Source organism: Physella acuta, unplaced genomic scaffold (genome assembly GCF_028476545.2).
Source record: "Physella acuta isolate Inbredline_101_S28 unplaced genomic scaffold, ASM2847654v3 ptg000131l, whole genome shotgun sequence".
In the NCBI taxonomy this organism is placed as follows: domain Eukaryota; kingdom Metazoa; phylum Mollusca; class Gastropoda; family Physidae; genus Physella; species Physella acuta.
Genome location: NW_026731650.1, coordinates 758,934 through 870,985, shown reverse-complemented (window position 1 = coordinate 870,985; position 112,052 = coordinate 758,934). Strand labels below are relative to the sequence as shown.

The following is a 112,052-nucleotide window of genomic DNA, read 5'->3' as shown; positions in this document are numbered from 1 at the left end:
GCCGCAGGTGTTTGACGCTGTTCAAAGATTCAAGTGGCCCTGCCGGTTTTGGTCACCAAAAAACTTCATCACGTCAAGAACAAAAGAAAGAAAACTCAAGAGACAGCAGCCTTGCAGTCAAGAGCAGTTGAGGTGTGTTGTAATCAACGTCATGGTCGTCCACCAAATGCGGGTGGGGTGGGGCGGTGTCACGTGGTAAGGAGGAAACACAGATGGCATGCTGTGACTCCTCGAAGATAACTTTCTAGCCAAAAAAATTTGGAGCCGCCTCTGATGGAGCAATGATGACAATCTCGTTTCAATTACACGGGTTCTCATTAGCAACTACATAAAATTGTCGACTTGGACAATTTTTTACCAACTCAGCGATCTTCTGTAATACTTTTTGACAGAAGCTGAAACCAACAAAAATGTTGACAGAAAAGATCCGTTTGTTCGTGTTTCTGATGTTCGTGTGGCGCGTTGCTGATGTAAGTATCCTACTTGGAATATGCATATCTTAATTTGATCAGTTAAATTCTTGTTGACTGCTTTAACAATGTTTTACAAAAGCGTTTAGTCAAGATATATTTTTAAAATGTTTATTTTAGTTATGAGCTTGTAAATAATCTATATTTCTAAACTGTCATCCCCTTTAAAACGCTCTTTGATTATGTCAAATTAATTAGCCGTGCTTACATTTAGAAAGATTATTTGAATAAAGAAAAAAAATGCACTCTGTAGAATGTAGAAATTGTTTGAAATCAATACCAGCTAATTTTAAAAATACCCATGGCTAGTTTTATATATATATATATATATATATATATATATATATATATATATATATATATATATATATATATATATATATATATAGTTGCAATTGGTGACACCCCCCTCCGAAATTGCCAAATGGTGTCAATTTGTGCACACATTATTTTAATCCACCTATAAATTTTGCAGTTGGTGTCAGTTTGCATGTTTAGGTCATGGTGTCATCCTCTCCCCCCCCCCCCCCCCCCAACCTTTTTGGGATCGTCAATTTGTACTTAAAATAATTTTTACCTCTAATTAACCATTAGTTGAGCTGGCAAAAAGCATATTTATTCTATATACTTTGCTATGTTTTTGTCTTGGTGTCACCCCCCCTAAATAGTGTCACCCGGTGTGATCCGCACCCCCCACCCCACCCGCCTCGCGACGCATCTGAAATAGATATAAAACTAATTTCTGAAATAAAAATGACTAAAGAATGTTCTCCATAATACAGGGTGTACCGCTGATCAGTTTAAAAAGTAATGGCGCCGTGAACGTGGACGCAGCAGTGTTAACGTCACAAGGTGAGTTTATAAAGTCACGTGATTTCTATCTTTGGCAACTTGAGCCGCTGTAATAGTTCACTAGGTCAGGCCTATCCAATCCAATTGATTACATAAAGAAATGTTTATTAGGGAGTTGTTTTAAACTATGATTGTTTTTTTAAACAAATAATTGAACAATCCGACCCCCTTGCACCCCTTGTCGACGCCACTGAGACCCTGTATTAATAATGTTACAAACAGCTGCTGTATTACCTTGTGTTTAAAATGTTTCTCCACTCTATTCCACAGATGACACGCTGGAAACCATTAAAGAGGTGGGTAGGTTGTATACGTCCCACTCCACTCCCTGCACTAATTAGATGAACTAATTATATACAGTGGCGGAACTAGAAAAATAGGGCCACCCCGCAAAAAAAGTTTTTAGCCCCCCCCCTATATATATATATATATATATATATATATATATATATATATATATATATATATATATATATATATATATATATATATATATATATATATATATACAATCACAAAATACGAACATAAGATTCTCATTTCTGGCCTGTTCGGGATTTGAAAAACATCTATTTAAAAAAATGTCAACATTATGTCATGTGTGTTTGTGCATGTGAGTTTTGTGAAAATCAGTTTTAATTAGTTTTTAATATAAGCCTTCATAATACAAGTCGGTCAAAATAATATAATACATGAAAGCTTTGTATAATTATGGTGTCTCGTGTTATGTTTATTTTTATGGGTTTTTTTTTTGTATTTATATTATTAATTTTTTAAATATTATTGATTTAATACATTTCCTTTTTATACAGTGTCATTCTTTAGTAATTACGCTTATAAAAAATAATTAAGAGAAGTAATTGCTTTTTAATTTGTTTAGTACAAATATATTAAAAGGAGCTTATGATCACCCCTATTTCACTATTTAAAAAAAGGGAAATAAGTCATGGAAGTGGTTTGAACATTCGCTTATCTTTGATAAGTTTAATTGTAGGAGAAAGACTCGGCTTTCACAGTGGTTTAAAAACAAAGGGAAAAAGAATATACAAGAGCGTGGGGTGGTGTTTATAGAATAAATATAATCCAACCGTAGCCACGGTAATTTTTTTTTTTACAAAACAACCATCAAGTCAAAAATGAAAGAAAATTTACTTTTTTTTTTAACTAGAAAAAAATTTATTATGGTCGGCTCTGGGCCCCTAAATGGCATGGGCCCCCCCCCCCGCATTGCGGGGTCTGGCGGCACTGTAGTTCCGCCCCTGATTATATACGACCACTCCAATCCCTACACTAATTAGATGAACTAAGTATATACTTCCCACTCCCTACACTAATTAGATGAACTAAGTATATACTCCCCACTCCCTACGCTAATTAGATGAACTAAGTATATACTTCCCACTCCCTACACTAATTAGATGAACTAAGTATATACTTCCCACTCCCTACACTAATTAGATGAACTAAGTATATACTTCCCACTCCCTACGCTAATTAGATGAACTAAGTAGACCTATATACACTTCACTCACACCAAAAACGAGCCCAAATGATGTTCTAGTGTTGTTGGCTACACCCACTGAGTACATTGGATATAAGTAATCAAAACCAATGAATGGTCCAAAACTTCAGATACCAAATCACTCACCCTCTTCTATGTTTACATTTTTCTTCCACTTCAGGTATTTGCCCAACTGGACGTTGATGAGAATAATGTCATTGACCACATGGATCGGTTCTACATCTATGGACACCTGGGTGAGAAATCTCTACTGTCGTGTAGACTGTAGAAGTTATGCTAGTGACAGCCGATCAATGTTCGATGTTTCTTGAGATGACCAACTGACCCAGATTAGACGCAATTTTTCGTTATAATTAATTTTCATATGTGCCTTGTTTCTTTGCATCACCACACAAAGACAAAAAAAAAACATTTGTATTACCACTTATAAATCAATCCAGATAAAAACATTGTTCACCACATAAAGCTAGTAGAAATGCTGTATCACCACATAAAGATAGTAAAATATACTGTATCACCACATAAAGACAAAGAAACCTTTGCATCACTACATTTAAAACCATAGCAAATAAATTGACTAATTCCACTTCTTTATTTAATTTGGCCCAACCAAGTCAAGTAAAAACCCGTCGTTAACTGATTTTACCAGAACAATCAAATATTTTCTGTCCCCCCCCCCCCCCCCACTGATTTTACCAGAACACTCAAATATTTTCTGTCCCCCCTTGATTTTACCAGAACACTCAAATATTTTCTGTTCTCCCCCCCCCCCCACTGATTTTACCAGAACACTCAAATATTTTCTGTTCTCCCTTGATTTTACCAGAACACTCAAATATTTTCTGCTCTCCCCCCCCCCACTGATTTTACCAGAACACTCAAATAAATTCTCCCCCCCCCCCACCCCCACTGATTTTACCAGAACACTCAAATATTTTCTGTTCTCCCTTGATTTTACCAGAACACTCAAATATTTTCTGTTCTCCCCCCCCCCCCCCCCCACTGATTTTACCAGAACACTCAAATAAATTCTCCCCCCCCCTCCCTGATTTTACCAGAACACTCAAATATTTTCTCCCCCCCCCCCCCCCCCCCCCACTGATTTTACCAGAACACTCAAATATTTTCTGTTCTCCCCCCCCCCCCCCCACTGATTTTACCAGAACACTCAAATATTTTGTCCCCCCCCCCCCCCCTGATTTTACCAGAACATTCAACTATTTTCTGTTCTCCCCCACAGATGAGTTTGATGATGTTCTACCTGAGGTAAGTAGGTCACCACCTCTCCTGCCCTCGTTGTGAAGTCAGTCTCACCCCTCACTATCGTAATATTCTCAGAACTGTCTTATTGTAGGGTCAAGACATAAATGTCCTACTGTAGGACCACGACATAAATGTCCTACTGTAGGACCAAGACATAAATGTCCTACTGTAGGACGGGGATATAAATGTCCTACTGTAGGACCGGGATATAAATGTCCTACTGCAGGACCGGGATATAAATGTCTTACTGTAGGACCACGACATAAATGTCCCACTGTAGGACCGGGATATAAATGTCCTACTGTAGTGCCGGGGACATAAATGTCCTACTGTAGGACTGTGACATAAATGTCCTACTGTAGGACCACGACATAAATGTCCTACTGTAGGACCGGGATATAAATGTCCTACTGTAGGACTGTGATATAAATGTCCTAATGTAGGACCACGACATAAATGTCCCACTGTAGGACCGGGATATAAATGTCCTACTGATGGGCTGGGATATAAATGTCCTAATGTAGGACCGGGATATAAATGTCCTACTGATGGGCTGGGATATAAATGTCCTATTGTAGGACTATGACAGAAAAGTGCTATAATTGGACTAAAACAGAAATGGCAAAAAATTGGACCACAGAAATGTTACTGTTGCAGTCGAAAAAAAACCCAGTCGATTGAGATGAAAAGATAAATGAAAATTTATGATAAACACTGACAATGTCTCAATGAAAAACTTCTTAAACAAGTTTTTTTAAAAATTCAACGTATTTTATTCTTTGAATTAGGTCATTGAGCTAATAGGTGACAACAGCAACGGCATAGTCACCATTAAGGACATCATAGACCTGTATGTTGACCTAGGTGAGAACACTCTACATTGAATGTCTTGACACTGTCTTGACACTGTCTTGACACTGTCTTGACACTGTCTTGACCGACAGCAGAGTTTGGTGTCATTCAGACTTCAGTCGTGGTCTGTTAAACATTCACATCATTTCAACAAAATCAATTCGGCTATGTGTTGTGGGGGACGGGTATGTGTTGTGGGGGACGGGCATATTTTGTGGGGGATGGATGTGTTGTGGGGGATGGATGTGTTGTGGGGGACGGGCATATTTTGTGGGGGATGGATGTGTTGTGGGGGACGTTTAGATGTTGTGGACGACGGTTATGTCTAAAACTAAAAACTTTTGAATACATTTAAAATATTTTATAAGATGAGAATTAGCAAGTCGGCAAGATTTTTTTAAAAGTTCGCTTGAAGAGGATAGACAACCGCACATACCTTTCGGATGTTTGAATGTTGTTAATGATTTGTGAATATATTTCAGGCCTTCTTCAACTGGATGTCTAGTAAACATTTGTTTGAAAACTCAGCCTCCATCAACTGTACGTTACGGAGATGAAAAAAAAAGTTTGGCCTGTTAGCTTCGTCGCCCGTGAAAGTCAATATTAAATAAAATAAAAATAAAAACACAAAGAATTTTTTCAAACTGTTTAACTGTCTACTCCCAACCATTATGCCAGAGAGAGATATAAATGTTCCAACTAAATTAATTGTTAACATGATTCCCATTGATAAAAAAAAATAAACTTTGCGGCTATTTGCTTCTAGGCCTCGCTTCAACTTCAAGATTTAAATAGCAAATAGTATTTACGGAGTGGACTAGCGGTAGAGAGCTGGACTGCTAACCTGTAAGTCTCGAGTTCGAATCCGTGTTCAAGTCAGTAGACCGTCCCTGAGTCCACCCAACTCTGATGGGTACCTAACTCACGTTAGGGAAAGTAAAGGCGGCTGAGCATAGTGCTGACCACACTATCTCTTCATATGCCGAGGTCACAGAAACAAGTGAACTCTACTTCACTTGCCCTATACACCGTCAGGTTTGAAAAAGGAACTTTACTTAATGAAACAGTAATAATTTTTTTTTAAACTAATAATAGAATCAAATTAATTACTGGTAGGCCTAGACTATTGATAATGTTATAATAATATTGTTTCCACGTTTAGGACAACTTATTACAGATTCGAATAAATAATAACAAACTGTACTTTTCTTTTTTAAAAATCACAATCTAACGAAAGCTATATTTTTTTTTATGCTAAGCTTACATCTTGTAGTCTATCATTATCATTGTTTAGGATTTTAAATAACTTAACTATAGCGGAAATACCTTATCTAGTATTGTTTTTGCCGATTTGGTAAAAAAAATATTCTATTTGGTCTGTTATTTAGGCCTACTAGCTGGCAAATACTAGTGCGAAGAGTTGGTGACACTCTTACAAGACTTATGTCAAAGATATAAGATATAGATCTTAATTTTTCTCTTAAAAAAAAAACACATATTACATCAAATTAAAAAAAAATACTTTCAAGAGTTCTCCGTAATACATTTTAGACCATATATTTCATGAATTCTTTAACTTCGTTATTTCAAAATAGACAGTTTAAGTTTAAATTTTTATATTTTTCAAAAGTGTAATGTTTATTTTCCAATTCAACAATAATACAAGTGTCCCTGTGAGACAAGTGGCTTGATGCCATTCTCTACAACCTGTCACATTGGCCCGCGTGACCTCAGGTGACCAGAGTGCGACCAAAACAAGATTTAGATTATGCTCTTCAAACCCAATAACTGGTACTATAAGAGCACCAAGCCTAGTCGACTAGTACCATCATAGTTGTAGTTCCCAGCAGTTCAAAATGTCATTAAAACAGAACCACACTTCCCTGTAACTGTTGAGAAACTGTGCTTTGTACTTTAGATTGTGCCCACAATTTTATTACTTCCTGTCGGCGTGGACATGGCGGTCGAGAGTTTTGATATCTATGCGGATTGGCCAGTTGTAAAATTCAAATTTCAACCGACAACAAACACCATAAAAATTAAAAATCAGCGCTTATTGCAATTTTGCATAAATTTGTTTTATTTATCTGGCCCACATGTTCGAGTTGTTTCATCTAGCAGTTTTTAAGTTTAAAAAAAATGGATTTTATGGCAGTCTACGGAACAAAGTGAAGCTCCGCCCATGAATATTTGTACACATCCGGTGCTTTGTTTAGCAGACCATAATATTTTGGACTTTTTTTTCGGTGTTTATGGTATTGATTTCACCCTAATAAAGTTATATTACATTTCTTATCCCCCTCCCCTATATATACCAGGCATAATTAGCAGCCTTCCACCCCAAATTTAAAAATCAAGTAGGCCCTACCCTTCTAGACAAATTGTAGATGCAGTAGAGTTTATGTGTTTTTAAAAAAAATCTCGGCATTGTATTGTCAGAATTTGCCCATCAGCCATTACTTTCCCCAACTCGACCCAGGTACCCATTAGAGCTGAAAGACCCTCGAGTCCGGGAACTGAACTCGAGATTTTCAGGTCAGACATGCAGACATAAAAGAAATTTTTTTTTTAAATCGACCTCACGGACTTCCTGCGGTGTCAGGAATCAAGCATGATATCCCAGCTGTCAGGTAGCCATTGTGTTAGGCAGTGGAGATTGACTCGGTAAATATTTGATCTGGCGGCAACTAGAGCAACCTTCTCGCGGCAACTAGAGCAACCTCCTCACGGCAACTAGAGCAACCTCCTCACGTCCACACTGGTCTCTTAGTTTCAGGGGACCGGAAGCAGACGAGATCTGTGTGAAGTGTTGACGTCGGCTTTTGGAACTTTTGTACGCTGATATCAAGCGACCAGTTACGTCGTCTGATACCCGGCGTTAATCTGAGCGGGATTAAAGGATTATGTATAAAAGTTTCAACATAATTTACATAAGGGTCGTCCATAAACAAGTCACACGAATAGAGGGGAGGGGGGTCCAAACTTTTGTAACGATGCAGAGGGGAAGATAACGTGACAATTATGGACAAGAAGTTCTGAATGGCAGAACCTCGTGACGCCCCCCCCCCCCCCTCAAGACCAGGCATATGAGGCAACACATGACGTCATTTAGTTCAACATAACCAGTCTCACACACAACGCCACATTTAAAGATGACCAATGGCATTGTTTCACTTGTTCTTCGTTAGAAGTGTACTACCGTTCGACTTTCGTTTTATATATCGATGCCATCTCGATTGGTGTCGCTAAACAGTCCCATTATAATCGGCGAAATCCGAGGTCGACATCTGGAAATACGTCACACAACCCGAAAAGTTGAAAATAAACACAGTGTTTAATTCTTTAAAAAAAGCAACTAGCCTTAAAGGAATGTACAAAGAAAGGAATCTCATATGTAGATCCTATACTATTTCGAATTACGAACGATCACGTGATGTTTGCAGTGTTTCAAGCTACGAACAAGAGTGGAAAGGTCGCTGAATCAACTCTATCGACAGCATCAAAGCTAAAGACAAGAGGGATTAACTCTGTTGCAATTTCCGGTGTCATCCACACGACAACCGGAAACCTTATCTGTCAATATTTACCGACCTCACTATTTACCCACTTGATTGAAACATTCCACGCGCTCTGCGACGGTTGCTATAAACAAAACTGTAACGCATGGAAGGTTGATTTCTGTGTGTTTACATTTTAAATACAATTATGTACGGTTGCTAGGCAACGGTTATGTCTTTAGCCTTCTCAATTGGTAGACTTAAGGCCCAAGTGCTGACGTGTGAGTTCTGAGCCCTGAGACGCAATATGACGATGGCTCTAAAGGTAAAGGTCAGTAGATGTAAAAAGTGAGACCAGTGGTCATTGGTCGATATTTGCGGGGGGGGGGGGGGGGGGGGGGTTGGACTAAATTTTCAGGGGGGGAGGGGTGCTGCGGACACTGGTAAAAGTATATACTTTTATTTTCTATATAAATTCCATATCTGTCGAGGGGGGGGGGGGGGGGGCGGGGAGGCAGTAAATTTTCTTCGCCCCCCCCCCCCCCCCCCCGAAGAGATGCCTGGAAGAAACTCTGTCAGTATGTTCTACAGCTCTGTCAGCTCTGAATGAATAACGATGAAAGTGGGCCAGGCAGTAGGCAATGATCATCTGTGGGCAGACGGCAAGAGCCTACATTACCTGGTATGGGGAGAGAGGAAGCTTCTCCTGTAGCTGTGGCGAATATTGCCGACTCTACCTAGGAAAGGGGGTGGGGGGTGGGGGTGGAGAGGGGGGTTGACGACTCCAACTCTACCTGAAGAGAAAAGGGTGGGAGGGGGTCCAACATAATCTTGGGTAAAGGGGGTAGGGGTGCTATAACAAAACCTGGAAAAAAAGAGTCCAACGTAACCAAAAAAACATGGAGGGGGGGGGGGGGAGTGCTCCAGCAACTGGAAGTGTGTGTGTGGTGGGGGGGGGGGGGCGACATCCAGAGAAATTGGAATTTTTAAAAAAATCCATTAGCCATGTAAGCTTGTTGCTTTGTGGCGCGAATACATTGTTTACCCTTTCAAGTTTGTTATTAGAAATAAAACTTGACAAACTCCTACCAAGAAGAGCGTTTTCCGGCTTTCAAGTATTGGCTAACACGGAATGAGGACCGGAGTCTTAGGGGCATAAAACGCTAGACAATAAGCTAATCATAAACGACTTGACAGCTATTGTTGTTATTCCGTGCCAGTTACATAACCAAATACATATCTGGCGGAGTGGCCGCGGTAATGGCGTCGATGGCTGAACACGTGGTCCACTTCCTGCCGACTCTCAATTCTCATTGGTTATTGAAATTAGGGTTTTAAACATTCGCAAATCCCTTCAGCTACAATAAAATTAACATTTTATTTTGGTCTCCTAATCCAGGTAACCCCCTCCTACACCCCCCACCCCTTTAAAAAAAAAATCCCTCCCCTCCCACCGTTATTCCAAATAAATATTTCTGATTTCGTTATGTAAAAAAAAAAGTTTTAAAAAGACGATACTAAATTCTAAAATACGGCTAAATATGTAAATTTTAGTTTTTTTTTTTTTTTTTTTTTTTTTTTTTGGTGTAGTTATAAATCTGGAAAGATCTGGAAATCAGAAAGTCACAACTCAATTTGTCAGTGCATGTTTGGACGTCAGCCAGTACTCTCGAGGACAATGATGTATCTTTTTTTCTAGAGGACAATGGGTTGCTTTTCTAACGTCTGAGGGCCATCACAGGGCCATCACAGGGCCATCACAGGGCCATCCCAGGGCCATCTCCAACATTGTGCTCATGTTCAGGTGTATCTAAAGATCTGAGGAGCAAAAGTTTTGATCTTGTTGGACTTTGTGAAAACTTTAGTCAGAGATTTGATGTGCTAGAATTTCGACGTGGTATAGCTTTGTAAAAACTTTTGGCAGAGATTTGATGTGCTAGAATTTTGACGTGGTATAGCTTTGTAAAAACTTTTGTCAGAGATTTGATGAGAATTTTGACGAGGTATAGCCTTGTAAAAACTTTTGGCAGAGATTTGATGTGCTAGAATTTTGACGTGGTATAGCCTTGTAAAAACTTTTGTCAGATATTTGATGAGAATTTTGATGTGGTATAGCCTTGTAAAACTTTTGGCAGAGATTTGATGAGCACAAGTTTTAATGTGATATAGCTTTGTGAAAACTTTTGGACAAGAAATTAGATCAGAAGGAAAACATCTTGAAGAAAAGAAAACTAAAATCGTGACTTGACACTGTTGTACACGTTAGAGACTGATATTAATTGCTCATCTGTAAGCCAGAGATTCAGATATTTGAAGATCGTCGACCGAGATTTGACGAATTTGGTCACAACATTTAAAAACATGTCGGACGAAATTTCAAAAGATGAACCGGAGAAAATGTCCAGCACAAACTCCCCGGACACGTCCGTCACACAGGACATGTCCGTCATGCAGGACATTTTTGAAAACGACGAGATAGATGAGGAGGACTACGTGGACCGGTGGAGGGATGACCTTGACCTCAGGGCAAGGCAGGTCTTCACCGTCGGGCTGGGGTAAGTCGTGTCGACTTAAGAACTCGAAGAGTTTCAGTTACAGTCATGTGCTCAACTCTCCAACCACCAGTGCCGGCGCCAGCTTATTTAGCGCCTTAGGCAAAACTTATTAAAGCCCCCCCCCCCCCCGGAATTTTGTTCGTGCCCCCGGGGACAAACTTTCAATTTGAACCCCCCCCCCCCCCCTCAAACTTTCGATTTGTTTTTTTAACCCATTTTGGCGCCCTAGGTGACCGCCTAGTTCGCCTTATAGATAGCGCCGGCCCTGCCGACCACACTATCCCGTAAGACAACAAAAATGTTTAACTTGACTTGAACCAAAATTTTAAACTGTAAACTTGGCATTTAAAACCTAAACAAAACTTTCAAATTTTAATTTAGTTTTTAACGTAGCTCTAACTGAACATAGGAATATTTTTCTGGTTGTATAAGGGTTAAACATCTCCATCGCAGCTAAATGCAAGGGCATCATAGTATCTATGGCATCATCGTATATAGGGAATCATCGTAGCTAGGGCACCATTGTAGCTAGGGCATTATCGTAGCTAGGCACCACTGACCACCATAGCTAAGACCGTTGACAGACGTTGACGTAATGATATGATACGCTAGCGTAGGGCGGAGCGATTTATAGACACTTATAGGCCATGAAACAATAGATATTTAAATAATTGCATATGCACATATATTTCCTGCGCTATCTCATTATACAAGATGAACAAAGTGGAAAAATTTGAATATCTTATGGGCGCCAGCATCAAAGTTCAGGTCGAGTCTAGCTCACCCCTCCCCCTCACTTCCCCCACTGACAATCGTCTCGAGAAAGCTCATTTTTTACCTCTGACTTGAAAACTTTAAACACGTTCTAAATATAGAGAGGCGGCGTGGTGTGGTCATGCGGTAGAGCTTACGACTTGTAGCCCGAATGTCTCTAGTTAGGATCCTCGAGTCAATCCAGCTCATATGGGTATCTGACCTACATTAGAGAAATTAAATGTATCTGACCTACATTAGAGAAATTAAAGGTATCTGACATACATTAGAGAAATGATCACAATTCCCCTCCTTATCCAAAAGTTACAGAAACAGGTTAACTCTACTTCACCTGCCCATGTTTATCAACTACTAACGGGAAATACGTATATGAACGTAAGTATGTATAGTTGGGACAGCGATATCACCATTGCCAGCCTTCACCTTTTCAACCATCTAAAATTATGCTGTTGTTTTTCTGTGCCCAGATATGGCTTGTCTGTTGAAGAAAGGAACAACCTGACCACAAGACCAGCCCAGATTTATGCAGACGACAGGCAAGTTGCTTCAACGTCATCGAAATGTATTAATACGCTAAGAAAATGGAAATGCCTGCAATTCAATTTTAAGAAGAGAAAGTTAAACTGTTTCTTTTAACAAATCCGTGACACAAGAATTACACGAGAAAAAAAAATAAGTTAAAAACTGGTAGACTGTTTTAGAGCAAATGACAAGCGATGTAGCGGGCTCTTCTTGTTTGGGGAACAAATGTTGAGGGCCTATTTGGTTCAGTCTTTTGGCGTGGTACATACAAATGTTGAGAGTCTATTGGTTCAGTCTTTTGGCGTGGTACATACAAATGTTGAGAGCCTATTTGGTTCAGTCTTTTGGCGTCGTACATTAATGTAAAACAGTGTCAAGTCTTGTTCTGACATACACAATTAAGCTTTTCTTTTAGAAATCAAACTTCATCCCCGGGAAGGGGGCGGGGGTCTTGATATTTGGGGGGGGGGGGGTATTGAAACTCCTAGGGTGGTAGGCGGACACAGGTCAAAGTATATATTTTCTGATCGACACAAACCACCGAATATTTCAGCGTCTTGATGCGATACACACCCCCCCCCCCCCCACACACACACCAGCAAATATTTCAGCGTCTTGATGTGACACGCACACACACACCAGCAAATATCTGGCCTGTCATATTCCATCAAATTTAACCCTCTCTTGTCTGACAGACGGACCAGCAAGTTTTTAACCCACCAGCTGTCACTGAGAGGAAAGCTGCGCAGGTTTTTCATCAGGAACCCGAGTACCCGTAAGTTGTTGTCCATTCATTCAGCCTTGACCTTCGTACGCATAATATTATGTCCTTGACCTTCTTGGCCCTAATGTCATTTGTACCTGACGTAATATAAACTTTTCAAACCTAAATTCTTGAGTCGGACTGCCTTGCTCTGATGGGCACCTCTCACGTGACAATAAAGGCAGCTGGGCATAATGTTGGTCACACTAACGCTTCATATACCCTTGTTAGAGAAACAGTTGAACTCTACTTCATCTGCCGAATGCCTGTACTGAAAAAAGATACTTTACTTATTTTATTTAACAACGAATAAAAAAACCGCCGAAATATTTCCTCTCCCCCCAGGGCTGGGCTGCACGTTTTTTGACCTGATCGTCCGGCTGATGATGTGTGTGGTGTATGTGGCTAGAACTTGTACGGACTCTGTGGCAGAGTATGAGTGGTAAGTTAACCACATGCCAACAAAAGTGGTAAGTTAGCCACATGCCAACAAAAGTGGTCAGTTAACCACATGCCAACAAAAGTGGTAAGTTAACCACCTGCCAACAAAAGTAGTAATGTGGTAAGTTAACCACATGCCAACAAAAGTGGTCAGTTAACCACATGCCAACAAAAGTGGTAATGTGGTAAGTTAACCACATGCCAACAAAAGTGGTCAGTTAACCACATGCCAATAAAAGTGGTAAAATAACCACCTAACAACAAAGTGGTAATTTATCATGCCCACACTTGTTTCATGTCCAGTTATTGACCACATCTAATGTAACATCTCTGCCCCCCCCCCCCCCCCCCCCCAGCTACGGCTCCCCCTGCGGCCTGGTGACGGTGTCCAATGAAACAGTCTCCGAGAAGGATCAGCTGTTTGAGCAGCATGAGATCAACTGGTTGGTTCACGCTGTTGCTGCTGGTGGTGTTTTTGTTGTGGTACACGTTATATGGTGCTGTTGGTGTTATTGTTGTGGTACACGTTATATGGTGCTGTTGGTGTTATTGTTGTGGTACACGTTATATGGTGCTGTTGGTGTTATTGTTGTGGTACACGTTATATGGTGCTGTTGGTGTTTTTCTTGTGGTACACGTTGTGTGCTGCTGTTGGTGTTTTTGTTGTGGTACACGTTATATGGTGCTGTTGGTGTTTTTGTTGTGGTACACGTTGTGTGCTGCTGTTGGTGTTTTTGTTGTGGTACACGTTACATGCTGCTGTTGATGTTTTTGTTGTGGTACACGTTAGGTGGTGATGTTGGTGCTCTTGTTGTAGTTCATGCTGTGTGCTGCTGTTGGTGTTTGTGTAGTTCCTTTAGACCACGGGGTCATGTTAGATGGTGCTGTTGGTGTTTTTGTTTTTGTTTTGGTGTTGATGTTTTGTTTTATTGTATCACATTATTTTGACGTCATTTAAAATATATTGATGAAAGCTAAAAAAAACTAAACTACAAAAACTCATAAATAAATTTTTGTTTCTGTGTGCCAGGTATGTGTTGCTGTGGGTCAATCGCAGTATGCCAATTTGGATCGTTGAGGTTTCCTTGGCTTTTGTTTGTCTTTCCAAGGCATTGCTGTTGGTCATCATTGCTAGGAAGGTAAAAGTAAACTCCATAATATGTCACATGGTGAATTACATAATACGTCACGTGACGTTATCCTTTGGCTAAAGGCCTGGTGTTTTAGTTGTAGCAAGTTGATGTGAGATGTAACCCTGCAACACCACGCCTAATGTTTTAAATGTGAATTACTTATGTATTGAACACAGGGTCACAGGATGGAGGAGTTGAGAACCTCGACTTTTCTATTGGAGCTGGTCTGCGCCCTGCCGATCTTGATCACTGTAAGCAACGCCCGGCTACTTCAACTAAAAAATGTCCCTCATCTTAAACTTTTCAAAAGTCCATCTTAATAAAAATATTTTAAAAATCGCAAACAAATAGCAAACTTGAAAATACTAATATACGGGCGCTCTTAATTCACGGGGGTGGGTTAACATTCGGCAAAAAATGCTGTTTCATTGTTCATTTCAACAATTTCAATGGCAAATTAAACTTTTTTTTTCGAAAATTATCTTTGATAAAGCAACGTTTCTGCATTGCATAGTGAAATTCTTTTTCTAGATCTATTTTAACAAATTTTAGATTTCATTTTTTGAATGTGCCCGTTCCGTAAAATGATGCGCTAGTAAATTATTATATTTTTTCATCTAGATTCTAGATCTAGCTTTCCATATTAAGCCAAATTTAAATGTTCGTGTAGTTATTTAGAAGGAAAAAAAACATGTCAAACACAGTTTAGTTACCTTTTTTGCAAATGAATGTAATTGGGTTTTTTTTCTGTAGCTGTGTCAGCCATTTTTGTTGAAGGATTTGTTTGTCCCCGTGTACCTCAACTGTTGGCTGGTTGCTAGATCACTGAAGAAAATCTACGTAAGTTTGGGTTCAAATCTGTAAGTTTAAATTCTGTCTGTGAGTTGGGTTTACAGAATGGTTAAAATGTGTCAGTTTGGTTTTTAAAAATGTCTACGTTTAGCTACATAGTTACGTTTGCTATATAAAACATTTATAAAAAGGTCGTCATATACTGTTTAGATTTGTTGTCGATTGAAACTTGTTTGTATCCCCTCTCTAGAACGACCTCCACCTGACGAAGAAAAAGTTCCAGACCATCTCTGTGACACTGCTGCAGCAGATGATCATCCTGTTTGTCAGCATCGCCTGCTTGTTGTTCACCACGTAAGTCAATGGCCAGCACAAGTATAGCAGTCTACCCTTCTGATATCTGAAAGAATGCATCGCATGTGAAGCAGAGCTAATTCGTTTCTGTGACAATTCTAGAATTGACTCTTTGACCAAGGCTCCACTTGTGGACCCAGACTTGACCATGGGCTGAGCTTGGGGCTTATTATATGTTCTACCACACGACCCTCGCAACTCATCAGTAGCGTAAACAACGTACTTAAGTGGCTTGAATAAACCAATGTCCCATCTACACTTGTCTCAATCCAGTAGCGTAGCGAGGGGGGGGGGGCGGGGGTACGGGACATATGTCCCCGGGCGCCGACCCTTAGGGGCGCCAAAATGGGTTGGAAAAATAAATTGAAAGGTTGAGGGGGTGCAAATCGAAAGTTTGAGAGGGGGGGGATGCAAATCAAAATCTTGAGGGGGGGGGGGGTGCAAATCGAAATCTTGAGGGGGTGCAAATCGAAAAGTTTGTCCCCGGGAAGGGTCGCTACGCCTCTGTCTCAATCTCCTGATGTAGAAGATAGTAGCGACCGTTTTAAAACCATCCCCCAATGTCCCATGTACACTTGTCCCCACCTCCACCAGTCTAAAACCACCTCCCCAATGTTCCATGTACACTTGTCCCCACCTCCACCAGTCTAAAACCACCTCCCCAATGTTCCATGTACACTTGTCCCCACCTCCACCAGTCTAAAACCATCTTCCCAATGTCCCATGTACACTTGTCCCCACCTCCACCAGTCTAAAACCACCTCCCCAATGTTCCATGTACACTTGTCCCCACCTCCACCAGTCTAAAACCACCTCCCCAATGTTCCATGTACACTTGTCCCCACCTCCACCAGTCTAAAACCATCCCCCCAATGTCCCATGTACACTTGTCCCCCACCCCCTGTAGTCTAAAACCATCTCCCCAATGTCCCATGTACACTTGTCCCCAATGTTCCATGTACACTTGTCCCCAATGTTCCATGTACACTTGTCCCCACCCCCTGTAGTCTAAAACCCTCCCCCCAGGGTCTGCACCATCCAACACATCCAGCGGGGCAGCCCAGAGCTCCAGCTCGACCTCTTCCAGTCGCTCTACTTCGTCGTGGTCACCTTCTCCACTGTAGGATATGGCGACTATTCGCCGGACACCTGGCTCGGTCGTCTCTTCATGATACTCGCCATAGCTCTGGCCTTCGCTACGCTGCCCAGTCAGGTAAGGGTTAGGTCTAGACAGGTAAGGGTTAGGTCTAGACAGGTAAGGGTTAGGTCTTGTCAGGTAAGGGTTAGGTCTTGTCAGGTAAGGATTAGGTCTAGTCAGGTAAGGGTTAGGTCTAGACAGGTAAGGGTTAAGTCTAGACAGGTATGGGTTAGGTCTAGACAGGTAAGGGTTAGGTCTAGGCAGGTAAGGGTTAGGTCTAGGCAGGTAAGGTTTAAGTTTGATTATGTAAGGATTAGGGTTAAAGTTTAAAGATGTATGCCATGCACTAAATGAGCCTTAGACAAACTCTGCTCCACCAGATCCAAGGACTGATCTCTACCTACCTGGAGCGTGCCAATGCTGGGGGTGAGTACAGTCAGAGGTCAAACAATCACGTGATCGTCTGCAGCACGGCGCTAACGCAGGACAGTTTGATGGACTTCCTCAACGAATTTTACGCCAACCCGAAACTTGAGGTGAATAAATGTTGTCCAACCCGAAACTTGAGGTGAATAAATTTTACGCCAACCCGAAACTTGAGGTGAATAAATGTTGTCCAACCCGAAACTTGAGGTGAATAAATTTTACGCCAACCCGAAACTTGAGGTGAATAAATTTTGTCCAACCCGAAACTTGAGGTGAATAAATTTTGTCCAACCCGAAACTTGAGGTGAATACATTTTATCCGTCAGCTTACGTCACGAGCGCAAACATTTAAATCAGTGGGGTCATATCTCTGCCAGCCATTGGTCATGCGCTACGGAAAACCGCGCAAAAACAAAAACAACCGCTCACAAAAAGTGCGCAAGGGAAGTTTTAAAACCAGTAATTTAAATGACAATCGTAGCACAATAAAGCATTTTCTCGCGGAATATGATCAAAAGAAAGTGTATTAGTATCATGCATTTGTGTTGGCGCATTTTTCTGTTCGCGCAGTTTTCCGTTCCACTGTCGGAAACACTGTTGCACACTTGAAGTATGATTTTTGTTGGTGTAATGTTTTGTTGTGTATATTTGGAGGAGGGGAACAATTTATTGGAATACTTTTGTTGGTGCATTATTTTGTTGGCGTATATTTCGTTGTGGGTATTTTAAAAACAGATTTCTGTTGTCATCTTTTGTGTTGGTGTTTGCGTGGTAAATACTATAATGTGAAACAATAACAAAATGGCATTTGCCTGGTGGCGGAAATCCTATAAAAAATATCCTCAACTCACCTATTATTTTGATGATCATCTTTACAGGACCGGTCAGTGATACTTCTGTGCCCGAAAGAACTGGACAGCAGGAAGCAGGTGGTCCTGAAGGACCCGAAATGGTCCCGACGGGTCCTGTACATCAAGGGCTCAGCCCTGAAGGACACTGACCTCATGCGGTGCCGCGCTCAGGACGCGTACGCCTGTTTTTTTCTGGCCACTCGTCCTACCCTGGACAAGCTGCAGGCGGTGAGTAGTCCTTTCACTGTATGTCCTCTCAATGTCAGGACATTAAGTCCTCTCAATGTCAGGACATTAAGTCCTCTCATTGTCAGGACATTAAGTCCTCTCATTGTCAGGACATTAAGTCCTCTCATTGTCAGGACATTAAGTCCTCTCATTGTCAGGACATTAAGTCCTCTCATTGTCAGGACATTAAGTCCTCTCATTGTCAGGACATTAAGTCCTCTCATTGTCAGGACATTAAGTCCTCTCATTGTCAGGACATTAAGTCCTCTCATTGTCAGGACATTAAGTCCTCTCATTGTCAGGACATTAAGTCCTCTCATTGTCAGGACATTAAGTCCTCTCATTGTCAGGACATTAAGTCCTCTCATTGTCAGGACATTAAGTCCTCTCATTGTCAGGACATTAAGTCCTCTCATTGTCAGGACATTAAGTCCTCTCATTGTCAGGACATTAAGTCCTCTCATTGTCAGGACATTAAGTCCTCTCATTGTCAGGACATTAAGTCCTCTCATTGTCAGGACATTAAGTCCTCTCATTGTCAGGACATTAAGTCCTCTCATTGTCAGGACATTAAGTCCTCTCATTGTCAGGACATTAAGTCCTCTCATTGTTAGGACTTGTATGTCCTCTCATTGGGCAACACACATACCATCACATATCACCAGTTGTAACGATACAAACCTGACCTAACCTTTGACTTGGTTTCGTGTAGGACCGTCACACCATCATGAGGTCCTGGGCTGTCAAGGACTTTGCCCCCAGCTGCAAGCAGTACGTCTACCTGTTCCACGCTGCCAACAAGATTCACCTCAAGTTTGCCGGTTAGTTCCCCTCCCTTGGTCCAATACTTTATTTGTAGAGTTCAGAAACTATAACAATAAAAATTGATGGCTAACAAGACACCAAAAGTTTTTTTCACGTATAAATTTCAAATAAATCGTAATACTGGTTTTTAATATTATTTAACATTTTCAGTTGAAAAAAGTTTTTATTTGTACTACCACCCCCACCCCCCCCCCCCCCAACCTTGTCCACAGATCACGTGGTGTGTGAGGACGAGTTCAGCTACGCCCTGCTGGCCAACAACTGCCTGTACCCCGGGCTGTCCACCCTCGTCTCTCTCCTGGTCCACTCCCAAACACAGCAGTAAGCTTTGTGTCTGTCTATGATCCGCCTTACTCGGTTACCTCATACTTCTTACTTTGTTAAATTACTGGCCCAAGTCCAGCATTACATGTCTCACGTGATCAACTATTTTTGTTTACGCGTGTCAATGTTTTTTCTCTCTAGACAAAACCTCTCGTCATGTGACCAGTGGCAGCAAGTCTACGGCGCGCATGCGCAGAACGAGATCTACCACATCCAGCTTCACAAGAGCGTCTTCTTTGGGCGGTACGAGGGGGAGGCCTTCCCCAGGGCCTCGGCTGATGCACATAGCAGGTAGATACACTGTTAAGTTGGGCGCCCTCAGGAGTTTTTCGTAGCGGAGATCACTCTAGAGTTCTCAGTCATCTCTTCGGGAGGCTAGATGAGAGTAAAGGGGGGGGGGGGGGCTGGATGAGGGTAGGAGGGAGGCTAGATTAGGTGTGGGAGAGTGGCTGGACCTATGATGTGACTGGCCATGACCTTAGGGCTTGTAGGTCTTATGCACCAGGTTGTTGATACAGTTCAATATTCCGTGTTTTTGGGTGACCGCATATGTATACGTAACCCAGAGGCGTAGTAAGGGGGGGGGGGGGGCGGTGGGGGGCATATGTCCCCGGGCGCCTTAGGGGGCGCCAAAATGGGTTGGAAAAACAAATTGAAAGTTTGAGGGGGTGTACAAATCGAAAGTTTGAGGGTGGGGGGGGGGGTTGTCCCCGGACGCCGGGAAGGGTCGCTACGCCTCTGACGTAACGACATCAGGATGCTAATTTTTTTAATAGAACAAAACATTAACAAGTATCATATAGGCTGATTATTTACATACACCGATAGGAATTGTGGTTATAGAATAAGTGAATGTTCTCAGAATCGACTAGGTAGATTATCTAGGAAATGATCAATGTAAACGGCTGAGAAGACCAACTAGTCTACTTCTGTCTCAAGGTTCGGGGTAGCCTTGTTGGCTGTTATGGATACAGAGTCAGCTCATCCCAGACTACAACTTAATCCTGGCCCACACTACAGGCTAAAGGTAGGCTTAATCCAGGCCCACACTACAGGCTAAAGGTAAGCTTAATCCTGGCACACACTACAGGCTAAAGGTAGGCTTAATCCTGGCTTAATCCTGGCCCACACTACAGGCTAAAGGTAGGCTTAATCCAGGCCCACACTACAGGCTAAAGGTAGGCTTAATCCAGGCCCACACTACAGGCTAAAGGTAGGCTTAATCCTGGCCCACACTACAGGCTAAAGGTAGGCTTAATCCTGGCTTAATCCTGGCCCACACTACAGGCTAAAGGTAGGCTTAATCCAGGCCCACACTACAGGCTAAAGGTAGGCTTAATCCAGGCCCACACTACAGGCTAAAGGTAAGCTTAATCCTGGCACACACTACAGGCTAAAGGTAGGCTTAATCCTGGCTTAATCCTGGCCCACACTACAGGCTAAAGGTAGGCTTAATCCAGGCCCACACTACAGGCAAAAGGTAGGCTTAATCCAGGCTCACGCTACAGGCTAAAGGTAGGCTTAATCCTGGCTTAATCCAGGCCCACACTACAGGCTAAAGGTAGGCTTAATCCTGGCTAACACTACAGGCTAAAGGTAGGCTTAATCCTGGCCCACGCTACAGGCTAAAGGTAGGCTTAATCCTGGCCCACACTACAGGCTAGAGGAACAAACCATCTATACGTGTGTGATTAGCCCTATTAAACCACCTCTACACACTGTGGTGTGTGATTAGCCCTATTAAACCACCTCTACACACTGTGGTGTGTGATTAGCTCTTATTAAACCACCTCTACATAGTGTGGTGTGTGATTAGCTCTTATTAAACCACCTCTACATACTGTGGTGTGTGATTAGCCCTTTTTAAACCACCTCTACATACTATGGTGTGTGACTAGCCCTATTTAAACCACCTCTACATACCATCGTGTGTGACTAGCCCTATTCAAACTACCTCTACATACCATCGTGTGTGACTAGCCCTATTTAAACCACCTCTACATACTATGGTGTGTGACTAGCCCTATTTAAACTACTCTACCCAGGGTTCTGACGTGTGCTTCTACGTGAGTGTGACAAGGGAAGAGTACTCTAAAATTCCTGCAGATTCTGCCAAGAGTTCTCTCTATTCAAACACAGGTTAGAATCATGTTTAGCTTCTCACCTACTTTAGAGCTGTAGCGTGCTTGAATTCTGCTCTCTGCTCGTCTGTTGGACGTACGAGAGTCCAACATGTCATTAACGTTAACTTAAACGACGTGTCGAGGCCATAATTCCTCAGCCCCGAACTAAAATTTTAACTTGATTATTTATTTTTAATCAGCTTTTTATATAAGCATCAGGATCTGACTGAATAAATGTATATTTACTAGCTGATATCTCTTGCAATAAAACTCTACATAATACTGAAAATGACATTGGTAATGATATACATTATAAATAGACTTTAGCAATGTTAGTTTTCCATGTCTATAAATAGATGTAAATATCTTGTAAACGGGTCACAGGTCAACCATCACAGAGAAACACCACCAAAGCTGAGACATCACTCGCTGAACCTAAACACGACCCAGGAGTCTTGACCACACTCTCTGATCTCCTGAGCACCATACCCTGCCCCACCAACAATGCCAATAGACTCGTCCGAGGCGACGATGATGTCCTATTGAACAACCTCGAGTTCACGCCCAAATCGGCCATCAATAGGGGTGACAGCATGAGGAACTCGACCAAATACGACCGATCAACCAGCAGCGGTAGCTCTGCTCCCCTGTTGGATAATGGGAGCGGCAGGGAGGGGAGTGGGGAGGGGAGTGGAGAAGGGAGTGGGGAGGGGAGTGAGGAGGGGAGTGGAGATGGAAGTAGGGAGGCTGACGAGGACTGCCTGTCGCAGGTTCACAGTGACACCACGCAGGTGGAGCAGACGACATCAACTGAAGAAGGTAAAACATTTTAAAAGTTCTTTCAGTGGCGCTGCCTGACAGTGGGGGGATCCCCGGGAAGGGGGGGGGGATAGAACTCTACTGACCTTAACGTTTAGTATGTATTGGTTTGTAATACTCAACTCTATACATACCAAAACACTAAATTATACCAGTCAATATCTCAATTTCATCTTGTGAGATAATGGATAACGTTGTGAACTTTGCGTTGTTTTTTTCAACATTCAATCCCTGAGAATGTATTTCATGAAATATTTTCTTGTAGAAAACTATGGACGAGAAAATGGACACATTTTACAGAACAGTTGTGACGTTGAAGGTCAGAGGTGAGTAATTTGAAGTCAAATGTTTTTTTTTTTTGCATCCTACATTGGTAAAGGGCTATTTTTAGGCGTCTACCTAAAAAAAGTGAAACGAGGAAAATGTAGACGAATTAAATAGAAAGTATACAATTAAAAAAAACAACACATCATTGGGTGTTCCAACGTTCAAATCTTATGATGAGTTTCCTATTTCCTACAGACTGACCACTGGACCACCGCCCATCACGATGTCGTCTGGTTTTGGTCGGACATTGTGTCACGTGACAACAGCACCAAGACAGCGCTGTTGTCTGGAGTGGGGAAAGGTAAATAGTGGGTTTACTGAAGGATAAAGGTAAATAGTGGGTTTACTGAAGGATAAAGGTAAATAGTGGGTTTACTGAAGGATAAAGGTAAATAGTGGGTTTACTGAAGGATAAAGGTAAATAGTGGGTTTACTGAAGGATAAAGGTAAATAGTGGGTTTACTCGACAATAAAGGTAAATAGTGGGTTTACTCAACAATTAAGGTAAATAGTGGGTTTACTCAACAATAAAGGTAAATAGTGGGTTTAATAAAGAATAAAGGTAAATAGTGGGTTTACTCGACAATAAAGGTAAATAGTGGGTTTACTCGACAATAAAGGTAAATAGTGGGATACTTTCAACAGAATTTAGGTTACTTTAACATTAAAGTTTAAAGATAGACATTTCCAATGTGATGAAACCAAATGCGCGGGGAAATGGCATATCAGGTTGAACGAAGTAAATGTGTTTCATGTAACAACATCGCAATAAACATCTTGGGGCATCATTAAAGAAATCTAGACAAAATATGTGCTGCTTCTGTGCCCCACAGACCTATGAACACTCCCCCCCCCAACAGACCTGTGTCCCTACAATGTTGTCGCTTGTAACCCCCCCCCCCCCCCACACACACACACAGACCTGTGACCTTTGCCCCTACAGTCCTATCGCTTGTACCCACACAGACCTGTGACCTTTGCCCCTACAGTCCTGTCGCGTGTATCCCCACAGAGCTGTGAGCACTGCCCCCCCCCCCCACAGACCTATGACCTTTGCCCCTACAGTCCTGTCGCTTGTACCCCCACAGACCTGTGACCACTACCCCCCACAGACCTATGACCTTTGCCCCTACAGTCCTGTCGCTTGTACCCCCACAGACCTGTGACCACTACCCCCCCACAGACCTATGACCTTTGCCCCTACAGTCCTGTCGCTTGTACCCCCACAGACCTGTGACCACTACCCCCCCACAGACCTATGACCTTTGCCCCTACAGTCCTGTCGCTTGTACCCCCACAGACCTGTGACCACTACCCCCCCACAGACCTATGACCTTTGCCCCTACAGTCCTGTCGCTTGTACCCCCACAGAGCTGTGACCACTGACCCCTCCCCCAGACCTGTGCCCCTACAATGTTGTCGCTTGTACCCCCACAGACCTATGACCTTTGCCCCTATAATGCTGTCGCTTGTACCCCCACAGAGCTGTGAGCACTGCCCCTACAAGAACGCCAACGAGGACAGATGGAGGAACCAGCTGATCATCCTGATGGCAGAGCAGGCAAGCAGCGGCATCCTCAACTTCGTCGTCCCCCTCCGGTCCTCGTACATAGGCGTACACAACATCAGCCCAATTGTCTTGCTATTGGAGACACAGTAAGGTCCTAATCGTACACAGTAAGGTCCTAATCGTACACAGTAAGGCCCTAATCGTACACAGTAAGGCCCTAATCGTACACAGTAAGGCCCTAATCGTACACAGTAAGGCCCTAATCGTACACAGTAAGGCCCTAATCGTACACAGTAAGGCCCTAATCGTACACAGTAAGGCCCTAATCGTACACAGTAAGGCCCTAATCGTACACAGTAAGGCCCTAATCGTACACAGTAAGGCCCTAATCGTACACAGTAAGGCCCTAATCGTACACAACATCAGCCCCATTGTCTTGTAGACACAGTAAGGCCCTAATCGTACACAGTAAGGCCCTAATCGTACACAGTAAGGCCCTAATCGTACACAGTAAGGCCCTAATCGTACACAGTAAGGCCCTAATCGTACACAGTAAGGCCCTAATCGTACACAGTAAGGCCCTAATCGTACACAACATCAGCCCCATTGTCTTGTTATTGGAGACACAGTAAGGCCCTAATCGTACACAGTAAGGCCCTAATCGTACACAGTAAGGCCCTAATCGTACACAATAAGGCCCTAATCGTACACAGTAAGGCCCTAATCGTACACAGTAAGGCCCTAATCGTACACAGTAAGGCCCTAATCGTACACAGTAAGGTCCTAATCGTACACAGTAAGGCCCTAATCGTACACAGTAAGGTCCTAATCGTACACAGTAAGGCCCTAATCGTACACAACATCAGCCCCATTGTCTTGTAGACACAGTAAGGCCCTAATCGTACACAACATCAGCCCCATTGTCTTGTTATTGGAGACACAGTAAGGCCCTAATCGTACACAGTAAGGTCCTAATCGTACACAGTAAGGCCCTAATCGTACACAACATCAGTCCCATTGTCTTGTTATTGGAGACACAGTAAGGCCCTAATCATACACAGTAAGGCCCTAATCGTACACAGTAAGGCCCTAATCGTACACAGTAAGGCCCTAATCGTACACAACATCAGCCCCATTGTCTTGCTACTGGAGACACAGTAAGGCCCTAATCGTACACAGTAAGGTCCTAATCGTACACAGTAAGGCTCTAATCGTACACAGTAAGGCCCTAATCGTACACAGTAAGGCCCTAATCGTACACAGTAAGGCCCTAATCGTACACAGTAAGGCCCTAATCGTACACAGTAAGGCCCTAATCGTACACAACATCAGCCCCATTGTCTTGTTATTGGAGACACAGTAAGGCCCTAATCGTACACAGTAAGGCCCTAATCGTACACAGTAAGGCCCTAATCGTACACAATAAGGCCCTAATCGTACACAGTAAGGCCCTAATCGTACACAGTAAGGCCCTAATCGTACACAGTAAGGCCCTAATCGTACACAGTAAGGTCCTAATCGTACACAGTAAGGCCCTAATCGTACACAGTAAGGTCCTAATCGTACACAGTAAGGCCCTAATCGTACACAACATCAGCCCCATTGTCTTGTAGACACAGTAAGGCCCTAATCGTACACAACATCAGCCCCATTGTCTTGTTATTGGAGACACAGTAAGGCCCTAATCGTACACAGTAAGGCCCTAATCGTACACAGTAAGGCCCTAATCGTACACAGTAAGGCCCTAATCGTACACAGTAAGGCCCTAATCGTACACAACATCAGCCCCATTGTCTTGTTATTGGAGACACAGTAAGGCCCTAATCGTACACAGTAAGGTCCTAATCGTACACAGTAAGGCCCTAATCGTACACAACATCAGTCCCATTGTCTTGTTATTGGAGACACAGTAAGGCCCTAATCATACACAGTAAGGCCCTAATCGTACACAGTAAGGCCCTAATCGTACACAGTAAGGCCCTAATCGTACACAACATCAGCCCCATTGTCTTGCTACTGGAGACACAGTAAGGCCCTAATCGTACACAGTAAGGTCCTAATCGTACACAGTAAGGCTCTAATCGTACACAGTAAGGCCCTAATCGTACACAGTAAGGCCCTAATCGTACACAGTAATGCCCTAATCGTACACAACATCAGCCCCATTGTCTTGTAGACACAGTAAGGCCCTAATCGTACACAGTAAGGCCCTAATCGTAAAGATACAACGTCAGAAGAATTTAGTGATACCAGTAGCGTAAACAGGAATATATATATATATATATATATATATATATATATATATATATTAGTAGACTATTGCACTAAATTTTAAATTAACCTATTTCCAATTTAGTAATTTAACCTATTTCAATCTCAATCAGTGAGGTACGCCGGAAAGGGGAGCTACATCACTAATGTGTATATTGTAGACAGTTTCTCCCAAGAAAATGATTCCGTGCTATTTAGACACAATCGTTGTTTCCTTGTTGCTTCTTCCAATTCAGTTTTTTAATTCTTCCCTTTTTAGACCAGACGACCTGTTCCTGGACACGATTGCCAGATTTCCACTCGTCTACTTCATGATCGGCACCATCTGGAGGTAAACACCACCCACACGGATCCACGTAACTTTATAATCTCGTACGGTCAGGGTTGTGATTTATGTGATTCACGTAACACTGTACACACGTGCTAACTGGATACAGTCTGACCAATTTAGTGTGTATCTGGCATGTGCAAAGCTTAGTCACGTGATATACCAAATTCTAAAGCAAATTCATGTACGCTTGCGTCAAGTCTAGAACTTTGATTCCGTCATGTGTTCTTAGAGGCGAGATGTTTCACCTTCTTGTACGCATGCGCCAAGTCTGGAACTTTGATTCCATCATTAGTTCTTAGAGGCGAGATGTTTCGCCATTGTGTACGCATGCGTCAAGTCTAGAACTTTGATTCTGTTTACTTCCAGCGTGGACGACCTGCTGCTGGCAGGAATCAACCAAGCGAGTCACCTGGTGGTCACCAACCGTCGCCCAGACTCCAACTACGACGGCGAGGAGTTCATGGAGGACTCGGAGACCATTGTAGCTGTGCAGACGATCAAAAGGTCAAGGTTATGTTACGTCATAGTAAAGCTCCAGACGATTTAAAGTTAGATGTTTTTAAATGAAAATAGTTCGGTGATCTAAGGAAGTCTACACCGTATCTGGTGTGTCCTATTGAATGGGTTGATTGTCCTGTTTCATGGTTTTCCTAGTGTGTCGGTGTGTCCTAGTTAACAGATTGTATATCCTGTTTCAGGGTGTCCTATTTAACAGACTGTGTGTCCTGTTTCATGGTATCCTACTTAACAGACTGTGTGTCCACTTTCAGGGTGTTCCCCAGTGTGTATGTGTGTCCTATTTAATAAACTGTGTGTCTTCTTTCAGGGTGTTCCCCAATGTGTCGGTTCTCACAGAACTCAGCCAGACTTCCAACATGAGATTCATGAAGTTCTCAGCACACAGAGGCGACCAGAGGCTGGTAGGTTGAAACAGGAACAACAACAATACCAACAGTAATAACAACAATACCAACAGTAATAACAACAATACCAACAGTAATAACAACAATACCAACAGTAATAACAACAATACCAACAGTAATAACAACAATACCAACAGTAATAACAACAATACCAACAGTAATAACAACAATACCAACAGTAATAACAACAATACCAACAGGAATAACAACAATACCAACAGTAATAAGGATTGTAACAACAACAATAGTAATAAAAGTTATAAAACTTTATTTTTTTAACGGTGACAAAAGCATAAACAGTAGTCTTTTATCAAAAACATAATCAATAACTATGAATAAAATAACAAGTGCAAATGTAGAACCCACCTGTTTCCTTACCAGCAGAAGTGTGGCTACCACGCCCACTCCAGCATGGGTGAGATCTTCCGCCAGTCGTTTGCTTCCGGTCACGTGTTTTCAGCCAGCATGTTAGACACGCTGCTGTACCAGACGTTCACCAAAGGCTACATCATCAGTTTCGTCAGGCTGTTGCTGGGGGTGGACGGACAGGCTGGTTCCGGTCACGTGTCCAGCGTAAGGATGTGCTATTGGTCTATTTCATTTTAATGTTGGTGGTAGAGTTAAATTATACAATGTTTAGGTAGGCCTATCAGTTATAGAGGCGACTTTAGCCATCGTATGAGTATTGGTTTTGTTAAAAACTTCGGTCGTTTAACGACAGTTAATATTACGCCATTTATTCATGTTGCTTCACTTTGCTTCAGATCCGCATCAAGAAATCAACTCTCAAGAACTTCCGCTGCTATGGCAACCTCTATGACGTTCTCAGCGCCACGACAGGGGAAATCCCCTTTGCTATATATAGAACAGAGTCCCCACCGTCGGCTAACCAAGGAAAACAAAAAACACAATCAACGGCAGTGCACAAAAATACAACCAAGGTCAGTATTTCAGCCACCAAGACTACTTAGAAGGATGATACTAAAGAAAACAAATTAGGACTATCTATCAGTTAGGACTATCTATCAGTTAGGACTATCTATAAGTTAGGAGCATATACCAATTAGGACTATCTGCCATTGAGGACTATCTATCAGTTCGGAGCAACTACCAAAAACGTCCGTCACACGGAAGACAAAAAGCGAGATCATTTTTTCTAGCCATGTTTCTAATATCATTCATCACATTAATAACCAAATGATGAACACATTTGTTACAGAATCCACCCTCTTCCTTACAGAATCCACCCTCTTCCTTACAGAATCCACCCTCTTCGTTACAGAATCCACCCTCTTCGTTACAGAATCCATCCTCTTCGTTACAGAATCCATCCTCTTCGTTACAGAATCCACCCTCTTCGTTACAGAATCCATCCTCTTCGTTACATAATCCACCCTCTTCGTTACAGAATCCACCTTCTTCGTTACAGAATCCACCCTCTTCGTTACAGAATCCACCCTCTTCGTTACAGAATCCACCCTCTTCCTTACAGAATCCACCCTCTTCGTTACAGAATCCACCCTCTTCCTTACAGAATCCACCTTCTTCGTTACAGAATCCACCTTCTTCGTTACAGAATCCACCCTCTTCGTTACAGAATCCACCCTCTTTCTTACAGAATCCACCCTCTTCCTTACAGAATCCATCCTCTTCGTTACAGAATCCACCCTCTTCGTTACAGAATCCACCCTCTTCCTTACAGAATCCACCCTCTTCGTTACAGAATCCATCCTCTTCGTTACAGAATCCACCCTCTTCGTTACAGAATCCATCCTCTTCGTTACAGAATCCACCCTCTTCGTTACAGAATCCACCCTCTTCGTTACAGAATCCACCCTCTTCGTTACAGAATCCACCCTCTTATTTACAGAATCCACCCTCTTCGTTACAGAATCCACCCTCTTCGTTACAGAATCCACCCTCTTCCTTACAGAATCCATCCTCTTCGTTACATAATCCACCCTCTTCCTTACAGAATCCACCCTCTTCCTTACAGAATCCATCCTCTTCGTTACATAATCCACCCTCTTCGTTACAGAATCCACCCTCTTCGTTACAGAATCCACCCTCTTATTTACATAATCCACCCTTTTCCTTACAGAATCCACCCTCTTCGTTACAGAATCCACCCTCTTCGTTACAGAATCCACCCTCTTCGTTACAGAATCCACCCTCTTCGTTACAGAATCCACCCTCTTCGTTACATCATCCACCCTTTTCCTTACAGAATCCACCCTCTTTGTTACAGAATCCACCCTCTTCGTTACAGAATCCACCCTCTTTGTTACAGAATCCACCATCTTCTTCTCGCCCCAAGCCAAGTCAGCATCGCCCCAAATCCCATTCTATTGTCAGCATGAATGGACAACATGGACACCGGCGATTTTCTACAATTTGTCACCCCGAGTTCGCCAACCTAGGCACGATGATACAGAATCGAATCCAGTCTTTAGACCTCTCACACATCGATACTGGTAAGTCTGATGGGCCTATGTGATTCACGGCTGTTGATCGGCCTGTCCGTAGGCCTCCTGTTTTTAAGCGTGTTTCGAGAAAAAATCGTTAGCGGTAAACTGCGCAACAGAAATTGAGCGCAAACAGAAAAATGCGCAAATACAAACTAATCATGCTACTACTACACTTTAAATCATCATATTTCGCGGGAAAGTGTTTAATTATGATACAACGTACATGTGGTCATTCTTTGCCAGTGTCTACAAATGTTCGATTTAAGTTTAAGAAAACAAAAATGTCCTTTCGCACTTTACTGTGCGCAGTTTTTCGTAGCGCATCTTTCCAGTCAACTTTTAAGCGATGTTTGTCAATGTCTGCGTGTTTGTATGGAGAGTGATGGGGGGGGGGGTTGCAAATTGTATCTCAATTTTGGCACATTTCTAGTGTCCTGGTTTTATTTGAATTTTTCCTGAAGTCATTTTTGACGACAACATATGAATACCTAATTTTCAATCCAGTTAGATATAAAAGTAGCCATTAAAAATGATTAGAATCAATTACAAACGTGGGAGATAACGAATTGAGCAGTGGCCAGTCGACAGAGGTGAGCTGGTGTTCACGGAAGTTTTCACACCTGTAGGACGACAACTCACGTGAAGCACGTAAATAATGGTTTTGATGTGCTACTGTAACAGAGAAATGTTTTCTTTCAGAGAGAAACAGCGAACCATCCAGCCAGACCATCTCTTACGTCATCACCAACCCGGCAGCAAGTTGTATCCTGATTCCTGGAGATATTGTGTAAGTCTTGTGATTAAGTCATATGACAAGTGCAAGTCATGTGACAAGTGTAAGTCATGTGACTAAGTCATGTGACTAAGTCATCATGTGACAAGTGTAAGTCTTGTGACAGGTGAAAGTCATGTGACAAGTGTAAGAGAATATGGCCGTAGAAGATTTACACAACGTGAGAGTTATCTTCTCTTTAAAACAAATTGACTCTCAAGTATGTACATAATAAATATAGATTATGCTGAACACCAAGTCTGAGATTATAAGACTAACCAGACTGAATAAAGCGATTGGCTCTAGTAGAATCAACAAATGTTTGTCAAAATGTGATTTTTTTCTCTCCAGCTACGTGATCCAGCCCTCGTCAATGTGTGCCACCCCGACAAAGCAAGATCACGTGAGAATTCACGGCTTCAGCTGGAGCCCCTCACAGTCGACACCTATCGGTATTCGAATACCAAAAGTAACATCAGTTGAGTTGCCAGATGGCACGAGAACAACTAGCCAGCGTTACCCAGCCTTTGTAAGCCAAGTCAGTGAAACCTGTAAATTGTAGACGCTGGTCTACATTTTTACCTAAGTTACCTAATGTGTTCATTGTACAAAGATGTGTTGTTTCATAAATTGCTCAAGTTCAAATAAATTGTGTGTTTACAATCGGTGTTTTACAGACACGTGTATACAGCTAAAATAAAAACAATGCAAGTAATTTTTACACTAGCTGAAATCAGCATTTCATACTTTCTTTACCCAATAGTTAATACAAAATATATATATGCCGATGTTAATATATTGATGTACCAATCCAAGCACATTGAGAATTTATTTGACTACCATTTTACCATATTATTCTTAATGAGCTAGAAACATGCATTACAATTTACATGCGTTCTAATGCCAAAATACGCGTAGAAGGTTCAGCTATCGGAGATCATCAATATTAACCCCTTAGTGGCAGAACATTAACCTCTGTGGCAGAATATTAACCCCTGAGTGGCAGAATATTAACCCCTGAGTGGCAGAATATTAACCCCTGAGTGTTTGTAAGTCAGAAAGAAACAACACTTCATCTTTAATATTGATCTTTTAATTTTATCGCCATTTTACTCGCAGAAGTAAGAACCTTTCAATAGTGTCGCATCCCCTCCTAGTTTGCACACATCAATCCCAAGTTTGACACCCAAATAATTACATTCTTGTATACTTATACTGGTGTATGCTTCGTGTAATCAAGAGGTGTAATCTTATTGTTGGAATTGTTGCAAAGTTTCTAACCGTGTTTATTTTAATTTACGATCACAAAGTATCTACCAGCCTTGCTTGAATGTGTGTCAAATGTTTAAAGCCGACATGTCGAGTAGGTGATTGTGGTGGACATTTGGGGTGCCAGAATCGCGAATTGGGTATTTGGGCGCCATTACCGAGATAATTACTATACACCTATATTTGCTTATCAGATACTTGCTTAAATAATCAGGACAAAATTATGTTTACATGTTTATATGTTTGTACTGTAAACACTTTAAAATGAATAAAAGTCAAAAACAAACATCTGCTTTTCCCGCGTTTTCTTTTTAAGTAACGGTGTTGTCGTGTTAAACTTCAGCATATTTTTAGTTTTATCTGGCAACCTGCATTGTACTGATAATTTTAGTTATGATGTTATGATTCTGTTTTGTAATCCGAAGCAAATTAGGAAAACATCAGAAAGGTAATAAGCTGACGTTATGGGTTGTAAAAGGCTGAGGGTCATTTTGGACTCATCCAGGGGCGTTCAGGCTCTGTCTAAGGTCATGTTCAGGCTCTGTCTAAGGTCATGTTCAGGCTCTGTCTAGAGGTGTGATCAGGCTCTGCCTAGGAGCATGTTCAGGCTCTGCTCTGCCTAGGAGCATGTTCAGGCTCTGCTCTGCCTAGGAGCATGTCAGGCTCTGCCTAAGGTCATGTTCGAGCTCTGCCTAAGGTCATGTTCAGCAGAGTTTCTTCCAGGCATCTCTTCGGGGGGGGGGGGGGGGGGACAGAGCCCCTCCGAAGAAAGTCTACCCCCCCCCCCTCGAAAATTTCAAGTGCCCCCCCCCCCTCCCCGGAGAAAAAAGTGTGGAAGAAACCCTTATGTTCAGGCTCTGCCTAAGGTCATATTCGGGCTGCCCAAGTGCATGTTCGGGCTCTGCCTAAGGTCATGTCCAGGCTCTGCCTAAGGTCATGTTCGGGCTCTGCTCTGCCCAGCAGCATGTTCAGGCTCTGCCTAAGGTCATGTTCGGGCTGCCAAAGAGCATGTTCAGGCTCTGCCTTGGAGCATTTACAAATACCATAACCAGACCTCATATGCAGCCTAATTTCTAACGGCTAGCCTATAAAATGTGTGCGTGTATGTGCGAGTGTGTTTCTGTGTGTATTTGTGTGTTTATAATGCATCACAAGTATGCAGTCATTGACCGCAGAGCCCATAACAAAGTAAACACATCTGAAAAACGTGAAACGCGATTTTAACATGCAGGCGATTAAAAAAAAACCAAGTGCAGCGCTTTAATGGCAGCCTAAAATGCAAATGCCATTCCTGGCCTTGACCTATAAATCATTCCACCCAATGTGTTAGCGAATAGGAACTACATTTTGTCTGCTCTAGCTTACAGGTCAACTCGGTTGCACTCTATTACCTAATCTATTTTTAGCACAATCAATTGTCTTCATCGTTTGCAATGAGCCTTCTGTTAATCAAGATTGTTGCGCTAGGCAGCAGTAGCAGATCAACTTGTTTCAAAAAGAAAGAAAAATGGGAGAGGCAGTTGACCAGTTGTTTAAGAATATTTAGAATCCCCATCCCATTCCCAAATGCTCTTTTAGGCCTAAACACGTTTTTTTTTTAATGTCTAGTTAATTGATAAGATACATACACGTACATGCTGACATTTTTTTTTATATTATTATAACACCCAAATCATTAGGTAAACACCCCCAGCGTTAGCATCAGCTGGTTTGCACATTTGATTGTTTATTTCTTAAATAGAAAAATAATCAATGTATGCAATAATATGATCGTCTAGTTGCAGAAAACTAAAACACAGCACACATCAACCCTATACCTTACACACATGTGTTGACGATTTATCCCACTACACATCAACTCTATAGGTGCCTACCACAATCGTGTTGAGCCCACTACAAAACAATCGAACGCGAGCTATCACATTCCAGCGGTGAAGCAACCTGAGGTTAGACAACTTTAGCCAGACAACCAGCGGTCAGACAACCAGCATCAGACAACCACCGGGAACACCAAATCCAACGTTTCCTCAACAATCGGTCACAACTCTGTCACTCTTTATAGAATCTACACGCATTTGACCTCCGGGCAGCAATTCACATCACAACATGCAGGGGCAAACGCTATATAACTCACTGTTATCACACAGGTGTACCGAACATTTAAAAAAAAAAAAAAACACCACCCGAAATTTTGTGGAGAGACTAGGCCTAAACTCTTACTTGATTGCCATATTGACAACCCAATTGTGAAAAGAACAGATGGAAAATAGAAGATCGTAGTCTAGTTAAATTCCTTTTAATGAACAAGAGAAGATGTAGGCTAACTAAAATTAGCATTTTAAAATAGGTTATTAACATATAACCTACATTGACAGCTTTTTAAAAAAAAAATCTATTTTATTTTAAAGTTAAAGTGGACAAATAAATTACTATTCCAATAATGCATTATAAGTATTATGACATTAGGCTAGCCGTTGTAGAAATATAATTCACAATTTTATCTGGCAACCCAAAGAGTTGCAGACACTTGCATTTTTAAAAAAAATCGCAGTTAGACCTATCATTTGGCATTTAGGATTTCTAGATCTTAAATAATTAGACAACTTAGTACTTAAGGTAAGGTACAGATCTTAAACATCCAGATTTGGATCTAGAATCTAGTGTAATAATAAAACAACCAGATCTAGACTCTAGATCTAGAAATCTAGATCAAATTTGGGGAGAAAATAAATTTATACCGGTGTCCGATAATCTTTATAGTTTATATTCTATATTATTCTATAATGAATGAATGATAATGCCAATGGAATCTTCTTTAAAAAAAAGTAAAGTGGTGTGTGTTAGGGGAGTGTTAGGTTACTGGTAGTAAACTAAATACTAAATACACACATGGCTGGCTAATGTCAATGCTAACCATGTCCCTAACCCCAATTCTTAACCATAAAATTAGTCGAGACTAATCACCTATTTTATGGAAGAGTGTATTGTCGGACACTGGTCACTAATCTAGATGAAGATGAAGATGATGTTAATGATATTATTATTAATGTTAATGTTGTACATTGTATGTTCATACTATTGCTTGTGATGTGGTTTACTTATCAAACTTGATGTTTAAAACTTTATTTAATAACTTAATATAATAAGTTTGATGCAATGCAGGGGTACTTTACTATTAAATTTTTAATTTACTAAATATTTAATATAAATTCTACTTCTACTAAGGGCTAAGGAAATCTTAACTTAATCTAGATCTAGATTCTAGCTAGATTCTATCTACTCTAGATCTAGATCTACTAGATTTATGTAGTATGTAGATCTAGATAGATCTACTAGTGAGATTGTATTGTATATTGTATATAATAGTCTTAATAGTTTAATAGATATAGATTCTAGATATAAATTAGATCTAGATCTAGCTACTAGATATTAGATCTAGCTAGAGCAGTTTGATCTGAACACTTAAAAATACTTAAAATAATAAAAATTCAAATCTCAAATCAGTTGTGAAGAAGTAGGGCCTATAAAAAAAAGTTAAAGCGTGGCTTAGCAGATAAATGTAAAGAGTAAAGTCATTTAAATTGAAGTGTAGATCTAGAGATCTATTCTAAAATCTAAATCTATACAATTGAATACAATCTCAATATGTTCTAGATCTACATTTTAAATAGTTCTAACTATTTCTAATCACTTAATATAGAAAAGATTTAGATTTTAGATCTTCATATTCTAGAATCTAGATCAACAAAAAAAAGTGCTTACTGAGTGATAGATCTAGAATAGATTAAGTGAAAAAAAGTGACAAATACTTAACTAAGTTTTAGTTTTAGGTCTTAAAACATTTATTTTTAAGAAATCATCAGGCGAACCACAGGCTTTATTAGATCTATTAGTTTAGTAAACTTTTTTTTAATAAGGAAGGCAAATTAAGAGTGTAAGTGTAAGCTACTAAAATGAATAAATTATTTATAAATTTGTTGCATTTGTCTCATTTATTTTCTCTTTAACACTAAGAGCTGTAAAGCAGATACACCACACATTAACAAAACTCTGTACACCTTTCTTAGGGCCTACATATAAATATTATATAAATGTAGGTCCTATAATTAAATAAGTATATATATATATATATATATATATATATATATATATATAATGCAATTTTTTCACAGATGCCTGCACTTTTATTCATTATCAATTAATTCACACTCTCTATTAGTGAAGCAAAACCACTTTATGTTTCTTTTTAGGCTAACATGCTTTTTTGTTATTTTCAGGATGGATAATACCAACAGAAAAGACCGTAGTGCCAGTTTCTTCTCAGTATATGTGGGGAATCTTAATTCTGAAGTTACAGAGGTAACCATAGTTTAATCTTGAAATAATAATGTTGGGAAACAAAATTGAACAAAAACTTTTTTCTTTCACAATGTAGGCCCATTTCTAAACTGCAACAATCATAAACATTTTAACAATTTTCTGTTGACTTAAAATTAGGTGTCTTAGTATGTAGTTCAATATAATTCCTATTGTATAAGCACATGCTTTATCTTTTATTTTTATTCAGAAAGACTCTTAGATGGACTTTAGTCATTAACACATTGGTGTTATTTCTTTTCTCTTTCTATTATTATTTATTATTAGTTAAAACTTTTTTATTAGATAATTTATTAAATGTAACCATAATAACAAACAATGTTCATTTTTTCCTTAAGGTATTTTAAATAAGAGTCATACACCTATACAACAGTAAGCTACATTTATTAGAGATGATAAAAAAACAAATGTTTTCGTGTAATAGACATTTTCTCCTAGAATTACCTATAATTACATTGAACACTATATCCTTCTTTCTTGTATTTTTGTAGGATGATTTGGATACTTTATTTAGTGAGTGTGGTCATGTAGCTGAAAAAGTTATCATACCTCCCAAAGAGCAGGGCAGATCCAAGTTTGGGTCTGTAGTTGTTGAAAATTACCTTTCTTTTCAAACATATTGTAAATTAAATGATGCATTAATTTTGTTAATTTATATGTTTGAATATATGTGTGTGTGTATATATATATATATATATATATATATATATATATATATATATATATATATATATATATATATATATATATATATATATATATATATATATGACATATATGACACATTGTGTACATGTATATGTGTAGATATTAATGTGTGTAGCTATATATGTATATATATATATATATATATGTGTGTATATATATATGTGTATATATATGTAGCTACCCTACATCATAGTAACTTTTGTATGGTATGTTTGGTTCATAATTGGAGAACACATGTGAACTTAACATGTTGCATGTTTATCCATATTACCAAAGTACTTAATGAAGGATATTAGAAGTTTCTGGAAATCTTTATCATTGATTTAATTAACTGGGTAAGACTATAAAAAAAATACGTCATCATATTAAAACTTTTGTTTTGTGGATTAATTGTGCAGATTTGTAAGGTACCATACTCAAGAAGAAGCTTTAAGAGCCATTAAAGAATTAAATGGATGGAGCTTAAAATCTCAGCGCATTGTTGTTGACATAGCATCAGACTGTGCTCACAAACTCAAACTGGGTAACGATTAGATTTGTCATTTTAACGTAGAATTATGTACAATACAAACTAAATATTGATGGTACTGGTATCAACAAATGTATGTAAAAGCTTACATTATTATTATTTCATATGAGAAAGTATCTTTAACTGAACTAGATGCAACCTGTATCCCTTAGCACCTCACAACATGCAGCCTGATGAGTCCTATTGTGAGCTGATTAATGCTGCAGCCTTCACCAAAAGGTCTGGTGAGTATGACAGTGTACTCAACCTAAACAGAGTTAAGGAGACATGCCTGTGGGTCAGCTCTGAATTTTTTGGCACTGACAGCGGAGGTAAGATTATCTTTCTGCATGCTCACAAATAGAAAAAAATTTTAGTACAAGCTTTCACTTCTAATGTTCGTGTTATACTTAAACCTGGAATATAACTTATTGTTACACACAACAGGAGTGAATTATACAGAACGTGTTCTGTATGACCTCCAGAGGAAAACCAGAGGATCTCTAGTTCCAGCACCTCCTCATCAGTCAGCCAGCACAGAGACTATCTTAGAGAAAGCTATGTCATGGCTTCAAGAAAGGTCTTGTTTTGTTCCTATATTATTTCAAAATGGCTAGTCAAATGGTTATACATTTTTTTATTTAAAATAAAAGAGTAACTTAAAGATATTTTAATTTCATTACTTGCTAAAAAAATGTATGCTTATCCATGCATTTGTCTGTTTATTTATTTAGCCTACACATTTTATATTCTTAGAGAAAGCGAGGCATTGCTGCAGAAGTACAAAGAGGTTTATGAAAAATTTAATGACATTTTAAAAGATGTCAAAAAATAGTAAGTGTCTATTTCAATCTTATTTTTAACTTTTAGGTTTAACATGGCAAATAATATAAAAAAGTAGATCAATGTTTGCCGATTTTAATAAAATAGCTTTGGATACTTTCTAAATAATATATTAACATTCTTTACAGTACTCACACTGGAGTAAGTGACATTCAGCCTCAAGATGACACAAGCCCACAAAAAATATCTGTTGAGGAAGCTATTAACTTGGAACCTAAATGTACAAGCCCACAAAAAATATCTGTTGAGGAAGCTATTAACTTGGAACCTAAATGTACAAGCCCACAAAAAAAATCTGTTGAGGAAGCTATTAACTTGGAACCTAAATGTACAAGCCCACAAAAAATATCTGTTGAGGAAGCTATTAACTTGGAACCTAAATGTACAAGCCCACAAAAAATATCTGTTGAGGAAGCTATTAACTTGGAACCTAAATGTACAAGCCCACAAAAAAAATCTGTTGAGGAAGCTATTAACTTGGAACCTAAATGTACAAGCCCACAAAAAATATCTGTTGAGGAAGCTATTAACTTGGAACGTAAATGTACAAGCCCACAAAAAAAATCTGTTGAGGAAGCTATTAACTTGGGGCCTAAGTATACAAGCCCACAAAAAATGTCTGCTGGGGCTATCAACTTGGAACTTAAATGTACAAGCCCACAAAAAATATCTGTTGAGGAAGCTATTAACTTGGAACCTAAATGTACAAGCCCACAAAAAATATCTGTTGAGGAAGCTATTAACTTGGGGCCTAAGTATACAAGCCCACAAAAAATGTCTGCTGGGGCTATCAACTTGGAGCCTAAGTATACAAGCCCACAAAAGATATCTGTTGAAGCTACCAGTATTAACTTGGAACCTAAATGTACAAGCCCACAAAAAATGTCTGTTGAGACTACCAATGCTAACTTGGAACCTAAATGTACAAGCCCACAACAAAAGTTTGTTGAGGCTACTAACTTGCCACCTCAAGGTAATACAAGCCCAAAGAAACCCATTAGTCCTCCTAGAAAAGATGCACCAGCTACTTATTTGAATGTTGAAAATGGAAGACCTCTGATTAAAAATTCTGCAGTAAAAGAAATTAATGAGCAAGAGGTAGGTGTGATAGTAATAAGTTATGGATGATTAAGATTATTTTAAGAATATTTTCTGTTACATTTTACTTGACCAAGTTGGTCTGGATCTTGAGATTATGTGTGGAAAATTGTAGAATTGACAAAGTGATACATGCAAAGTACAATTATTAGTGAGAAGGAAGTGTATGCAAATAGAGAATTTCAAAATGATCCTCTTTAAAGACACAGGTATTAGTCATTTAAGTTAAATGACATAGGTAAATCTAAAACATGTTTCAGATTTTAAGAAAGAAAATTCTGATTTTCTTTTCTAGATGTTGGTTGTTATAAATCATGGATACATTAAAAGTTAGAAGGGTGCTAATAGGGCTTGTAAGTCTCTTTGCTTCTCTTACTTAAAATTTGAAATCTCGTTAGCCAGGGTTAGGTGAATTCTCAAACTATCATTATCAGTTTTTACGATTTTAAATAACTTAACACAAGCGCAAGTAACTTTTATTTCTTTTTTTACCGATTTAATAAACATATTCACAATTGGTTGGAAAAATACTAGCTGGCTAGTATGATAAGAAGTTGGTGACCTACTTACAAGCCCTATTATTACTTTTAAATTGGATTTTGAATTAGATTTAAGCTTAGATCATATTCTTGCAATTAAAAAATGCTTGAAATTTTTTTAATGTCTTTAAAATGTATTAAGGTTGTTTTATTTTCCTTTATTATTCTCCAAGGAGTTGAAATAGTTAGTCAAACCTATCTATTAATTACTACCATTTTTATTTCACCAACACAGGGTATGCCAGCACCAGCTAAAATAAATCCTCTTGTAAGGAAACCATTGCCAACATTATACAAAACCCCACCACCACCCGTAGAACCACCTCAAAATTCTTTATTGCCAACTCCTGAACCACCAGTTGTCAGGAAAAAAAATTTATTTTCTATTCCCCTGTTTCCTTCAAAAAAGTTTACGGCTCCACTTTTGCCAGATCCATCACCATTGGATAAAACCAGCATGGCTCACCAACAAGATAAGGTTGTTGAGGACTCTTCAGGTGCTGAGGATTCTGAATTAAGATTACATGGAACTTTGTTGGAGTGGGGGCGCCACTTGAAAAACCTTGTTGATGATGATTCAGATCTTGAAGAAGAAACCATTGTTACTTCAGATAAAAAATCGTGGGAGGAAAACAAAGTTGAAAATGAATGGGTGGATGAAAAAGAAAGCTATGATTCTAGCTTTTTGTCAGATTTGTTCTGTCAGGTTCTGGAGTCTGACAAACCATGCGTGACCAATAAGCGCAGCCCCGTGTCCTGTAAAGTAATGCCAGGAGGAGGTGGCGCTGAAAAAACCCAGAAGACCACCAAGAGCAATCCAGTGGCCAGTAAATTATTGCAAGATGGAGATGGTGTTGACAAACCATGTATGACCAACAAAAGAAGTCCAGTGGCCTGTAAATTAGTCCCTGATGGAGGTGGGGACAACCTAGTCCCAGTCAGCCAAGCTAGTCATGGGGATGCTGATGTGTCAGTTGGACCAAAGGATGTTGACCAGACTATGTCAGTAGATGATGAGACCCTGTCTAGTGGTGTAAAAGTCTCAAAGCTTGCCATGTTAGCTAAGAAATTTTCTCAGCTAAACCAGCCTACAATCAGGCCACCATTTTTTGTTCCTGGCAGAGCTAAGCCATTGTAAATGTAATGTAGCGCACATCAACTGATTTGCACTAACATCTTAAATTCTTACAATTCCTGGCCATGTTACTGATTCTTTATCAGCATTTGTTTTAAGAATTTTTTTTATTTATGCTTAGGACTGTTGCAGCTGCAACTAGCATATTTTAAAGATTTGTTAGTCATGTTCATATATCTAACTAGGTTATTATTAAGTATTAAGGTGTAATACCGTTCAACACAAAGTGTGCATTGTAACTATAATGTAATTTTAAATAATGCTTAAACCATTATTTTAGTCCTTTATGATTCAGTTTTATGTCATGCTATTCTTAAAATACAATTTTTCTATTAGAAAATTGGGATTAACTTTAAAAAATATGGTCTCTAGTTAAACTATCCATAGATCTAGATGTATATTTATATGTATAAAGAATTTTTTATCAGAAAAATTTGTTGAACAAAGTTAAATTTTATAATAAAATGTTTACCGTTGATTGGTTTTTGAAGTTTTGATTACTAATACACACAAAAAGTAGAATAATCCAAGAAACATAAAATGACAAAATGTTTTTAATTTAGCAGATCTCTTGAGAACCCATGCTCAACAATAACAACATTAGGGCAGTGGATAGCAACAAATGTGTATCTCTATCAACATAGTTTGCCAAGAATTTTTTCAATATGTTATAAAATAGTTATATGATTTTAAAAATATATCGCATGTATATAATTTAACTCGCAAAGACTATGAAAATAGATAGCTTATCTATGAGCACAAAATGTACAGCTTTAATAATAATTCTGACATTGACATAAATAATGGAATATTTCAGGTAGGAATCTTTAGCTATGGGAAAAAGTATACCTAGAATCACAGTGGCAAATAATTAATTCTTGAAGGCTACATCAATGACTGTTTTTCTGAGTCCCACCAGTCAGTCTTTGAGGCAGTCAATAAAGACAGTCTTGAAATTTTAAAATCTAGAGCAGCTGTGTAGTGAAAGAGTATATTTGTCACGACAACACCATATTCACCAGCAGCAAAAAATGTGTAGACTGAAGAGAGAAATAAGGAAGACAAATTAATACCAATCAATAAGGGTTTTATCGAATTTTAGATGTCATGAAATCAAACAGGGAAACCATACAGTCAGTAAAAATAATTTACAAAAACTAACAACTTGAATAATACCAACTACTTTAGCCATGATAAGCAAGTACCCAAGCAATGTTCATACTGCTTACTTAAGTAGCATGGCTATGCAGTAATTTGGTAAAAGTATCCTTGTAGTAATCTTTACAGTTGGAATGTTCACAAGTATAGATCAGCATTATAATTTTATCATCTCCCCATTTATTGTAAAACTTACAGTACTCGTAATGGCTTAATATTAACTCTATAAAAATTACAATTAAAATATAACAAAAAAGCAAGAAATGCTAAAAAGGTCACAAGAAACATCTTTAATTTTTAGAAAGCTGTGTTAAGAAAATTCTCACAGAAAAAAGTTGCATTTACAATGCTAGGACTAGGATGCACATGCTGGGTCAAACAATAAAACAACAATAGTAACGGTGTTAATTGTAAATATGACTTACTTGTATGTTAAAATGCCAAATTTAAACACTAACTCTTATTGAACTTATTTTTTTCTTCAGCTTAATAATCTATAAACTTAAAAACATTTAAATTCATGTCAAGTAGTGACCACATTTAAAGTAAGAGTTAACAGATTTTACAAACACACCTATGTTGTCTTTGCCTTGGTTCTAGGCATTTGTGGAAGCTCTGTGATAAGGGTAGTTTGGGCATACGCCAGGGAAAAGGGAGCAAAGTCTAGGCTAGCTGTGCCATGGAATGCTATGTTGGTCATTATCACTAGATATTCACAAGCAGCAAACCCAGTGTAAACTGGAAAGATTTTAGCACAGGTAAAAAAAGGATCAAGAATTGTTTAAATTTTAAAATACAATAATACATAGAAATACAAAAGGTAGACAGAGGCACACAATAAGAAACTTATGAGGTTCATGCTGTGCAAATGTTTTCATAAGTCTAACAGTACAGTCTACAATCCATAAAACTAAACGGCTGCATGCACCAAAAACAAATAGAAAACATTATCTTTCATACTAATTAAAAATCCCATCATAACTTAAAAACTATAGCATTAACATTAGGTATGTAATAATGTTTTAATTTGATGCTGTTAGTGTTACTTATTATATTAATTTACTTCAATATTTAACTGCCACCTAAAAATTACATAAACAGCCTTGGTCAACTTTTACTGGCCCCCCTCCCCCCTGAAAAGTGCTTCTTGATCTAGTGTGGAAATAATAACATGAGTCATTGTAGGTGGAAAACAACTGCAGATGACAATCTATTTTAATTTTACCCTTATTTTAAATATTTAGTTAAAGTTAAAATATAGTTAGTTGCAAAATATATGTTATTGCACATTATTTGAGCTTTTGAAGTCATAACCACCTAGAATATGGCTATTTCTAAATAGTTTTCTTAAAATAACAAACCCCATAAAGTAAGCGTAGGAAATAAGATGGTAAAAGTTAAGTATACCAACCTCCAGGCTCACAATACCAGTTGTGTCTGAAGTATATGTACACGGACAGGAAAAATATACTTATGTTCAACAAAAACAGCTTTTCCTTCCACCACAATGAAGCTGTTTCCTAAAATAAAATAATTTTTTTTAAAGTGCCCAGTTAACTAAAATGATCCTTAAAGTTTATTTCTGTAAGTTAAAAGTGCCCCCACTACACACACACACAACAATTAGATTCTTTTTTTTAGAGTCATATGCAACACCACACAACTGTTTTCTGATTTTGCATAGCTATTGTTTCCCTATTTGAAAAACACAAGTACAATGACTAATTTTTCTCAATTTATTTAAATTGATCAGTACTTTGCCTAATAGATTACTAATTATATTCTCACAATCCAATAGGTTTATATAATAAAGGATAAAATTATGATTCATACCAATACAATGAAAAAATAAACAAAATCTTACTTCATTGGTCATGAAAGCACCTTTGACAAAACCACGACATCTAAATAGGATTATGGTCAGTAACATGTAAATTAAACCACCAGCCATAAAGATTATAAACATGGTCTCATGAAGATCTGTTGGGAAAAATAATTTAAATTCTTTTATTTCAAGTAAGTTACATTCTATTTTAATTCTTGCTAATTCTTGAATATTCCCATTTTGTGAATTCACTGGCGGTACATTATACTTTTTTTTAAATGTGTGAACAAACCGTGATTTTCTGTTGAAGAGATAAAAGTAAGCCCAACCAGAGCACCAACTTCTATTATATGACACAGACTGGTAAATGCAGCAACTGATTTATAACATTCATTATGCTTTCCAACAAGGATTGATGTATGGAAGTTGTAATAGGCTATAGCAATCAAAAAGCGAGGAGTCGCATGTAATGCTATACTGATCCGCCAGACATATCTTTGTGGAGTAAACCCTCCAATAGCTGCACTGATTGACGGGAGGTAATTTCTAACCTGTAGATTTAAAAATTCAATTATGCTAATTAGCTATAATAACCAAAAAACCCTATTACATAGAATGTAGTTGAAGCTATAATAATCAAATAACCTTACTAAGTTATTACTAAGTATGTGTCAAGTTATTTAGTTGTGATGTAATAAAGTCAAATAAAGGGGTGTGGCACTGTTTTAGTTTTAGCCTATATTATTTATTATATATATATATATATATATATATATATATATATATATATATATATATATATATATATATATATATATATATATATATATATATTATAATAATAGTTATAGGCCTATGGCCTATAGTTACTGGATCTAGATCTACAGGTAATAAAAATGAATTGTCATTAAAGATTTTTTAAGAATATATGATGATGAAGCTGCTTTAGGCTAGGTATAGTATTAGTATTAGTATTTAGTAGGTATTGTTGGGACTGGAGAATCTAAGACATTCTAAATCTAAGATTAATGTAAGAAATAAAATTGTCAAATTATTATGCAAGTAAAATAAAAGATGATTAGTAATTCTTTATTGTACTTGCATAAGTTAAGTTACTTAGATCTAGTATCAACTTCATCTTACCCTGCAGTGGGTTGCAGTAGAATCTTCAAAATCATAAATAACTGACCAGATAATACAGAACAATGTTGCAAACAGAGGGAGTCCACAAACAATTTTTGCCATTGCCGGGAAAGGTAAATAGAACAATGCTTTTTGTTTAGTTTCTGAAGACATGATTTCGATAAATGCAAGGCTGCCCAGTTACGTCGGTCTGCAAGATGTGAAACTGATGTATCTTATATAATATAAATATACTAATCTAGATCATAACTATTTCATTATAATATGAGACAAATGAGAATAACAGTCAAATGTCGTTCATGTCAACACAACCCCTTTAAAAAGTGCAATCGTATTTTGTTTCGGTAATATTACGAAGAGCTAAACTAATAGTAACTTCTAAATGTCTAAACAAAACAGTTATAATTTATCAAACAAATATGAGCTACTAATTTTATAAATCAAAACAACGATACCATATTATATTTGACTTACATGTAAACTAAAAAGAAATATAGATCTACTTTATTTTCCCACTTATTGTTCTGTTGTTTCCAAATCTAAGTGTAACTTTTTAAATACTTTTGTTGACATTATGGCGGATATTAGAATCTAGATATTGAAAAGATCTAATGTAAACTTTTTAAAATTTAGAGAATTAGATCACGATCTAGATCTAGTTGCAATTAGATCTAACGAAAGGGATAATTTTTTGTACTAGAGATCTTGATCTAACAACTGTTATTGATTAGTAAAAATGTCCAATCCTTATTTTCCTTCACCCTTACCACGGGTTGAGGATTCTTTGTGGTTCAATGTTGACAAACCAAGAGATGATGAAAATGAACTTACCCTCCTAGAGGAAAAATACCAAGCATGGGTAGGCATCTATATTAAATCAACTGTTATTATACACAGTATATTGAGTAGGCCTATAAGTATAATAGTTCCCTATAGAATAGAACTAGAATGACTAGATCTAGTATTTTATAGTAGTAATTTAAACGAAGTGTCTACTCGGAAGATTTTTCTCCCCAACGTCTCCACTTAGTCGGCAAAAGATAGCTCTGCGCGTGCGCAGTGACCTATGGCTAGGGTTAGAATGAGGGTTAGGGGTAGGATTAGGGATAGGGTTAGGGATAGGGTTAAGGATAGGATTAGGATTGGTGTTAGGGTTCTGCGGTTGTAAACACATGCATGCGCAGTACCATCGAAAACATCGTCGCTAAGGCAAGTCGTAGTTTCTCTCCATTGCGCATGCGTATCGCATGCGTATCTTATTCTGGCTAGAATCGGCCTAATTTAAATTGTCAATTGATGGCAATTCTGACTCAATTTTAAATCTTTAAGGGGCAGTATAGATAGGCCTAATAATAATAATATAATATTATTATAATTTAAATTAGGGCCTATAGTTATTATCTTAATAAGTTATTATCTTATTAAGTTATTATTTATTTATTGTAGGCCTATAGGCCTAAATATTATATACTATTTATACTAGTATATACTATTGGCTATTCCTACTAGATCTATATAGTATTTTTGTTTTGAACAATTAACAATCTGAAAAATAGATCTATATTCTATTATCTAACCATAGTAACCAACCAGACTCTAAAGTAGATGATTTTATTCTAATTTTGGGCTAAATTACAGCATAATAGCGAAATAAATTTGCTTAATATCATTAAAATGTCTGCTAATACTACATCTAGTAGGCTATTTTTTAAAATACTGAAAACCGTGTAAACTATTTATTGATTTGAAACAAACTTTATTAAAGCTACTCTATTGCCTCAAAAAGATAAATTAAGTCAGACAGGTTTGTCTAAGATTCTTTGAACAGGATGAAATTATTGAAAAGTAGAGCAATAAGAAATCCTACTATGAAATCATTATTTTTCTCTAGATCTAAATAGTAGTAACAAAGTAGGTCTACCATAGTAGCTTTTAATTTTCATCTTGATTACACATATGAAACATACTTGAAGTAAATTGATACAGTTTTAGTAAATGTTTGTATTGCATTCCCCATGATACACAGGACTGTCTGTTAATGTGTAGAAAGTCTTTCAAGGCACTTATTACCTACACTCTGGTTATGTAATAGTCTACAATTTCTTTGCTTTTGTTATAATTATTGAAGCATCTCGTTACGTTAAGAATTAAGATCTAATAAGCTATAAACTTATTTATACTCTTTTGGGTCTGACTTATTACAATTTTAATTCATGAAAAGCTGTAAACCATCTTGTATCAACATGAGGCCAACAGACCTTGGTATTATTCACAATTTGGGCGAGTTAATGTGGACTTTACTAAAGCTTGACTTAGACTCACTTGAAAATATTTTTTTACATTTAGCCTACTTAATATTTTTTGTGTTTGACTTTTTATGAGGTTATCAAGTTTTTTTGTCATTTACAGATGAGCGCCATAGCTTTAAAAGATAACAACATTGTACCTATTGGAAAATCATCAGAGGTAATAATGATGTAGTACACATTTGCTGCCAGAAATTTTATTCTAACTTGTAATTTACATGTATTCACAAGTGCCTCCATTCTTTAAGTTTAAGTACTTACAACTATGGTCAGTGAAATCTCATCAGTCACAGCTCAACCATGTTTAGACAGGTGCAATTTAAACATCTAATTAAATGTAACAAAATACCTTTCTCTGTGCTACTGAAGTGTACTTATTTGGTGCAGCTGTTGTTGATTTTACATGTTTTTAATGCAGCACTTAGAAGAGGAAGAGGAGGAAGAAGATGAAGAGGAGTGTGAAGAGGAGGAGGAAAGTGACACCAATGATGACCCAGATACAGATATGATGGATGAGAGAGATTCTAATGATGAGGCCAGTACTTGTAAGTATTTGCATAATGGATATGTAATGGTATTTTAATCCATGAACCTGTTTTTGGTAGTATAGCTAGTGTTTGAACATACCAGTGCAAGTATTTTTTTTCATAATGTCACAGATTTTTTTCTCATAATCTGGCTCACTTTGTATTATTTTCAGACTAAATCCTATCATTTCTACTGAGAATGAGTGCTGCCTGTTGTAAAGAGATACAAGTCTTTCAAATGTGGTATAAGTGCAATGACATATAATGAAAACAATTCTGTGCATGCATGTTTAACTATTTTGTGTATGTTTATTTTTAGCTGTCATTTTACATATTGTCAGAGGTGGTGATAATTAATTAGCACTTCAATTTTTTAAACGAAACAACTGCCAAGTTAGGATATGGGGTAATTTTTCCATCTCCATGGTGTGCTGTATTTTAGTATTTTGTATGGTAATTTTTAGAATTAAAACAACTGACATGTGGTTGGTGTACTTGTGCATGAAAGAATTATCACTTCATTATTATTCATTATTTAGAATTAAAATGGAATTAATTAAAATTAAAGCTGTAGTTTTGGTGTGATATTTTTTATCAAGCTGCAGTTTGCTTTGATGTCTCAGAAAAGTATAAAATTGGCCTATTTAAAACCAATGAACTTGTATCAAGTTAAATCTAGAAAAAAGCAGCCCCTATTTATAGTAAAGTTACTCCACTTAAACAATGTATGTAATATGATTATTAAAATGTTATTAGTTTTTTTTTTAATCAAAAATCTCTCTTTTGTCTACACCTGACTTAATTATTTTAATTAATAAATTTGTAATTGTTATTGAAGTGTTCTATTTTGGATAATTGACTAATCAGCAGAAATTATCTGAAAACCAAGCTTGGATATCAAACACTTGCCAGTCATGTATTAAATAACGCCAGGTGGTAAATTGCACAACAGATAACCCAAAGTCCTGAGTTCATATAGGACAGTAACACATTTAGGAAGAAAAACTCTGAAATCAAAGTGTCCCCTTACAGATGTTATGGGATTTTTAAAAAAAAGGCTGAAATTGGAGTTAACAGGTCAAAAGACACAATTCTCCATTATGCTGGGGGGTAAAACAATGTTTGACTTTATGTTTGATCCCCTCAAAGGTTACAATTAAGTATGAAGGAAGATCCACAAAAGCAAATGAATTAGCATTTATTAACTTTGCTTTCAAGTAAAAATAATTTAAATAATAATAATATTGTTTCAGCTGAAAGTCATTATTTTTTAAGTATTTGTATAAAAGCATCGGTTGGGACTTCCACTACACCAATTTTCCTGAGATATTTCTTGCCTTCAGCTTGGTTTTTTAGAAGCTTCATTTTTCTTGTTATATCACCACCATACTGCAAAAAATGTAATACTAATCAAGAAAAATGATTCAATTATACTCTTGGTTCTAAATACAATGGACAATACATTGATGCTCATAATTCAATTAGACCCAAGATATGAAAAACTAATACCACAGGAGCTATAACAACATCATGCTTTCATTTAAGCAACGAAGCCATATATACACAGATTGAAATATATTTCAAGTTTTAAATGTATCACAGAAGAAACTTTTATGGGCTAATCTGTAGTTATAAAAAAAAATGATATGATAATTATTAAGATGAATCTGGTAAAATAAAACAACTTATGTTTTCTTACACATTTAGCTGTAACGTCCTTCCTGAAAGCTTTAATATCCTCTCTTGCTATGACTTTTTGATTCACTTTGGCTTGAATTGTAATTACAAACTGTTGCCGGGGAATAGCTGTCTTTAACTTTTCACATATTCTGACTGCTATTTTTCTAGCACGTGAAACATGACATATCATTGTGAGTTCTTCCACTTCACGTCCGTTCAGAGTGTAATCAATCTTTGAAAAAATATCCATGAACTATGAATGAAATTTCTACTATATGTTACATGTCAATCAAGATAAATGTGTAACATAGTTTATTAAAACTTGTAATATTGTAAGCAGCCAATGTAGTTAATTTTTATGTTTGGAAACTTACTTTGACTAGATCTGAAACTTCATAGCCTGCATCTTCATAATCAAAACTGAAAAAAAGACCAGATCAGTTAATAACATTTTAAGTTATCTTTAATTAATATCTACTTATGAAATTTCCTATGTATGTTAGAGGCAGTCAAACTAAGGGTAGACAATTAAAAATACTTTTCCTTGTTTTTCTCCCTTGTTAATTTTTAATATACAACTAAAGGTAAAACACACCTTTCTGGTTGCAATTATAACATACCTTGCATAACCTGATGTTAGAGATTTTAGCTCATCAAAAAAATCAACAAGAACTTCAGCCAAGGGGAATTTGGACTGCACCATAATACGAGTATCATCAATGTATATCTGATCCTTTATTCTTCCACGATAATCCTTTCAGATTTCAAAATAACTATTTTACCACTAATATCATGCACAGATTTTTTAAAGAGATACAATAAGGGTAAATAGTTCACAGGAGGTGATAAAAACTGAATACGGCAAGATAAGGGGGGTGGGGAATTTAAATATTTGCAAAAAAAATAATTCCACGTTGATTGTCAATGCATGAAAAGAACAGAAACTGATAAATGAAATGGTAAAAAATCTGAGCAAGAACTACACTTACCAAGCAAAGCTGTGTGATCGCATTGATGTGTTCTGCAGGTGTTATGATGGTGCCATCAATCATGGGCTCCTGATATTCTGTAATTATTGCTATATCTGGCATCTAGGGTATTAAAAAAGATACCAAATAATTTATTCTGATAAATTATGAGCACTGAATAATTTTCTCTGAACTAATAAGAGACAAGCAAAATTAGTCTGATACTTTAATTATTGTAATTGTTATTTTTCAAATATTGCTCACAGGTGGCTTATTGAAATAAAAATTATAACTAACTATCCATAGTTTATGCAAAGTACTTTATCTAGGGGAGTCATAATTTGAAACTATCTTATAATTGATTTAAATTTTGAACAACACTTACCAAACAAGGATTAAGAATTGTTAGTTCATTTCCTCCATAAAATTTAATGTTTTTCTCACCAATTATTTTCACTATAGAAACAAAGACATCAACGACTTGATCAAGATTTAAAAAGCTATGCATGAAATGTATACACAAGATTTAAATATGTTTTCAATTGGAGTCAGACAAATCTTAATAAAAATTGAAAGTAAACTTTGAAAGGTGTAATCACTGACCTTTATAAGCTACATTAGGTGTAGTGACTATGACAGAAGCATTAAACTCTTGCTCCAATCTCTGGTTGAAGACGTCCATGTGAAGCAGACCTAGAAACCCTAATCTATAGCCTTGACCTAGAGCAGGGCTAAAGTAACATAACAGTAATGTACTGATTGAATAGTCTACTCAACTATTAATAATCTAATTAATAGTATTTTGAAATTTCTCTTGCTAATTAATAATGTTTAATCAACCATTTGCTGGTTCTCACACCTGTTATCCATTTTGATTTGCACACTGCGATCATTTAGTGTTAATTTTTCAATGGCACTTCTAAGTAGGGGAAACTCTGATTGCTCTGTAGGAAATATACCAGCAAAAACCTGAAATGAATACAGAAATGTCTTACATTTATCTAACACAGATGCAATAAATTTGAAAATATTTAACACAAAGGAATGATTACCTTACCATAGGTGTGGCATTTTTAAAACCAGGCATTGGGTCAACAGGTATATTCTCATGGTAAAATGTGTCTCCAATCTTAGCCTCACCAGTGTTCCTCATGTTCATCATTGCATAACCAACTTGACCTGCATAGCTGAAATTTTTCTCACTCAGTTAATATGTATCTTACAAATAATATTGGTGTCGGCATTTAAATAAACTTTTCTAGCAAAGCTTTAAGCTTAAGTTCATTGTTAATTACTAGTTTTTATTAAATATTTGTCAAATCATGCTGCATAATAGTATAGATAATCAAAATATATGAGACAAATTTTCATATAGATTCCCATTAGTAAGAAATCTAAGCTAGTACAATGGGAAACAAGTATGTAAAAAACTGACACCTAGGCAAAAATTACAGCTTCATTTAACTAAGAACTAAAGTAACTTGTACACAGCATAATAATTCAACTTACAGATAGCCTGAAGGGACCTGTGTTGGATACATGATTCCCACTTCAGTCAGTTCATAAGTTTTTTTAGAACTGGCACAGGTAATCCTTTGACCTGCAAATTTTTTTTTATCTTAAGTATTAATGTTAATTTGATGTATATTTTTGTCATCATTAGTAGTTTTATACACTGGAACACCAACCTGTTTTAACAACACCATCACAAATTGCAATGTGAGCCACAACCCCCTTGAAATGGTCATACCAAGAATCAAATACAAATGCTCGTAGTGGTCTCTCTCTACTGTATACTGGACTGAAAAAATATTTTTTCTTAACAAAACTTTTTTTTAAATATTGAAATTATCCGAAAGTAAAAAAGGTGTAGAATAAATTTGTAATGTGCTCATATTACCATGGAATTCTTTCAATAACAGCTTTTAGAACATCTTCCACACCACTTCCAACCTTAGCGGAGATCTACAACAGGAAAATGTAAAAGAAAAAATCTTAAGTAATCTTTCCAATTTTAATTTCTACTTAATTATTTAAGTTTCTAGTCAGGAAAAAGTTGTACCTTTAAAATAGCGCTTTTGTCAATATCAAATATATTGTTAATCTGATCAGCAACCAATTCTGGCATAGCATTCTTCAAGTCAATTTTGTTAATTACTGGTATAATTGCCATTTCTGCCTCAAATGCTAGGTAAAAGTTGGCAACAGTTTGAGCCTGGACACCCTGGGATTGAATAAAAAGGACTTAGTTGTTACAATTTCAAATCATTTCTGATTTATTTTATCCCTACATGGAGGGCTTGTTAACAATGATATGCTCTAGATGTCTTACAACAGACCATGACATGCTCTAGATGTCTTACAGCAGAACATGGAAACAATCAGTTACCTGGTTAGCATCTACCAGAAGAATAACTCCCTGACAGGCTGCAAGTGATCGCGATACTTCATAGTGAAAGTCAACATGGCCCTAAAATGTGAATACAACAATCTTTCAGTTTTGTTTTTAATCAAGAGTACATCCAAGCTTTAATTAGCAAAGAAAGAAATAACACCAACGGGTGTGTCAATAAGGTTGAGCAGGTAATCTTGTCCTTGGTACTTGTAGATTAAACTAGCTGTCTGGGCTTTAACTGTTATTCCTCTTTCTCTTTCCACTGGTAGCCTGTCAAGAACTTGGTTATTATTTCCCTTTGGGATAGTTCCTATAAAAAAAAGTCAAGATGAAGTGATTTTAACATATTATAGTGAGATCAGCATTAATATAATGCTTTCATAATTTGTATTTTACATGGAAAAAAATATAAATCATGATGGTATATTTATTTATTTTAAAAGTTCTTAAAATCTTATTTTAAATTTCAATGGAATAAGATTTTAAAAATTATAATATATAAATAAACAAAAATATGTCAATAGGGGGCCTAATTAAAAATAATTTTAAAATATTGAAAAACACTTTAAAATTTTACCAGTTATTTCTAGCAGTCTGTCTGCAAGAGTGCTCTTTCCATGATCCACATGGGCAATTATACTAAAATTTCTAATACGTTCTACCGGGAAATCATTTAAATGAAATGGGAGCTCTTGATGCTGCTGCAATTAAAGATTTTAAGGTTAATTAATTAAATAGAAACACAAATTAATTTTAAATAAATTTTAAAATTACTTAGTACATAGTTTATCCCAGTATCCATAATTTATATCTAGATCTATTTATTATTTGATTTGATTATTTAATTGTTAATTTAAGTGAGATTTTGTGATGAAATAACTTTTGTTAAATTAAAAGCACTTACCATTGAACATGCTGTTGTAGATAACCTACATTTACCAGCAACGTTGAATTGCTTGTTAACAAATGGAAGAGATAACTTTGATAAGTTTTTAATTTTTCTTTGCCACTTGAGTAAAAAAAGTCTCTGCCAAAAGTATAAACCTGCCATGCTATAGTATTAAATTATTTAGGTTTATTTAGGTTTCTGTAATAAAATAGAAGACCAAACATTAAATTATTCATTATAGATGTAGATTATAGAGTTTTAAAAACAAACATTATGTTTTTAATTTTAAAATTCCACAAAGGAATAAAAATAAGTCAAGTCAGATTATAACAGTATATATATTTTAGGTAATCTATCGTTTTAGGAATGTAAAATCGTACGAGACTAGTAATGTGAACAAAAGGTGACTCATTAAATTTTTTAAGGTATTTCACATTTTTAGGAGGATTTAAGTTTAGAAAAAATGTTTCAAAGTTTCATTATAGTACCTGTTTTTAAACAATTGTATTAAATCTTATCAGTAAAAAATAAAGACTAACGATGTTTTCATCAGATGCAACCAAGCTTATTTACTTCAGCAGCCATTTTGTTTAAGTTTTTTTTAAATAAAATTATAGTTAGAGATTAAGGGGAAACCACTCTAACTTACCAATGGCTGCTGTTTATATAGCAAATCTTGCTCGCAAACACTGCTGTTTAAAGTTAATTTCTGGCCTATATTGATATATTTAGCCATTGATTTTGGTTTATTATTCAGTTATCTATAATATTTGACACAAATATATCACAACATACTTCTATTAAAGCTTTAATAATGAGGAAATTTTTTCACACATTACTAGCCTCTGCCAATTTAATGCACCGCCTAAAACGATAGATTATAATATATATATATATTATATATATATATATATATATATATATATATATATATATATATATATATGGCATGGTCGAGTGGCAGAACTTTTACTGCTAACTCGAAGAAGAAAGGATTAGGAAGGAAGGAAAGTGGCTGGTAAGTCTCAGGCTGTGTCTTCCAGGCATCTCTTTGGGGGGGGGGGGGGTCTACTGAAATGGACTTTATATAGAAAACATACTTTTACCAGTGTCAGTAGGTGAAATATAAAAAAATATTTTCCAGCAAGTCAAAGTCAAACTTAACTCGACCAAATGGTGAATAATATTAAATTATTAATACTAATTTAATACTAATAATACTATTAATACTCAATGACAATACTACTATCATTACCAATGGTCTGCGGCCCTATGTTAATGCATGCTGGTTTACAGCTTTTTCATGAATTAAAATTATAATTAGTCAGACCCAAAAGAGTATAAAATAAGCTTATAGTTAATTAGATCTTATTCTTAGGGCCTGAGACTCTCAAGTCCGGGGGGGGGGGGCATTTATTCCGTGCCGTGCTCGAGTCAGTAGAACGTCCCTGAGTCCATCCAGCTCTGACTTACGTTACGGCTACGCTAGAGAGACCATACTTAATGTGTAGGCTATAGAGGGCCCTAATAAAATATTTAATATTATTTATTATTTTAGTTAGGGTTAGATTTATAAGTTGAGAGAATAGTTACAATAAATGCCCTATGTGAGGTGCCATCTTTGGTTATACTTTTTATAAATAAAGAAATAAATAATATGCGGCCTAAGCAGAAATTTTAAACTTACAGGCCTAAACCCAATTTAATTTTAAAAAAGATATAGATCTATATTTCATCGTGGAAATTATTTTAAAAAAATTTCCGTTTAATAAATTTGGATTTATATATAGATCTGTAGTGTTTTTATTTTATTTTAAATATATTAATTTTAACTGCCCCAAGATTTGTTTGTTTTGTTTCAGGAGACCGTTTTCGCTTTTTAGAGACGTTAAAAATGGAGGAACCAGCGCAGTTCGTACAGTTTCTACTGTGTTTATTTCTTTTTAATTGGAATTCATTTTCATCTGCAAATGACTCTGAAGATTTTAATGACAGACCTGAGTTTAAAATTGAAGGAAAAGTATTTGTATCTTCTAGAGATAAAGAATGGACGTTGAATTCCAGAGTATTGGTTGACGGAGGAGAATATTTAGGTTTCGTCAGGTACAGTTCCCTATCCGCCCATACTTCAGTTTACTAAACGTCAAACACTAACAGCTTGGTATCTGCTTGTCCTTGATAAACAATTTGTCATTGAATTTTGTTTCGCAAAATATTGTTTAAAATGTTGTTTTCTGAAATGAGTTCAAGTAACAAAACAACAATTTCAATTGTCATTTTAGCAATTATCAAAAAATATCTGCAGCTTTGCTGGAACATTCTGGAATCTGGGGAGTTGGGGCAAAAGAGGAGGATTGAGCCTACCTCATTCTCACTTTCTGTCCATAACTAACACAAACTTTTTGATTTATTGATTATTCCTATAGGCCTATAATATTTAGGCTTCCATTAAAGTTTATTAAAGAAAAGTCAGTGAGAACCTTTATGCTGTGAATTTTGGTCACAAAGATTAGAAATCTAACAAATGCCTAGTGTGTATCTCACAAAAATTTGTGTTAAATTATTTCTTTAGGCCTAATCATTATTTAACTCATTCCTTTGCAAAGTATTAGTCTGGTAGCACAACATAAATGACCCTAGCCTAGAATGACTTGGGGGTAGTTGCATGGTTTGGTCAAAGAAAGGATGTTCCTCACTGAGATGAATGAATTTCAATGAAAACTATTTTGATCTCATTGATATTTTAATGCAAGGCTACATGAAAATGGCTGTTTGTTCAATCAATGCCTGAAAAAATGCCAGATTTTTGTTTTTGATTAGGCCTAATAAAAATTTATTTTTTGCAAGTAGCAATTATTAAAGCTTAGCAGCCAGCTGTGTCCTACCACATAATAATTGCAAATGAACACTAATAAAATAAAAGCGTAGGCCCTCTCCTGACATGGACATTACCAGCTTATGAGACACCTTCCCTTAGCTGGACTGACCTTGACGCAACTAGAGTAGGCCTATATTATTGGGACGTCATTTTGATTGAGAGGGGGGGAGGAGAGATGATACCATGTACTATAAAAAATTAGTTAAATGACATCATTTTTGGACACCCCTTTTATTCTAAAAATTAAGGCCTATATCAAGTTAATTTAATGGTTGGTCAAATCATACATTATCATGTCTGATACATTTTCAACATTATATTTAACTGATTATTTTTAACTTTAGCTCATCACTAAAGTAACTTGGAGATTATTAACTTTTCAGAACTGATGGTACTTTTGTTGTACATGGTGTTCCATCTGGCTCCTACATTGTTGAGATCTCCAACCCAAATTCTATGTTTGAAGCACTTAGAGTTGACATAACATCAAAAGGAAAAATACGTGCTCGCCGCGTCAATTTTTTACAGCCTAATCTTGTCAAGACAGTAAACTATCCACTGGAGTTTAGAGAAAGAGGCCAACCAAGCTATTTCCAAAAAAGAGAGCAGTGGAGACTCACAGATTTCTTGTTTAATCCCATGGTAGTGTATTAATAATTTTTTATGTTTTTCTGTATCTCATAGATGGAAAAAAAATAGTGTCATTGGTTTTTAAAAATCATTTTTTGCCCTCAATTCATTACTCTTTCATCAAATAATTAGTGTTTATTATGTCTTCTAAAATCTAAATTAACACACATTTTTTTTACACTTAATAGAACAATTATTTTATGTTTCCAGGTGTTAACTATGATTGTGCCTCTACTGTTAATTATGGTATTACCCAAGCTAATGAATGCAGCTGATCCTGATACTCAAAAGGTATTTGTTTTTTGTTGCTATATTGTAGTTTATTAATAAAGACCAACACTTATACTATCCTTCTGGTCATCTTTAATATTCTTGCTAAAAGCAATGTTTGCATTGATAAGCCAAAGCTAATATAAAGTTCTAGTACATTTAAAAAGAAACTGTAGATCATCATTCTCATAAATATTTTTTTACAGTAGAAAATTTAAAAGAATTTTAAGTTCAACACACCTACATTTTTCATGGTCATCCAACACGCTTACATGTTTCATAGAACAAGTCAGGTTTATTTCATAGTATTGCCTTCAATTCCAGCATAAGTCGGGGGCATTACCAGAATTTCACATGAGTATCTTTTGCCCTTCTGCTCGTCATCCATCCCACTTTTAAATATAAAATTGGATAGTGTTATGACAGACTTTCTTTTTAACAGGGTGTAGTTATAGCACAACATACTATCTCAAAGGAGTGTCCTGAAATAGTACAAGAATGTGCTGATCAGTCTAGTCCAGAACTTTCTAATTCTTTATGGACGGATACCACATTAGCTAGTCACTTATTTGATGAAGACTCAACTCTTAGTGAAGTTTCTTTTTCATCCCATGAAGATAAGCAGCCAGTAAAGATAAAGCAGAGAAATCCCAGTCCCTCTAAAAAACTAACCAGCTGCCTAGCTTTAGATTGGAAGCGGTGTAGAGGCCTACACTACAGCAGATCTACTTACCATGATAGCAAGAAACTTTTGCATTCAGCATCCAAAAATTACAAACTTGTGCATAAACTAAAGTCTGTTAGAAAGAACATTGATTTAACTTCTACCATTTCACAACCAGCCAGCTCTCTGACAGATACAAGTTCTTGCTATAGTGATAGTGGGCACAGGCTTGAAGTAGAAAGTAAAAAGCATCACCTCAGAAGCTATCCACATGCTAAAAATAGTATGGCAGATAAGAAATTAACTAAGAAAGCTTTATTAAATCCACATCCAACTGAAAATTTTATTGGTACCAGCTACATAAGTGCAGCTAACAAATTCTCAAAAGGTGATAGTGAGAAACCAGGACATGCTGTAATTAGAGGGTCCGTGGTCAAACTTTCTAGATCAGCTCTAATCAAGATAGCACTTAGTCAACTTGCTAGTTTAGAAGCTCAGTCTGCATGCATTGAAAATAAACCAACTGAAGACCCAGTTTTGGTATGTAATTCCACTGGAATACAGTTGGAATTAAACAGAGATCTGGATCTCAGTGATAACATGCGGCAATGTACATCTACTGATAGTTTGTTGGTAAAGGACAAGTCCAGGTATAAAACCTGGTCTGCCAGCTCTCCAAAACAGAACACAGATTATGCAACACTTGCTACCTCGAGATCTCCCAGTGGTCACTTCAATAGTCTAGACAGTCAATATTGGACTGCAGAGGAATCATAAGTAACATGAACTCATGGGTGTCAACTGTTCTTTAAAATTGCTAGGAAATGTTTTTAATGTTGAAGATGAAAAGCATCAGGAAATGGAAAGAGAACTTTGTTACAAGTAATAAAAATAGACACTTGCAGGCTTTATGGTTGTATTTTCTGACATCCAGGTTCATGTGCTTTGCATTTTAATTTTCAACAAAAAGGAACTATCTTTCACATTTGCTGTAATGATTAAATATTAGAAATTATTATATAATGGTCAAATGTATAAACTAAGCATAACAAACATCAATAAACAGTGTGGATATATAGCAATAATGTGGTGTTTGGCTTAAGGTAAACTCTGTGCTTTCTCTGACATTCATTCACTAAAGTGCATTTGAATTCAGTGTTTTCCACATATTTTTACAAATTCTTTTGTTAAAATTTGCATTGTGTCTGAAAGTTATGGGAAAGCACTGAATTTGACCTACGCTCCATTTAAATTGCTATGTTAATCAAATTATAAGTGAAAAGGTATTAAGTTATACTGAAATTAAAAGGCAGAGAAAGTACTGATTTATTTGTTATTCAATATTTCTCTTCCCTTTATATTATATGACATGATGTTTTTCTAATTTTAATTTGCACTTGTATTCATTTGTTACATCTTTCATTTGTGATTCTTATAGCTGTTTAAATCCTGAAAATAAGATAGCAGTCTTTAATTTAATTTCAATACTTATGATAGGTGATGCATTTCTTTAACAGCTTTATTTTAGCTTTTTTTTGTTTTGTTTTGCATATTTTATAAGTCTTTATACACTTAAGAATTACAAGACCTTGATGTTTCTATGTTTCTTTTCAGGAAATGCAAAATCAGATGAATGCCCTAAATAACAGGCCGAACATACCAGACCCAGCAGAGTTTCTCTCAAGTTTATTTTCTGGTGGATCGGGGAATAAGAAAGCAGTAAAGCCCAAAGCTTCTATCACGAACAAGCGCAAATGATTTCTGTTTTGAGAATACTAGATGTGTAAGGGCTCTCCTTAATTTCTTTTTCTCTACTGATGTGTGATTACAGCCCTTGATGACGCATGTAGACTTGTGAGAGAAAATTTGAGCATGAAGCATTTACCCTTTGTTTATAAGCTACAATGTGAGCGACAGAAGGCAGTTGATAGGAATGTATTTATATATTGTGTGAATGTCAACCCAGAATAGTGTGATATTTTTCTCATAGGCACATGCAATGTATTTAACATATTGATGTTTGATAATGTAGTTCACAAGGGTGAATTTTTTTTTTAATCTTAAAACAGAGATAACTAATACACTCTTAAATCAAAATTAATAATTGATTCATTCAAACTGCTTTTATTATAGTGCTACAATTTTGTTTTATTTAATTTTTAGCTCAATGACTTTTAACAAATAATTCAGGTGAACACCCATCAAATAAGTACTCATTGAAATTCTTCTTTCTGTATTTGCACCCTGACTTGATGCAAGAACACTTATTTGTGGGTTACAAAATGACACTGTGATTTCAATTGATGTCTTCTTAAATTTACAACTTACAATCTACCTTATATCTTGAGTTTCTGCCTCTGTAGTGTACATGGAATATATATGTATTGCAATTTTTTTAAACTTAAAATTCATTATACTTGTACCATAAAGGCGATAAGGAAAAAATAATTAGGATAAATCTTACATTTTAGCAGCAAAAAAATGTATAATTACTTCTTGGCAGAGGATGAGTATTGAATAAGTATTGCTCATTGAAAAAATGTGTCCTTTATATTTAATTTTTTTTCCTTGGTCTACATTTGGATAGCTTAGGATGTAATATTTTTCACATTTATTCCATTTATCAGTGCAACTTGTTGTTTGGTGTTGTTATTATTCATTAGGTTTTTTTCACTTGATACTATCTAGAAAGGAAATGGCATCTGGAAATATTTTTTATGATTACTTTTTCTTGAAAGGGTTGAGGCATTAATAGCGAAGAAATTAAATTTTCCTTGAAATGTTTAAACAAAATGAGAAAGAATAGTGTGTCAGATGTTGAAGCTTTAAAACTACATTATAAAACAGTATTGTCACTGGAGGACAAGAAAACTCAAATATTGTTTTGTGGTTTATTTTACCCTCTGTTTCAAAAACGACCTAGCAAGTTTTGTAAATAATTTTGGGGGAGGGATTATTTCTTCCAGAAATACATATTTATTTTACATTAGTTTATGTATTTCTGAACATAAAATTTGTTTGCATTTATAAATTTTCATGATGCAATTTTTGATTTACACCTTTTCCTGTTTATAATTTATATACCCTAGAACCTTTTTGTTTAAGTTAATGGAGGGTGGTTATTTAAACACTACGTAAGTAAAGCAGCACTAGTTGTCAATATATTTGGAAATATGAAATCTTTGTTTTCTGTCTTAAGAATAATAAAAACAATTTTAAGAACAGATAGTCAACCTTTCTTTCTTTTTTTAAAAAATTCGATTAAATAATTTGTTAAATTAAAATAGTGACCCTTTGGTCAGTGGTCCATTGTGCAGGTGAAGTTGAGTCGGGTACCTATCACTATCAGAGTATTTGAAATTAAATAAGCAGTACTAAGAGACATGCAATCAACTGTTTTTGACTGATGTGATATGAATGTACAGATTGTTATGGAAAGTGCCCCTGTAAGTAAAGTCTTCTGCTGTTGATTATGATTCCACTGAAGTAAAATCCTACCCAATACTCTGTGATGGCACCTCATTGTTTACCTAGACTGTCCAGTGGGGTAATGCTCTACATTCTGTGGACAAATCTTATTTGTTGCTCTTATCAAATACCTGCTGCACCCACTGACCTCAAGAATTGACTGTATTGAGTAGGTGATGTCAATATGACAACTATTCTATTTCATAAAGCATTTTTCACACATTTGTTTTAGAGAATTTGTTTACAAGACAGTAATAACATTGGATACTTTCCACAATCTGCCAGTGTTTGTTTTTTTTATGACCAAGCCAGCTTCCAATTGTGAATGGTCACATACTGAGAAACAATAGGAAATACTGGGATATTTTACTAGAGGGCCATTTGAGAAATAGTAAGCCTACACTGCATAATTATAAAAAAGTAATGTATCATCCAACAATGCAGATTCTGATTACATTTAATGCAGGAAAGGATAACTTAAATAATTTAGAAAACCTAAAAAAGTAAATGTAGTTTATAAGATGAATGTTTAATCACAGAATTTTCCCTAAATTAGCGTCATTAAAAATGTGTCAACCCTGATTACAGACTTAACACCAACCAAAACCTTGGCTAGGTTGGCACCATTCTACCAGGCCATTCAACAATCAAGCAAATCTGGCATCACTAGAACCAGCCCATCATCAATTCAAACATAGGTTTAGATTGTACAATACATCTGGGGCACATTAACCTAAGTTGATCTTAAATTTTTTGTCAAATTAAAAAAACCACTAGCTTTCCTAAACAAAATAAAAAACTAACTTCAACTTCAAGTAAGATTATACAAGTTTTTAAGTTTAAATTATACAAAAAATATTTCGCTTAACAGATATACAACTAGATACTAAAATAATATCAATAGAAATAATACATGGTATATCATTAATTTTATATTGATAAAAAATGAATTGAAAAAAAAACCATGGGCATGAGTTGCAAATGCAAATTTGACAAACTGCAAAATACAACAATTCTTGAATGCTCAGCATTCATTAAAATCTAAATCTCACATAACATAAATACAATTTCAACACAAGACAAACCATCTACTTTTGAACACATTATCCAACTAAGTATTTCTTGCCGAAAAATTGTGTTTTCTTATCAAAAGATGGTGATTTGATAGCCGTGTTGATCTCATAGAATGGATTCATTGCAAACTGTAAGATAGAAAACCACAATTAATACTTAGAATTTACAATGGAATACTGATATTGCAATATAAACATACTTTAGAACAGGAATCGTTAGTTAAAAAGAAAATTTCTAGAAAAATTTCTCATGTAATATGCCTATTGAAAATTCAGATTTTTAAAAAAATATAGTATTATTTTTCTGGCATGCTTTAAAATGTGTTGTTCAGTATGGAGAAAATAAAATGCAGACTTTGAGTTTTTGCAGCAATAAGTTTACATTATTTTAATAATCAATTAAAAGATTTTTCAAAACTTACTTTTACATAAGTCTCATAGATCTCTGTGAAAAAGTTTTTAATTCCATCTTCATTTTTTACATCATGCAACATCAGGAATCTCATTCCTAGAGGTAGTTAAGTCAATAATTCTAGACATGTTAGCAAGAAACTAAAGATTACGATCTACAACAAGTAGACAAAATTAATTAATTTGCTCCACACATATTTTTTTTTAGATCTTGTAATAAAACAATTTAGTTAATATTGAGTGTGACTCATTACAAAAACAAATAGACAAAAGATTTAACAGTTTTTAAAAATATGAAGAGTGGGATGCTTAGATAAGTATCCAGCCCTAATGGAAGCTCAGCATTATCCAGCCCTAATGGGAGCTCAGCATTAGTTGGACATCTTGCTGATGACACACATCTGTCTGCAGTAACAACTACTCAGTGGAATGCCAAATCTCTTTTTCAAATTATTATCTAAGTTTTTACTAAAACATAAACAAATAGCATTGGTTACAGAATGTTAAAGGATACGCCCAGCAGTAACAAATGCCGAAACAAACCACTCATTAAATTTATCAACAATTTTCAGATACATGTTGTTTGTAGACCACATCTGTTCATCCACAAGATCTAGTGCTGCATGTGCTATGAACTGGTTGAGATGTCTGTGGTCATCTCTCTAGTGTAGTATCAAAAGAAAGAGAATAGGAATAATAAAAAAGTAATTATATAGTCATTGAAAGGTAATTTTGTGAATACGATTCTTTTTCTGATATTTGATCTCAGCAAAGCAAGTTGACATAAAAAGAATTAACTTTTTATAAACACAATTCACATAAAATTAACAACATTAATTTTGGACACTAGAGTAATGATTAATTATATTAATTCATCAGTTTTATTTACACAAAATATTACTGTAATAGTATTTTACACACCTTCTGTACTATTTATCTTTGACTTTCAGTGAAAACGACTTAAAATTTTAAAAATATAGGCCTAATCACAATTTTTAGTAGGCCTGCACCTTTTTATAGAGCAGGATCAAAGATGTATTTTGCTAGTATTTCTACCTCGCACATCTTTGCCCTAGCACCAACTGAAAGCCATATATCTAGATTTAAATGCAACAATAATACAATGCTCAAAGTTATGATATTTCCTTGCCAACAAATATAGTCTAACACAGTATTGTATATCATCATCATTTCATTATCTTTTCCCATTTTGCCCAGGACCTCATCATACAGGGGGATAGTGGGGTCAGCAATATGCCCAGCCCTCTTAGTTTCCATAACATGAGTCACTCAATCAAGGATGTTGTACAGACTGAGACCTTCGGATTAGCTGTTGTAAGCTCTTACAATATAGTATATTGTTACTATATAGTATATAGTGTATATATATAATAATATAGGCCTATAGAACCACGATTTGTAAAATGATATAAACTAATTTTTAGATAATAGTAATCATAATAAGTTACAGGGTTCAATGCATTTTATTTTTTTTTTTACCTTCTCATTTGGTTTATTTGGAGGAGAAAACTCCATTTCATAGACAGGATTATCATGGTGACCAACAATGACAAAGTAATAGTTTCCAGACATCATTCATCAGCTTTTGAATAAAAAAAGAAATTATATTAAACATGGTTAATTTACCTTACTACACTTAAAATTAAATTATTAAGATCATCTGCAATTTAATCTAATTGGGCCTAATTATAATAATTTTATTAATAAATTAATAATTATTATTACGAAGTGACAACTCGAATCACATAGTGTGCCAAGTATTTTTTACATTCCGTAGGAAGCATTCTAAAAATAGGTATCAGAAAAATTATTCAATACCCCTTTTTTTTTACTTTCTCGTATAGATCTATACGAAGTATAGAGAAAGTCTTGTAATCGTGCAAAATAATAAAATTGAGATTTTTGCAAATCTCGACGTTTTACATTTCACTGATACGGAAAAACATAATTTTGCAATCTTGGATATATTTAGATATTGATTTAGGTTTATTATTCAATTATCTATAATATTTGACACACATATAACACAATATTACTTCTATTTATTAAAGCCTTGACAATGAGGTAAATTTTTTGTACATTACTAGCCGTGGGCGATTTTTTACTACCTAAAACGATAGATTACCTAAATTTTTATTATTAGAATTAGAATCTACAATCTAGCCCTAGGCCTATCTAACTATCTAAACTTAAAGGCTAATTGTAGTAATACTAAGTAATAATAATATATTATAAAAATTTATACTAACGAAATAACTATTAGATACTAGATAGACAGATTCAGATAGTCACATAGTACACACTACACAGTCAAGTAGATTCTAGTACACACACTGTCACATCATTTGAATCATAATCAATGAATCATTATCATAGTGTCAGTGTTTTGACTATGACTGTTATTAATTATTATAATATTATAGCCAACTTTTTAATAGATCTATATCTGATTATATCAGATAGATATAGATTCTAGATACTAACTAGATCTAGGCCTAGATCTAGAACTAGATCTAGATCTAGATTTCTAATACTTTTAACTTTTAATATGTTTATTAAATTATTATTTATTTACACCTACAACTTACAAAATAGTTTTAACGCGAAAACGCAACTGTAAGCCAGATCAATGTCTTAAAATTTTGCAGACAATATAAATTCTAGATCTAGATCTAGACCTAAATAATATTTTAAAGAACAGTAACAATACGATTTTCTAAATGACAATAATTATTTTTGTATAATTTAAAAAAACAAAAAACCTTGGGAGATTTACAGGCAAAATCAAAAGGTAGATGAGATCTTATCTCAAGTAAGATATTAAAATACACATTTTAACCGATGACGCATGGGGGGAGGGGGGAATTCATTAATAAACGAGGACAAAATTATGAAGGAGGAGGAAAGGTTCGGACTTGGTTGTTTTTAAAGAATGACTATGCTTCACTTCTAAAAAAAAAATCGTGTAACGCAACATTTTGATTAACTCGATGCAAATGAAAAACAAACAAAAAAGTGTTCTTACATGATATTTACAGTGGTTGTAAATATAAGAGTATACGTAGCACTATCACTAAGTAAATGTAAAAAAAAAAATTACCAGTTGTTTTGCAATTTTTAAAAATATACTTTAGAAAAGACAATGTTAAAAATTGATCAGTGTAAATAAAATCTTGACTCTAGTTTGCTAAATCTATCAGTATTGGATAATGATTAAAATTTAAAATGTTTTCTTGAAGTGTTTTAAAGCATTTAAAGAAGATTATGTAGCGTTTACAGAAACCCCGCCCAGAATCCATACATGACACTCGATAAGGAAAATCACTTAATAAAAAATGATGGCAAATATTTACGATTTTATTTTAAATGAAGTGGGAGTAAGCTCTCCTTATCTTTCTAATATATTCGTTTATCAAGTAGATCTAGTAACGGTGGGGTTGGCGCTTCCATTAGAATAGGGCGATAGAGGTGGTAAATAAGTGTTACAAAGCCGCTCGTTTGTTTGTTTTTTTGTTTTTTTTTTTAGAAAAGTTCTTAGAATAATTAGTTTTTAGAAAATATGATTTAAATTATTTACTCCTAAAGGTTGTTGAAGAATCGGAAATCGGATATTGTACCATTTCCGTTTACGGGAAATAGTTTAAAGCTGATAGAAACTGAAACGCTACCTAAGTTATCGGATTTGAAATACCGGAAAAAAAGAATACTACCACTTACAACGGAAAATCACTCAATAGTTGAAGGAAACCTACATGTCGGATCTAATACTTATAAGCCAATATAGACCGATATGACATTTCGTCCATTAAACTGAAATGGTACTAAGTTATCGTAGTTTACACACACGGAGACAAAATATAAGATTGCACAACGGGTTTTCCCCACTCATGAAGGTGTGAAATGTAGAGATATGTTAAAATCTCGACTTGGACTTTTTCATGATTACAATACTTTCCCTACTAAAAATATGTGAGACAATTTATCAAATGGAGAAATGTATTAAGAAATAGATTGCTCGCTAATGACTACGTAATACGATATAAAAAAGGATAAGCCACCACTTATTTATATACAAACAATTCCTATTTAAATAAACCGGGAGTGATCTCCCCTAAACTATCTCGAATATTCTTATATAACATTACGGGCGTGGCAACTCGGGATATAGACAATATTTTAAATCCATTTTTAATTACTTAAATTTTAAAAAATAGAATAGAATCTCGTATAAAAAAAGAATTGCACACCAAGTGAACACCAAACAAAGTGTCTATAATAGTGCGGAATATTATTAGTACTTTATAAATTTACATGCGTTTTTTAAGAAATCGGAAATAGCGTAAATTACTACTTCCGGTTAACGGAAATTACTCAAAATTTGATAGATGGCAGAGAATTAGATCTTTTACTTGAAATTTCATTTATCTATCCGAAATAGTACTCAAATTATAGGCTTTTGAAAAATTGAAAGTTGAAAAAAGTTCCACTTCCGGTTATTGTAAATCGCTGAAAAGTTGATACAGATCTACAAATTTGATATAATACTTTATTATGAAATTTCATAAACCTAGTTGTAAAGGTAGTCAAGTTACCGTGTTTACAGACACACACACACAGACATACGGAAAAGATTGCAAAACTGTGTTTTTCCGACTCAGGGAGGTGTAAATCGTCGAGATTTGCACAAAAAATCTCGATTTTCTTTTTTGCACTAATACTTTCTCTATACTTTTTAGGCCTATACGAAAAAGTAAAAAGCTGTTCTGAATTACCAATATGGCAACCCTGATTTTTCTCTACATGTGTATCGCTATGCACAACACACACCAAATTTCATATCAGCGAGCTAAAATATAGTTCAGGTTTATACATATTGATATTGCTTAATTTCTTATAAAATCACAACACTGACATTATCTATAGTTTAAATCCTGTTTTTGAAATATCTTACAAGTTTAAAATCCATATTCTTTTCTTGAAGGCATTACAATTATTGACAATTTTTTCATTTGTACAGATTGCTCCGACAGCGTCAAAAATGGCTGCTTTTTAATATGAGTTGCTAGCATGCATAATATATTGTTTTTGTTTAACGAATTTCAGGAAATATTTTAACTAACGGTTGAAGTCTTTGCTAATTGCAAGGTATGGAATCAGTCCACCTTAAAATTAATTTAATTTGAAATTTTTTGAAAGTTTCCTGAAATACTTGGCACATGTTCGTGCAAGTCAGATGATCTAGATTCTAGATTCTAGAATCTAAAATTTCTAGAATCTGCAGTCTAGCAGCACTCAGCACTCTATCTAGCTCTAGATCTAGTCTAGATCTAGAATCTAGAATCTATTTCTAGATTCTAGAATTTTTTTCTAGCCCTAGATCTACATCTAGGTTCTAGATCTAACTAGACATAGATCTAGATTAATATTAACTTCAACAATCAAGTTGTTAAAATTCAAATAATTTTTTAAAAATTCTCAAGAGTGGTCACCAATGGGGGGGGGGGGGTGTTGTACTTCAACTTCTTGAAGAAGGGGAGGCTCAGATTCTAACACCTTTTGCATATTAAATAATTAAGAATTAATGTTTGTAATGTAATGACATCATTTTAGGGCAATTTAGGTTGTGGTTTGGCTTTTTGTGATATTCAGGAGGGGGAAGGTAAAAACGTTAGGCCTATATTTTTTATAAAGTGTGACTTTTCGTTTATGGATTACATTTTAAATATTAGCCACATAATTAAATTGTAGCCAATAGGTCTAATTCTACTACTATCCAATAACAATAGCATAATAATGAGGAACATTCAAAGGCTTTTTATTTTACTCAGTACAAAGATATAAAGATTTGAAGACTTAAGTCTTAAACTTAAGATTGTTGGCTTGTTAAAAACAGATTTTCAAGTACTTCATTGTCACAATTTTTCTTTAAAAAGTAGCTAGTACATTTTTGGTAACAATTTGTTACATTACTTTTGAAAGATTTGAAGTTAAGTTTACTTAACTTCATTCACACATACACCATTAAATCATTTTTATTTTTATTTTCATTATAAAATATAATGCATGCCAAGTACTTATTTGTAGCATATCCCCTAACAACACAATGTACATGTCCTGACCCTAACAATGGTATTATTTTGGTTTTTTCTGCAAGGCCTTGATGAGGGGTGCACAAGGATAGATTAAATGAAAACTTTGCACAGTGCTTCTTACAAAACAAAATTAAACTCTAATGCTTACTCGTATTGATTTTTAGATGGCCTCTGGTGGTTACCAAAGCAATAAGCAGGCAAAAGGTGAGCCGAAGAGAAGGTCAAATTGGCAACGTTCTGTAAGCTCTGACAGGGATGATGCTCAGAGCTTAAATAGCCTGCCTAGTGATATTCGTATCAATAATTGGGTGAGTAATGGGATTTTTATTCTCAGTTTTATTTTCTTAAGGCTTTTTTAAAAACTTTACAAAAATGTTTTTTCATCTCAATCAAATTCTTAGGATCTTTCTGATCTTCGTCCTACCAATCTGGGGGGTGATTCAAAGCGGCGTAAAAAATCCAAAGGGAACCCAGAACGAGAAAGAGAACAGTCCTTGTCAATGGATTCACCTCCCCATGATCAAAAGCACCATACTCCTGCCACTTATCCTCGCACTAAAATAACCCCTAGTACACCGACATCACAGAGGGTGGCTCTTGAAAATCTGAAACAACATATGACATTCAGTGACTTGGAAGATGTATGTCATTTCTGATTGTGATCATATTTAAATTGTAATTGTAAGGTCATTAGTTTAATTTAAATAATTCATATTTTAGAAAACAAAATTAACTTGCAACCATGGCCATATATATAGAAGTATATCTTTTAAAAAGGCATTTGAGTTTATTTATTTGGCTTTTTCACTCCTTATTGCGATGAAAATAATGTGACAAAAATGCATACTAAAATTTCGTAAGAGCTGTATTTTAATATAAATAATACTTAAAAATAATGCATTTGCAAGTACAAAACTAAGTTAATGTTTAGTTTTCTTTTGAATTTTTACAGCAAGTAAGCACAGATGGAGAGAGAAATAATGAAAGACATGTATCACAAAGTCGACGCAGACTTGAGAACTCATCATTCAATAAGACAGAATCATCTGAAGCTGATGACGCTAGAGGTTCAAGGGAGAGGAGAATAAACAGGAATAACAACATGGACACGTCCACAAGAGAACAAGGCGTAAGATGCTAGTTTTGAATAATCTACATTTTCAAAGTTAAATTGTTTTAAAGCTATGTATTACAAAAATTATTAGTTATAATTTAAATTATTATTTATTCTTCAGCCTGATAGTAATGAGATTGTTGCTCGCTTGATGCAAATAAGAGATTTTATGAAACAGGCGCGATCAATGCTAGATAGTATGGAGAAGCTAGGGGATAGGGTAAGATAAGATTAAAATTTTGTCTTTAATTTAGAGAGCTTACATCAAATATTGACATACAAGCATTGATTTATTTTAGTTTTTCTAAGGTTGTATTTTAAAAACTTTTATATCCTAGAAAAAAGCTGAGGATATTGATAAAGTACGCAGACTGATTCGCAACTTACAGGAACAAGAACAAGGGTACAGGGGACTACTACAAAACACTTTGGTAAGAGACTTAAGTAAATTCTGTATTTATTAATTACATCAACTAAAACTGCTTTCCCGGCCTACTATCAATGAGAGAAAGAAATGTATTTTGGTCACTATTGAATCAGGCTCACAGAGAAGGGGACAGTAACCTGGCCACTGGAGGGGAAGATGACACTTTGGTCAAAGATGGAAAAGACGACTCAGATGACACATCTGTGGACCTTGACGTCAGGACAGAAAACTCTGACACAACAGTAAGAGGATTTTATTAATCTTTTCATAGATGACATTGTTAACTGTATGTGGAATCTTTCCTCATGAGGGATATTTGTCTTTTAGGAAGATTCTCAAGATTCAAGACCTCGTATTGAAAGCAAGCTTGGTATAGAGGACGAAGATGAAGGAAATGAGGATGACAGGTATGCTGAGCCAATGAGAATGACACCTGCTGGAGGTTCTGGCAATGCAAATGCCAACAGAGCAGCAGATTTAGAAAATAGCTTGGTGCATCATTCACATCCTTCTCAAGAAGTAAGTTCAGACACAACCTTTTCTAACCTGTGCATGGTTCCTCTAAACTAAAAAATCTGGTTACCCAGACATTTTAAATCTCTACTACTCTACAGAGTCAAGAAGGAGCCAGAGGGCCATCTGTTGTTGATGACGGGCCAGCACCACACCACCAGGAACTCCTTCAAATCCTCAAGGAAAAACAGAAACAGGTTTGTTGAATGGGCAGTCTTTAAAAAATATACTACATCTCTTTGTGTTTCCACTATCTAATAAAAAGAGAAATCTTACACTAGTCCTGTCTGTTTTCAGCTGCAAGATTTGATGAGTCGGCAGGAAGAACTGAATGTTAAACGCAGAGAAACTGAAAAAAAACTTCTGGAGGCTCAAGCACGAGACAACAAAGGTAAAACATAAGTTCTTATAGGTTTTGATATTTAATGGACCAGACTTGCATTTTTCATAAATTTGTTTTGTTCTGACATTAATTCTCTCTTCATAGATCAGCACCATGTTCACATTGCTTTTTTCCAGCTCGTGCTGCCCTTGCAGCTGTTAGTTCAGATCGCCAGTTTTTGGAGGCAAAACTTCAGAGTCACAAAGGTTTAACAAAAGAATCCCAAGCTAGCTTAGCCGGAGTAGAGTGGGATGCTGACGATGACGAGGAGGAGAAAGGTGCAGCTGGTGGGGATAGAGTGCTCAAGTCTAACATTGTGGGCTATCCTGTTTCGGATGATGAAGATAATTCCAATGTTCGAGAAGTTGAAAGTTTGCCCAATGAACTATTGGAGTTGAAGCGTCAGCTTACGTATCTTAGAAATGAGTTTTCACAGGTGAGACTTTTTTTTTTACATTGATATTTTATTTGTTGTTATTAAAATTACAAATTTTTTTATGCATTTAATTTTATTTCAGAGTAAAGAAGCTCCTAAAAATGTGGAATCTGAGCCACCAGCATGTGCTGATGGGCGCCAACAACTGGAAAATAAACTTGTTGAATTGCAAACTAAGAAGTCTCGCATGGATTCTTTGCTACAGGAATTACAGATGCTGCATTCTCTTCCTCTAGAGAATCTTAGAAATAACGGTAAGTGTTAGTGCACTCCCTTGGCTTGAGTGTGTTGGATGTACCTGAGTCAGGGAAAAGTGACATAAGCTCTACTTCATATGTGCTTTGAATTAAATGGTCCAAAAACGTTCTTTACTTTTTATAGTTACCTTATTATACCTGTTTGGTAACATGAAAATTTATAAACGTATTATCACTATTGATTGTGAAATCACCTGGATTTATTATTTACACTTACTGTTTAGAATCCAATCCCCCGACTTCCAACATCCAAGCATCCAGGCCACCCCCACCTGCCAGGTCCCAGCTGCCAGCAAACCTCCAGTCCAGAATGAATGACATGGCTGTAGCTGCTCCCAGCTCACTGGAGAGTGCCATGTCAACATTTGCCAAGCTGGCTAGAGAGGCAAGCAGGAACCAGGATTCCTCCAGTGTAGAGCCTGAGATGGTCACTGAGGTACATGAAAAACTCAGGTAAATACACCTCTAACTTTGTTTACCCAGTAGTCAAGAAAATAATTTGTGGCATCAATAGTTCTTACCAGTACCAACAGCTTTATGTAATATATATATAATATGATACTTTTGTCTACAAAGGCGCCTAAAAGAAGTGAGGGACCAGCTAGATCAGCTCCGGCAGTTGGTCCATTACTATCAGGGTCAGAGTGATGGAGCAGAGGGTGGGGCTGAACAAGATGAACTGGTACCAGCTTCTGCTTACAGTGACAGGGGGGATCATGGTAGCAGACAGTAGGTTTTCACTTGGGACTCATTTTTGTATAAGTTTTAAGCATATGTTAATGTTAAATTTTGTAATAATTTTTCTCTAATATTCCCACAAGGAAAGAACAAAGTGTTGCTGTTGTGAGAGGTACAAGAAAGGTTCCCCAGCAGCTGCAGGAGCATGTCTCTCAACCACCACCACCACATAGACCCCAAACCTCAGAGGTGGCTGGTGCTGGGGTTTCTTCTCTTCAGAACATGGTGCAGCTCTTGAATTTAGCAGGTAACTAATCATTATCAAACTTCTCTCTTTCTAGTTTCAATTGATAAATTCATAAATTGTTTTAGTTTTGTTTATAGAAGTTTTGTTTTCAGTTATGAGAACGTTAATTATAAATAAAATAGGCCTTAAATGCTTGTATTATTTGTCTTGTATGTATAATTTTAAAGAGCCATCATTATTTTGGTGTTGGTTAAATCTGTGACTTGTGTGTAGCAGGCACGGATCAAGGCAATGAGCTCTCTGATGAGGACAATGTGTCAGCATCACAGTCAGAGTCCCAGTGGTCACACCTAGGACCCTGGGACGATGACCCTGAGATCCAGGAGAAAGTCAAGTAAGAGCCTTGTGTTTTTCTTTTCAAGTTTAAAGAGTTCAGTTTAAAGTAATAGTTACCTGTGGTTTTGGTTTAAAGAATTCAGTTTAAAGTAGTGCAGCCTTAAAAACATTTTCCTTTTCTTTTTGCAGGAAATTAAAGGCTGCCAAGGAAAAACTGCGGCAGCTGCAGGATTTGGTAGCCTTTGTACAGCAGTCACCTGATGCTACAAGACCTCTGCCTGAAGCTCTGGGAGACATAGCAGCCAGTGTTGAAGGAGAAGCTGTGTCCCAAGCCACACAAACAGATGAGCCCAATGTCTCCATCAGTGAAGGGGAGGTGGCATCAGATTCTCACAGACTGCAACAGAGGTAGGTTTCCATCTTTGTACATCTATTTCAAAATAAGTCCTACTTGTAGAGACAAAAAGGATGAATTAATGTGCTAATGAATAATTTACTTAATGATTGTAGAGATGAAGATGAGGAGGAAATAGAAGATCCCAGAGCAGAGCTAGAAAGATTGAAAAAAGATCGCGCCATGTTGCTTGAGATCCAAAACCAGCTGAAGCAGATACAAAACCAAGTAGGGAGGGTAAGATTAGTTAGAGAAAGTTGCTTTTTAGTTGCATCTTTCTAATCTTAGAGTTAGCTAGCATTGGGCTTCAGTGGGTTAACACATGTTTTGGTTTCCAGACACCTGGAGAGCAGTCCACAGTGCAGCAAAGGTCACAGCAAAATACTAACATGAATAAGCCTGAACCTGAGCCAGGGGCTAATGCTGCACCTGTTGTCACTTGTAAGTTTTATATTTTTATTGCTTTGACGGGCATGGATGAAATTACTTGTTTTAAAACTCTTCATAAATAATTTTATATTTGTATAAAAAATGTATTTGCCAAATATGACAGTTGCCTCAAATGATGAGCTGTATAGCAAGATGAGGAGACAACGCATTCTGAGAGAAGAACTGCGGTCTAAGAAAAAGGAGCTAGAAGCCATCATGAAGAAAGACAGAAACAAACGTCAATACTCCCGCAACCAGGACAATCAGAGTGACACTGTTTCATTAAATACTGATACTTTTGGGTGAGATCATTGTAGATTTATTACACTTTAACTTTGTAAAGAGCTACTGAATTCAAAGTCCTATTTCCATCAAAAAATATAAGGCCTATTTTTAAAAAAAAGATGTACACCTTATGGCTTGTGCAGTTAAGTGCTTGCTATCTTATTGCATGTTTTGTAAGTACATTGATATAGAAAGTTAATTGTGTGCAACTATAAATCACTTTGCATATTTTAAAAATTGTAGTGGGGCCAGTCCCGAAGTATTATGTTTTTTGTCACACTCTGTATAATTATAGATGTAATATTTTATTATTATAAATAAATAATATGAGCTATACAATGAAGAAACATCTTTGAGACCATCAGTGTTTATATGGTTGAATAAAAGCAAACAGGAAAAACTATTTGAAAAGACAGTAAAACCAAATTCTTAAAATCCATTTAAAAAGCACTACATTTTTATGAATTCACATGAAACAAGCAACCCATTCCAACAAGTTCTCAATAAAATACTATGTGTATCCCAGTGTACCAGCCAGTGTTGACGCTACCATGGCAACCTGGGGAGGCTCCACTGTTGACAATTTAGAGAACATCACAGAAGATGAGGATGGTCAAGAGAGAAATGAACGTGTCAATGGGGATGAGGATGAAGATGATGGTAAAAATAATCTTCTATTTAAAAAAAAAAAACTCGCCACCTAGTCATTTATAAACTTGAGGTAAATTGTCTAATTGTTGGGTTGCCCAGGTTATCCAAGTGATGGTATTGTACAAGTTGAGGAGGAGGAAGAAGAGAATGACAGTGATAATGGGACATACACCATTGAAGCAGATGCAAGGAAGAGGAAGAGTTTGAGGAAAGGAGAGAGCATGGGTATAGGAGCTAGACCAAAGTCTGCTCATGGTAGACAGACATACCCACAACCTTCTTACAATGAGAAAAGTAAGTTTGACACTACATACCTCCATACATCTCCATGCCTATACACCCATGTAAATATTAAAACTTCTTTAACCATTCTACTGGGTTTATTTTTTTAATTTGAAAATGTAATTAACTTTAAAAACTAATCTATATAGACATGAAGAAGACAGCCAGTCAGCACAACACCTCTAGATCATCTAGGCGTGACTTGCAGTTCAGACAAGAGGTAAAATTACTTAAATCACATTGTATCCAGCTGTACCTCTACATTGAAACCATTTCACTGTGTTGTTTATTAATTTGATTTCTTTAGAGCTACAGATCATCCATGCAAGATGAAGAAAAGGAGAAGCCGAGTGAATGGTTTCACATGATTGATGACAGACTGTCAAGCTTGACTAATACAGTGGAGGCCCTTCTCAGGAAATCTGAAACTGATGGGAGACAGCTGAGCGTGTCACTTAATCCAGGTTCGTCTAAATAAACTTTCTGATTGCTAATATTTTTTTAAATTCATTTTCTTTCTATTTCATGAAAGACTGATTTTCTAAAGTTTCTAACTTTAAAAAGTTGTAATTAAGTCTAGCTATAGGAAACATGTTATGATGTTTTTGTTGTCCCATCAGAGAGTGGTCCTCAATCCAGCCTGATCTCCCCCATGCAAGAACAAATGCTCCAGCTACAGAACCAGTCCATGATGCTGAGCTTCAGCCAGCTGGTGCAGTCTCTCACCAGGCAGCAGGGAGAGATGCAACAGCTGCAGCAGCAGATGCAAGCCCTTCAGCTACAGGTGACACTTTACCTCTTGTTCTATGGACTAAACCATTGTGCTTTTTACTGTTAGAAACTGAACATTTTTATATTTCTGTTCTTAAAACTTACACTTTTTTTTTTTGGTGATATCTTTTTAAAGTTTAATTCATTAAGATTCGAAATATATCTTCAGTCAATGTTTTTTTATATCCTTCAGTTAAAATCTCTTGTATAGCTAGGTTATAAAATCAATGCCTTGTTTGTTTGCTTCTGTTAAATGTGGTTTCTTGTTTTCACCCCAGATCCATGAAATCCATGAACACAGTTTTCATGGGCCTGGCTTGGCTACCCAGTTACCTAGACCAGCTCTGTCCAACTCAGCATTAAATAACAGCAACTACAATCTCCAAGCTTCAGCGGCGCTGGGCAATCACTCACTAACTTACAACCATCAGATGCCTAGCCCATACACTCAGGTACACACTAGCTGCGTTGTCTAACATTCAACATGTTTCATTGTGTAATTTTGTGTAATAGACCATTCAAACGTAATTGTTTTCAGAACCATTCACACATTGTCATTGTTTTCAGAACCATTTGAACAACACGCCTTCAGCAGGGCTACTAAGTGCATACACAAACCAAAGTCCTGGTGGTCACCGCAGCTTTCATCAAAATGGAGTTACCCCTCTTGGTGCTGGAGTTATGGGCCATGGTGGTTTGGGCACAGGTCTAAGTATCAACACAGGCTCCACCAGTTCACTGCCCCAGTCTGGGGCCATGGCTGGGTTCATCTTCAACCCTCTGGGACAGTCCTCCAACCCACAGCAGGCCTCACAGTCCTCTGTCTCCACCATGACCAGAGACTTCAGCCAGTTTGTCAACACCTTACAGTCCACCCCCACCCCCCAGGGGAACAGCTATAACCAGTTGAGCAACCTGAACTTGCTGGGTGCCAACAGCCAGCAGCAGAACTCCAGCTTCTCCTATCTGCCAGCCAGCACCATCAGGGAGGACCAGCTAGACCAGGAGAACCCAGTGCCTAGAAACAATTTTATTTACAATGGGCAAAGAAATAAAAAACGGTAAATAGTTTTATGTCATATACATTTGATTAGAAGATATAACAATTTTGATTGCCATGTATTTATTTCGAACCATTTACAGTTTTATAAACTCGAGCAGCTTATTGTGACATTTGAAATTTATAAACTCAACAGCTTATTGTGACATTTGAAATCAATGGTTAATAGTAATTTTTAATACATTTTTCTGCAGGAAATCTGGTTCTAGGGTTAAGAAATCTGAGAGCGATCCAACATCTGGTAACTAGCAGTTTGTTTATTCCATTCATTTTTTTTTTAAAGTCTTGTTATAAAATACATTTTTGTAACGAATTTGTTCATATTGTTCCTCCATCAAGGCTTAAATTCTGGGTCCAAGGACAACAGAGATGCCAACTCACACAGGTGGTCTGGCCAAAGGGAGAGCACTGCTGATGTTGGTGCTACTTATGAGGGAGCATCATTTAATGCCAGTTCTAGCTACTCAAGTATACAGTCTATCAAAGACCAACACTTACGGCTGCAGGGAGAGCAGACACACACCAAGTTAGTTGTTCTTATTTCTACTTACTATTTTTATCTTTAAGTAAAGGTTTTAAAATAAGGCCAGATGTAAGTACATTTTAGAGCAGTAAGTGGTAAAATCTAAAATGATCTCTGTTTTAAATAGATCAGCAGATACTTCCGAAGAGGGTAACACGCTTTTCGACACTCTGCGAGATACAATCTATGCGGAAGTTGCTTCACTAATTTCTCAGAATGAAAGTCGCCCCCACTTCTTGTTGGAGCTATTTCGAGACATGCGACAAATTGACTCCGATATGATGCGTCAGAGAACGCTCTACTCCATTCAAGATCTGGTCAACTCACACATGAAGTCTTCAGAATTGGGGGCTGCCTCTGTGAGTTGTGATACCTGTCCAAGTAGTCAATGTTGTTTTGTGATGTCTCAAGTGGTTAGACCAACATGAGCTTATTTAAATGTAATATCTTATCCTTCACAGTCTGGGCCCTCTTGGATGAAGGCAGTATCCAACCAGGGAGATACTGGCAACTCAGAACAAACCCCCAGTGAGAGCATGACTTCAGATGATGAAGAATATCTCAAAGTTGTAAGTTTTTACTCCACATCAGGTTTTGTTTAGATCATCCCCATTGTAGGACTCCCACATTGCTTTATTTCATTCCTAGGCTGGTCTGGTAGAAGAAGTTGAAGCAGCTAAAAGAAATCATTGTGATAGGAGAAGCAACAGGGGTGCAGACTTCCCTTTTGATTATGCTGAAATGGCAGAGAACCCAAGCTCATTGTCTACACCCACTAACGGGTGTGAAGATTCACCATTTTTTCAGGTAAAAAAATATTTTTGAATTCATGAAATTAGCTTTAGAATTCTAAAAATGAAAACAAATTAAGATATTTTGAAATTATAACTCAAAGTTTTTTTGTTATAGGATGTGCTAGGTGAAACAGTAATTGAATTTGATAGCCTGAAGCAAAATGAGAATGGAGGTAACGTCAGGGGTCAAGGCAGCAGGAAGGGAAATCAGGCAGATAATGAATGGAGGGGACAACAGGTCAGTTCATACTGTTTATAGTACAACATTTGGGTATGTTTTCATATATCAACTCAATCTTATTTGCAATTAGCACTAGTGTGAACGTGTATCTAAAGAACAATTAGTTAAATTAGTTTGCAATGATTAGTATGGCCTAGTTTTTGAAAATATATAGACGTACAGTGTTTTCAAATGGTGTTAAGTTTCAACTTGCAACAACTTTGAGCAGGCGTATGGTGCTGGAGGATTCCTGGCATCAAGACAACTTCTCAAGGATCTAAAGAGAAAGTCTAAGGGCCACAAAGAGGGTGCTGCAGGAACAACAGTAGAATACGGGTCACATGGCTCCCAGTCCAGTCAGGTGACTAGTAGTTCTGCTATGGACCAGAATAGCCAGAGTTCTCTATCAGACATGCCTGTTAGTTGTTTTTTTGTTTTATTTTTTATTGGGTACGGGGCAAATAATATTAAATTTGTTTTTTATGTGATTTATCATTTGTGTTGACTCAAATGTGAGCCAAATATTAAAAAAAAATGTTTAATTATTTTTTATTTATATATTTGATTTTAATTGCCTGAAATACTTAACTCTCGTGAAATTATTTTCTCTTTCAGTACCCGCGCATTGACATGAAACAGTTGGACCGGCAGATAAAAGCCATTATGATGGAGACAATCCCCGTTGTTAAGGAACACATGGATGATGTCTGCTCCACTCAGCTGCTGACCTACATCAAGAGACTTGTCCTGTCCCTAACACGTCAGATAGGGAATCAAGAATTTGCCAGGTTTTTCCAGCGTCAACTGTCATCTATCCTGCAAGACACCCTGCAAAAATACCATGGCAGAAAGTAAGTTTGTTTTATCAATTACCCTTAAGTATACTTTAGTTTTGGTTCTTCCAAAACTGCCAGCAGCCCAATATTGTATCTTGTCATTGTTTTTTCTGTCAAATTGGTGTTGGAGTGATATAGGTGTAGGGCTATAGTGGCGATTATGATTTGAAAAATGGCCTTCTAATATAAGCTGCTGAAATATTAAAATTATAAAAATGTTTGCTTAGTTGTGCAGAAGTTGATGGATACAAATTTAATTTCAGGATGAGAGAGTGTGGTGAGGACCTGCTAGTGGAGATCTCTGATGTCTTGTTCAATGAGTTGGCTTTTTTTAGATTGATGCAGGACCTGGATGAACCCAAACTTCCTGGAGCCACCGAGTGGTCTATGCAGGTAACTCAAGCATTGTCCTGGTGCTCTTTTCTGTTTAACAGGACCAATTCCTGTTTTACAGGGCCAACTGTTAAACACCTGTTTTACATAGCCATCTCCTGTTGAATATACAACTGCTATTAAGCATGCTGATGTTTACCTATATCACTGTTAATTTTCCTGTTTCAGGTTTCCAAAGAGTCCTCAGAATACAGTGCCGACACAAGTTCTGCTGAAGATGAAGCTGAGGTGGAGAAGGACAGTGATGATGTTAGGGTTGGTGCTACCAATGGAGAATTCAAGGATAAAAATGTTGAAAAAGTCTTGAGGGTGAGGATATTTTTGTGTGATCAATAATTTTGAACTATTTCTTTCTGTTGATTGAAATTTTTGAAAAACTATACCCCAAATTTTCAGGAACAAAATGGCCCTGTTGGTGGCAATGAAGAGAAAGATGAAGATGAAACAGAACAAAACTACAAGATAGAACTTGCACCCAGTGAGACAAAACCTTTCACTAGGTATTTACAAATCTGTCACCTTTAAAGAGTTGTTTTGCAAAACTTGTTGAGTGTGTGCAGATATTGATATATTAGGGCTTTAAAATTATGATTAAACTATTGATGTTAGGTAAACGTCATTTAAAAAACTCAACGTGATGTATAATTCAGTTTTAGCACTTCCTTGTGTATTGCAAGCAGTTTATGAGCACTTCAGTCAGTGTTAGCTAAAATAACAATAAATTTAACAATTCTACCTGATACTAATGTAGATAATAAAAAGTACTTTTCCTGATTGTATTAAAAAACTTATTTTGAATTTTTGCCATATAATGAGTTATGTTATGTTATATTCCTTAATTTTTTTGTTGATTAAGGTGTTCAACAACCTTTAGATGTGCCCTGTTAAATAATGCAGTGGTGTAATTTTAATTTGAGCGTTGATTATCATGTTATGAATCGGCAGTGATGTAGACAATTACGGTAATGTCGTTATGATTTTAGAATTGGCAGTGATGAAGATGATGATGATGGTGATGAAGAACACAGTATGGACGACCCAAGTGAGACTGCTGTCAGCCGTGACTCAATGCTTGAAACCAATCTGAGCGCACAAATCTTCGTTCATTCTTCCACAAGACCAGAGACTGAAGGGGCGGGTGGGGATGGAGTGGAGAAACAAGACTTGGAGAAACCACTTTCACCTCAAAAGTTCAACCAGCTGAAACCCTCAGGGGAAGGTGAGGCTCCTCCACCAAGTGCTGGTCCATCAGCAGCTGGGGACACTGTACAGGTAACCAGGCTTTGTCAGATCCTTTCTTTTTTCTAATGACCAGGAGCAGTGCCCAAAGCTTTAGTCAAGTTGTTAGGTTTTTGCAACAAGCTAATGGCACTATGTTTCTTCTTGTTTTGTATTAGTTTGGTGTCATTGGTGCTAGTTGAATGGTGTATGTGTTGTGGCATTTAAAGTTGTAAAAATGTTTCAGGTGATGGTGTACTGAATGGTGTATGTGTTGTGGACATATAATTTAGTGTATAACATGTTTCAGGTGAATGGTGTATGTGTTGTGGATATATAATTTAGTGTATAACATGTTTCAGGTGAATGGTGTACTGTATGTGTTGTGGATATATAATTTAGTGTATAACATGTTTCAGGTGAATGGTGTTTTGAATGGTGGCCACGCCAGTGATGAGGAACTGACTGTAGATGACCTGCCGGAGAGACTGACCGTCCTGCCAACCGCAGCTGACGGGGCCACGCTGAGTGAGAACACTGTGAGTGCCCCCTCATGTGTCGTGTGTAGTGTACTTGTGATGGGCCTCTCTGTGGGGGCTGCTGTCCTTATTGGGGCCCTGGTAGCTGCCCAGCAGTCCAGACCATGAGGAGCCGTCAAACCTCATGAGGTTGTTGTGCCATTTCTTCACTCTGGCTTTGTCACTTTGTGCTAGTTGTTCAGTTTTATTTCAAACATCTCATCTCTTCATTTTGTTCTTTTGTGTTTGGCTCACATTTTTATTTCAAACACCTTTAGCTTATTTTCATCTTCATTTGCAGCACTATTTGTTATGACATTTAGATGCTAGTTCAATTTTTTTTCTTTTCATCCTACCGGTATTGTTTTATTTCAATCTGTTTCACCTTTCTCAGCTTCTTTTTTTTTATTGTTCACTATTTTATTGTGGAGTGGTATTTACATTTCTGTTGGTACCCTCTTCAATATTTGCTGTTACACCATTTATTTAAATTACTGTACCTGGCTACCATGTCTGTCACCTATTGTAAATCCTTAGTCACCCCTTGAAATTACTGGTAGCGGCTACCATATCTGTCACCCCTGTCTACAGTAAAGCCTTAGCTATATATTGTAATTACTGGTAGTTTTTCATGTTCCCTTTGTCTGACTGCTCCATACAAATGACCAATTTGAAAATACTGCCACAGAAAAGAACCTACTACTCCAGTAGAAACGTTTGATTATTCCTGAACAGAAATTTGCCTCCTTTTATTTTACATTTTGTGTTTGTAATCTGGCTGTGGGAATGGTGAATATTAATAAATAATATTTTGATACTTGAGACATTAAGAAAATTAGTTTTTTTAGCGCAATTTCCATACTGGCAATTGCGATTATTAATTCGTTATTTCTGGATGGATGGATGGATGGATGTGTGTCCGCAGCTTTAAGTCGTATCTCCTCCTCAACGAAGCAATATCGAGGACTAGTTCCAAAAGCAAATATGTTAAGCAAGTTCCAAGGATGATTGTGGGCCAAAAAAATTCCCGGAATTCCTTCCTGGATTTCCCGGAAAAGCCAAAAAACCTCGAAAAAATGCAGTTTTTGGCCCATATCTCAGCAACTAGACCACTTAGCGACTTGAAACATTTACCAATCGATTCCTGCCATAATTTAGAACAATATTGCCGAAGAAAGTTTTCAAAAATATCCTTTCGTTCGGTCACAAAAAAAATTTTAAAATTAAATTTTACATAATACACTACAGTACTATATAGCAATATATAGATATAGATCTATGGGGAAATTGCGCTTAAGTTGTCACTAGACTTTTTATTAACTTGTTTTTGTTTCAATACATGGGGTATAATTAACTGCAGTTAAAATTTCTGATATTATGACTAGTGATAATTTTTTACATGATTTATACGGCTAATATTTTAACATTTTGCCTCAATTATTTTTTAAAGTGTCCTTTTGTCATAGAAGTGTTGTGCAGATTTCTTTTTTAACTAACTTATTAACTTTGGTTGTGAACTCATTGATTTGAATTAAACTTGTATAAATATTGCAACTTGGTGTAGTTATCACCAACTTTGTGTAGTTATCACCAACTTTGTGTAGTTATCACCAACTTTGTGTAGTTATCACCAACTTGAGGTAGTTATCACCAACTTAGACGTGTTTGACCTGATAAAATTGTGTCTGATGTCAAGTTTTGTTTCAGCCAGACATGAGATGTAAATTTGCTGAGGAACAAAGAAATGTCTGCGGCATTGATGCTATCCTAACAAGCCTGGACGGGCTGGAGGAGCTGGCTGGGGGTGACCTGCTGGACCCTGATGCTTTTTTCTCTTAAGTCTTGTGTGTGGGTCAGCTGAAGACATTTCTAAATGTACATAGTGTTAACACATTGATGTAAATATGTTTGCTTTATGAAATTGTGATCTAGGATGGTTTAAAACAAACAGCAGTTGAATTAGTTTTAAAGCTGCTGTCAAAGTGGAAGATGTAAGAAAATGTAATCAATAAAAGACAACACACCCTTGTAAAAGCTCACCTAACACATTTAACTAAACACACCACTATAAAAACACATTTAACATAACACACCACTATAAAAACATTTAACATAACACCACTGTAAAAAAAAAAATCAACAACACACCAATGTAAATAGACACAAGTTAACCAAAGACATGTGAACACACACCCCTGTAGAAAACACTACTTAACTCACCTCTATTTAAACACAGCTGCTAACTGGCAGTAGTGACCTAACTCTCGCCTGCTAGTAAAGCCCAGTTAGCATACAGGCCCATACACTTTAGTCATTTGTTTCTCTACATACACTCCAGTCATATGTTTCTCTAGATGTTGGGAATAAGTTAGTTCCTGGTTGTTGTTTACTCTAACCTTTATATTTGTTGCTCTGTTGCTAACATTGACAATGGAGTGACCAGTAGATATTTATTAGTTTAAAGATATTAATATAACCAAATATTTTGTACTTTTTTTCTATTGATGAATCTTGATGTATTTACATGAGAGCTGAGTGCAGTGTTACTGTATATGTGAACACATCTATTTATGAACTTGTCTAGCTAGTGTGGTCACCATGGCAACTCTTCTGTTTGAGCTGTCAGCTGTTGAACTTGTGTGTGATTATTGAATGTTGCTGCAACATCTAACAAAGCATTCCATTAATCTGCTGTATCATCCCATATCATCTAGAGACTGGCAGTTCAGCTCTCTATTCATTGTTTTGTTGCTGAAGTTTTCACATGTACTAGAAGATGTTACTATTTATAGTAGTTGTTAAAGTGGTTGTAAGAACAAGCCTTGTTTGTATAAAAAAAAATTGTGCACGTCTTAAATAAAAAGTTCTGGTAGCCTGATTCACAATTCATCTCATTTGTCCCTTTTAAATATTTAATTAAAAACTAACTAACTGGAGATGAAGAGTTGATTATTTCTGGCACTTATTCCTATAGGAAGTTTTGATGCTATTTCAACTAAGGTTGATTAAAAAGTGTGTTTTATAGAATTTTTACACATCACTTGGTGTTTTTTTTTTTTTTGTGGCCCATAATTGTTAAACTTAACAGATAAATGTACTTTTTTTTAATGACAAGGCAAGGATATTTAATTTTCAGTTTATTTTGTTTAAAAATTATTTTATAAATTAAGATTACTACTATATTAAAAAGTGGGTGACAAAATACTAGCAAGTTGGTTGATCAGCCAGCTGTGTGATATCAACTAGTGCTCACTCATGTTCTAGTGTCACACCCAAAAGCTACGGACTTTTAATATGGGCAGAAAATTGTCATTTCAATTTAAGAACAGTTTACTCTGTATCACTATCAAAATGGGTTGGCAATGAGGGGTGAATACGGTTGGACTTACAGTAAACACACAACAAATTCAACTTTATCAGATTTTATTGTCAGCTTTGCTTGATGGTAAAATTTTCACACAGAACACAATTCAAATTTTTTTTTTTATCAAACTAGTTATAGAAAATAAAAAAAATTTATCAAAATGTTTATCTCACGTATATAAAAATAACACTCAAAAGTAACTTGAAGCAAACAATGGATGTGGGGAGGGGAGGATGGATTTCTGAGCGTCCACTTGCCATATCAACTACAACACAAAGGTGACCAAAGCAAGAAACTTTGATTTTGTTTTAGAAGATTAGTCAAAGACAACAGGGCTTTGTGAGGCTACACACACATTTTAGACACATTTTCTATTGCAAGTACAGATTAGGTTAGGGACTTTACATTCAACTGTAGTGAGTAATCTGTTACCACAACTTGAATAACATCTGGGAAATCACCAAAAATAAGGTTTGGGACTACATAGTTGTAAATAAATTATATGTACATTTTAAAGTGGGTGTTCACTACTACCTATTGCAGTTGCATTAATACATGTAAAGACATCGAAAATAAAACCTCAGTCAGGTACACTGTACAGTTTACATTCTCTCCATGCAGAATTCATAACTTCACATCTTTGTAACAATTATTTAAGTTTTTACTTCTTTCATGCAGACATCATCAGCTGTAGTTGTTTGATATCAATATTTAACTTCACTTGATAAAAGCTCTTTGATTACTATTGCATTCATCAGGTCAGGTGATGTTAGGAGCTTCATCAAATGTGATGAAGTAGCCATTGACCATAAATATTTATCCCAAATACTAGCTTTATTATTTAAAAATTTGGAGTTAATTTGATGCAGGTAGAAAGGGATAACTTAGAGAATCTTAACACAGAACTTTGCCTGCACTGTATGCATATAACAAAGAGAGCAGCAAGCTTATGAAATAAATAGTCACAGCAGAAACTCAGATTTGGTCCATTAACAACATTGTTCATTGCACCTTACAACAACATGGAATAACATTTTGAAGAAATCTGGCCATGAGATTAGCCACTTCATTTAAGAAGAAAAATCTATTAACAAAGAAATAACAGTAAAATCTTACATTGTACAACAGTAGCATAAATATACAATAACTGGACATATTTGAAAATTAAAGCTGTCACAACTATAAATTTGTATTATTGAAAAATGTATGCTTTAAAGCAGATTAAACTCCAAAAACCAGAGCTTTTCCTTGTTTGTAGTTTGATGTCAAATGATTTTTTTAAAAACAAAACCATTGTGTGGCTCCTTCAGCAACAAACTTTGAAATATTTATTTCAAAATTTGTTTACTGGAGATGGTTTTTCAACAAGTTATTTGCTTCAAATATAGTCAGTTCTCAGGCCCTTACTGGTTTTTGTCACTTTCAACTGTCCAATGGGAATGTGAAGTTTTCCTCAATTTCTGAATTATTTTTATAACACATTTTAGTCAACATTTTTTGTAAAAACTGGCCACTCCAAATGTATGACCAGGTTTTTGTGTTTGAAAGTTTAAATTTTGTAAAAAAAAACCTGACTACTTTGGAATAGGTTTTATAAGCACAGCCATATTCTTGGACTGTTCTGGGTTGGGTACAGATGCACTCATGGTCAGGTTGTGACCACGGCAACATGTGGTCACTTCAGACTCCTCCACCTGAACTACCCGGTCATCTTGATTGGTGATGATGAGAACAGCCTGAACTCTGGCCTCACCTCCCTGCAGAGCTGACTCATGGCAGTAGATCTGGGGAGTCATACAAAACATGGGTTACATTTTTATTAGCTGACTCATGGCAGTAGATCTGGGGAGTCATTCAAAACATGGGTTACATTTTTATTCTTATGAATCATATGATCACAACAGGTCTCAACTCTATGTACTGTGAAGGAATATTATAGTTTGATTTATAAAAAATGGTAAATTGTATTTTGCCTTTTTATAGCATGTACTAAAAAAACGTAACACCACTCTAATAAATGTTGCTACTTTTAAAATGTTCAAACTTGTACCTGTAATGTCCAGACATCATTTGTTTTTCTGTATGTTATTTTCCACTCCCCATCTCTTGATTCAGATGGCACTGACCCAACATATGTACGTACATCCACTTGTATGCCATATCTCAATGTGTTTTGTAATCGAACCTAAAAATTAAAAAAAAAAAGTTTAGACCAACAGTTTATTAAGAAAAACAGAATTATAGTCCTACTCAGCTGTCTTAATTTGAGTATAAAATATCATCCAATAAGGACAAATGAACACCTACATTATCAACAGCTAGGTCAGTGTAGTTTCTGGGAAGGTAAAAATCTTGATCGAAAGAGACATCAATTTCTGATTGGTGAGGGCAAAGAGCACGGAATCTGTAGGCTTTGTTGATTAGTTTTTTCAACAAATGTCTGAGCTCTTTATCATTGTACATATCCCCCTTTTCAACAAACACCAACTCTTTCACCTAAACAAGATCAATCAATAATACTTGAACATACCAGTCATTTAGTTCTATCTTTATTTTAAGATCAAAATACTCCCCCCAACAATTTTAAATAAATAATTTTTACAAGTTATAGACCTACAAGTTTGAGTCATAGGTTGATGTAACAAGATAAAATTTGTTAATGAAGTTGCATGTAAAGAATTGAAGATTAATTTTTATTTTACAAGTAGATTAAAGCCATGTTAATAATTTTGAGAGTGTTGGATGAACATACATTTGCTAATGAGCAACCTTTTTAATTCAAGGTTAGATTGGTCTTAAGGTTTTCTGTCATGTGAAATAGTTGCCCGTTGTGCTATTCAAATAGTTAATACCAGTTAACTAGGTAGAAATAGCTTGGAGAGTATCAGTAAAGAAGGAATTAAGAGTGATGAAGTTTATGGGCTAATGTTATTTTTGTCCTGTGCACCTCACCTGCATCTGAGGAAACCTTATCAGGGGCAATAACTGCTTGGCATAATCGTGATAGTGATCCTTGTGGTCGTCTGAGTCGAGCCACTGCAGGAGTGCCTTGTACAGGATGTCCTCCCTTTGTATGACTAGATCTCCATTCTTCAACATGTCCCGAACAAAATCTAAATCCATGTTGTGCCATTCTGATGATGTGAGCAACAGTTCTGCATTCCATGCGATGGTCTTTGAGCACTGATGAATGAGTTCTTCCATGTGCAAGGCTTTAGACCAGGAGTACCAGTTGAGAGCGTTTTTGACCAGTGGAGATCTGCGAACAATTTTTGAACTTTTTTTATCAGCCTGATATTCACCTGATACCATTTAAAGTTTTTTAGAGTATCAGCATACAGAAGTCTAACGTCAGGCACTTAAGTGGAACCCCCCCCCCCAAGAGAGAGGTACATAAGACAGACCTGTAAGTGGAGTCTTCTCAAACAACTACAGCCTGCATGGATGTCTAGGTACATAGGAAAATTACTAAGTGGATGTTCACAATTGAAGCCTTATGCTCAACAAGGAGTAAAGAGCACACATTCTAACATTGGTTTACCTAGCAGATGTACTCACTGTTGATTCTTAAGGACAGACAACTCTATTTCAACTCTAAACATAACCAAAAATGTTCTATAAGCAAGGCCATTAAGGCTAATAATTCCCCAAACTTGTTATGTTGTTTCTGTTAAAACTGGATGGAACAAGAGGCATCCTAAAAAGTCTGGCAAAATCCCAGCTTTTGTAGAAGGTTCAAAGGTCAAGTTCATGCAATCTACCATGGCATAAACAAGGTCACCAAAAAAAGTCAAATTTACTTCTAGTCTATAGTTTTAACTTGAACACTTTTCAGAAAAAACAAGTCCATTGTAAGCCTCACCTGGTATGCTCTACCATGTACTGCGTACACAAGTTCTTCAAAGATATAACGCTATATTTATCAGCCAGACACAGAATTCCGACGGCTGATTCCACGTTGATGTTCACTTCTGCTGTGTACAGGAACCGAAGGAAGGTATCAAAATATTTCTGGCACTCCTCTGTTTCTTCTAGAATTATCTCTGGCAATCCTGCTTGTGACCAGTTCTTGTTGTAGAGCATAGTACGAAAGACATCACTGGACTTGGCTAAAACAAACTTGTGAGCGAAATAAGTTTCCTTGCCAATCTGGTGGAGCAGAGAACACAACAATCACTACAGTTGCTATAACCTAAGTAATGTAGCTGATTGTTCCAAAAGTAATCACTCAAATGCTAGATCTTGTTGGTAGAATTTAAAAGCAAATTTATAATATAAGTGCAGAGCTAGATCCACATAACTTAATGGGCTGTTAAATAACTTGTTGAAAATAAATAATATGATAGCAAATTACCTATTTGTATTAATAGAAAACAATTATCTCAAACAAGCCTATAGATTATTTTAAAATAAGATCAGGGGTCATCCATAAATAACGTCACGCCTTTTTTGACGATTTTTACCTCCCCCTTCCCTCCTCCCCTCTGTCGCACACGTCACAAAAAGCCAGACCCACCCCTAAAATGACGTCACACCTCATCCTACAACCCCTCAAAAGTGCAGTTGAATTTTTTTTTTAAACATCGATATTTTTCCAAAATCTTGCCCAAACTCTGTCAAAATAGAGTATTTTAATCAATTCTTGTTACAATTTATTAAAACAGTTTTCTAAAACGCAAAATAACGTCTAAAATTAGTTTTCTAACATTGCTTTTGTATAATGCAAAAGTGTGACGTCGCACCAACTGAAACCCCCCCCCCCCCCCCCCATCACACACCGTCACAAAATTACGGACCCCCCCTCTCCCCCTACGAGTGTGAAGTCATTTATGGACGACCCCTCATTAATTATGTTTAAAAAGATCTATTGTTGATTTGTGAAATCTATGATGTACTATTACGAAAACAAACCAAAACTTTTTACAGTGAAAATAATAGCCTGCAGCAAATACCTTGAGAATGACGTCACTGATATCCTCTTGGTTGTAAAACTGACCAACATTTTGAATGAAGTTGCTTTCGTCTCTTAAAACCCGAGAATGGCAGGTTGGCGGGGCGGTGTCTTGGGGTGGTTCAACTGTATCACATCCATCCATTACCTAAAATGGTACAACAGTTCATGATGGGGTTCTAGAAAGACGACATGAGGGGGGGGGGGGGGGGGGGCAGTAGTTTTCACTTATTAAAATTGCTTCACAAGTAGAGTCTACAGTCTACTCATGTAAGTGCCTTGTTTCTTTTCCAAAGACCGATACTTAACGTCAACTAAAATGAACTAAAGCTTCAAGGTGTAACGTATGAATTCGTCCATAGATCTAAATGGCGTCACTCTCATGAGTAAGGTTCGGATTTTGTGTCGTTAGGGTTGAGGGCTTAGAAATGGTGATGTCACACTTGCATTTTAAAGGATTTCTAAACAGAATTTTAGATCTAGAATCTAGATCTAGCAGTTATTTCGCTTTTTTTTTTCAAATTTAATTGTAATTTTTTTTTTAAATTGATCATATCCAAGCTTGATCTAAATCTAGATCCTTAATATTAAAATTCCACTCAAAAACTAGAATCTATTTATTTCACATGTAGATTCTAGATCTAGATCTAGATCTAGATCTATAAACTTATTTAACCTCTTTATTAGTCTTAAAGTAAAACAAGGTAATTAAAAAGTCTAGTGACAATTTTAGCGCAATTTCCTTATGTTATCTAAAAATAGCTCTGTCGTAACGAAAATCAAGAGCAGGGTTAGTAAAACCATTGGTTAAAATACATGTTTTATTTACAATAGAGTTACATGACTAAAAACCATTGCGCGCCTAGCTACTGAACGTGATGACGCACCATTGAGCGTGATGGCGCAGCTAATGAACGTGATGACGCGTGTGGTGTGGTTGGAAAAAATGCCTACTAATTCGGTCCAAATTTTAATTAATTAAAAAAAATTTTTGTGACCGAACGAAAGGATATTTTTAAAAACTTTCTTCGGCAATATTGTTCTAAGTTATGGCAGGAATCGATTGGTAAATGTTTCAAGTCGCTAAGTGGTCTGGTTGCCGAGATATGGGCCAAAAACTGCTTTTTTTCGAGGTTTTTTGGCTTTTTCGGGAAATCCATGAAAGAAACCCGGAATTTTTATGGCCTATGTTCATCCTCGTAACTTGCTTAACATAATTACTTTTGGAACTAGTCATCGATATTGCTCCGTTGAGGAGGAGATACGACTTAAAGCTGCGGACACACATCCATCCATCCATCCATCCATCCATTCATACATTCCCAGAAAAGACGAGTTAATAAACGCAATTCTCCAGAATGGAAATTGCGCTAAAAAGTTTTAACCGGGAACATGGCTTTTAAAAATCCGCGTGAGACTCAATGGCCAGATTTTTATGAAAAAAAGGTGTAAATTCAAATATCGATAATAAAGGCAGTGTAGTTTATCGAATGCGACCTTTCAGTTTGATAGGTGTAGTATCAAAGTTGCAAAAACTCTATGAATAGCGCTTGCTCAGTCCTAGAGCTAAACATTTATATATATTAATATATACATGCTGAAATAATAATGATATATCAATAGAATGGTTTTAAAATTGAATTTTACATTAAAGTAGGCCATATTTAAACCTTTTCTAACTTTATTTCGATCAGCATAATGTGTAAATATATTTTTTAAAGTATGCAAATCCACAAGGTTTAGATCTAGATCTATATGGTTTATATAAATCTACAAACACTAAATGGTGCAAACATTATGATCGCTTAGAAACGTCAAAAAATAAAAAATAAAGCCATCTTGCGTATTCTTAAGAACTACCTTTGGTTTAGCGTCTACATATTTCCTACAGTAAATATGGTAGAAATTGGTGCACACAGAACGTATCATAGAGCGAACTACTTAGTTAACACAAGCAAGGAGCAGACGATCAACACTAATCAGTCACGTGTTGACCTATAGGCAGTAATGGATGGAGGGAAACAATAGAGTCGTAGCACGAGAAATCAATAAATAGAAGTGAGCCAAAACATTCAAACATCACGAGACTGGTCATGTGACATGTGGTCTAAAAATAACATCATGCTGGCACATTAAAAATTCAACATATGGATTTTATAGAAGGTACAAACTATCGGGTGATGTTGAATGGATTAGCCTGTTATAGCGCCAAATATTGGGTTACAAAAAAAGTCTATTGATACAGGTATATGGACAGATGCTAAAATTTAATTTACAAAACATGGACATTAACCGCAATCCAATGCACTTAAATTACTTGTGGGAAAGTAAAAAAGGCGTCGACAGTTGTGGGCCCTATCTCAAATAATGTGCAGTTAACTACACGACGACGGTCTGGCTAATTGAACTGCCGCATCAAGCCAAGAATAAAGCAGGTGATCCCGTCTGTTCAGGCAAGCGAGCTGTTTCCAGACACACACTTTAATTAATTAGATCCGCGTAGAACAAGACTGATAAACTTCATACAATTAAAACACACGCCAAACAGAAAACAGAACTGTCCGGCCCACTACTAACTCGTCCATCCTACGGCAGCATCACAATCGTGTGGTGTCAACATCACAATCTTGTGGTGTCAACATCACAATCTTGTGGTGTCAACATCACAATCTTGTGGTGTCAACATCACAATCTTGTGGTGTCAACATCACAATCTTGTGGTGTCAACATCACAATAGTGTGGTGTCAACATCACAATCTTGTGGTGTCAACATCACAATCGTGTGGTGTCAACATCACAATCTCGTGGTGTCAACATCACAATCTTGTGGTGTCAACATCACAATCGTGTGGTGTCAACATCACAATCTTGTGGTGTCAACATCACAATCTCGTGGTGTCAACATCACAATCTTGTGGTGTCAACATCACAATCGTGTGGTGTCAACATCACAATCTTGTGGTGTCAACATCACAATCTTGTGGTGTCAGCCTTAGAATACCCGAGCCCCATCCCTATTATCTGTGTATTAAATTTATCAGCAGTTTAGATTGGCCACGTCCGTCTTCAATCAAGAAATCGATGGATTTCAAATTATTTGTGACCGCGGCATTTGCGCAGGGGTTATAAGCTTTACAACACGAAAAAGTGAAGGAAGGGGTTGTAGTCATCAATGGTGAGGATTTATTTCTGGTGATGTCTGAAAAACACGAGTAAGGCTGACAACAGTGACAACATACGAGCAAGACTCTAAGACACACGACAAAAGCTGTGGCACGCGACAAAAGAAGCAACACAAAAAATAACGACTTCGTATTGTGACCTAATTCTAACAAATCCAGCACGCAGTAGCTCGTGTTTACATATGCACAAATGGGGACAGTTACACCAATAACCCAGATCTTTCCGTCAACAAGAATGACCTTGAAAATATAACCCAGATGTTTGACCGATTTGAATTTTTTATTTGCGCTTTATCTTAAAGAGAACTGTACGGTTGGTTATTCAGGTTGTGGTCTTAAAAAATTACGTACACTCAAGAAAACATTTTTTCAGACTGCCACACACAGATTCGAACACTAGCCTAGACAGAATCGGTTAAAACATAGTTTTTACATTATTTATACTTTGTGTGGTCAGGACAGATGCCTTAATATGCCTTAGCCTAAATATTAAACATTAAATTATCTCAATATGTATTGCTAACTGTATTCATAGATTAAATAAAGAAATAGATAAATAGGGCCTATTGCATTTTTTCTTACACACTTAAACACTAAAACAAAAATAAACCTTTTAACTTTAACAGTACCTTCATGCTTAATGCAGTCTACCAGAATATCCAAAGAAAAATACTCAAGTTTCGCGCCCATGAGCTACTCTAAAACAACCTATTCGCTATGAACACTGGCCCACAGTCTTTCTTTGATATCCTACCTGGCAAGATATAAATAGCTGTATGACATCATCACGTGATTACCCAGCTGAGACGATAAAAACTTCGCTTTTTTATTTGCTTTTCAAAAAATCTCCATTTCTCCTCCCCCTTTCACCACTGGCGTCAGCTGTTCTTTGTCGGTTAAGATTTCTTTTTTTTTTTTTTTAAATTTAAAGTGTCCTTACTGATCCACCTTTCATGCGACCAGATCCGTTTATTTGAAATAGTTACTATGCATTATAAAGATCTTTAATACACCTGTCCCTTTATTTTAATTAGGGGTGGTCCATAAATCATGTCATACGCTTAGAAAAAAATTACTGGGCGGGGAGGGGGGTATACATTTAGGGCGTTGTACCACGAAACTTTGAGGGGGGGGGTAAATTTCAGGGGGTGGGGGCACTTTTTTCTCCGAGGGGGGAGGGGGCCGACTGAAATTTTCGGGGGGGGGGGGGGGCGGACACTGTTAAAAGTATATATTTTCTATATAAATTCCATTTCGTTCGGGGGGGGGGGGGGACATTACAAGAAAGAAAGTGAACAGGACATCAAAGGTGTTGGGCCCAGGTTTGTCAGCATCTAGTTCAACCTCACGACCCAAATAACATTTTATTTCAACCTCACGACCCAAATAACATTTTATTTCAACCTCACGACCCAAATAACATTTTATTTCAACCTCACGACCCAAATAACATTTTATTTCAACCTCACGACCCAAATAACATTTTATTTCAACCTCACGACCCAAATAACATTTTATTTCAACCTCACTACCCAAATAACATTTTATTTCAACCTCACGACCCAAATAACATTTTATTTCAACCTCACGACCCAAATAACATTTTATTTTATTTCAACCTCACTTCCCAAATAACATTTTATTTTATTTCAACCTCACGACCCAAATAACATTTTATATGAACTATTTCAACCACACTTCCCAAAATAACATTTTATTAAGACCCATCTCGACCTCACGACCCAGAAAACTTTTAAAGACAAGTGTACAATGCACTCACCGCTGGCTCAAGCTTGCTGGCCTTTAGACTGTCCGTCATCTCCACTGTGTCTGGGGGTGCAGCCTGGTCGACAGGGGGCGCTACAGGGGGCGCTACAGCGCCGACAGGGGCTTCGTTGGGGCTGGGACTGCTGGCGGTTACAGGCGAGCCACTGGCCCCATCAGCACGTCGGGGTGTCGGGTTGGGATTCGATGCTGTTCCTCTGGACGGGGTGTTCGACCTTGACCCCGACTGCCTCAGTGACGGCCGATGGTATTTCTGCATATCATTAAAAAAAACTACCGAAACCTTCTGATTGGTTGATGAAGCATGACTGCTAATTGGAGGTCAACGTTCAACAGGTCACCAAGTAGAATCAAATGTGTTGAATAAATACAGTAAACAAAGAATACAACAGCAGGAATACAACAGAGTCGCACCCTCAAAGAATATCCTTTTAAAAGTCGAAAATGATCCGAGAAACTTTTTTTAATTATGTTCAGTGGATTCAACCGTCAACGTTCAGTTATTTCTGTGGAGAAAAAGAAAGCGTCACTCAAGTAGTTTAATACATGCAGTTTCAAATGACCAACGAAGGAAGCAACATTGTTTTTTTTAACCCCTCGATAAATCATCTTTTATTTGACATTTTAAACAGGAAATTTCAAAGCCATGTGTAACAACAGAACTTTTCCGGTCTGCTAAACACGTCAGTTCAAAGAGGGGGGAAACTTGCTCTCCTTTTAAGAAGGTAAAATTCACGGGCTTTGTTTATTTATAGACCAACCTACCGTTACCTACGACTTACTACTGTACCAGAGGAGCAGTCACGTCCCCTGGTGTTTCGTTATTAACTTAACACCTTTTAAACACCACGGACAAGTGTCACCAACCACTCATCCACCTCTCATCAACTCACCTACCCCTCACCATCCACACCACACTACTTCCACCCCCCCCCCCCCATTAAAATCTTGACCACGTTCCAAACACCTTTACTTAGGACCCAAGGTTGTCAATCATGAGTCACGCTGACGTCACGTGTGTTACTTGGACAAATATTTCCCGTCTAATTTACCCGTGTGTGTTTTGAATGAAAGAAGTTTCTCAAGTTTGGGGTTCGTGTGTTGGGTTACAGTTGTACGTAAGGGGGGGGGGGGGGGTACAGTCGCCCACAGATTCACACGCTTTGCAGCTTGTCAACCACGTGACCTGCGCTATAAATAGGGCGTGGCTGAGAAAAGTATCTACAACATCAATACAGACTGCGTGTATTTCAAAGGTTCATCGGGTGCACACATTTCCCAGGCCTTCTAACCATGCCTACATACAGCAGCAAGGGTCTTGATACAACATTTTTGTTAACCTTCCTCAACTCTAACACCCAGTTTCTTCAATAGACGGGGTAAAATTGTATTCGTGAATATTTCTAAATGAATGTCAAAAACCATGATGTAAAAACTCACAAGTTTCCTGTTCTAGCCCTAACCGGATGTTGACACTATTTACTTCCCAATCACAGCCTTTTATTTCGCCTTCCTTGAGATTAATTTTATATTACCTGTGGTATCATCCAGTGATTATCAGTTAATTAGCAGGTTTTTTTATGCGTTGTTATTTTTCTCTTGATTTTTAATTTCATGTCTACAACAGTGCAATCATTACCTGTATCTACAACAGCTTTACCCAATCACAGTGTTTCTTCCAGACTTTTTTTCTCCGGGGTGGGGCACTTGAAATTTTCGGGGGGGGGGGGGGGGGGCGGACGGCGGACACTGTTTAAAGTACATCAGAGGCGTAGCGACCCTTCCCGGCGCCCGGGGACATACTTTCAATTTGGCGCCCCCCTCGGGAGCAAATTTTCGATTTGCACCCCCCCCCCTCGAACTTTTCATTTGCACCCCCCCCTCAAACTTTCGATTTGCACCCCCCCCCTAAGGTCGGCGCCCGGGGACATATGTCCCCCCGCCCCCCCCCCCCCCCCCCCCCCCCCTCGCTACGCCTCTGAAGTACATATTTTCTATATAAATTTCATTTCGTTCGGGGGGAGGCCGGTAGACTTTCTTCGGAGCCCCCCCCCCCCCCCCGAAGAGATGTGCGTGTGTACCTACACTACGTGAAACTTTACAAACTTCAACGTTTTGTAACCATGTACCCTAACACAGCATTCAAGACAGTGCTGTGTACTAAAGTGCTGTGTATATGGCTGCTAGGGTTAAGGTTAATGTTAGAGATGAGGGTTTAAGACAGTGCAGTATAAACGACTGCTAGGGTTAAGGTTCGTGTTGGCGCTAACGTTACCTAAGACAGTGCTGGATGTTGGGATTGATACGCTTAACGAGGAGTGACAGCTGACGTAGCATACACTGACAGCTGACGTAGCATACACTGACAGCTGATATAACACACTGACAGCTGACGTAGCATACACTGTGACAGTTGACTAGGAAAACAAATTCTTTCTGAGAACTGTGACTAGTGTAGTCCGCCTACACAAGAATCAACAAATCAACATTTCCCGTCAAGTTTTACCCAAGTTCTCTGACGTGAAAAGACCAGCATGTAATGTTCCCAGTCGCGCCCTCTCGTGTTTAAAAACGGTGAATAAATAAACTTGAGAATTAATTCAACGCCCGCCCGATGCGTCATATTGCTTTTGAACGGCCGTATCGGATAGTTTAAATACATTTGATTGACATTCATTCAATAAACAGGCCGGTAACTCTAGATAAAAAATCGCTCTCAGCAGTTTAAAAATCGCTGGTTTCGATTCTGCGACCAGGTGGGAGAAGCGCTGGGAAAAGTGAAATTCAGGCAGGTGGCCTACATAGAGAAAGTACGAAAAACTATAACTAGAAATATCAATGGATGATTTGAAGTGATCAGTGAACAATGGCGCTATTCGACGATACCATTTTCACTTTTCTGTCAACTGCACTGTTTTGGTGGCAGAAAAAAAATATGAAAAATGCAGCTACAAAGACAGCAGGCACATTTAATCTTTCCGTGGATGGGTAGAGGTGTCCACCCAATCAGGTTGTGGGGGGGGGGGGGGGGGGGGGAGAATCTGTCCGATATGGGAGGGGGTATCTAAATGAATTAACTAACACTACACACCACCAGTCAAGCCAGTCTAGTGAGAGCCATCCCTACTGTCTCCCTACCCACCATAAAAAGCTTACATCTAAGATTGTGGTCCAGTTTATTCTCTAATCGCCATAATTCATGTTGACGTTGTCATGTGCGCTAGACGTATTGCAGACGACGCCGTTAACTGTTGGCTGAGAAAATGAGAACCCGCGCTAAAATTTAAAGGATCAGTGAACGTCTGAGCAAATCGTCTGCTTTTCGGAGAAAGCATGGCAGACACGCATGGGTTCCCCTCTACAGTTTAGCCATGCATGGATTCCTCACACTTTACCTTGGCTAAATATACACTTTATTGTGACTTTATGGCTCTAATTTTAGATACGTAATGTTGTACTTATATACTTAATGTGGTACTTATATACTTAATGTGGTACTTATATACTTAATGTGGTACTTGTATACTTAATGAGGTACTTGTATACTTAATGTGGTACTTATATACTTAATGTGGTACTTACAAGTAAGACCAAATGTTCAACATTCCATACATATTTCTCTCAACGTTACAATTTTAAGGTGAAGCCTTAACCAACATGACCCCTTCCTCCCCGTTTAACTATTGTAACGTTTGTGTCAACGCAGACTTAGTCCATAGATCCCTTCTTTTAGTCCCTAACTTTATGGTTCACAGTCTACAAGTACCGACTTCGTTTAGTACAGCTAAAGACGAGAAGTGCCGGCCAGGAATCTCAAGAATGTCACTCAGGTATTCCTGTCACTTTCTTTCTCCCGGTAAATAAATGACCAGATAAGCGACACAACACGGTAACCAATGAATTTTCTTTAAAAACAGCTGGCACATACAGCAGACCTACACACTACTTCCATGCTAGTACACTACAACCTCGCTCTAAGAAACACATGGCTGGTTGTGAGTTGTATTCATACGTTCCTAAATCGTCTGATAGCCCTTGTGTACATGACGTCACTAGCAGAGTAACCATAAGTTAAGAAAACTTCACACAATATAGGATCTAGTTTAGGTAAAAAATCGATAACATTAACTTGTTTCGCTAAATTGTGTTTACTAGATATAGCAAGTGGTAATGTAGTTTCAAGAAAGTGAGTTATCCCTTTGGAATACAAAATCCGGAAAATAAAAAGTGCACAAACAATACTTACATGAATTGTAAAATAAAAACCAACCTCCAACATAAAAGATCGGTACTAGATCCCGATGCTACGTTCGTGCCCCTACCAGAAGTTTTGGTACTTAGAGGGTCCCGGCAAACAAAATGTTGAAGAGCCGGTCAGACAACTTTACCACCCTCTCAAGTTGTCGCACAGCCTGGGGCAATATTTTGTTGTTGGGGAGGGGGAGGGGGGGTCACACCAATTACTTGAGCTGATCCGTGACTAAGGTACACTCTTCTCACCATATGATTTTTGAATGACTGGAATGTCGAGATGGTAATACCACGGCATGGGTCTGCACGGGTGTAAAAATGTGTGGCAATTACACAGACGTGGAACAAGGAAGGGAAGATCTCTAAATAAAATGTCGACATTGGAAATTTTTCTTGGAATGGCAATCAGGGGAGCTAATAAGGATCTAATTTATCAATGGAATTTTTTTTCTTCTAATTTTAAATTGTAAATGCTATTCTTGACATCCGGATTAAGATAAAGAGATTTTTTAAGCGTTTTTTTGTTTTAAGAATATAAGACTAAATTAACTCCATCCCGTAGGCTAGACGGTGGACTACTAATTAAGTAGAATAAATTGTAGCTGAGCTTTGATGCCGACTTGGCGCAGAAATCCAATCTCATGTCGCGAGAAACCGCGAGATTAACGACCGGTATAATTTGTTGTACCGAGCTAATCCGATTTCACAAACAGGATATGCAGAATGTACACACAAAGGCGTGATTGGACACGCAGGATCACGTGTTTTGTTGCCCCGGGCAGAATCGCGCGTGTTGTCATGGTGACGAGATTTGATCAGATCCCAACATCGTCCATTGGGGACAACAACAGGGTGTCAACAACAGGGTGTCAACATCAGGGTCTCAACAAGAGGGCATAACAGCAGGGTGTTAAGAAGAGGGCATAACAACAGGGTGTCAACAACAATGCACCAACAACAGGGCATAACAACAGCGCATAACAACAGGATGTCAACAACAGGGCACCAAACCAACGAGGCAGGTTTGGCTATTTAGGGCTATGATGTATGAGGCAGCTAAGCGACTTGCTATCTATTTCTACAAGATGGCGGTGTGATCAGCTCTTTGAACCATGCACCACCATGAGATGTCACATCCTACTGGCCATGAGATGTCACATCCTGCTGGCCATGAGATGTCACATCCTACTGGCCATGAGATGTCACATCCTACTGGCCATAAGATGTCACATCCTGCTGGCCATGAGATGTCACATCCTACTGGCCATGAGATGTCACATCCTACTGGCCATGAGATGTCACATCCTACTGGCCATAAGATGTCACATCCTACTGGCCATGAGATGTCACATCCTGCTGGCCATGAGATGTCACATCCTACTGGCCACTGGCCACACGAAAGTTGAGGTCCGTGTTGATGACGTCATCACTTCTATAATTACTATGAAAAACACAACAACCCATTACCATAAGAAGGTTAATGGAGTTTTGCTGTTACATGTTCATGGATTTTATGGAAATTATGGACCAGTTTTGGCGTGGTTGTGTTTAGATGGTCTCACACAAGTAGAATTGTGTTTAGATGGTCTCACACAAGTAGAATTGTGTTTAGATGGTCTCAGAAAGTAGAATTGTGTTTAGATGGTCTCACACAAGTAGAATTGTGTTTAGATGGTCTCACACAAGTAGAATTGTGTTTAGATGGTCTCACACAAGTAGAATTGTGTTTAGATGGTCTCACACAAGTAGAATTGTGTTTAGATGGTCTCAGAAAGTAGAATTGTGTTTAGATGGTCTCAGAAAGTAGAATTGTGTTTAGATGGTCTTATACAAGTAGAATTGTGTTTAGATGGTCTCACACAAGTAGAATTGTGTTTAGATGGTCTTATACAGACAAGTTTTAAACATACCATCCTGGGGTGTTTACAAGACACGGGACAACACACGACTAAAAAAAAATATCGAACTACAACTGGCTAATGAACGATTCAAAATATCGAACTGGAACTAGTTGAAATATTGGCCCGAATGTCATAGTGACACCATTACATCATGACTTTAAAAAGTCTCAAGATGATGCTTTATTTACAATATTCAGTTGAATGTGATAGGTTCGGACACGAGAATATGAGAATTTGAAAGACTAGGGTATCGCTAGGTTGTAAATTGTAGAACAAACCAGATCTACGAGCTGAGCAGACGTATCGGGTTTACCAGCAGACGTGTGGCTCACATTCTCCTGCACTGCCTTATGTCTGGCCAGCACGAAGTCTCGGTAAAATCAATAACCCCAGTCTGGCCAGGCAACTGTAATCGATCAACGAGACGGGGTTATCTCACCCATGACGTCATATTTGGACAGGGTCTTAAGTAGTTTCGTTATCCAACTGGTAATGAACGGCCTTGACATTCGTTTGTAGATGGCGCTCGACGCACACCCTGATGGAGTAGCGGCACGGGGAGGGGGAGGTATCTATTTGATGGCACATCCCATGTTTAACGAAACATCACAAACTGGAACATCATATGTTTAACGAGACATCACAAACTGGAACATCACATGTTTAACGAAACATCACAAACTGGAACATCACAAAATGGAACATCACGCGTGGAGGGGGGGGGGGTGTACTCCCAGGATGTCAATTTTTCCTTCCATACAAACTAATAGCCTGCCCTGGGTGTCTAGGTATGAAGCATATACGGCTATGTGCTGGATATATTTACCGACACATCCCATATATTACATAATATTTGCCATGGCCAGAGAGAGCCCAATACAAAATACGTAACTTGAGTGGCCAACATTTGCAGCATCACCCCCCCCCCACCCCATAATTAGCCAAGAGCCCGTGTAAGCATCATGGTCAATCTGCCCTGTCCAGGTCCCACACGTGACACGAAAAAAAAAACAACACATTTCGACAAACGAGTACCCTAACAAATAACGGACAAATCTGAACTTTCATTTCAAGTTCGGACATAAGCTCCTCTCTAGAGGTGTAATCGACTAACATTAACACATTATTTAAGATGTGGATATCGATACCCAGCAGGCGCCAAAATATCGAAGTGGGACAACAGCTGGTAGATAATCGATTTCTGTATTAGTCACCAGCAAGGGTCGTGACCTTGACGTGTTGGTGTTTTCACCGGGCAGACGACAAAAAGTTAATCACAAAGATGGCCCATCAGATAAACTTCGTGTCGCCTGGGGTGAGCCCCCCCCCCCCCCCCAATCTATCACACTAAACATCAAACACCAACTGCCCATAACATTGTGTTATTGGTCTCTTGTTCGCACGCAATTCTCTATAGTCTATAGGTTACTTCACAACGAGGATGACCCAGGTAAAACTCAATATAACGAGAAAAGTATATTATTATTATATACAAAACCTATCAGGGAAAATGTTTTCGAAAACATAAGATTTCCCTCTTTCTTATTTTAAGGTTAAAACTTATGGTTGATGTAATGAATACAAATTTTGAATTAACTAAAAGGTCAAATGGTGGCAGTCCATAAATGACGTCACATTCCTGAAGTGTGTGTGAGGGTGGGGGCTTTTTATGTCCAGGAAGTGGGGTTTTGTGGTTCAAATAGTGTGTCGTCACAATTTTCCTTTTTTTTTAAGTGATTTTTTTAATTTAATTTTTTGAATTATTTTGAATACGTTAAAGATTTTTTTACAAATTGTAATAAAAATCAATCTATATACAAAACTGTTGACTTTGCTCAGTTAAAAAAAAAAAAACTATAAGAAAAAAGCAAAACTTCAATTTAGGCTTAAATGTGGCGTCATTTTTTTGTGTGACAATGAATTCGGGAGGTCTAAACCACTAAAAAAAATAGCGACCCCTAAATAGGAACAATATTATTTTAAAATGTGTTTCTCAAGTAAAACTTACAGCCAATCACCTGATCTGTGTATGGTCACGTGATCTCCATATGATCACGTGAGGACCGTAAAAATATCAAGTCGACACTAAGCAGTCAAACCGTGACATGAAATAGCCAGAAAATAATAAAGATACCAATCTGGAGTACCATAAACTTTAAAAGAAAAAAGATAGACATCTGATACACCATACTAAGAGGAGTCGTGTGTCTACTGGGTCTTGGTAGTGGCGTCACACAGTCGAGGTGGGAATGTGATCCGCACAGGGAGGCACTAGTTAAGGGGTGATCCTATTTAGGGGTGACAACATTAGAGGTGGCAAGATATAGGGGTGACAACATTAGGGGTGACAACATTAGGGGTGACAACATTAGGGGTGACACCATTAGGAGTGACACCATTTGGAGTGCCACCTAATAGAAAAATCGCAAAATTTACAAATTAACCTTAGCCATGTTGAAATAATAAAATGGTACTGGAAGGGTGTCACTGAAGAGGAAATACAAACAATGTTGGGTGGGGGTAACACCCCGAGTTATCTTGACTGGGTGACACCACACCTAGCGACGCCACTGCTAAATAACTGCTTAGCTCCAACTGCTTTGCGTTTTAATTTTTAACTGCTAGGAGCAATGCTGAAGGCGGAATGGAGATCGCGATTTTTATTGATCGCAATTTTTATTACACGTTGATGATCTGTCAAAAGTTAATTCATATTTTTACAGTCATATCTACACATGCGCGTGGAGTCGGTAAATGCTTTAAGTCAGCATAATAATATATACCACGAAATGTCCCTCAGCACATATACCACGAAATGTCCCTCAGCACATATACCACGAAATGTCCCATGTTTAGCACCTAAAACTTTACAAGGACAGCATATATACCATGATATTCCATATATTAAACATTTAAAAACAAGGTGCCGAGAGTTTTTGGGGCTGGTCGGTTATCTAGATCTACATCCTGATATAACGGTACAGCAAGTTGAGCAACCCACCCAGAACCCAAAGATTTTATTATCGTCCCCGAACATGTTGGTACGGCTAATCATAAGAACATTTTAGGGTTGACATCTCTCCCCCCCCCCATCCAAACATAGTTTTCGTCTTGTAGGAACTTCAAATCATTATTTGATCGTCACAAAAATAATTTTAAGCCCCCCCCCCCTCCCCATCATGTGCACCAAGCCTGATGTTAACATTCGAGCGTCACAGAAATCAATTTTTTAAACCACACCCCAAACACCAACATCAAACAAAAGAGCAGTCCATTCTTCACCATTCATCAAACGAGTTGGTTTACGTACCCCTCCCCCCCCCCCCCCCCCCCGTCATAAAATTGTCTCGCGTGACTGAATGTAGCAACGAGGTGTGAATCAAAAATGAAGTGAACCCCGAAGATATTCTATAACCAAATCGATACGCGTGTCCACAAAACGTGGTCTAAATACCGACTGTCAACAAATAATACGAAATCAATAACAATTTACATTTTTTGTCATGTATGTGTCAGATGTCAGCATATTTCAAGCTTTTATAGCTGTAGAAATATGTGGGCTTTTATTGGCGAGATCAATGGGGAACTCTTGGGCTTAGAACATAAAATAGGAACTTTTGACGTAATTGATTCAAAATGAACACCCACCCATAACAGAGCACATTTTCGTAGAAATGAGCAATTTACCAGACAGAAACAATAATAAAATGTTATTAATACAAAATATGTATATTGATTTCATTGTATCTATTTATAAGTGATGTGCACCTTGAACTTCTTGAAATTTTTTACTTTGTTCCTTGCACGTAAATTTATTTTACAAGAAATTACACACAATTTGTAATATTTGTCTTGTCCCACACAGGCATATCGAAAGTAAAGTTATTTATAATTTAAATATGGGCAATATAAGACAGTTGAGCAAGGCACCATGTACCCCCACCCCTAGACTAGTCACAAGGTAACACAAACCCAAACTCCTAGCGTTTCATGCAGTGTTTCTTCCAGACTTTTTTCTCCGGGGGGGGGGGGGGGCACTAGAAATTTTCGGGGGGGGGGGGGGCGGTAGACTTTCTTCGGGGGGGGGGGCGGGACACTGTTAAAAGTATATATTTTCTATATAAATTATATAAATTTCATTTCGTTCGGGGGGGGGGGGGGCGGTAAAAAATTTTCGGGGGGGGGGGGGGGGGGGGGGGGCGAAGCCCCCCCGAAGAGATACCTGGAAGAAACTGGTTTCATGGCGTGACTAGACTGAAACTGAAACATCAAGTTTACGTTATCTTTGCTCTGGCTAAATGACCATTTTCAACGGACAGAACATCGCCGTTACTAGATTCTATACATGTGTTAGTGTTAGCGTTGGTTAAACTGTCCGAGCTACTAATCAGGCTAAACAGGGCTTCTTTAGATCTAAAATATTTTTTTTAAATATCTCAGTAGCAGACGACACAACTTGCTCTAACCCGTGCACAACGCAGACGCCAGTGCAAGTATTGATCCAGATGTGTTGCAGACTACACGATCCGCCGTGTTGTGTTCACTACACGAACACCGCCGTGTGTGTTCTACATGCAAACTTGTAGACACGGACAATAAAAAATCTACTCACCATTTACAGTCCACAAACCAGTGTCCCAGTTCCAAAGGCCACTAAATCCAACCAATCGCTAGTTAGGAAAATATTCAATGCGATTCTGCTCCAAAGCGCAGTTGTTTGATCACATTTAATGGAATCGAATACTGTTAACATGAAAATGGCGAATCCAAGTACGAGTATAAAAAACTTGCAGACTTCGATCCGTCTAGTGACGTCAAGTCTTCATACAAGTCTGGCCGCCTACCCAGTCTTCACTGCGCAACTTTTTAATGTCGCTTCTGTCGTGTTGTCTCAACTATTTTGTCTGCACTATTAACATCTGCGCTTCACACATTTTTTTAATGCGTACTTTTAAAGAAAAAAAGATTTTCGTTTGAAAATAACCACGCAAAACATACGTTGAATATCTACTGTTAAAAGACCGTATATAATCCGATAACTAATGCAGAGGGCGTAGCGACCCTTCCCGGCGCCCGGGGACATACTTTCAATTTGGCGCCCCCTTGGGAGCAAATTTTCGATTTGCACCCCACCCCTCGAACTTTTCATTTGCACCCCCCCTCAAACTTTCAATTTGGCGCCCCCCCCCCTAAGGTCGGCGCCCGGGGACATATGTCCCCCCCCCCGCCCCCCCCCCCCCTCGCTACGCTACTGAACTAATGTAGCCAATATAACGCCAAAATAAGACATTTATTTTTTTAAACCGCCATTCCATACACCCCCACCCCCCCCACTCAACAATGAACTACAAAAAGTTTTGAACATTTGTATTTAGTGGGACTCACTGTTAATCATGATTTTACTCAGGATTTTTTTAAAAATAATGATAGATCTACCCACAAACACACATACAGTTTACTCAGGAAAATGTTTTTAAAATAATAATAGATCTACCCACAAACACACAGACATACAGTGCCTGTAAATCTTCTGGAAGTGAAACAGTAAACGAGAGGCAGAAGTGTTTGAAAGAATCAGATAATAACACAATTGTTACCAAACACGACTCTTGACCACCCCCCTCCCACACGATATAACAACATGATATAACAACAATATAACCACCACCCCACCAGTTTTGTCGCTTGCTTTGTGTTAAACATGCTCATGTATGCATGACATCAAACAATGACTCAACCTCCAAGCCAAGTCTTAGAATTAGTAATAACTACAGCTAATGTATTGCTATCAGCAATATGCCCCCCCCCCCCTCACACACGTTAAGAGCGGTTAGGCTAATCGGTTAGAACCGAGTCAACAGACCGACTAATCTAAATTCAACTATTTTTAAAACCAATATTTACCGTTGATAATATTTAAATATTGACACCTGTCAATGGTCCTGGCTAACGCCTTATGTGACGTCATCACTGTTTAACAGGGGTCAGGCTTGGAATAAATTAACCAGTCCGACCTTTGACCCGGGTCTAAGAATTTTGGGCGCCATGAGGGGGAGGGATGTTTAAAATATTGAGGCAGGTCCACAGATGATGTTCAAGCATAAATCTTCAACCCATCACACACACAGACACATTCACAGATAGAGAGAGACAAACACACACAGAGACATACACACACTTAGACACAGAAACACACAGACGCACACACACAATCACACACACACGTTTCAAGTTCTCAGCTTATCAAACCATAAAACAAAATCAGCAGTGTGCTACCCAGGCTACCTGTAGCAGGCTCAGTGCACAGAAGAGTAGCAACCAGCTGCCACACAGGCCATAAAAAGCTGCTGATGATTCGAACAAAGAACACCAAACACCAAATATTAATAACAGTGTCATTTAAACCATTGGCCCTAAACCAAATACTATTTTCACACCTAAACCCCAGTTGTTGTTTTTTCTTCTCATGAGACGTTACAGTGTGTTTTCATTCATGCTAACCATTGGTAATAGGTAACACTAACCAGTGGCGTCACTAGGTCCAGCGTTTACTGAAGGTGTCATCCGGTGCGGTAACGGATGGCGTCACCCCGTGAGTTAACGGATGGTGTCATCCGGTGCGGTAACTGTGGTGTGGTAACGTATGGTGTCAGCCCACCCATCGAACGTGTGTGTGTGTGTGTGTGTGTTAACGTAAGCCTATATTAAATCTGAAGTATGTGAACATATAGGCTTACGTTAACACACACACACGTATGTATATATGCACGCTTGCTCGAACAAACATACGCGCGCACGCACATACACAAGGAAATCTTTACTGGAAAATATCGCTGGTTTTTTTGTTTGATCGTTGTGAGAATGAGTCTGGCGAAACATATAAGGACATTTTTTATCACCTTTAGTTTAACACTTGGCCTTTTTTTGTTCGACCACATGCAGTTCTGTAGAGTACATGGACTATCCATGTCGCACCACCTGCACTTCTACATGGATTATCCATGTCGCACCACATGCAGCTCTGCATGGATTATCCATGACTCACCGCTGGGTTTATGGTCAGACACCAGGTGCCACAAACCATCAGACACACACACACACACACACACAAGCTTGGCTACAGCGGACCACATGTTGAGATTGAGATCTTTAACATCAGTTCGCTAGAATAGTTAAACCTTAAATACGCGTAAAGTAAATTTTAAAATAAAAACGTCCAATATAACAAGTGCATCTTTCTATATAAAAACAATTGGTTGCCATCTTGGTTTTCAGCAATGTTTTGACTTTTTGTTTGTTCCCAATAAAACCTGGCAAGTTTAACAGCTGTTAGAAATTTAAAAATGGTGAATGTGAAAAGCGATGAAAAAAAAACACGACACGAATGAATACACTAGGATGTAAACAAACACACAAGGCACTTTACATGCTAGCCTATAAATAGATGTCACACAAGTTTGAAAGGCGGTTTTTTTTATATGACAGCGGGAATTCCCGTATATTGAAAAATAAAAATATTTTATTTTAGACATAGGAACACAAAAGCGATTTTTTTTTCTATAAAAGAACATACGCTTACACAAGGAAATGGAGTGGTAGGGTGAGACCGATAATATACGACAATTATTTAAAAAAAAATAGTTTTCGTGTTTAAAAAAAAAGGCTAGATGACGATTGAGTAATCAGTTTTGTAAGAAAACACTTGATTATAGGATCTAACTTTTATGAGACCTACTTTATTACATTCATTTTTTTTCAATTGTTTAGATTTAGATTTACCATTAAGGTGAACCCTTTGTTGAGATGACACCAGTCAGAAGTATAGCGACACAGGGCTACAAACTTTAGGCTACAAGATATGATTTTCTTTTGTTTATCCTTACTGTCTAGGTTAAACCCTTACATTTCCATCAATCTTTAAAAAAATGGTCAATAGTATTAATATCCAGCGAGAGAAAATACAACACCAGTTCAGGTGGGAAAGTTGTTAGTGGCAGGAGTTAATAGCTTGGTCCAACTTTAGTTGTTGGGATCTTTGGAACAATTCAAATACAGTAGGCCATCCGGGGCATATATCATATTGTGGCCATATATCATATTGTGGCCATATATAATATTGTGGCCACATATCATATAGTGGCCATATATCATATTGTGGCCAAAATACATCATATTATGGCCATATATCATATTGTGGCCATATATCATGTTGTGGCCATATATCATATTGTGGCCAAAATACATCATATTGTGGCCATATATAATATTGTGGCCACATATATTGTGGCCAAAATACATCATGTTGTGGCCATATATCATATTGTGGCCATATATCATATTGTGGCCATATATCATATTGAGGCCATATATCATATTGTGGCCATATATCATATTGTGGCCAAAATACATCATATTATGGCCATATATCATATTGTGGCCAAAATACATCATATTGTGGCCAAAATACATCATATTGTGGCCATATATCATATTGTGGCCATATATCATATTGTGGCCATATATCATATTGTGGCCATATATCATATTGTGGCCATATATCATATTGTGTCCATATATCATATTGTGGCCATATATCATATTGTGGCCATATATCATATTGTGGCCAAAATACATCATATTGTGGCCAACATACATCATATTGTGGCCATATATCATATTGTAGCCATATATCATATTGTGTCCACATATCATATTGTGGCCATATATCACCAGTGTTTCTTCCAGACTTTTTCCTCCGGGGGGGCACTTGAAATCTTCGGGGGGGGGGGGGCGGGTAAACTTTCTTCGGGGGGGGGGGGCGGACACTGTTAAAAGTATATATTTTCTATATAAATTATATAAATTTTCATTTCGTTCGGGGGGGGGGGGGGGGGGGCGGTAAAAATTTTTCGGGGGGGCTTCGTACCCCCCCGAAGAGATGCCTGGAAGAAACAATGTATATCACATTGTTTGGTTGTATGGTGGACGAACAATATCACAGGCAGTCAAATAGTCGAAGTCGTTAGGTTGTTGTCAGAAGCTGTCATTGGTGTCAGTTATCGCTTGAGCTGTTGGCACATTAGTTTAGTCGAAACATCCTACAACTAATTAGTTAAATCTAAAGTTCTACAACTAATTAGTCAAGGCGAAACATCCTACAACTAATTAGTCCAATTAAAACATCCTACAACTAATTAGTCCAGTTAAAACATCCTACAACTAATTAGTCCAATTAAAACATCTTACAACTAATGAGTGCAGTTAAAACATCCTACAACTAATTAGTCAAGTCGAAACATCCCACAACTAAACCTATATCAGCCACACTAAAACACATCATATATGTGTAGCCTACACATCTCAGTCACCTGACAAAAGCCACCATAAAGCTAATGTTATGTAACATACAATAATACTTACTACATGCCCTGAAAAATGTTCCCATACTAGAACTGACCCTTGGCCTTTGTCGTCATATGACCTGTTTAAGGTCAAAGCAACTGTAAAAAAATGTTCCTTCAAAAAAATAATTGCCGTGTTGTGATGTAAACATAATAGTCACGTGATGTTGCGTCATATGACACATGGATGCAAATAGATCGTCTTTAGGGTGATACAACGTATAGCTGTGTTAAAGTTTTTCTGGTCTAAACCTAAACGCAGGGGACTGACTAGAAACTGCCAACATCTTTTAAATACTACAATACTGAAGAGTAAAACATAACGAATTCAACCATTTGTTTTAGATTTTGTGTGTTGTAATTTTTTCTATGACGGTAAAGTTCCACATAGAGCACGGTGGCAGTCCTGTGTGTTGCTGATCTGTTTGTGACTGTGGTATAAAACTATGGG

General features: G+C 37.3%; 11 protein-coding genes across 23 annotated transcripts; 7 read left to right on the top strand and 4 right to left on the bottom strand.

Annotated features, from left to right (window-relative positions):
• Positions 1-270: 270 nt before the first annotated feature.
• On the top strand, positions 271-5,464 carry LOC131935068 (uncharacterized). Its single transcript, XM_059291353.1, has 7 exons — positions 271-470; positions 1,253-1,322; positions 1,593-1,618; positions 3,005-3,080; positions 4,085-4,110; positions 4,896-4,971; positions 5,442-5,464. Exons 1-7 carry the CDS (start codon positions 411-413, stop codon positions 5,462-5,464), a joined length of 357 nt encoding a protein of 118 aa, XP_059147336.1. The 5' UTR covers positions 271-410.
• A 4,676-nt stretch (positions 5,465-10,140) lies between these two features.
• LOC131935066 (potassium channel subfamily T member 1) lies at positions 10,141-29,905 on the top strand. The gene is made up of 29 exons (XM_059291352.1): positions 10,141-11,011; positions 12,253-12,321; positions 13,003-13,082; positions 13,416-13,512; positions 13,868-13,954; positions 14,542-14,650; positions 14,821-14,895; positions 15,398-15,484; positions 15,687-15,790; positions 16,817-17,003; positions 17,309-17,464; positions 18,233-18,433; positions 19,146-19,254; positions 19,471-19,579; positions 19,724-19,873; positions 20,522-20,609; positions 21,628-21,721; positions 22,090-22,524; positions 22,790-22,850; positions 23,047-23,152; positions 24,335-24,507; positions 26,892-26,963; positions 27,330-27,467; positions 27,790-27,883; positions 28,268-28,459; positions 28,651-28,827; positions 29,106-29,686; positions 29,778-29,791; positions 29,883-29,905. Exons 1-29 carry the CDS (start codon positions 10,818-10,820, stop codon positions 29,903-29,905), a joined length of 4,062 nt encoding a protein of 1,353 aa, XP_059147335.1. The 5' UTR covers positions 10,141-10,817.
• Positions 29,906-30,182: 277 nt separating this feature from the next.
• On the top strand, positions 30,183-32,618 carry LOC131935104 (uncharacterized). The gene is made up of 3 exons (XM_059291420.1): positions 30,183-30,360; positions 31,054-31,141; positions 31,478-32,618. Exons 1-3 carry the CDS (start codon positions 30,243-30,245, stop codon positions 31,686-31,688), a joined length of 417 nt encoding a protein of 138 aa, XP_059147403.1. The 5' UTR covers positions 30,183-30,242; the 3' UTR covers positions 31,689-32,618.
• Positions 32,619-34,903: 2,285 nt separating this feature from the next.
• LOC131935114 (titin) lies at positions 34,904-42,076 on the top strand. The gene is made up of 9 exons (XM_059291447.1): positions 34,904-35,011; positions 36,673-36,754; positions 37,264-37,352; positions 37,879-38,003; positions 38,162-38,320; positions 38,436-38,568; positions 38,745-38,822; positions 38,960-39,929; positions 40,704-42,076. The coding sequence occupies exons 2-9, from the start codon at positions 36,674-36,676 to the stop codon at positions 41,604-41,606; spliced, it is 2,538 nt and encodes an 845-aa protein (XP_059147430.1). The 5' UTR covers positions 34,904-35,011; position 36,673; the 3' UTR covers positions 41,607-42,076.
• Positions 42,077-42,141: 65 nt separating this feature from the next.
• On the bottom strand, positions 42,142-46,039 carry LOC131935118 (post-GPI attachment to proteins factor 2). 2 transcript variants are annotated; one of them, XM_059291454.1, is made up of 6 exons: positions 45,730-46,039; positions 44,879-45,137; positions 44,626-44,741; positions 44,173-44,281; positions 43,336-43,499; positions 42,507-42,643 (listed from the first exon to the last, which is right to left on the bottom strand). In XM_059291454.1, the coding sequence occupies exons 1-5, from the start codon at positions 45,880-45,882 to the stop codon at positions 43,336-43,338; spliced, it is 801 nt and encodes a 266-aa protein (XP_059147437.1). In that variant the 5' UTR covers positions 45,883-46,039; the 3' UTR covers positions 42,507-42,643. The 2 variants fall into 2 exon arrangements, with proteins under 2 accessions (XP_059147438.1, XP_059147437.1); XM_059291455.1 differs by lacking the exon at positions 43,336-43,499 and having other exon boundaries at positions 42,142-42,643.
• Positions 46,040-46,295: 256 nt separating this feature from the next.
• LOC131935073 (anaphase-promoting complex subunit 15) lies at positions 46,296-49,394 on the top strand. Its single transcript, XM_059291359.1, has 4 exons — positions 46,296-46,588; positions 48,139-48,195; positions 48,454-48,580; positions 48,736-49,394. The coding sequence occupies exons 1-4, from the start codon at positions 46,466-46,468 to the stop codon at positions 48,738-48,740; spliced, it is 312 nt and encodes a 103-aa protein (XP_059147342.1). The 5' UTR covers positions 46,296-46,465; the 3' UTR covers positions 48,741-49,394.
• A 354-nt stretch (positions 49,395-49,748) lies between these two features.
• LOC131935111 (translation factor Guf1, mitochondrial) lies at positions 49,749-56,132 on the bottom strand. Its single transcript, XM_059291443.1, has 18 exons — positions 56,088-56,132; positions 54,510-54,692; positions 54,183-54,306; positions 53,770-53,915; positions 53,600-53,680; positions 53,273-53,434; positions 53,111-53,175; positions 52,899-53,011; positions 52,720-52,810; positions 52,268-52,397; positions 52,070-52,179; positions 51,814-51,941; positions 51,596-51,666; positions 51,232-51,333; positions 50,863-50,996; positions 50,617-50,662; positions 50,262-50,474; positions 49,749-49,951 (listed from the first exon to the last, which is right to left on the bottom strand). Exons 2-18 carry the CDS (start codon positions 54,654-54,656, stop codon positions 49,826-49,828), a joined length of 1,989 nt encoding a protein of 662 aa, XP_059147426.1. The 5' UTR covers positions 54,657-54,692; positions 56,088-56,132; the 3' UTR covers positions 49,749-49,825.
• Positions 56,133-56,374: 242 nt separating this feature from the next.
• On the top strand, positions 56,375-60,492 carry LOC131935091 (uncharacterized). The gene is made up of 4 exons (XM_059291401.1): positions 56,375-56,597; positions 57,756-58,014; positions 58,213-58,293; positions 58,715-60,492. The coding sequence occupies exons 1-4, from the start codon at positions 56,389-56,391 to the stop codon at positions 59,711-59,713; spliced, it is 1,548 nt and encodes a 515-aa protein (XP_059147384.1). The 5' UTR covers positions 56,375-56,388; the 3' UTR covers positions 59,714-60,492.
• Positions 60,493-63,203: 2,711 nt separating this feature from the next.
• Positions 63,204-68,700, bottom strand: LOC131935086 (trafficking protein particle complex subunit 2). Of its 4 annotated transcripts, none has more exons than XM_059291383.1 (5): positions 68,682-68,700; positions 65,389-65,491; positions 64,403-64,550; positions 63,900-63,985; positions 63,204-63,606 (listed from the first exon to the last, which is right to left on the bottom strand). In XM_059291383.1, the coding sequence occupies exons 2-5, from the start codon at positions 65,482-65,484 to the stop codon at positions 63,508-63,510; spliced, it is 429 nt and encodes a 142-aa protein (XP_059147366.1). In that variant the 5' UTR covers positions 65,485-65,491; positions 68,682-68,700; the 3' UTR covers positions 63,204-63,507. The 4 variants fall into 4 exon arrangements, with proteins under 4 accessions (XP_059147366.1, XP_059147365.1, XP_059147364.1 ...); XM_059291382.1 differs by lacking the exon at positions 68,682-68,700 and adding an exon at positions 68,533-68,551; XM_059291381.1 differs by lacking the exon at positions 68,682-68,700 and adding an exon at positions 66,498-66,552.
• A 24-nt stretch (positions 68,701-68,724) lies between these two features.
• LOC131935085 (pericentriolar material 1 protein) lies at positions 68,725-85,774 on the top strand. 5 transcript variants are annotated; one of them, XM_059291376.1, is made up of 41 exons: positions 68,725-68,771; positions 70,166-70,309; positions 70,403-70,642; positions 70,954-71,130; positions 71,237-71,335; positions 71,454-71,546; positions 71,656-71,784; positions 71,870-72,061; positions 72,157-72,252; positions 72,353-72,446; positions 72,575-72,873; positions 72,956-73,127; positions 73,355-73,583; positions 73,707-73,859; positions 73,952-74,115; positions 74,329-74,449; positions 74,581-74,799; positions 74,902-75,022; positions 75,124-75,226; positions 75,339-75,516; positions 76,026-76,159; positions 76,250-76,444; positions 76,582-76,652; positions 76,740-76,896; positions 77,053-77,216; positions 77,482-77,655; positions 77,771-78,264; positions 78,458-78,504; positions 78,603-78,789; positions 78,914-79,145; positions 79,248-79,355; positions 79,435-79,593; positions 79,696-79,818; positions 80,030-80,218; positions 80,416-80,651; positions 80,900-81,029; positions 81,198-81,338; positions 81,426-81,529; positions 82,013-82,301; positions 82,667-82,786; positions 84,473-85,774. In XM_059291376.1, exons 2-41 carry the CDS (start codon positions 70,166-70,168, stop codon positions 84,602-84,604), a joined length of 6,609 nt encoding a protein of 2,202 aa, XP_059147359.1. In that variant the 5' UTR covers positions 68,725-68,771; the 3' UTR covers positions 84,605-85,774. The 5 variants fall into 5 exon arrangements, with proteins under 5 accessions (XP_059147359.1, XP_059147361.1, XP_059147362.1 ...); XM_059291378.1 differs by lacking the exon at positions 68,725-68,771 and adding an exon at positions 68,914-69,054 and having other exon boundaries at positions 74,332-74,449; XM_059291379.1 differs by lacking the exon at positions 68,725-68,771 and adding an exon at positions 68,914-69,054 and having other exon boundaries at positions 74,902-75,013.
• A 668-nt stretch (positions 85,775-86,442) lies between these two features.
• On the bottom strand, positions 86,443-111,746 carry LOC131935090 (BTB/POZ domain-containing protein 17). 5 transcript variants are annotated; one of them, XM_059291397.1, is made up of 8 exons: positions 111,621-111,746; positions 96,044-96,554; positions 91,082-91,228; positions 89,992-90,278; positions 89,082-89,388; positions 88,437-88,625; positions 88,180-88,314; positions 86,443-87,913 (listed from the first exon to the last, which is right to left on the bottom strand). In XM_059291397.1, exons 2-8 carry the CDS (start codon positions 96,305-96,307, stop codon positions 87,704-87,706), a joined length of 1,539 nt encoding a protein of 512 aa, XP_059147380.1. In that variant the 5' UTR covers positions 96,308-96,554; positions 111,621-111,746; the 3' UTR covers positions 86,443-87,703. The 5 variants fall into 5 exon arrangements, with proteins under 5 accessions (XP_059147380.1, XP_059147378.1, XP_059147381.1 ...); XM_059291395.1 differs by lacking the exon at positions 111,621-111,746 and adding an exon at positions 106,813-107,011; XM_059291398.1 differs by lacking the exon at positions 111,621-111,746 and adding an exon at positions 99,631-99,708.
• Positions 111,747-112,052: the final 306 nt, after the last annotated feature.

What these genes read in the sequence shown, in the direction of transcription:
- LOC131935068 (XM_059291353.1), top strand. Translation starts at nt 411, where the DNA reads ATGTTGACAGAAAAGATCCGTTTGTTCGTGTTTCTGATGTTCGTGTGG. An exon ending in CTACATCTATGGACACCTGG is followed by an intron (nt 3,081 to 4,084) that starts GTGAGAAATCTC and finishes TCTCCCCCACAG; the next exon opens with ATGAGTTTGATGATGTTCTA. An exon ending in AGACCTGTATGTTGACCTAG is followed by an intron (nt 4,972 to 5,441) that starts GTGAGAACACTC and finishes AATATATTTCAG; the next exon opens with GCCTTCTTCAACTGGATGTC.
- LOC131935066 (XM_059291352.1), top strand. Translation starts at nt 10,818, where the DNA reads ATGTCGGACGAAATTTCAAAAGATGAACCGGAGAAAATGTCCAGCACA. An exon ending in GCTGTGCAGACGATCAAAAG is followed by an intron (nt 27,468 to 27,789) that starts GTCAAGGTTATG and finishes GTCTTCTTTCAG; the next exon opens with GGTGTTCCCCAATGTGTCGG. An exon ending in TGCACAAAAATACAACCAAG is followed by an intron (nt 28,828 to 29,105) that starts GTCAGTATTTCA and finishes CATTTGTTACAG; the next exon opens with AATCCACCCTCTTCCTTACA.
- LOC131935104 (XM_059291420.1), top strand. Translation starts at nt 30,243, where the DNA reads ATGAATGGACAACATGGACACCGGCGATTTTCTACAATTTGTCACCCC. An exon ending in CCTCTCACACATCGATACTG is followed by an intron (nt 30,361 to 31,053) that starts GTAAGTCTGATG and finishes GTTTTCTTTCAG; the next exon opens with AGAGAAACAGCGAACCATCC. An exon ending in CTGATTCCTGGAGATATTGT is followed by an intron (nt 31,142 to 31,477) that starts GTAAGTCTTGTG and finishes TTTTCTCTCCAG; the next exon opens with CTACGTGATCCAGCCCTCGT.
- LOC131935114 (XM_059291447.1), top strand. Translation starts at nt 36,674, where the DNA reads ATGGATAATACCAACAGAAAAGACCGTAGTGCCAGTTTCTTCTCAGTA. An exon ending in CAGGGCAGATCCAAGTTTGG is followed by an intron (nt 37,353 to 37,878) that starts GTCTGTAGTTGT and finishes TTAATTGTGCAG; the next exon opens with ATTTGTAAGGTACCATACTC. An exon ending in TTAAAAGATGTCAAAAAATA is followed by an intron (nt 38,823 to 38,959) that starts GTAAGTGTCTAT and finishes CATTCTTTACAG; the next exon opens with TACTCACACTGGAGTAAGTG.
- LOC131935118 (XM_059291454.1), bottom strand. Translation starts at nt 45,882, where the DNA reads ATGTCTTCAGAAACTAAACAAAAAGCATTGTTCTATTTACCTTTCCCG. An exon ending in CTACTGCAACCCACTGCAGG is followed by an intron (nt 45,138 to 45,729) that starts GTAAGATGAAGT and finishes TTAAATCTACAG; the next exon opens with GTTAGAAATTACCTCCCGTC. An exon ending in GTGCTTTCATGACCAATGAA is followed by an intron (nt 44,282 to 44,625) that starts GTAAGATTTTGT and finishes ATTTTATTTTAG; the next exon opens with GAAACAGCTTCATTGTGGTG.
- LOC131935073 (XM_059291359.1), top strand. Translation starts at nt 46,466, where the DNA reads ATGTCCAATCCTTATTTTCCTTCACCCTTACCACGGGTTGAGGATTCT. An exon ending in AGGAAAAATACCAAGCATGG is followed by an intron (nt 46,589 to 48,138) that starts GTAGGCATCTAT and finishes TGTCATTTACAG; the next exon opens with ATGAGCGCCATAGCTTTAAA. An exon ending in CTATTGGAAAATCATCAGAG is followed by an intron (nt 48,196 to 48,453) that starts GTAATAATGATG and finishes TTTTTAATGCAG; the next exon opens with CACTTAGAAGAGGAAGAGGA.
- LOC131935111 (XM_059291443.1), bottom strand. Translation starts at nt 54,656, where the DNA reads ATGGCAGGTTTATACTTTTGGCAGAGACTTTTTTTACTCAAGTGGCAA. An exon ending in ACAAAAGCGCTATTTTAAAG is followed by an intron (nt 53,176 to 53,272) that starts GTACAACTTTTT and finishes TTCCTGTTGTAG; the next exon opens with ATCTCCGCTAAGGTTGGAAG. An exon ending in TGATGGTGTTGTTAAAACAG is followed by an intron (nt 52,811 to 52,898) that starts GTTGGTGTTCCA and finishes AAAAATTTGCAG; the next exon opens with GTCAAAGGATTACCTGTGCC.
- LOC131935091 (XM_059291401.1), top strand. Translation starts at nt 56,389, where the DNA reads ATGGAGGAACCAGCGCAGTTCGTACAGTTTCTACTGTGTTTATTTCTT. An exon ending in ATTTCTTGTTTAATCCCATG is followed by an intron (nt 58,015 to 58,212) that starts GTAGTGTATTAA and finishes TTATGTTTCCAG; the next exon opens with GTGTTAACTATGATTGTGCC. An exon ending in CTGATCCTGATACTCAAAAG is followed by an intron (nt 58,294 to 58,714) that starts GTATTTGTTTTT and finishes TCTTTTTAACAG; the next exon opens with GGTGTAGTTATAGCACAACA.
- LOC131935086 (XM_059291383.1), bottom strand. Translation starts at nt 65,484, where the DNA reads ATGATGTCTGGAAACTATTACTTTGTCATTGTTGGTCACCATGATAAT. An exon ending in CAAATAAACCAAATGAGAAG is followed by an intron (nt 64,551 to 65,388) that starts GTAAAAAAAAAA and finishes ATACTACACTAG; the next exon opens with AGAGATGACCACAGACATCT. An exon ending in GGCATTTGTTACTGCTGGGC is followed by an intron (nt 63,986 to 64,402) that starts GTATCCTTTAAC and finishes AACTACCTCTAG; the next exon opens with GAATGAGATTCCTGATGTTG.
- LOC131935085 (XM_059291376.1), top strand. Translation starts at nt 70,166, where the DNA reads ATGGCCTCTGGTGGTTACCAAAGCAATAAGCAGGCAAAAGGTGAGCCG. An exon ending in ATTCACATCCTTCTCAAGAA is followed by an intron (nt 72,062 to 72,156) that starts GTAAGTTCAGAC and finishes ACTACTCTACAG; the next exon opens with AGTCAAGAAGGAGCCAGAGG. An exon ending in TGAGAGCGATCCAACATCTG is followed by an intron (nt 78,505 to 78,602) that starts GTAACTAGCAGT and finishes TCCTCCATCAAG; the next exon opens with GCTTAAATTCTGGGTCCAAG.
- LOC131935090 (XM_059291397.1), bottom strand. Translation starts at nt 96,307, where the DNA reads ATGCAGAAATACCATCGGCCGTCACTGAGGCAGTCGGGGTCAAGGTCG. An exon ending in CTGACCTAGCTGTTGATAAT is followed by an intron (nt 88,315 to 88,436) that starts GTAGGTGTTCAT and finishes TTTAATTTTTAG; the next exon opens with GTTCGATTACAAAACACATT. An exon ending in ATGATGTCTGGACATTACAG is followed by an intron (nt 87,914 to 88,179) that starts GTACAAGTTTGA and finishes ATGACTCCCCAG; the next exon opens with ATCTACTGCCATGAGTCAGC.